Source organism: Cydia splendana, chromosome 3 (genome assembly GCF_910591565.1).
Source record: "Cydia splendana chromosome 3, ilCydSple1.2, whole genome shotgun sequence".
Taxonomy (NCBI): Eukaryota; Metazoa; Arthropoda; class Insecta; order Lepidoptera; family Tortricidae; genus Cydia; species Cydia splendana.
In genome coordinates, this window is record NC_085962.1 from 7,123,689 (window position 1) to 7,267,867 (window position 144,179).

The 144,179-nt window shown below is 38.3% G+C and overlaps 3 protein-coding genes and 1 long non-coding RNA gene across 4 annotated transcripts; 3 read left to right on the forward strand and 1 right to left on the reverse strand.

Annotated features, from left to right (window-relative positions):
- The first annotated feature begins 496 nt into the window (after positions 1 to 496).
- On the forward strand, positions 497 to 5,413 carry LOC134806377 (tumor suppressor candidate 3). Its single transcript, XM_063779602.1, has 6 exons — positions 497 to 657; positions 734 to 1,015; positions 2,471 to 2,611; positions 3,862 to 4,150; positions 4,722 to 4,914; positions 5,257 to 5,413. The coding sequence occupies exons 1-6, from the start codon at positions 580 to 582 to the stop codon at positions 5,270 to 5,272; spliced, it is 999 nt and encodes a 332-aa protein (XP_063635672.1). The 5' UTR covers positions 497 to 579; the 3' UTR covers positions 5,273 to 5,413.
- A 1,884-nt stretch (positions 5,414 to 7,297) lies between these two features.
- LOC134806462 (uncharacterized) lies at positions 7,298 to 32,695 on the forward strand. Its single transcript, XR_010146527.1, has 4 exons — positions 7,298 to 7,409; positions 7,896 to 8,166; positions 30,325 to 30,502; positions 31,276 to 32,695. It is a non-coding gene; the product is annotated as an uncharacterized LOC134806462 (long non-coding RNA).
- Positions 32,696 to 32,971: 276 nt separating this feature from the next.
- LOC134806378 (polyprenol reductase) lies at positions 32,972 to 38,558 on the reverse strand. The gene is made up of 5 exons (XM_063779603.1): positions 38,080 to 38,558; positions 37,364 to 37,552; positions 35,945 to 36,091; positions 34,209 to 34,369; positions 32,972 to 33,576 (listed from the first exon to the last, which is right to left on the reverse strand). The coding sequence occupies exons 1-5, from the start codon at positions 38,405 to 38,407 to the stop codon at positions 33,484 to 33,486; spliced, it is 918 nt and encodes a 305-aa protein (XP_063635673.1). The 5' UTR covers positions 38,408 to 38,558; the 3' UTR covers positions 32,972 to 33,483.
- Positions 38,559 to 62,142: 23,584 nt separating this feature from the next.
- LOC134806727 (bombyxin A-3 homolog) lies at positions 62,143 to 65,657 on the forward strand. The gene is made up of 3 exons (XM_063780049.1): positions 62,143 to 62,193; positions 64,709 to 64,892; positions 65,485 to 65,657. The coding sequence occupies exons 1-3, from the start codon at positions 62,143 to 62,145 to the stop codon at positions 65,655 to 65,657; spliced, it is 408 nt and encodes a 135-aa protein (XP_063636119.1).
- Positions 65,658 to 144,179: the final 78,522 nt, after the last annotated feature.

Sequence of the window (144,179 nt, forward strand, 5' to 3'; positions counted from 1 at the left end):
CACGAGTAAAAAGAGACGCAGGAAATGCTGGGTCAAACAATATCTGTTGTTGAGAAAAAAATGTCCAGCTTAAACATTTTGAACGAAATAGAGTCTACAGATGCCAGAAATTATTTAAGGTTGAACTGAAATTGAAATGCAATAACTAAAACAATAAAACATCCATACGTTCGAGTGCGTCGGTGGCGTGCCTACGACTGACCTTGCACAGTAAGCGCTTAGCGCGCTAAAACCATTTACACTATGCGTTCTAGTGCGCTAGGTAGCGTTAGTGCGGCAGAGCACATGCGATCGCACTAGATTGGGTCACTAACTGGCTAACTGTCTTTACACTATACTAAATTAGTGCGCTAACTCAGCTAGCGCTCTGCAAATTGTATAATGTAATGCCCGCTTAAAGTAAGTAATATAGGTAACACACTCCATAAATGCCAAGTACACGTCAGAGATTTTTTGACGTTTAACGTTTGACAAATTGACAGCTCTATTCTATTGAATTGAATTGACTCTTGAGTTGGCTCAGGCTGGCCGCAGTTAATTACAATTATTTAACTACTCGAATATTTCAATAAGACCAGTATGAAATACAAAGGATTATTATGTTTCGTGATATTACTTACTTATTACCAGGGCGAGGCCCAAACTCGGACAAAAGGAGTGGGTGTCCTTTTAGATATTTAAATTACACTTCAACCGGCTTCAATTTTTACTAACAATTTTCCTAAATTTTCAGTTGGAAGAGAAGGTGCAACAGCTGACGGATATGACGGCAAAGCGGTCTATAATTTCTTTGAATGTTAACAAGTTTAAGGACTACGTGAGATCGCCTCCGAGGGATTATTCTTTCATAGTGATGTTCACTGCTATGGCACCTTCCAGACGGTGCGCGATCTGCCAGCACGTTTACGATGAATTTATGATCGTCGCCAATTCATTCAGGTTCTCCCCGTCCTACAATAACAAACTGTTCTTTGGAATGGTTGATTTTGATGAAGGATCTGATATTTTCCAAATGGTAAGTTTGATTCATTGACTGTTTTCAGTTCTTATTGGGTATTTGTAGAGGAAAGGACACGTTACGGATCAGTAGTGTGAAAGAGAAATATGAATTAGAATTATCTTTTGTTACAAGGTTTTGAAGGGTTAAATGTAGGTAAATGGAAGCATGACCATAATTTACTTTGTTATTTCTTATGCCTTGATCACACATACTGAGTACAGCGGCGCGAGAGTGCCCAAGTGCTCGATTCGCGTGTAACTTGTATTCCTTTACTCAGCTTAGGGCAATCTCTCGCCACTGTGCTCGGTACATATGATCAAGGCTTTATAGGGCAGCGTTGGTAGAGTTCTAACCTTATTCAAGAAACTTAGCAAACCTCTGTTAACACATTCACTGCCAAGAATGCCTATGTGTGTTCATGTTGTACTGGAAACGGGGTGCCCGGCACTGAAGTAACAAACACACAATACACACATGTCAAAATTATGGATGATTATCAAGGGCTCGTGAGACTAGACAAATATTTATGAATAATGCCACTAGTGCCTTTGTTACCATCCATAGACACTATGAGAAACTGCGGCATTATTTCTAATCCTTAAAAATAAACCATGTAGGTACTTACATGTTTTAATTTTAACAACTGCATGTACTGTTTTTCTCTATTTTGGGGTTGGTCCCATAGTAAAATATGCTCAGTATAAGCTGTCAGCTTGTGTGGTGTCGCTCTTAAAAGGGTGACGCGCTTTAAGTATCTCGGACACTGGGTGACCGAAAATCTCCACGATGACGTAGATATAGAGAGGGAGCGTAGGGCGTTGGCGGTGCGTTGTAATATGTTGTCTCGCAGGTTTGCGCGGTGTAATGGGAATGTCAAAGTAACGCTATTTAAAGCGTTTTGCCAGACCCTTTACACGTGCAGCCTGTGGACAAATTATACTAAAAGAGCCCTCAATGCCCTGCGCGTCCAGTACAACAATGGGTTCAGGATGCTGTTGGGACTGCCTCGTTTTTGCAGCGCGTCCGGAATGTTCGCGGAGGCGCACACGGACAGCTTCGGTGCGATAATACGCAATAGAACTGCCTCTCTGATGCGTCGCGTGCGTGACAGTTCCAACAGCCTCTTGCGCCTAGTGTTAGAGTCACCTGCTTGCGCCTTCTGGAAACACTGGGACGATGTACATATGGGCTCCAGAGGCTTAGTATATAAGTTGTTATAATTTATTAATTTTGTTATAATTTTGTATAGGTTTAAGTACTAACATAATATTTAAGGGAATGTATACTAACACTATGGACATGGTCTGAAATAAATTGATTGATTGATTGATTGATTGATTGATTGATAATCCCAAAACCTCGGGCAACGGGATTGCACTTAGTTTTTGATTAGCCTGTATAGATAAATTTAGTTATGTATTGAAATCATTAATGTCAGCGTTGGCTAATCAACCTGCAATATAATTACAGCTACGGCTCAACACAGCTCCGGTTATCATGCACTTCCCTGCCAAAGGGAAACCTAAACCTGCCGACTCCATGGACTTTGAGAGGGCAGGCATTCATGCCGAGGCCATTGCCAAGTGGATCCAAGATAGGACTGATGTTCAGGTAACACTTAACTTCTTGCATGTTTATCCTCAACATCAGTGGCGGATTTGCTCTAAGGCCAGGCGTGGCTCACTCTGCGATTTCGTCGCTTTGCAACAGGTAGCTACAAGTACATCCGCTCCACACCAATTTTGGTGGCTAACCATAAGCCGCGCGTGGCGCTGTCGCCACCTAGCGGCCATAGCTGTCTGATCGTAACAGACGCGTTTTGTTAGAGAGTGAGTCTTTTGTACCTAGTACTATTATTTATTCTTTGCTAAGGCCCAGTAGGCCCAGGCCTAGAGCGGCAAGACATTAGGGGCGGCAGCAAGGCAGCAGTCTATGTCTATACAGGGCCTGGGGCCAAGGCTGCAAATCCGCCACTGCTCAAGATACAATCTATTTTTGACCCCCGACGCAAAAGGGGGTGTTTTAAGTTTGACCGCTATGTTGTGTGTTTGTCTGTGGCACTGTAGCTTTTAAATGGGTGAACCAATTTGTAAGTATATTTTTGTTCGAAAACCGGTTTTCTAGCGGTCTTAGACATGTTTTATCAAAATCGATTCATCCAAATAATTGGGTTTTTTTTTGAATGAATGAATGAATGAATGAAAACATTTATTTTCAGGCAACTATTGGCCCATAGATAAATACCTTAAAACTAGCATACATATTATTACAAAATATATCTTAAAACTTTAAACACAATTATGGCTGCGATGCAGTTCGCAACCCCGCAGTGTCAGGCAGCCGGCCGCGGAACCGCCGGAACTTGACACCCTTCGGCCAAAACTCCATCTTATTAAGATATTTGAAATCAATCGACCCAACATAAGTTCTGATTTTCGGGCTCTGAAGAAGAAGACCTTGTGGGCCTTTAGATTGTAACTACATTCTCTTCTTCCTCACTTCCTCATGACGGAGGGTCGCGACCTTATGAGGTCGTTATTTTGTTCACCAAAGCTCTCCATTCTGCACGATTTTTCGCCTTCTTAATAATAGACGCCTGTGGAGATCCCTGGCAGGCTTTCTTTACGATTTCCACCCAGCACCTGCTGAGTGCATGGGTCCGCATCCGCATGTAGTCAGAGTCACCCAACTACATTGTTTCATACTAAAATAAGATATTGGATTGGACGATATGTTCATAGTAGGACATCTGTTTTTTTTGTAAACATCTTTCTTACCTGTATTTACTTTTTTAATGCCAAATTGGTTTGCCAGACTGGCATCATGGCACTTTCTTTATAAAATCTAATAAATCATTACAGATCCGCTTATTCCGCCCGCCAAACTACTCCGGAGCTGTCGCATTCCTGATGTTGTTCGTCCTAGTAGCTGGTTTCCTGTACCTCAGACGGAACAACCTCGAGTTCCTGTACAACAAACAGATGTGGGCTGTCGCTGCTGTGTTCTTCTGTTTTGCCATGGTGTCCGGTCAGATGTGGAACCAGATCAGAGGCCCTCCGTTCTTCCATAGGAGTAAGAGCGGACCGGTCTACATTAATGGCGGATCGCATGGGCAGTTTGTGTTGGAGAGCTATATTGTAGCTATTTTAAGTATCCTTTTTAAAGTCTGACTGAGCTTTTTCAAATTTTTACTAATGCCAATAAGTATGAGTCGGACCACGCAGAATGGAACTCAATAAAGGTATAGATAGTCTGTTCGGAAAGAGAAGAGTCGTGGAATGTATTGAGCCCCCATACATTCCACGACTAACTAAGTTCTATTATCATATTCCAGATTGACAGGGGCAAAAATGCGCCAGTGCTAGTGATTAATTAAAAAACCGGCTAAGTGCGAGTCGGACTTGCGCACGAAGGGTTCCGTACCATTACGCAAAAAACGGCGAAAAAATCACGATTGTTGTATGGGAGCCCCACTTAAATATCTATTATATTCTGTTTTTAGTATTTGTTGTTATAGCGGCAACATAAATACATCATCTGTAAAAATTTCAACTGCCTAGCTATCACGGTTCATGAGATACAGACAGACAGACAGACGGACAGCGGAGTCTTAGTAATAGGGTCACGTTTTTACCCTTTGGGTACGGAACCCTAAAAAGAAGCTGATTTTACTAGTAGGAACTTTTTTTTAAATCTATAAATTCCTTAACACCTAAATCAGATGCTGCAGTAGTAGTGGGCATGATTCTCATGATAGAGGCGGCGGGAGGAGTGAAGAGTGCAGAACCAGTGCGCAGCACCGCAGAGGGAAAGAGACGGCGCTTCCAATCTGTCGTCGGGCTTGTACTAGTGTGCGTGTTCTTCTCTCTACTACTATCTGTGTTCAGGGCGAAGACGCAGGGATATCCCTACAGGTGAGTTTGAACCTTATTATTACGTAGAATTAGAGTTCGCTATAATAAATAGCGAAGTGGCTGGTAAATAGGAAGTTTCACGTATGACAACGAATTTAACCGAGTCTCCGGAAACCGAGAATAACCGGTATTATATCGGTCCCCGCAAACCATAAAATTCCGTCATCAATTAACCGTATTTAAGGAACGCAATAATATAACGGTTTTGAAATACAATACACCAACACGCATACATTTCAATACCGGTTCCGAGCCTTCAAATTGCGGGCATCTTTCTCTGTCACTCTAATTACGGCTTAATTGCCTAAAATATATATTAATTTTAAAACGCTTTTGTTTCAGTTTCCTATTCAAGTAAGAAGGCTGTTAAATAATAATTATAAGTCTTTTGCAATAATATGAGTGAAATGTTATTTTTATTTAACACTTTTGAATTATTTAAGTATGTATGTACACATTTGGACAGTGGGGTGATGAAATATAGTGTATTAAAATATAATACTTCTTTAATTTTATACCTACATATAAGAAAATATATATACATGGTGTCCTGACATGCATTGATCCCTACATTCAAATTCAACATTAAGTTCATGTTTTGAACTGCCATCACTTTACAGAAACATACGGGACAGCCAGAGACTATTACTATAGTAAGGACGCTAATCACCCATATTTTTGTACATTGAACCGCAGTTATGTGTATCGCACGCGCGTGATTATATAGCTGTCCCGCCGATGATGCCGGCGGTCAATGCACCGTGCGAGCGGGACGACAATATAATGCACGTGCGATAGAAATAGGCGGCTCAAGACCAAATTCTTCGTGCTTAGCGTCCTTATACTTTAGTTTCTGGTATAATTAATAAGATTGGCGGTATCGATTTATTTTTCCTACATAAAGGATGACTCACGCTAGACCGGGCCAGGGCCGGGACGGAGCTTCCGGCGCTTCGGTTTCTATGGAAAGCATCACGTGATCACCGATCAGCCGTTGAAAATCATAGAAAATGACATGTCGGACGCCTCGGCCCGGTCTAGCGTGAGTCATTCTACGATTATTAGTAGGGATGTACCGACTAGTCGCCGACTAGTCGGGAAAGCCGACTATCCGGCCACATTTGTAGTCGGCGATTAGTCGGCGACTAGTCGGCAAAAATGGCCGATTAGTCGGCACTTTATAAGTGAAAGAAAAACAGAAAAAAAAAGAAATCAACAGTCAATATTCACCATATGTTTTATGTTTATTTTACTAAAATACCTATTCAGGGTGCAAACGAAAATTTTGTTCATATAATTGACCGTTTGATCGTTATCGTATGTTGGTGAGCTGGTGTTTTCCTCTACAGGTCGATCTCAACTGATTCTCGTGTAATTTCACGTGCAAGTTCGATAGTTATATTTTTTTATTATTATTCAGTTTTTGTTTTTTTTTAATGGTGGAGCCATGAGGAACTATTCATGTTTTTGCAAAATTTAGAGACTTAGTCAGGGCACGTTGCTCGTAAAGACGCTGACCACAGGGGATAGGTTCTTAACTGGCGACTACGTACGGGAAATAGAGCCTTGGAAATACCTCCTACAAGCTGTACTGACGGTCTGCTCAGGATCGTAAAATAAAAGAACTAAAGACAGAAATTGAACGAGGATTCTTGTGATAGGTCTTTGAACCTGTAGACAACACCTTTTAGCCAAGCTAAATTATGATGAATATAGCGCAACCATAGGAGCAAATCTATTGTTTTTCACCTGACCTTATACGAAACCAATGATCTGGCCGACTAGCCGACTAGTCGGCCGACTAATCGGCCATTCGAGCGCCGATTAGTCGGCTAGTCGGCCAAATCAATAGTCGGTACATCACTAATCATTAGTTATACTGGGCGTTTTCCGTAAGTCGACAACCATTGTGCCTATTTTGCGTGAAAACGAGGTAGCACTACCCTAGTCACCCCAGCTCCTCCATGAAACCTATCAGTGTCTTCAGGTTGCTAACTGCCTCCTTCAGTGTGCACGGAGTCCCTAGGTATTGGTTCCTGTATACTTCTACCTGCTTACAGTGTAGGAGAATGTGTTTTGGCTGTTTTCTCTCCTTCAATATGGATAAAAGGGGATAGAAGGGGATGGATAAAATGGGACGGTGCACGAACTCGCATGCGATTTTAGTTAGGTATATTGCGGACTGTTGGTTACGTCCAATTCAACCGACCGATCAAAACCCGCAATGTAATGAAACTCGCATCGTCTAAATGAACCCTATGTATGTGTTTGTTTAGTGTGTTATGTCCTGTAATAAACGATTATGACACACATCATAAAAATTTCCTATAACCGTTAATTCGCATTCGTTCATTTGCGTATTTTTATAGCCGCATTCGTTTAGCAACATAGGTACTATTTGGACACTAGAAGAATACTATTTTAATTTAAGTATTTTTACTAGCTATGATCACGTTTGGCTCGTAATCATTTTGCCGTGTTCAGTAACTATAATGGTAAGTATTACTAACACGAATACCTACAATTTATTTATTTATCATCATGGCGTTTTCCCGGCTTTTTGTCCCGGCTTATAGAAGCCGCTCTGCTTTTGGCAATTAAATAATTTAAGTAGGTAGGTATATACCTACGATATAATTGATTTTCAAAAATGAAGTAAAAATGCTTTTTAGCAAAATCGTGTGTCTGTCGTACTGTTATAGAGCTGGCTAATTCCTATTACCTAGTTAAATATTTTAGTTCCTGGTTTCTAGTAGTGAAATTGCCTTATAATAGGATAAAACGTCAATAACTGGCCACCGGCTAATAACTGGCCACCCTATATTAAAAATGAATTATATTCACCTATAAACAGAATTAATTTTAGTATAAGGTTTCAATAACTGGCCGCCCTTCAATAACTATATAGCCACCTTAGTTAGTTTAGGGTGGCTAGTTATCGACGAATTACCTTATATATCTTTACTTCCACTATTTTGCAGATTCATAGAATCATCTTACAAAACTGGGGAGCGATGATTCCCTTAATTATCCTAGCATTTTATTTCCGAGGGCAAATCCTGGACCTTTTACAAAAGAAGGACACTTGGGCGGTGGCAGCGGTGTTACTCTGTTTCACTATGGTCTCTGGATACACGTGGAATAAGATGAGGAAACCTGTATTTTCTCACAAGACCAACGAAGGCCCTGTTTTCATTAGTAGTGGAAAGAAAAAACAATTCTTGGCCGAGAGTTACATAGTGGCTGTTTTGAGTATCCTTTGAAAACCTTGTAGGTATACTCTGTATCTTTAGGTATTTAAATAAAAGTAAACAAATTCTACCCTCTAATGGCTCCTTAAGCCAGTTGAGGGTAGATGAAAACATTACATGATTTGATAAAATAATGTAGGTTAAAGTCAGGTCGTTCAGTGACTGATCCAGGCGGTTTTGTATTTGGTTGGTTCACCAATAAATGTTATAACTTAATGTACAAATTGTATGTTTACTTATATTTAAATACCTAAAGATACATAGGTATCTTTGTCGTTGTACAGTCGCCATCAGATATATCGGATCGGCCAAGGAGCTCACAAATATCTGAACAGGCCTCTATTTTTAATGCGTTAGACTCCGTAGAGGGTATATGTTTTCCTATTGAAAAATAATGGACGAAAATGCATGAGGTAAGGGGTAAGAATATCACTTGTATATGGAATCCTCATACTGTTAGTCTTGCCTTATAAGTTTAGTGTTGCCATTCACTCAACAACACGTCATGTGTAACTATTACACTGGTATTCAGAGTAGGTACTTATTGAATGGGGTTTGCTGGCGTGTATATAGGTATTTAATGAGATTTCGGTAAGTGATAAATCTAATGAAGGTGAACCAAGAAAAGTCTGCAACGATTTTGATTTGATAGTAAGTACCTACATGCAGTGCAACGTGTTATTTGACATTATGACACAGGGTGGCCAAAAAATAAGTGCATACCTATTGCTAGTAGGGTTGCCAGATCGAAAGGCGCTATTATCGGGAAACATTATAAATTTTTCGGGATTTTGGGACTTATGTCGGGAAAAAAATACATTCAAATTAAAGTAATTGTATTAAAAACAATGATATTTTACATTTATTGGCACTACGTCAGCTCGCTCGCTCGACGACAGGTTCAGAACTTGAAATTATTGTTTTATAACGTGAAGCTGTTTTTCGGGACAGTTTACACTTTGTCGGGAATCGGGAACACATGCTAAAAATCGGGAGAATCCCGCCAAATCCCGACCATCTGGCAACCCTAATTGCTAGGGAAATTTACCCTCCCATAGAAAATGGACCAGGCAAAATGTATGAAACAGCCAAACATTTTTTCCGCGATTTCGGGGTTGGTCCACAGTAGAAACTATTCCCCGATTCTGGCCCCACCTCTCAGTGGTCACCGATCCTGACCCCAGGGCCGATCCACCGCCCCCGCTGAACCTAAAAAAAAAAAAAAAAAAAAAAAAAAAATAGCCCCCCATTTGAATTGATTGCGCTAGGTCTCAGCAGTGCCCGGCGCCTCCTTCAGGTACTTAAGAAATACGCTAATTAAACAATACACCTTGCTCACCACGGTAACAATAGGCTTATCGACCCTTTTCTATTGTTCGATCTCGACTCGGGCGCGTTATTGTGTTACCGAGCATACTACCTGCACCCACCGACGTCTTCATTCATGCCTTCTTTATGTGTGTATTATACTGTAGGTGTTTGTGATAGGTATTAGCGATAGGTATTTGCAATAGGTATTAGCGATAGGTATTTGCAATAGGTATTACCGATAGGTATTTGCAAAAGGTACTTATTTGCGATTCATTATCTTATTATCTTACAACCTCTTGGAGCTATTTCGATTTATAAGGAATACAGTTCTAACCTAACCTAACCTAATTAGAATGTACACAAGTAATCCGTCGGTAGCCTAAACTAACCTAAACCTTCTTTTACCAAACCTAACTTGACCAAACCTAACTAAAATCAACCTAACTTCTCATTTCAAACTAACCTGTTTTTTACCTAGTCTTCGTTCAAGTTATGTTTTAACCTAAATACCTAAACTTCTTACCTATCCAAACTAAAGCATCCTACATATCGTATACATACTTACCTATATTGTGCATATTGTATTGTGTTATTTTATTTAGTTTTACCTATTTCTAACTCATTATTTTTGTCTGCGATAAATGCAATTCAACCTAATGTAGCCTTTTTTATTCTTAAACTATTCTATCTTCTTAAACTTAGTATGTAAGTATGTCTCATTAATTCTTTGTAACACGATAGAAAGTAAACTCGTAGCTACTTGTTTCTTTGTATTATTAAAATAATAACTAGGTGTGTGAGGCATTTCTTGTGCACTTGTTTTCATTGTTATAACAGCTTAATTGCTTTATTGATAGACGTCTATTATATTTTATGCTGACAATGGATTATCATGTGGATATAATTTGGGTTTGAGTACAGGGAGCGTCTGTTTAGATGAACTTGTTGAGACATGTTACTTTGTATGATTTTTAAAAAATAACGAGACGTGTCAACTGGTTTCAACATGATTTAGTCTAATACGTCGGCATTTCTTGTGTGTTGGTATTCATTGTTATAACAGCATAATTGCTTTATTGGTAGACATCTATTATATTTTATACTGACAATGGATTTATTGTTTCCTATTATGCTTTTGAATTTGGGTTTTAGTAAAGAGAGCGTCTGTATTAGATGAACCTGTTGAGACATGATTTGAACGATACTGTATCCTGCTCACTATCACAGTATAAAAGCCGAAGAGAAATGGCTTTGAGTAAGTATTACTGTCGTGGCAGTCCTCTGTATCAGAGCTCCTTGTATCTACTGCAGTATATAGAAATATAGTGTTAATTCAACAGTGAAGTGTTTAAGTGTTTATAGAAAGACCCAACAATGGATGTAAGTATGTCTTTTATTACCGTAACTTACTTTGTTTTGTTTTCACTTGTGTTCTTTGTGTTTTAATTATCAAGATTGTAGACAGTGTGTAAATTATTGTTTTATATTGTTTCAGTTCACTGAAAATACTTTCAAGAACTATTACTACCCGGATGATAATAAAGACGAATCAAGCGATGAAGAGGGTACGCTTGGTCTCAAAGTTAAACAAGCCATCGCAAAGAAACGTTCAGGAAACAATATCGATAGCTTCTTTGAACGACCTAAAAAGCAGTCTAAAGTTGTGAAACGGTCTTCAAATGTGAGCAAAAGTTCACCAGACGGTGTTGCAAACTTGTCATCCGGACAAGACGACGGGGCCTATGCATCACATTTGATTAAAATCGAGATATATGATATGCATAAAATCAAAAACGTCCCACCCATGGAACACTGGAAGCATGCGGACTTCAGATTGAAATATTTTGCGTTGGAAGACGATTTGGAGCTACAAAATACGCGAAATATTATTTATAACATAACAAAGCAATTAGCTTCTAAGGACAGTAGTGTGAAATATTTTATAGATAACTAGATGAAAACCCGGCTTCGCTCGGGTAAAATAAATAATAGTAATAGGTAATACTCATTTTGAATTAAGTAATTATTTACTTTTAGACTTCATACCTTCATCAAGGCGGTTACAAACCTATCTCATCTCAGAAAACTTTAAATCCGTAACATACAATCATAACTCGAAAAATTTACTATTCCGATATATCTAAAAACAAATATGTAATTAAAAAAACCTTATCCGCTTTTCTGGTAGCAGTTCGGCTCTGCAAGGGTCGCAGTTCTAACCTAACTTACTTCTGGTTGCAGTTTGGTTCTATAAGGATCACAGTTCTAACCTGACCCACTTTTCTGGTCGCAGATCGGTTCTGTGAAGGCCGCATTTACAACCTAGCCCACTTTCCAATCTCAAAAGAGGGAACCCTTTTGTACCTACCCTTCATGGCACTAAAGTGAAAGTATGGAAATTATCACTACTATTTCATTCTTTAATATTAATGCCTATCCGTTAATATTAAATTCGTTTACAAAAAAAAACCGGGCAAGTGCGAGTCTGACTCGCGCACGAAGGGTTCCGTACCATAATGCAAAAAAAAACGAAAAAAAAAAGCAAAAAAAAACGGTCACCCATCCAAGTACTGACCACTCCCGACGTTGCTTAACTTTGGTCAAAAATCACGTTTGTTGTATGGGAGCCCCATTTAAATCTTTATTTTATTCTGTTTTTAGTATTTGTTGTTATAGCGGCAACAGAAATACATCATCTGTGAAAATTTCAACTGTCTAGCTATCACGGTTCGTGAGATACAGCCTGGTGACAGACGGACGGACGGACGGACGGACGGACGGACGGACAGCGAAGTCTTAGTAATAGGGTCCCGTTTTACCCTTTGGGTACGGAACCCTAAAAACTGAATAAGTGCGAGTCGGACTCACCCATCAAGAACGGAACACTTTTTAATATTTGTTGTTATAGCGGCAACAGAAATACATCATGTGTGAAAATTTCAACTGTCTAGCTATCTCGGTTCATGAGATACAGCCTGGTGACAGAGGGACAGTGGAGTAAACTGAAATAAAGGTTCCGTCACACCGGCGCGATTTCAGAGCCGGGCCTGAGCGTTTTATATGAAAAAGCGGCGCGCCCCGCTCACGCGCCGCACGCGAAACGCGCCTGTGTGACGGAGCCTGAAATGTCAAACCGGGCAAGTGCTCGCGCACGAAGGGTTCCATACTTTTTAGTATTTGTTGTTATAGCGGTAACAGAAATACATCATCTGTGAAAATTTCAACTGCCTAGGCCTATCACGGTTCATGAGATACAGCCTGGTGACAGACAGACAGACAGACAGACAGACGGACAATGAAGTAAAACTGAAATAAATGTCATATACCTACTAAGAAAAACCGGCCAAGTGCGAGTCGGAATCGCTAATAGGTTCCCGTTTTTTAGTTACCCTTCAGGTACGGAACCCTAGTATGAGTGTAATAGATTTGTAACCGGTCAGCAATGTGAGTCCCTTGGAGAAGCAGAGGTCTAGTCTAAACCCCCACTTACCATCGGCATTAACAGCCTTGTATTCTTGTTTGCCACCAACATGTCATATTAAAACATATTAATAAAAATTTACTCGGTCAACAATGTGAGTCCCTTGGAGAAGCAGAGGTCTAATCTAAACTCCCACTTACCATCGGCATTAACAGCCTTGTATTCTTGTTTGCCACCAACATGTCATATTAAAACATATTAATAAAAATTTACTCGGTCAACAATGTGAGTCCCTTGGAGAATCAGAGGTCTAGTCTAAACTCCCACTTACCATCGGCATTAACAGCCTTGTATGAGTTGTATGCTTGTTTGCCACCAACATGCCATGTTAAAACATATTAATAAAAATTTACTCGGTCAGCAATGTGAGTCCCTTGGAGAAGCAGAGGTCTAGTCTAAACTCCCACTTACCATCGGCATTAACAGCCTTGTATGCTTGTTTGCCACCAACATGTCATATTAAAACATATTAATAAAATTTTACTCAGTCAGCAATGTGAGTCCCTTGGAGAAGCAGAGGTTTAGTCTAAACTCCCACTTACCATTGGCATTAACAGCCTTGTATGCTTGTTTGCCACCAACATGTCATATTAAAACATATTAATAAAAATTTACTCAGTCAGCAATGTGAGTCCCTTGGAGAAGCAGAGGTCTAGTCTAAACTCCCACTTACCATCGGCATTAACAGCCTTGTATGCTTGTTTGCCACCAACATGTCATATTAAAACATATTAATAAAAATTTACTCATTTCATCAGTCATATCCAGCCTAGCATTGCATTGGCCCCGCTTAAATATTTCTTTAATTTGTTTTTAGTATTTGTTGTTATAGCGGCAACAGAAATACATCATTTGTGAAAATTGAAACTGTCTAGTTAATCTAGTTATCACGGTTCATGAGATCTTGAGATACAGCCTGGTGACAGACAGACGGACAGCAGAGTCTTAATATTTAATAGGGTCCCGTTTTTACCCTATGGGTACGCAACCCTAAAAAGTGACCAAGGCCTCCAGTGCCCTAGGCTGGAATCAAAGCAGCGTCCTCTGCTATTGCACCAGGTGCCTGTGCCATTCTGCCACCGGGCCACCCACGGCGGCATAGGTCGAATTTTTCCAAGTATACTTATGCACTACATACTGAAGGCTTATGGAGCCTCGCCATCCCTAAGCCTAAATTAAATATTTTCTGAAAATAATTTGTTTTGATCTAATAACATATTGGAGTCCTCGTAATAGGGGTCCCGTTTTTACCCTTTGGCTACAGAACCCTAAAAATCAACCTTGTTTTGGTACGATGTACTACGCTTCACTATGACTCTGAAATTTTAGCAGGAATTAATATTTTTTTTGTTGTCACCTGTCAAATTAGAATAGAATAGAATAGAATAGCCTATATTGACCAAAAAATTAAATTTCAGCACATATTACATTTAAATAAATTCACATTTCATTTATATCAATTAGTTTCAATATTTTTTCCTTAGTAACTTTATTAAATAATTTTTATGTCATTGCTTTTTAATAATTATTTCAGTCTGCCTTCTTGGCATAGGCCTCCCCCAGCTCTCTCCACAGCTCTCTATCCCTTGCCGTCCCTATCCAATTAGGTCCCGCATGCTTCTTTATGTCATCCGACCACCTCATTATTGGTCTCCCTTCTCTCCTTTTTCCATCTCTAGGATACCATTCCGCTTCCTCTCTATCCCACTTATCTTTACCTTCCCTTGCCATATGTCCAGCCCAACCTGTTGCAGTCAAAAGTGTGAACTGGCCAAAGAACTTTTAACCGACAAAAACAGGCAAAACTGCTTTTGACTGAGCATGTTGGTCAAAAGTAGTTTTACCTGAAAATCATACCTATTTCTGGCAGCAGTTTCGTTTTTAGGGCGTAGCAAAAAAAAAATAACCCTAACCTACCTATCTCTGGGAACAGTTTCGTTTTTTGGGCGTAGCAAAAAAATAACCCTAACCTACATATCTCTGCGAGTACCTACTTTTGACTGATAGTAACAGTCGCAACACAATTACTATTAACCAATGATTTTCAGGTAAAACTACTTTTGGCCAACATGCTCAGTCAAAAGCAGTTTTGCCTGTTTTTGTCGGTTAAAAGTTCTTTTGACCAGTTCACACTTTTGACTGCGACATATATACTATCTATATATCTTATTATATTTAATCTTATATTCAACTTACATTGACTCCGGAGATAACTTATTAGCTTTATGCAGTTGACTTTCCAATTCACCGATACACTTCAAATTTGATTCATAGTCTAAAGCACAGTTATTAAATATGTCCACAATACACTGTAGCTTTTTGCACTGTTTCACGCTGGCAATGTACTTAATTAGAGTGTGTTACAGTCAGCTGGCACTTAACTCAAAGTTTCTTTGAACAACGTCATTTTCATCTCGCTCACTTATTAGTTTATCACAGCTGCTTCAAGGTTGCTTTCACTTGCATTTCCAGGTAGCTAGTAGTGCCTTGACATGTAAGAATATTTGGAATCATTCTGAAATATTAAAATACAACTGAGAGACCGATGTTTATACTAAACACAATACACCCATGGAACGCTTTGAAGTTCAAATCTCGTTACGTTACGATGGCGTTTGCACTTTGCACTATGTTCGGTGACTATTTTTTATTGGTAACACACACAATACACTATTTAACAGGTTTTTATCACGTCTGGAGTACCGGATAAAGTATTTTCGAATAACAGCCGTCGTTGACGTCTAGGCAGTGTTGCTATCGTCTTAAAAGCCGTAACAGACTATCGCACGTTCTGGCTTAAAAACAAATTTATGTAATAATTATACCGGTATACATATCCATATGAAACGAAACTTAATGCAAATAATAACCATTATACATACCGGAAAGTCATCAAATAAACAGTAATATTCGTCTTGCTTTTTATTAAAAAAAATACGACCAACCTAACTTGTAAGCATGTTTGCAGTTTCTAAACGCAACGCATAGCTGTCAAATGTCAACCAACAAATTGAGCCTTTAGTATTGTTTGTCGAAATTTTTTCACTTTTAAATGCAAAATACGCGACAATACGAATTTTGCGGATATATGTTGTCGATTCAAAAGTGTTATTTTTTTACGCTCTTTTGTTTGAGCATAATTTAATTTGTTTCTACCGTCAAAGCCGCTCGCGTTTATATATAAAGATAAGAAACAGTGATAGTTATAATTATTAATGATAGTAGTAGCTTAATGATTGTGTTAACGTATTTCTCATTTTTTACCTCTCCTTAAGTACATTTTCCATGTAACAGATTTTTTTGTGTCGTCTCGTTTTTTAAGTAACAAAGAATGTTAAGAAATATTTTGTAAATAATAAAATTTAAAAAAAAATGTGTGGTTTAAAAGGTCTTTGTATTATATGAAAAAATAAAAAATCTTATTTAAGTACACGTATTATTTTATTTCACAAAAAATGTTTTAAACATATTCCTTAATATAAGGTCATTACATACAGAATTATCGGAAAACAAACTTAGCATATCTGTCATAGTTTTTCCATGATATTTAAAATACAAATAAACTAGACAATATTCACCACAAACTGAAGTAAAATGGTTTTGAAGAGGTTTATTGTTATAAAACCACTGTCTGGTGTTTCTTTTTAAAAATAAGTTATGGTAACCTGAAGGTTTCCGTCCGAAGGAATCAAAATATTCTCCTATACCAGTAACATCAATGTGTATGGCAACCCAGTGGGAGCCTGGTTTCGTGTCAGGGTCCAAATTACTAACAATAAAGACAGGTAGATCGACCCAAATAGGTATTTTGTTAGCAGCAAAAACATTTGATTCAAAAAGTGGGTTTAATTTCTTCATACAAAATTGAATCTCATTAGTATCCATAATGACTTAATTAATAACAATTTATGTCTTGATGATGCTGCAAACAATGACTACAACAAAATAAAGTAAACGAAAGAAAACATTGTATTTATATAATTATGTTTTTCAACTATTATAATCTACAGATACATCACGGTTTTTGTTTATTTCAATAATGTTGTCAAATTCTGCATACACGATACAATTAATGGTGCTAGTTAGAGCCGAATCAAAGCGTACTTCTATCCGAACACTTCCATGTCTAACAAGATTCCAGTGTGAAGTTGAACTAGCAGATAAATCAGGGGTTAAATCAAAACATAACAAACAATATCCTCCACCATAATCTGTTCTACTTATTCCATTACCTTCGTTGTGAAAATGAATACCAGTTCCAGAAAATAAGGTGTGATATGCCGCCGCTATTAAACCAGAACTAAATGACGTTTGTAATGTTTTAGAAGGAATTTCATGACCATCTACAAACAAGCTAAATGAATTCATATTATAATTTTGAAAATTAAATGGATTCAAAGCTAAATTTCCATTAAAACCTGAATTTGATACAAATCCAATAATACAGCGTTTAGGAATTTGTCCGAGAAATATATTATCCAATGTTTTACCCTGGACCCCTGTTGGTATTGTGAGAACCTTAACTTCTGCTCTCGTAATGGGGTACTTCGCAGTCGTTGTTGCCAATACTTTTTGATGGGCTAACAAAACGCTAGGATTGATTTTTGTTCTTCTAACAATGAGACTAGCATCTGTTATTTGTACTTTAAGTTTTTTATCTTGATGACAAATTAAATTAAATGATTCTTTTGATCGGACTAACTTAATACGCAATTCAACACCATTTATCAAGAATTTCTCTTGGTTAAATATATCGCCATGCAAATGTCCAATCATTTCCACATCCTTACTCTCTTTGATAAATTCTAGTCTTTTCTGAAATCCTTTGTTGTTGGCGTCAACGGTATCCATAAAACCTGGGGTATCCTCATACCATAACCCACAAGTAAGATGGGTGTTTTTGGCTGCCGGTCCATAGTTGAGAAGATTTTCCATATAAGCACGGTAAGCATATGTATTGTTTGGGGGTGATATGAGTTTTTGATTTAAATATACATCAAGTTGGTTGAAAAGGGAATGTAGCCAGTTATTGGTGGGTCCAACTCCGGCATCTGCTTTTAATTTTGTCCCATCTTGATTCAATACTTTAGCAGTAATATGTAACATTGTGTGTGATAGATCAATGTAGTCATCTCCTGATCCAGGTACTTGAAATTCAATGGGGCCATCATCACTTAAAGATGAAATTGGTTTGTAATGAATCCAATGTCCGCTTTCAATACTTGTTTGAGTTGATGGAAGGGCAAATATATCTAATTCAGATTTTGCACATTCACATGAATGACTGTGTAGAAATGACATTATTTAACTTGAAAATATATCGTTATTTTTATTATTATTTCTACTTCCTCTTCGTCGCGATGCTTTTCGAGTAATGAGCGGTTCTCTTCTTTTATTCGACATTTTATACCCAGATCCTGACATGAGAGAATCAATTTTTTCATCAGCCTTTCTTTTTAGGTTAGCGCTCGCTTCCTTAAATCGTGATCGAATGGAACTATCCATAGGACGAGAATTTACCATATCAGTTAACAAACCAACCCCTGCCCCTAAGGTTTCTTTTCCAATGGTTTTTAAACCGCTAGATAACAAAGGGAGCACTGATCTAAATAGTCTACCCAAAAAACTGCCTATACCATGTCCTCGTTGATATGGAACTCCCTTATAGACAATACCTATCCCAGAGCCGGCTTGGTGTGAATAATAATGTCCGTAAGGACAAGAGACTGACGATCTGTTGTAAATCATTTTACTCGTTGAAAGTGTAGCTTCACGCAAGAAGATCCAAATTGAAATGGTACTCTGACACCAGTCGTTGTTCTTATATCTATTTCAATGGTATCGAACTCTCTTCGTAAAACTGGTACATAATGAGCGGGTGAGAAGATGTGAGTTTTATAAGCTCCATAAATAAATGAACTTAGTTGGATCTAAAGGTATTATTCTGAGTAATGAAGTAATAACATCTCCGACTACTTGTGGGTGTATTATATCAGTATAAACAAATATTTGAGATGGTAAACCTAAATATAAATTTGCAGGGCTTTTTCCTAATGTATTTTGTTTTAAATTTGTTTTCGGTTTAAAACCCAATTGCAGACTTAGTATCGGAGTTGTAATGATAGATGTTATTTCTTTATTTGTTGTTGCTATTCCAACCAGTTTTGTTAATCCATCATATCGAAATTTTACGTTATTTTTTAACTGTGGGTTTTCATTAAACGCTTGAAGAAAATGATCTATATTATCATATGTAGTGGCTGGTATATGAGTTTTTATATCCACTATTTTTGTAGTTTTATCGGTGGGTGATAACACCTTTTTCTTTAAATAAATGATGTTTTCGTGCTCTTGAACATTATACATGGAACAAGGATATTGAAATTCCACCAACCCAACTACCCATTCTCCATCCAATTTAATGGTCTTTGGTAATTTAGTTAAGAAATGTGCAGTCGTGTTATCCGTGTAGTAATCTGATGAACTATTACTTAACAAAGTTAGATAAAAACTATTTTCACTCATATTTTCTTTAAGTTTGATTCAGGTATCCAAGAATTAAATTTATTAGGATAACCTTGCCACTTAACTAGTATTTCCTTTCTGCCAGCAACTCGACGCGAGCGTATTATTTTATCAATTTTATACTCGTTGGAGGGGAGGTAAGTTACCTTTTGTAATTCTTTAGAATAAAATGTACCAATGATGGGTTCACCTTCTAAATCCTTTATTGTATAAACAACTCGTGGCGATCTGTTAATAATCGAATCAATAATAAATATTTCATCACTCCAATTACTTTCATAACCTTTTTGAAACACATGCTTATATTTAGTGATTCTAACATGATCACCTACATTTAGTTTTTTAGTTTCTAATGAAATTTGCCTATCTTTTTTGCGATCATATAAATTACACCAAACAGTCATAATATTATTAGAGCTAACATCAACTGGGCGCATTTTAATGCTAGAATGATAGCTATGGTTGTAAGAATGTAGAAGATCTTGTAATATATTTGTGTAGTTATATGTATTCTTATGAGTGAAGTAACGCCACATTTTCATTTTAAGTGTTCTTTGAAACCTTTCTACTATACTTGCTTTAATGTCGGGGTTATTAGTGGTATAATAATTAATATTTTTGCTCTTAAAGTAATCTCTAACCGCCTTTGAAACAAATTCTGTACCTTTATCAGATTGGATGTGACGGGGAACAGAGTTGGCTTCAGTAAATATGCTTTCAAAACATTGTTTAACAGTTGCTGAATCCTTCTTCTTCATGGCTCTTGCAAAAGCATATTTACTGAACACATCAATAACACAAAGAATATATTTGTACCCATCATTATATTGACTATAAGTACTCATATCACTTAAATCAGCTTGCCAAAGTTCATTAAAGTTCGAGAGAATGTATTTATTTCTAGTAAATCGTCTATGAATAGGTTTATGCAGCGTGTGCGTATCTTGAGATTGTAACCATTTTTTCACTTCCTCTTTGTTCATTTGACCTTTCATTTCCTTTGATAAATTATTTAAACTGCTATAGCCAGCTGGATTAGAGACGTCATAATAGATTCTGTTAATATCTAATAAGGAGTCCATCTTTCCCACTCTATTTTCTTTCCGGATCGCTTTTGCTCCCGTGTAGCAAGAGGCGTAGAAGTGTTATTATCTTTATCTGTTGAGGCTCTCGTCTTCACAGATGTGGAGGGGGTAAAGGGTTCAATCAAAGGAGTACCATTAATAAATGCTAAATTTGTAGGATTACCTATGCATGACCTAGGAACTTCGATATCTTTTAAAAGTAAAGCAAACACTTCCCATCCAATTGGCTTAGGACGTTTAAGACATCTAACGGTGTCGCTTACCAAATCAGTAATATTACTATTTTGAATGGTTTGGTTATTTATAACAACTTCACCAGTCTGTTTCCACCAAATTTTCGGTTTACTTGAAACAATGTAATCTAACAACGTTCGAGCTTGTTTTTCATAAGATTTGGGTAATATGTTTATAATTTTTGACGGACTAATTGGCATTAGTTCTTGATTTATTTCGCCAGGTGGTGTATTAAACGATGACGGTGTGGCTGCTTCAGTTACATTATCTATAACTGACTCATTATTTTCAATCTTCTCCTTTTTGTTCACTTTTGTTTTTATAATATCATTACTTTCGTTGATGACTTGATCTACCCCCTCCATCACGATGGGTATTCTAAACGGTTTTCGATCTGTTTCAATAAAATGTAGAAATCTTTGTAATGCTTGAGAATATAACGTCCACTTTTCGCGATCATTCATTTTACTTTTAAGGATTTTTTGCATCTCTCCATCTAGCCGAGATGAGGAATTTTCGGGTGGACTCTCATTCCGTTTCAGCCTTTCAATAAAATCTGATTCAACTAATAACATTTTTTTTGTGTTTTCCATTTTGTTTATGATAAAGAGTTCACTAAAGCACTTAAAACTGCACCTAAAATAATAGGTAGAAATGCACCTCCTTTTTGAACTATAACAGTTTTTCTTATTTTATGTTTCCCTTTCGAAACTAATTTTCTTAAAATATCTTTATATTTTTTTAGTTTCGTCTTTTCTTTTTTTTCTAATGGAATTTTCCCATTTAGGACGTTATAAATGCACTCACAAATAATGTTGATCTCTTCATCGTCACAAGATTTAAGTAATGCAGTACGATATTTGGGTTTAAGCAACTGCAATGCTTCAAGTAAATGTTTATATGTGTTTACTCTTGTATGCATCATGTAGAACTGACTAAAATATGGTGATTTTTATCATATTTAAACCCCTTTTTAGGTACATACACTGTGCAATGCCCATCAAACGGAAATATTTTTGTTTTAAAACGGCATATGTCATTTGTATTTTGTTTCAGGTCAATCATGAGGTAACCATGAGCCTCCTTTGTAGCATCTTTGTAGGCTTCGTCCACAAACTTTGAGTTTTCTGGGTAAACTTGTCGTGACAGGTAGCGTATTTGAGTTTTATCCCTGGGATTTTTAAAAAATACAATGTAGCTTGTATTCAATGAAATATCACGTTGACCTCTACCTTGATGAAATACGTTTTGTGTAATATAAAAAACACTTAAGTTTCTATGATGACTACCTTTCGTAAAAATGTCAACGATTCGTCCATCTGATTCTCTCATCAAATCATCTATAATAAGAAGTTTAGGTTTCTTCCCATCAAAAATTGAAAAATCTGGTATTCCTTGACTATAATTTACATTTTCCAGATTGTAGAGAGGTTGCATTTCATCATAACACCAAATAATTTCATCAAATTCAACATTACATATCTCTTTGGAGTTATTCAAAAAGTTTGTAACAAATTGCGTTTTACCACACCCACTAGGACCTGCGACAATGGTGGTGAAAGGATGATAAAAGTGAATCATTATTCAATATCGTAATCTATGTGTATGTGTGTATGTGTGTGGGTGAGTGTTGATATGTTAACGGATGGACTTTAAATGGTAATATTCAGAAAGATGATTACTATTTAAACAACTCAGATATAGTAGACAAAAAACAAAACAAAATGATTACGTAAATTTTTTTTTATTATTTATGATCACACTTTTAACATTATTTTTTTTTGTTTCATATTTACAAAAATACCTTAAAAGATACAATAAAATAAAATTCATACATTTTTTTACATGTTTACAAGTAATACCTTAAAAAATATACAATGTACAAACAATAATTTGGAATTGGAATGTTCTGTGTGATTATATTACAACTTTGAAACTTTTTCATTATTGCGGTATTTTATAATGACCCCACGCTAGAGTGTCAGAAGAGTTTTCTAATAAGTACCGTTTTGTATCTTCATGCGATAATGATATTTTATTTATTTTTTGAGTGAATATTATATGTTTTATAGACTTAAATCTTAGCATTTGAGCGCGTTGCAAATTTTTATTAAATAAACACGTTTTGTAATTGTCAAGAGTAAATTTTTTTGTAACACATTTATTGACTCCTTTGGCTTTTGATAAAACACCGTATTTTTCGGTTTTCTCATCATTCTCGTCATATTTTTCAACATCTAAGGTATACATTTTAGATCTCAGACCTACAAACTCTTTTAAAATTCTACCATTATTTTCATCTTTGAAAAACCCTAATCGCTTTTTATTTATTAACGGCAAATCATATTTATTGTTAGGAGGATAGTCAGATGTATCAAAATATAAATTAAGATCTGATTTTATATCTGCGTAATAATTTTCCGTGAAAATTTGATATACTAAGCTATCAGTATCTGTATAAAGAAGCTTAAGATTGTCTGGATATTTGGTTTTCATGTAGCTGTAGTGAAAGTCATACATCAAAGTTTTCGATATATCTAATACGCAAAATCCCAGATAAATCGGTTTATTATAAAATACTTTAGTTTTATTCAATTGAACGGCCACTAAATTCTCAGAGAATATGGATAAACTATGGAACTCAGGTTTCGCTATCAAAGATTGAACCCCCTGCGTTTTTCCTCGATTTTCCCAGTGATTTAATAATTTGACATTTACGCGTTTTGCAACATTTTCCATGGTTTTACCGAACACTGAATTATTCATTAGTTTAAAGAAATCTTTTTCAAAATCGGATGATGCCTGAGATCGCATGTGGGTGTTCAAATCTATGTAACTTTTTAACCACATAGACTGCTGAAATTTAAGAATGCGATGGATTTTACTCAATTTCAAACCATTCTTCAAACACTGTTTTAGATTTCTATAATGAATGACATAATTCGTTTTTTTATTTAAATTAGGAATTATTTTTTTTTCTTTGGAATTACCCAAACAAACGTTTTCAGGACAAAATGGCAAATCTGAATGAGAGTCATGCAACTCGTTAGGGTATTCGAGATCAACTTCTAAAATTAAACCATGATCAGCGTCATCAGATATATTAAAGTCAGTATCTGTATTTACCCATTCAAATTTACCGGTAGGAAGACATTGAGACATAGCCCACCCGTAAAGGTTATTTGCATCAAAGTACATAAGAAATGACGATGGGATATTTTGATTATAATCTTCCAAAAAAATATTATTAGCCTTCGCGTATCTATTACTACATTGTGATATGCCACCTCGAATATTTTTTGATATAAAAGCTATTTTATCGATATCAGTTAGGAGTTCTAGTTTTATTTTTGTAGTTCTTAACATTGCATCCCAACTTAATCCCGGAGCAGTATAATAATGAGCGGGGTCTAATCCATACGTCTTAAGACAAAGGTTTCTAAAATTTTCAAATATATCAGTTAGTAATAGAACATCAGTTTTTAAATATAAATCAGAATAATCACCCATATTTTTGCATTGAAAATGAGACCAAACATCTTTTGCGTGGTCATAATCCTCTTCTGAGATGTGACTATCAGACAAGGAACTAAAGAAATCATCTTTAGAGGGAAGAGCTGTTAAGTTTAAAGAATCGTATGATGACATGTGTTCATAGGGATAGACACCCTTTCGTAATAAGCGTTTAAAATCCTCCTCGCATGAAAAATTCAATTTTAATTCATGAAATTGTTCAGGCAACAAGTTTTTTGCCAATTTGTCAAGACTACTGGACATAAATTTAAGTGAATCGACAAATCTCAATTTAATTGTGCGATTATTTATTTGTAAGCTCTTAGAAAATGAAATGTATTTCTCTTTGTTCTCTGGAATCAGTTCAATGTCGCCTTCCGCCAAACCAAGCCCATGCACTATAAAATGACTATCATAGTTACACAAATTATGGAAAAATACAGGTACAAAATTAGGTGCCCTGTATTTTTCAGAACAAAATGTATGTGCCACTCCTTCATAAAGACCAGTATGGTAATTATAGGAAATGACTGAATCCTCGTTTAAATTTTTATCACAAATATAACATGTACTACTCTGAGCAATATGCACATTATTTGCATTAGATAAAGGCAATGGAGTTTTTACAAAAGTATTTCTCCTACAAATGGCCTTTAAGTCTTGTTCCATATACTTCATAAATTCCTGGGTGCAATTTTTGCCTTTATATGTTCTGTACACTGACAATTTATCATTATAAGAACATTTAATGTAGTATCCAAAACTATATACCTCATGTTTTTGTACATTTGTTGTTGAGGATGTAGTAGGATTAATTGTACCTGTTTGAATCGGGTTTAGAAAGGCCTCGAAATCAGCATAAATAACAAAAGGTACCCTTAATTTACGTTCATAATTATCGAAAGTAAGTATATTGGAGGAAACGTTTTCATTGAACCAGTTTTTCTTTTTATCCTGTTCTGAAGGTAAATGTGTACAAACATGGAAACAATCGTTTCTTTGATGATTCATTAAATTGTTGCGAGTTGTAAAGTTCGACAAACAACCATCACAAATATGTGCAGCATGCTGTGTATTTGATAATTGTTTAGATACTAACCTAGATAAATTTTTGATATAGCAATAATGCCCCTTACTGTCTTTGGATATGTACAATATTCAAGTGGGTAGCTTTTTTGCACTTTGTTAAGTGTAATGGGCCTACTACGTCATGTTTTTTACTTTTCGAATTGTATTCAAGACCAAAAACGTTTATACTTATATCATTCATTTTTTCAAATTTCTGAATATCTCCAACCTTAAGTGGGAAAGTTAAATTTCTAAAATTTAATTTATTTTTATGCGCTATATACGATTTCGCAGTGTTTGAACGATGACTTGTAGGTGGATACAAGCCTGACAATACAGCCCATCTAAAACATTCATGATCATTATTTTTTACATTAATAACAGCTTTTCTGTTCTGAATATCACGTGGTAATTCGATATAGGAAGAACCACGCAATGGATTAAATTTGTTGACATTGACATCTAGATAGTTAAATTTTACTAAACTCCATCCACTGTCTTTTCTCTCAAAGTTAAATAATTTTGTTAATATATCTTTAACAACTGACTCGAAAATATCATCTTTGTCGCTGCTAACATCAACTACATTGTTACATAATTGGAAATCAAATGTATTATTTACTTGTTTGCTCTCTTGAGTAAAATCCGCATTCAAAATAAAGTTTACTTTTAAAGCATGGTGATCAGTGAGGGAACGATTTAATAATGCAAAGATTTTCTCTTTATTTCCTAGTAAAATGGATTCGGGAGTAAATGGTTGGTGAACATTTTCATTTAATAGTATTCTGTAAGTGGCCACCCTATTCTTAAAAGCATTTTCAATTAACTGAACATTAACCCATTCAATGTCAGCCCTTAAAACATTATTTTTGTGAAGATTACTATTTAAATGATTTTTAAAATATCTTTTAGAAACAAACTTATTACACACAGAACCAATTCAATTTCATGATTATTATTTGTACTCACAATGACATCGGGAACTGGTTCGGATGATGTTGATGCTACAGGTTCAGCAGCTGCTGAACGGTTTTTCTTCACCAAGAATTCTTCGGTCTCCAAAACTGCAGCTGTCCTTTTTACTCCCCGTCCTATTTGAGAAGATCTATAACAATACATAATAAACATAAATATCTTAATGTCAGATAAAATAAAAATAATTACTAAAACGGTTGGTTGTATATACTAACGTAAGTCTTTTCGACACTGCTGACAATAGGCCCGCATCATCAAAACTCCATCAATCACATCTGATGACTGAGTATTCCCCTTGGAATTTTTGATATGCCCATCACATGGTGTATAATACGGTATAATATCAGAATCTTCCAGTAACGAGTGAGGTAATTTGTTTGATATATACCACATTCTTATATTTCTATGAAAATATGCTAAAATAAATTCTTAACTTAATTCCTCAATCTTATCACGAGGCAAAGTGAGACCAATATGATAGTAAGTAAACACCATTATGGAAAAGGATATCACAGTACAAGCACGGCACCAAAACACTGAATGATATGAACTCGAGATACCCCGCTTATATAACCAGCACTCTCCCACCCCACGTTTATCCTAACAATAAGTTCTGGTCACAACAAGTTAGGAGGAACCCATCCTTTGTTAAACAGGTACTGGTTAAGAGTTATAAACATGTATGAACAGGAATACTTTTACTTACGCCTCTCGATGTAGTTGGCTCACAAGACGGGCAGCCTCGCATAGATCTTCATTTTCTTCTATTTCTTCACAGAGTCTGATAAGTTCAAGATCGTAGACATCACAACTCAAAGAGTCCATTATGAAATGAGAAATCATACAGTGCTTTCTTTCATTTAAATAGTTGACTACAGGTATAAGATTTCTAAGAGTGGGGACTGTAATCTTTACAAATGAGAAGTATTAAATTAAAACTTGTTGTAATGTGATACAATAAAAATAATCTGTTACATGGAAAATGTACTTAAGGAGAGGTAAAAAATGAGAAATACGTTAACACAATCATTAAGCTACTACTATCATTAATAATTATAACTATCACTGTTTCTTATTATCTATAAAATATTTCACACTACTGTCCTTAGAAGCTAATTGCTTTGTTATGTTATAAATAATATTTCGCGTATTTTGTAGCTCCAAATCGTCTTCCAACGCAAAATATTTCAATCTGAAGTCCGCATGCTTCCAGTGTTCCATGGGTGGGACGTTTTTGATTTTATGCATATCATATATCTCGATTTTAATCAAATGTGATGCATAGGCCCCGTCGTCTTGTCCGGATGACAAGTTTGCAACACCGTCTGGTGAACTTTTGCTCACATTTGAAGACCGTTTCACAACTTTAGACTGCTTTTTAGGTCGTTCAAAGAAGCTATCGATATTGTTTCCTGAACGTTTCTTTGCGATGGCTTGTTTAACTTTGAGACCAAGCGTACCCTCTTCATCGCTTGATTCGTCTTTATTATCATCCGAGTAGTAATAGTTCTTGAAAGTATTTTCAGTGAACTGAAACAATATAAAACAATAATTTACACACTGTCTACAATCTTGATAATTAAAACACAAAGAACACAAGTGAAAACAAAACAAAGTAAGTTACGGTAATAAAAGACATACTTACATCCATTGTTGGGTCTTTCTATAAACACTTAAACACTTCACTGTTGAATTAACACTATATTTCTATATACTGCAGTAGATACAAGGAGCTCTGATACAGAGGACTGCCACGACAGTAATACTTACTCAAAGCCATTTCTCTTCGGCTTTTATACTGTGATAGTGAGCAGGATACAGTATCGTTCAAATCATGTCTCAACAGGTTCATCTAATACAGACGCTCTCTTTACTAAAACCCAAATTCAAAAGCATAATAGGAAACAATAAATCCATTGTCAGTATAAAATATAATAGATGTCTACCAATAAAGCAATTATGCTGTTATAACAATGAATACCAACACACAAGAAATGCCGACGTATTAGACTAAATCATGTTGAAACCAGTTGACACGTCTCGTTATTTTTTAAAAATCATACAAAGTAACATGTCTCAACAAGTTCATCTAAACAGACGCTCCCTGTACTCAAACCCAAATTATATCCACATGATAATCCATTGTCAGCATAAAATATAATAGACGTCTATCAATAAAGCAATTAAGCTGTTATAACAATGAAAACAAGTGCACAAGAAATGCCTCACACACCTAGTTATTATTTTAATAATACAAAGAAACAAGTAGCTACGAGTTTACTTTCTATCGTGTTACAAAGAATTAATGAGACATACTTACATACTAAGTTTAAGAAGATAGAATAGTTTAAGAATAAAAAAGGCTACATTAGGTTGAATTGCATTTATCGCAGACAAAAATAATGAGTTAGAAATAGGTAAAACTAAATAAAATAACACAATACAATATGCACAATATAGGTAAGTATGTATACGATATGTAGGATGCTTTAGTTTGGATAGGTAAGAAGTTTAGGTATTTAGGTTAAAACATAACTTGAACGAAGACTAGGTAAAAAACAGGTTAGTTTGAAATGAGAAGTTAGGTTGATTTTAGTTAGGTTTGGTCAAGTTAGGTTTGGTAAAAGAAGGTTTAGGTTAGTTTAGGCTACCGACGGATTACTTGTGTACATTCTAATTAGGTTAGGTTAGGTTAGAACTGTATTCCTTATAAATCGAAATAGCTCCAAGAGGTTGTAAGATAATAAGATAATGAATCGCAAATAAGTACCTTTTGCAAATACCTATCGGTAATACCTATTGCAAATACCTATCGCTAATACCTATTGCAAATACCTATCGCTAATACCTATCACAAACACCTACAGTATAATACACACATAAAGAAGGCATGAATGAAGACGTCGGTGGGTGCAGGTAGTATGCTCGGTAACACAATAACGCGCCCGAGTCGAGATCGAACAATAGAAAAGGGTCGATAAGCCTATTGTTACCGTGGTGAGCAAGGTGTATTGTTTAATTAGCGTATTTCTTAAGTACCTGAAGGAGGCGCCGGGCACTGCTGAGACCTAGCGCAATCAATTCAAATGGGGAGCTATTTTTTTTTTTTTTTTTTTTTTTTTTTTTTTTTTTTTTTTTTTTTTAGGTTCAGCGGGGGCGGTGGATCGGCCCTGGGGTCAGGATCGGTGACCACTGAGAGGTGGGGCCAGAATCGGGGAATAGTTTCTACTGTCCACTTGGTCCCATAGTAAAAGTTACTCAATATAATCCCAAAACCTCCCTGGCAACGGGAATGCACTTATTTTTTGCCCATCCTGTATAACACTTGCACTGCGTGTGCTATCAAAATTGTTGCAGACTCATCTTGGTCTAACTCTGCTTATAATGGGGTTGGCCGGCGGTGGAAGTTTTTAGCAGATGGCGCCATCATAGCTTTTGTTTTTCGTCCATCTGGACAGGCTAAAGCTCTAATCGCCATCATAGCTTGTCCTGTCAATCCCATAGAAGGTAGGATCGTATAGAAGTGGTATACGCGTGCCTCTGTGAGGGACAAAACATACGCAAATGCGACACTGTGATTGGTCGAATTCATTTGTTGCCCACCATTCTCCATACTAATAAAAAGGTGGGGAACAAACAAAAAGTGAGACTGTGACAAGGACAAGCAATAATACCGCCTTCTCTGCTACTCCTACTGAAAGTTCCATAAGCGCATCTCGTTCGGTCGTTTGGCCCCTCGCCCTCCCCCGTTTCATCTCTATATTATTGTACCTCTATGGTCAATCCCTAAATATTGTCAAATTTTTTTTTAATACCCTGGATGCCAGCCCTTTAAGCCAAATCTCATAGAAAAAGGGGCAAGCTATGATGGCGCCATCTATGCAAACCTTTGACAGTTGCCATCCCCAAAATATGATTGTACTTTAGGAATTAAAATAATGATTTCATGACTAGGCATATCTAACAGATGGCGCGATAGTGCTAGGCATGATACTGACCATAGAGGCGGCGGGAGGAGTGAGGACGGAAAGAGGCAAAAGAAAGAGACGGAAGCTCCAAATGCTGGCGGGCATCGGGCTGATGTTTGCGTCCTTCGCCGTTCTTCTGTCTGCATTTAGAATCAAGATGCCGTGGTATCCATATGGGTAAATTATTATATTAATTTATTAAACCAGCACAATATATATGACATTTTCAACTAAAAGCAGTGGGGAGACACTCCTGACTTCGGGCAAACACGGCTCAGCATTGCTCCGAGCAATTATCAGGGTTGGCACCACTTGACGTCCTTTTGCGTGCACGACCACAGATGACTTCCTTTTGCGTGCACGACCACAGATAAGATAATGACTTGAATTTTGACAACCTTAAATAGCCGAAAGGGATAGTGCCATACATTAGAAAGGGATAGCATGATTCGTCCCTGAATCGCTGTCAAACTTCTGTTTTGTAGGAAGTTTCCTTTCTGTACAGTAGGTACCTACTATTATTTATTCTGTGCTAAAAGGTACCACATTGTTGGTTGTCGATAAAGGGACCCACATATTACCAGTTCGTCGGACGCTCGCCGGACGATATCTGCCTGCCAGTTGTTCGAAGCTATCAAATTTTGCGTACAGGCTGACAGGCTAATATCGTCCGGCGAACTGGTAATCAGTGGGCCCCGTAAGGTTGATTTCAAATTCAATATTTGTAAGGGTATAATTCAGTAGCCTTTTGGTTGAGAATGGCACATATATTTGTGTGTAGTCAACCGATTTGATTCCTATGCCACTATATTGAAATTTGAACCATGTGATGATGAAACAATTTGTTTACGACAGTGCTTATTGAGCTCAACTTGAGTAGAACCTCTTACAAGGAGTAGGTGTAGTAGGTAATCTAGGCTAATATTAAACAACTAACTTTCTTCTTTCAGTTTCTAAATGAACTGCATCGAGCTTGGTTAGTAAAATGGGCGGATGTCGTCTTTCAACAAATAAAAAAATATATTTTGAGTAACATTTTATTAATGTAATTTCATCTCAGCAGCTTAAAACATTCAATAGTTTACTGTTTTCTAAATCTCTAGCACCAGTGCCCCGCGATAGCAAATCGCGAGTGAGAAACACTACTAGAAAAATGTCGCGGTGCACTCGTGCTAGGAGTACTTAACACGTTTAAATTAATCCTTTAACTGCCTCGGTCGGCCATAGTCGACAAAAGTTACAGTATAATAAACGTTTATATAAAATAGTTGTAGTGGTCAAAAGGTTAATAAACCCAAAATATTATAAACATTCGATCGTTTTCCATCAGTCTTATCATTATCTTAACATTACACTTGGTACAGTCAGCAGCAACAGATGCTAAGCGGGCGAGGTGTTCAAAATTACCTTGACACGCTCTTAGGGCTCTTAGGCCACTTGCACCATTCTAGTAACCTGGAGTTACCATGGTTACCAGTACAATTTGACACTGGGTTAACGGTTTAACCACTTAACCCCGGGTTAGTGGAATGGTGCAAGCGGCCCTTATTCTCTTAACACATTCGACACCGCGTACCCGACTCTCGGGCACTCGTAAACTTTACTCAGATGCCGGCATACCCGCTAGTCGGGCAAGAGCTATAAACCTACACGCGACGCCGAAGTGCCCGACAGGCGGGCAAGCATTATTTGCATCTTCACTACCTCAGGGCTGCCACTGCCACTAACAGAAAAAATTGCAAGTCTTCTGATTATTATGTGGTCGAAAAGTTGGTACAGTTGATTATTATATTTTATTACTTCACTTTGTATTTTTATTTACTTTACCTAATGCGATTACAAAATAAAAATTCTTATTAGTTGGTTACGTGAAATTGCATACACGGGTATGTATCAATAGGAGTTAGAATTAGGAGAAGAACAAAACGGGGAGCCTAAACAGATGAGACAGCAGATTTAATTTTATCCACGTACTTATACGGAAGTTACTTGGCACAGCCCTGAGCGTCCGCCGCTTGCCCGACTAGCGGGTTCGCGGCGTGCGGCATTGAGTTGCACGTCGTTGCCCGACTAGCGAGTACTGTCGGTTTCTGGGGTATTGTTTGAAATTTTGCCTGGTTGCGAAAGTGTTAACAATAAAGTCGCGTAGAGATCATAGTGAACACCTGGCCCGCTTAGCAACTTCTGCTGCTGACTGTACGAGACGAGACCTCCCTATAGGGAAGCCTATAGGCTTGCCACTTAACTGAGTCGGTCCATGAAAGACTGCTGTACGGTCGAGTTAAATTTCACTACACCTTATAAAACAAAGTCCCCCTCCGCGTCTGTCTATTTGTGTGCATGTATGTTCGCAATAAACTCAAATACCTACTACTAAACGGATTTTCATGCGGTTTTCACCTATCAATAGTCATTCTTGAGGAAGGTTCAGGTGTATAATTTGTTATGGTTTTGTGTAACCCATACGAAGCCGGGGCGAGTCGCTAGTTGACCAATATGTAAAAAACTAACAGTTAAAATTAATAACTTTCTTCTATGGATTTGCGCAACCGGCCCATGAACCCATGAACCGTCTCAGTTAAGTGATATCCTACAGCCGAGAATGTGATATGTCGTGTCAATTATATTCCTATGTCTAAACAACAGTCCAAAATAATAAATTTATTTAAAATATGAATAAATTATCAATCATAATTAATATTTTTAATACGTAACCTATCCTTTAACAATAATAAAATATGTAAGTAGCTTCTCTTGTTAAGACGGAATAATGTGTAAAATTATTAATTTAATAAAATTCTTTGATAAACGCATTGGAATGTCCCTATTAATTTAACCTTTACGACGTTCGACGCCGTGTCAAACGCAAAAGCTGTCACGCGGACGCCACGTCACCGAAGTGTCAAAACTGAAATTGAACCTTATGCATATGCACGTAGGTCTATTATGTTGCTCTGTGGTCTGTGACCGATTAATCAGTCTTTGGCGTTGAACCTGCGGTGCGGATATATCGGTCATTGGCGTCCAAAAGGTTAAGTAAATAGATATTTGAGTTAGTAACAAATTATAAACTATACATTTTACGAGTATGTTTCTTCTTATCCCCTACACGGCGGTAAGTTTAGCCTTTATAAATTTCAATCAAAATTGGTTCAGTCTTAAAATACATAAGGAAAAATGGCTTTCCTATTCTTTGGGTATGTTTTAAACGTTGCCTTGTACCACTCGTTGGCTTGAATCGCAGTCTGGATCTGAAAAATAGATCAAACCTGAATGTCTAAATATAATTTAAAAAATCCAATCTTTCTCGCGCTTGACAGGAGGCCTGTTCCCAGCAGTGGGTCTTTCATGTATAAGGCTGGGATTTTATATTTAAAAAAATCAAAATATGCCAAGAAAAAACGAAAGGAGTGTAAAGGTTGTTAAAGGATCGGCAACGCGCATGTTTCACCCCTGGAGTTGCAGGCGTCGATAGGCTACGGTGTTATGCACCATCCGGGCGGGCGGACCGTATGACTGTTTGACACCGACGTGGTAAAAGAATAGTGATGGTGATAAGAATCGAAACGATTTTTGTTTACTTAACTAGAAGACAGAGAGGTCTGTAATCGCTATCGCGGGGATAATAGCTACCTATCGTAATTGCACTTGGTAACGGTCACATGCACACACACTACACCTTATAAAACAAAGTCCCCCGTCGCGTCTGTCTGTTTGTATGTTCGCGATAAACTCTAAAACTACTGAACGGTTTTCACCTATCAATAGAGTGATTCTTGAGGAAGGTTTAGGTGTACTTATAATTTGTTAACCCGTGGCGGTTCGCTAGTCATTAACATTATTTATCACGTTTTGTTGGCCCTACTTTAAGAGTAAAACTGACCTGATTTCCAAGCACCCACAGATAAATACAGAAGTACGTTTTCGTCGGCACCAGAAGGAGGAGCGCTGTGTACATGATCACCTCACACATCCGGTGAGGGCTGGACACCAGCTCGAACCACCTTCCGTGCGGTATCCCATGGTCCTCTGTTACCACTTGGCCTGGAATGATCGATGGATGGATGAAAAATGTTTATTTGGGCAAAAAAGTGGTGGCGGCCGAGTGGATATGACGTCCGACTTTCAATCCGGAGGTCGCGGGTTCAATCCTCGTAACAATGAGTTTTTCCATTTGCTTTTCGGTGAAGGAAAACAACGTGAGGAAACCTTCATACATCTGCGAAGATATTCAAAGTAGGGATGTACCGACTAGTCGCCGACTAGTCGGGAAAGCCGACTATCCGGCCACATTTGTAGTCGGCGATTAGTCGGCGACTAGTCGGCAAAAATGGCCGATTAGTCGCCACTTTATTAGTAAAAGAATACCACATGTTTTATGTTTATTTTACTAAAATACCTATTCAAGATGCATACGAAACCTTTTGTTCATGTAAATAATTTACTGTTTGATCGTTATCGGATGTTTGTGGGCTGGTGTTTTCCTCTACAGGTCGATCTCCACTGATTCTCGTGTAATTTCATGTGCACGTCGATTTTTTAAATTATTATTAACTTAGTTTTTGTTAGAGCCATGACTGGCCATAATTAATGTTATTGCAAAATTTAGAGACTTAGACAGGGCACGTTGCTCGTAAAGACGCTGACCACAGGGGATAGGTTCTTAACTGGCAACTACGTACGGGAAATAGAGCCTTGGAAATACCTCCTACAAGCTGTACTGACGGTCTGCTCAGGATCGTAAAATAAAAGAACTAAAGACAGAAATTGAATGAGGATTCTTGTGATAGGTCTTTGAACCTGTAGAGAGCACCTTTTAGCCAAGCTAATATGATGAATAGCGCAACCAAAGGAGCAAAACAAATGTTTTTCACCTGAACTTATACGAAACTAATGATCTGGCCGACTAGCCGACTAGTTGGCCGACTAATCGGCCATTCGAGCGCCGATTAGTCGGCTAGTCGGCCAAATCAATAGTCGGTACATCACTAATTCGAAGGTGTATGTGAAGTCCCCAATCTGCACTGGGCCAGCGTGGGGACTATAGCCCAAGCCCCCTCGCGAGTGAGAGGAGGCCTGTGACCAGCAGTGGGACGTGTATATAGGCTGAATTATTATATTTTATTTACATATTACATATGGACAATGGTCGAGTAGCTTTCGGCCGTCGTATTTTCACGGAAACGTACGAACGTGGCTTGCTATTTCAGTCAGTCTCGGTATAAAAAGTAATGAGGTTGCCTGAAGTAGCATGATAAATACGAACGATTCCGAGAAAATACGATGGAGAACAATTATGCACTACATCTGTACGCTTATGACTAATTAAACAATATGTCGTAAGCTTTTTTGTATTTCGTTACCATTTTTCGTAGACTGTGTATGACGAAGAAGGGCCCGAGTCGAGTTGATTTGGGGGCCGACTTACTATGGAAAACCGACTATGGCCTTTATCGCATGTAAATTTTGTTCTTAATGTGCACACATATTTAGGGTTAGAGTCCAGTTCAGAACGCTGTACGCCTCTAATATGCATGTAAACGCAATGACTGTAACCTGTTTTAAGGCCTAAATAAATTAAAAAAAAAAAAGGGTACACGGTAGGTACTCATCTCTTACCAGACTTTTTGTCTTTGCGAAGGTTTGCAAAGATGACATTGCTTTGGTACTGTTCGTACCACGCCCACAGGAAGATTAGGATGCAGGGAATGGAGAGGTACTTGGTGCGAGTGTCGGTCCATATCATAGTGTCTCTGTTTTGGTTTCCTGAAAACAAAAGGAATACAATTTCAAAACCCTTCTTAACACATTCAGTGCCGAAAACCCAACTATCGGGTATTTTATGATTGTGATGGTGGGATGACCCAATAGTCGGGATCGTGGTACTACTGCTTTATATAACGAAATTGTTGTGGCCTGGCGCGGGTGTCTTGTTTGGCTGGGTGGCAATGAATGTGTTGATAATGCGTAGGTAAATACTTAACTTGAAACGAGATTGAAGTTCCAAGTAAGGCCAGATTTAAACGTGCAATAAACCGATTGTAATATGACGACGAATACGAGTTCTTACGTAAAGAACTATGAGAACCTTCCACCCCCTTGTAAGAAAAGAAAAGGCATGTTCGAAACCCCTCCCCCTAAATAGTCTTGCGTAATAAATGAATGGTGTCTAATGAGAGTTTATTGAAATAGTAGTTTGTGTTACAAGGGATTAAAATGATATATTTCCGTCAAGGGCGTACATTGAATCCTGAATGAAGCGATGGATTCTAAAGTAGAATCCTGAGCGTAATGAGGGATTCAAGTGTGAACGCCCAAGACGAAATAATTTTGATACTGTGTGACACATACTGCTTTCCACATCAACTATGAGGAAATTGTTATGTTCCAAAATACAGTAGAATCCGCATAATTATAATGACATCGAAGGGAAGTGACAAACACGTCACACTAAGCGGATGTCATATAAAGCATAGTTGATTAACTTCTTATTTTTGTTATTTTTTCCAAATTAGTCTCAAATTCCTTTGTGAGAGATGAGTTTTATTTATTAGGTTGTACCAATTATCAACTTGTCACTGAGAATCAAAACTAAAACAACTGACACGCCACGCACGCACCAAAATGTCCCCGCAGTGAAAGACGTGGGGACGGCCACGAAAACCAGCGAATGTGTCAGTATAACCAGACATAATTTCTCAAAAATTGGATTTATAGATCATAGTAAGCGGTTTGTCACTATAAGCGAAGTCATCTTATGCGACTTTGTCACAAAGAATTTTATATGAAAACCAAACATCGCACAGTAATTAGGTCATAGTAAGCGGTTGGTCAGTCTAAGCGGAGTCATAATAAACAGATTCCACTGTATGTATTATTTGACCAAAAAAAATAGTAGGCAAGAAAAATTAGTGTCCTAGAACAGAAAAGTACAACTTTGATCCCTCCTAGCAGGGAAGAAAAGTGCCACTTTGATCCCTCCTAGCGGGGCAGAAAAAGCCCTTTTTCGAATAGGTGATGTGAAAAAAATGATCTTACCACAAAACAAGGGAGCTTCTCCAACACCAGCTATTATGCAGGCAAAGTAGTGGATAATGCCAGCGAGGTAGTGACTGAGGTTCATCTTGCTGTTTTTGGCGAAGACCTGGAGGTAGTGGGTCTCATAGAATCTCCGGGCACACTGAACGGTTAGCAGGGACATGGCAATGAGTGCTGCAGTTGCTGACACTAGAATTAAAAAAATTGTGGTGTTGAAACATGGTAACTTTATTATTTCAAAAAAGGGTAGTTTCTACATGTTTTGTATTACACACATATTGACTTTAACAGAACTAAAATGAGTTAGTTAAACATTCTTATTATGCTTGAAGATTACCTAAGAAATAGAAATATTTTTATTTGTGAACACAAATAAGACAATTTTGCACTAAGAAAATATAGTATTGTGTGTAAAAAATTTGATAGTTTAGGCAAGTATATTATGTATATACCTTGTCATCAGGGACACTTGTGCTTATAATTTTAAAAATTCTGAGGCCCAATTTTAGTAATAAAAATTTAAGTATTAATGTGATTATTAACATTTAAGTATACCATCATCATAAAAATACATGCTAAACTGTGGCTGTGGCTAAACTGTTGATTTCAGAAAACTAATAAAAGGAACTTAGTTAAGAATGCAATCTGTGCATTAGTTTTAAGTCCCATAATCTCCTCAAGATATCGTTTAGCAATTGCTGTTTAATAAAACTTACCTGTTGGTTCATTTTGTTCCAAAATCTTATTCAAAACTATCACAACATACTTATTCACACTAAAATCCAGAAAATAGATCATATACATGTATACTAATGTTAATGCACTGAGCACCGACGAAAATGAATAAAAATGCCTGTAGTATGATTTCGGTATTTCAATTGCTTGTATGAAAATGGCCCCATTCCCTTGATACGCGAAACTGCCATACTTAAAACCCTGAATTACGAATGCTGGCACGTAAGTTTCGTAATTATTTATTAGATATCCCGTACACGTAACCATGAAGGCAAGGTTTAGAAATATAAAATCTAGCGTGTTCAGCATATTTCTGGGATTACAAGTATGTCTTTAAATCACGAAACAGTAATTTCACTGTTTTATAACGGGACTAAGCAACTTGTTTGAACTTTCGACACTTTCGTTTCGTCCCAAATAAATAATAATATACCATTCTAAACGGTAAACAGTACTCTATTAGTTGTTAACCTGTCACTGTCACTGTCAGCGCAGTCAGCTGTCAATAATGGTGCCACATACGCATACCGCTCTTTTTTTAAAGGTCGTAACAGACGGACGTACCGGACCGCGTTCTTGATCCGGTTAGTATATCTCTTTCTTGCTCACACTTATAACTTCATGGAGAAAATATTGCTAGGCCATGTAATAGGAATACTCAGACTAAAATGCTGCAACGGCGCTTTGAATATCGTGGATTTCCAATGGGTTAAAAAAAGCTGTTTTGATGTTCAGTATTTTTGCAAAAGCTTAAATTGATTTCCGCGCACGTATTCATTGGCAAAAAAAGAAGCAGTAAAACGCAGAAAATCGGGATGTTGGGCGATAAAAAAAAAGAAACCATGAAACTAAGGGCCTTTGATACTTTGCGGCATTTGATTGATCGGTAGAATTCTTTGGACTTTAGTAGCCAGCAATGTATCGCAAATCGCTTGCAATCGGTAAGCTATGCATGAGCCCTTATAATAATTATTAATACATAATATAGGGCCCTATAAATAGTGTAAAATTTTATCTTAAATCTTCGGATCTTTGGTATCTTGAATTCTTAATAGAACACACAGGGTAACCGCAAACGGAATCGAAGTCCTTTTCGTTCGAGTGTGAATTCGGTTTGAAAAATAAAACGGTTTCCGAGCCCTGCGTTTAGCTATGTATATATGTAAAAATAGATTTTCACTTCTCATGCTCAAAAAGTGCACCTTTATGTCGTGCGTAGACGACATAAAATCGCATTTTATGCTCTAGAGCATAAAGTAAAATCATCTATTACGACCCTTATTGACTTAGCAATAAAGTCCAAATTCTGCCATACAAACTGCCAGCCCTGCCGGCGCGCCCCCGACCGGCGCTCTCCCGATCGGCGTGCCCCGCGCCTCCGACCGGCCCAAGAACAATTTTCTTTAGTCTTGAATAAATACGTTAAAATAACCTAAAATATTTGATTTTTTGTATATTTTCCTCGCAATCGAAGTGAAAAGCAGAGTGTACAACAAGGGCATAATTATCCATTTTTACCCTCGTCAACTATTTTGGTCTTCGCTTCGCTCAGACCAAAAAATTGCCTCGGGTAAAAATAGGTCACTTTATGCCCTTGTTGTACAATCTACTATTTTGTCGTGCCAACTCAACTCATGTTGAGTACGAAATTATCATGAGTTGGCACGCATATCATTTATCTATATATTCAATTCAATTCAATTCAATATATTTATTTCAGACTGCATAGGTCCATAAAATTGTTAGTATTACAAGTACTTACATTTAAGAGTTAGTGCCTACGTACTAAACATACATTAAAATAATTAATAATTATTATAATATCCACGACACAAAACTAATTAACATGTAATAATAATATATCAAAATGAAAATTAAAATCAAAATTAAACAATTAAATTCCTAATTATTTTACATTAAAAATGAGAGGTCTGTCGCCTGTATGCAAATAGTTCCAATGCCTCATAACAGGGCACTCACACTTTTCAATAACAGCACTCAGGAGGCTATTGGTACTCTCTCGCACTCTGCGCATCAGGGAGGCAACACGTTTCCGCAGTATCGTATTAAAGCCATCCGTGTTAGCCTCTAGAAACATGCGCGACGCACTGCACCAGCGAGGCAGCCCCAACAGCATCCTGAGGGCGTTATTGTACTGGACTCTTAGACTATTGATGGTTTTTCGAGTGTAGTTGGTCCATAGGCTGCAGGTGTAAAAGGTCTGGCAATACGCTTTAAACAATGTGATTTTTACGTCACGTGAGCACCTAGCAAACCTACCAACCAACATATTAGCTCTCATCGCCATAGCCCTTCGTTCACGTTCGATGTCCGCGTCATCGGAGAGGCTCTCGGTAACCCAGTGACCAAGGTACATGAACTCGGTGACCTTTTTCAAGGGGACTCCAAGCAGTTTTACTGGTGGCACTGCTCTCAGTTTTCTAGTTCCAGCCTTATACGCAGTCCTTACAAGTTTGGGGAGCGTTTAAAGTGTTTAAATATGGTTTAAATCGCTAGCGGTATAGGTAGGTAGAGGGTAGGTTAGGTACCTAAAGTCGCCAAAGGGTAACACATCGCTTGTCAATCATACCAGTTTAAGTCAGACCTCCGATAACGCAATATTTGCTAGGAATCTTAGGTCAATATACGGTCGATGGTTAAAATGTTTAGTAAACAGCCGAAGACAGGCGCCAACTCGACGACCGCGCCATTAACCCGTCAGATGCGATGAGCAGGAACATCGGAAGCGACGTTGCGCGCCTCACTTGTTACGTTACCAGTCACTCTCGTGAATAAAACGACATGTAACACGCTGTCAATTCGATGAGCATTTTATACTTTTATAAACATTGATGCGACTCTCACTAGTCTCACTGCATTGACAGCATTTCAAATTTTCACATTTAAGTATACCTACTCTAGGACTTTTAACTTTAAGCTGGGCCAGCCGGGTGTCCCGTCATTTTGTTAAGAAAACTTTTCCCTTATTGTACGACAAAATATGTAGGTACATATTATTTACATGATGCTGGGTAGGTAACACTGAATGTTTCTGTAATCAACTACTGATAGTCAAAGAAAACATTATTGTTTGAAAATATAACTCTGTCTATTTTTTGTCTGTCTATTTTACAATTAATTTGTTTGTGATGTGTGTTTTAGGAATAGGTACCGGCACTCAGCAATGTCCTTGGTCGGATACGGCAGTTTGCCCAGAAATCTCCGAAATATCGGAACTTTACATACCCATGTAAAACGTATCCTTTGTTTTATTCCCGCCTAATTCTTAATTATACCTGCGTTAACCTATGTTAAACAGAATGATTTCCAAAATCAAACAGACTTCCCAGCACGCAACACAAATTCAAAACGTACTAACTCCAAAATCCAGAGCAAATCAAACCCAATTCTGGAACAGACCCCTTTCAATTGAAAATTCTCTCTCATTTAGCTGTTGTTTATGCCACAGACCAACCCCTATAGACCGAGCTTATAGGACGACTCGCGGCCACCGCCCGTATGGTGTATAGGTCAAATATAAGATTGTTCGCGCGCCGCTCCGATCAGTTGCGCCCAAGGTTACGACCTGTTAGCAGTGTGCACGAGTCTAAGAAAATAAATCGTAAACTGAATTCATTGGGAAATCATGGGATATTGCAGCGTAAAATGGTGTGGCAAGTCATCTAAGACATCGACTTACGAAACAGATGGAATAACATCCCACAGGAAAGTCAAATTCATTATTTCATTGAATAATGTTTCTTGTCCGCGGGGTTCATTTTATACTGGTCGTAAGCAGAGGCGAAGTATGTCCGTCCCTTTTCGTCAACTTGAAAATGCAATGCGCTATCCCTTTCCCTTTCGACTAGTGATGTGACGATGATGGTTTTTCAGTTGCGGAAACTTCGTGCTTCGTCATACCGTATTGTACCATTTTAGACATAATATATAGGTAATATGTTGTGTAAGTTTTTTAGAATCCTCTAGGCTGGCCTGGCGGAGCAGTTAGGCCGCATGTCACGAGATGGACCTGATGATGAACTTCAAAGAAGTGCGAGGGAACTCGGTGTTGGTTTGTGATATACATATGTTGTATGGGTTTTTTAGAATCCTCTAGGTGAGCAGTTAGGTCTCATGTCACGAGATGGACCTGATGATGACCTCCAAAGAAGTGCGAGGGATCTCGGTGTTGGTTTGTGATAGACATATGTTGTATGGGTTTTTTAGAATCCTCTAGGTGAGCAGTTAGGTCTCATGTCACGAGATGGACCTGATGATGAACTTCAAAGAAGTGCGAGGGAACTCGGTGTTGGTATGTCTTAGACATATGTTGTATGGGTTTTTTAGAATCCTCTAGGTGAGCAGTTAGGTCTCATGTCACGAGATGGACCTGATGATGAACTCCAAAGAAGTGCGAGGGATCTCGGTGTTGGTGTGTGATAGACATATGCTGTATGGGTTTTTTAGAATCCTCTAGGTGAGCAGTTAGGTCTCATGTCACGAGATGGACCTGATGATGAACTTCAAAGAAGTGCGAGGGAACTCGGTGTTGGTATGTCTTAGACATATGTTGTATGGGTTTTTTAGAATCCTCTAGGTGAGCAGTTAGGTCTCATGTCACGAAATGGACCTGATGATGAACTTCAAAGAAGTGCGAGACAACTCGGAGTTGATTTGTAATAGGCATATGTTATTGGTCCATTTGAATATGTTTTCAATACAACCTTCTATGACCTTAATAAAACGGACAAAAGAAAATAATTGTATGAGATTTTGGCGACACTTTTTTCTCGTATCGAAAGAGATTGCGATTCTGAGTGGAAATAATATAAAAATTCTAAAATTTAAAATTCATGTTCTGGGTACTTTAAACAGAAATGCCCTAATATGTTAAGTAAACATTTCAGGTACATTGTTAAATTACTTAATGAAATATTAAATTAATCAATATAATTATTAAGTAAGTTTACTCTAAGTATTCTAAATTGGTAACAATTTTACCACAATAAATTTCGCTATCACTGGTAGCAGTACCCACTACCTGTAATGAACATGTCCCATCCCTACGCTTACACGTGTCAGTGCGCCATGTTTGAAACGACCAATCGCAACGCCGTGAGCACCCCTCCCGCACCTCACAGTTTGGTGATTTGCGTCGGGAACAAAATGGCCAATATTAGGTTTCTAGAGGCGGTGTTCTGTGTGTTTATGCGTGGGCACTTCATAAAGCATTTAGGGAAACTTAACATACACCGTCCTGACATTTCTTGAATATTAAGAACGGACAGGTGGTATATAAGGGTCCCGAGGTTCCCTGTACCGCATTCCTTCAGGGTGTGTGGTTTGTTTAACTACAAAGGTAAGTTGCTAAACAATATACCTACTTAAGTTTCTGTTGACGGCGGCGGTAAATTAATGTTTGAGGTTGTAACGGTAACGCGTAGGTATCTAAGATGAAACATATAGTACATAATTATATGTTTATAAGTTTTGTTAAAATAACTATCGTGAATTAGGTAGCTATACGGTTAATTTTATAGATCGTTTTATAATTTGCCTCCTGTAATTATTACTTACATATTATATAAATAAGTAGTTAGGTGGGAACTAATTAATTAAGCTAGGTGTGCTACCAATCAAACCGCGGTTCAAAGTGTTCGAACCTCAGCGGTAGCCATACGCCAGCGGCACACATTACCTTCCTAATGTTAACGTCTCAATCGTCTCATTGACCAACCTCAAAGCCGTAGCCACATGTCAAAACCTTCAGCTACACTGCTACACTATCGCTTTACTTGTCAAACACTGAAATATGAAACCTATGGAAGTGAAACGTCAACGAAAAATGCGTGCCAGTGTGACGTCATCCGGGAACTAAACATGGCGGTTTTAGTGCTGCCCAGAAGATTTTTACTGCTACTAGGTTTTATCGATACATCGATAACTTTTTAACGTGTTCGGCTCATTTTATTTAAAATACTAAGTATGTATTATTTGTGGAGTTTATGTTTTAATAGGAAGTAAGTAAATAAATAAAAATTCTTTATTAGTATATTGTTATGTGAAAAGATACTTTGATTGAGTATGATGTGTGGAGTCTAGGACAATTTCGTGCTTCAAATTTGACAGGTAAACGAGATGACGCTGTACTACTCAATACATATTGCGCTTTTTGCGGTAACTCTGATTTTCAAAAGTTGACGTTTGACAACTTAGTGACCGCAAAACACATGGCGCAGTACAGCGCCATCTGTTTTGGATGTCAGAATAAGTGTACGTGTTTTTCTTGGACTTTACCTCTCTATTACAATCAATTTTGTTGTGTTGCTAACCCTAAAGTCTGTAACACACTACCGCACTGCACCTCGACCTTGGTGCGCCGTATCTATAAGTGAGAGCGATACAAAATTCAAGCTTATTAAGCGACGGGTGAAAAAAAACAAAACACCTTTAGAACATTTTTTTTATTACAAAAATAAGGAATGACTTCCGCTCTTCAACTTCTTCAACATTTATTCAGCAAATAGGCCACAAGGGCATTTTTATACGTCAACATTGAATTTACATATGTACAAGCAAAAATAATAACAATACATTAACCATTTTATAAATTACAACTATATGTAAGTATATGGTCTCTTAATGTCGAATTATATAAAAAAAATATAATAATGATATAAAAAAGCCCGCAGGGCAGCTTGTGGAGTAACGACCCCACGGCCCCGAGTTACCCTAGTGCTCCCGAGAGTCGGTCAGGATCTCCATCTCCAGGCACTCTTTCTTTTTATGTTCATTTCTTGGTAACCTATAAAAAATGATTTAATTATTAAATTAAGATAATTTAGTTGGTTTGAAGCGGGGTAGCATGATAAAATAAGAAAATATAAATAGGCAATCATAATATATCGATATCAAAGTCGATAAATAAAGTACAACCCTAGCTGAAATGTTTACATTATTTAAACGTAAAAATATAGTTAAATAAATCCAATCACTTCATGATCTATAACTGCACAGAAGAACCTTGCTATTTATAATGTGAAACATCCTTACATTTCCCAGGAACATTAACAATAACCAATATTTTTCATGTAAATGATAGCGTACCTGTGTAAGGTTAAAGATGGCTGATTTGGTGGTTTTCTTATGCCGCAGCCTAATACACTACACACTGGCATATTCGCGACGTAATTATTCACATTTGGCTTCAATTATTTTCAATCACAAGCAAAATATTGAAAGATAATTAATAATTTTAATTTTCACCACGACTTTTTGACAGGACAAGTACCGGCTGAACTGACAGACAATGACATTTGGGGAACTAAACATGGCGGATTTTCGGCCGCATTAGGTATTTACGTATTTTCATGGAACACTTTATGTACGTACTGAAATACTGTCATCTTTTTTTGCTTTGGGTATGGGTGCTGAGTAAAAACGAGACAGATATATATTTATGTGTGTGCCGTCAAAATGGGTGCTATTTCTATAAGCAATTGTACGTATAGAACAATATGTCTTGTCCCTATTATATAGGTCCATGTTGTCAAATTATGCATATAGCCCTCAAAGCTTAAAAGCAAGTATACTATATACTATACAGTCGCTACACGTGTACGCCAGGCCCTTGAGGAACAAATGGGACGATATTAAAAACAGGTTCCAAATGGCTCAAAACTGAAACCACATGAAACTCGCTTTTAACAACAAAATTTTAACGTCAGGACAACTTCACACCACACCATAGAACACACACACACCAGAAGCTCTACCACCAGTTTTGACGTTGACATAACGCTCACGTCTACGTAATTTACTTTCAGTACATCTCGCTTGCACTAATATGCCAGTACGAGCGAGATGCATAGAAAGTAAGTTACGTAGACGTGAGCAAATGTGTCAATGTCAAAACTGGTGGTAGCCGTACAGGAGCAAATCACTACATGTATGTGTGAGTACACATAAGGTAAACGGCCCCAAGTTCGTGTTAGTACGTTATTTCGTTAGTTTTGTTTCTGGCGTAAATAATAAGGAATTCAAATATTTTTTATTCAAATTATACATACGAAAAAAATCTGTATTATTTAATCTCTTCAATAAAATAATAACCAATATTTTAGTGATTAAACTGAGAGTAATACGACGGTCGAAACTGTCACGGCCGCGAACAGCTGTGTTGTATGCGTGCACTTTTTTTAGGCGTAAGGTGCGCGCTCTCACTTGTTAAGCTTATATGAAGGAAAAGCTAAACCCATTCGAATAAAAGATTTTGGGAGTGTTTCTGTAGGTTCCTTAGTAATTGATTTGATAAGAAAAAAGATTGAATATATGCATAGAAATACCTGAAAATTGCAATAAATCGACTCACGAAATAGCGGTCATTTTATTTTACGTGTGTCTCCTATTTCGTGCCACTAACGAATCAAGGATTTTCTAGATACATTTTGAGTGCTTGTTTTTAAATATAACAACGAAGATAATTAAAAAAATAAATTAGAAAACAATTAATGTATTTTATGAAGTTTCGTATGAGCGAAATTCGGTATATGTTTTTTTCACTAGAATTCTCATAAAACGTGTTTGAATGTGACCCGAGTTAAAAATGTTAAGGTATATTTCACGTATATTCTCATAATAACTACTAGCACAATTTTATTTATAATTCAGTTTATTTGATGTATTTTTGTGTATGTTTATATTTAACGTATAAAATCTCATAAGATAGTTATTTTTTTTGTAAATATTTTTTTTTTTAATTTTTTTTTTATTATTTTTTTTTTTATTTATTTATAGAGTTCGGCTTTTAATCAAGTATTAAAGTACCCATATGGTTTACAAAGTCTTAATTCAACCATTAAAGTCGACGAGTACAAAAAACTTGAAGCTAGCTCTCAATTTTACATTTTTTTTAAATATTATTTTTAATTAGACCTTACAATTACTCGTAAGTAGGTAAGACCGTTAAATATTTTAAATGATTATCAGCAAATTATCACCAATTACTATAGAAAACTTTATTCCGAAACAGGGGACACGAATTCACGAACTTAGGAGCCGAGCTAAATTTGTATCACGAAATGGGAGCCAAATAAGAGGTTCTCGAAAATATTCATATAAAAAAAAGTTTCAACTAAAACCCTATAGTTTATACATTAAATTATTAACAAAGAACTAATATAACTTACTCAAAAGCTTTCAAGGTATTGATATGCTTAGAAATATTTTAAAAAAATATACAAACACTCAAGAGCCTTAACCTGCCGAAACAGGGGCCCTTTACCTTATATGTAGTGATTTGCTCCTGGTGGAAACGAAAAAAAAACCGGCCAATTGCGAGTCGAACTCGCACACGAAGGGTTCCGGACCATTATCTATAAAAACGGTCACCCATCCAAGTACTGACCCCGCCCGACGTTGCTTAACTTCGGTCAAAAATCACGTTTGTTGTATGGGAGAATGGGAGCCCCACTTAAATCTTTATTTTATTCTGTTTTTAGTATTTGTTGTTATAGCGGCAAAAGAAATACATCATCTGTGAAAATTTCAACTGTCTAGCTATCACGGTTCGTGAGATACAGCCTGGTGACAGACGGACGGACGGACGGACGGACGGACAACGGAGTCTTAGTAATAGGGTCCCGTTTTACCCTTTGGGTACGGAACCCTAAAAACCGGGCAAGTACGAGTCGGACTCGCGCACGAAGGGTTCCGTACTAGACATGTGCGCCGCGCCGCCGCGCCGCCGCCGCCGACGATTTTTCCACGCCGCCGCCGATCAAAAAATCATCGGACGCCGCCGCCGATGATTTTGCCATCGGCGCACATCTCTATTCCGTACCATAATGCAAAAAAACGGCAAAAAAAAACGGTCACCCATCCAAGTACAGACCACGCCCGACGTTGCTTAACTTCGGTCAAAAATCACGTTTGTTGTATGGGAGCCCCACTTAAATCATTATTTTATACTGTTTTTAGTATTTGTTGTTATAGCGGCAACAGAAATACATCATCTGTAAAAATTTCAACTGACACGGACGGACGGACGGACGGACAGCGGAGTCTTAGTAATAGGGTCCCGTTTTACCCTTTGGGTACGCAACCCTAATAAACCGGGCAAGTGCGAGTCGGACTTGCGCACGAAGGGTTCCGTACCATAATGCAAAAAAAAACGAAAAAAAAGCAAAAAAAAAACGGTCACCCATCCAAGTACTGACCACTCCCGACGTTGCTTAACTTTGGTCAAAAATCACGTTTGTTGTATGGGAGCCCCATTAAAATTTTTATTTTATTCTGTTTTTAGTATTTGTTGTTATAGCGGCAACAGAAATACATCATCTGTGAAAATTTCAACTGTCTAGCTATCACGGTTCGTGAGATACAGCCTGGTGACAGACAGACGGACGGACGGACGGACGGACGGACGGACGGACGGACGGTCGGACGGACAGCGAAGTCTTACTAATAGGGTCCCGTTTTACCCTTTGGGTCAGGGACCGTTACCGGTATTCTGACTACAGGTTATTATTGAGGTATAACCGGTGTAATTTGAATTTGGGTATTTATATCACTTAAGCTCCGAATAGAGGTATTCGAATACCGGTATTCAATAGTGTTATCGGTTTAGCCAATTGACAACAAATACCACTATTTGATAGTTTACTCCTAAAGCTATTACCGGTAATAAGTAAGTGCCAATACCGGTTGTAGTAGTACCACGATTCGTTCCTTCGCTACTCGTCAAGGACGTTGTCCGGCCCGCTTGTAAAGTTGTAAATACTTAAGATCCGGATCTTAGAATGCCCGTTTTGATGTTGGCTGGTAAAATTAGCTGTTAGGTGATGATTTTGAATGATAAATATTTAATAGCGTTCATTTGATTCATTTAATTGTTTTTTTTTTGTTGATTTAATTGTATTTTATTATGTATGTAGTTTATAATCTCAAATTAGACGTGCGCGCCGCCGCCATAAGGAGTCCGCGCGCCGCCGCCGCCGCCGGTAGATTAAAATTCGCGCCGAATATTTTTTATAAGACAGTATTATGCAGCGTTAAAATATGTAATAGGTTATAGTCCGATAAGAAATAGTTGAAATAGGCGCCACTTCCTACGTAACTCTCACATTTTTGACGTAAAATACTTACTTAAACATGGCAATAATTACGTACTTACGGAATTTTTTTGGTCATATAATTTAATTTCTACTATTTTATGTCGCACCAACACCATACTAACTATTTATTATGTGGCAGTACGATTTACATAAAAATGTGTTGTATGTACCATGTACCTATGGGTAAAACACATTTACAAAGTATAATGTCCAGTGTTTTAACCGTTGTCGATTACAAGGCACTTGTGCCAAGTATGCGAAGAGAAAAATTATCACGTTTTCTGGTAGTTTTTATGAATATGAATATGAATTAAACAGAGGGATTTTAGGTGTTTCAAAACCTTTTAAAAAGTCATTACTTGTCGTATTGCAACGTAATGAACCAAATAGATAAAAAAATATTATTACGGTTTTTTTTCCTGTGCGTTCATCAAGACATCAAGAGACAGACCCGATTTCATTTCAGAAATTTCTTACGAAAATATTGATAAAATTGCATGCATTGTTGTATACCATTGCTCAGATGTTGCTGCATCCTACGATACCCCGCTAAGTTTGATTTAATGTTAATAAAATGACGCCAATGACTGGTAAAATTTTACCACCTACGAGCTATAAAGCTTTTGGAAAAATATAAAAATAATAGGTTTTACTTTAGTTCATAACATAAGTTGACATTATCAGAAAGTGTATTTGTAATTAAAAATGCAATTATTCTATATTTATTAAAAAAAAAAATTGAATTTGACAAAAAAAACCTTATGCATATAAAGTACTGTATACTAACTAGGCAACGTCCAAAATACTAGACGTCTTTTCATTATGCGGCGTATCTTTTTATTTACACCGAACCTGGCAACATCCAACATATTTGACATACCTATGTTTTTTTCGCAACTATTATAAATAGATTTTTTTCATGATTTTTCTACAATAAACAACCACATAATAAGATAATAACACCAAAAAAATGATACTAACACAGTTTTAATATTGAAAAGTTGAAAAATTCCACGCCGCCGCCGTGGATTTTTTTGTGGCGCGCCGCCACCCAAGTTTTTTCGACCGGCGCGCACGTCTAGCGCCGCCCAATAGGCATTTAGCCGGCGGCGGTTCGCCGGTCAAAATTGGTTGGCGGTGGCGGCGAATCGGCGGCGTAGCCTTGAAAACTTGGTTTATGCAAAGAGAAGTCAAACCTTAATTCATTTAATTTAATTTCATTTAATTTATTGAATTATGGTAGGAAAAAAGTTTTTCATGGCATTAACTGTAGATAAGCAGCATAATGAACATCTCTTTATATTGTGAGGTTACTGTTAATTGAATCTATCACTAATTCACTACACTTTATAAAACAAAGTCCCCCACCGCGTCTGTCTGTAACTATATGAATGTATGTTCACGATGAACTCAAATCAAATCCTACTCAACTGATTTTCATGCGGATTTCAGCTATCAATAGAAAGATTTTTGAGGAAGCTTTAGTTTAGGTGTACAATTTGTTAAGGTTTTGTGTAATCCGTGCGAAGTCAGTGCGGGTAGCTATAGTCAAATATAATAGTTATTATATGTACGTATCGCCAGGAGAGGTGAATGATTACACACACTGCTCGCACAGACCACCTACTAATCGCAAAAATAGTATGAATGAATCAATGAGTGAATGTGACTTAAATGTACGATATTAAAAGCCTATAAAAACCCCTTCAAGAAACTTTTTTGCAGTTGATATCAACTTGATATTGGTACGAATTACGGAACCCTAAAAAGAATATTAATTTCAAAAATGTCTGAAAAATTGTATTGAACAACTATTTACAACTAATATTGCTCAAAGGTTAACTGGAAGAGATCACTTAAAGGCATAGTTTCGCCTTTGTACTAATGACGAATGTTATTTTTCCTGTTTTGTTTTGATTTTTGTACAATAAAGTGTTTTACTACTACTACTACTATATTAAAGCAGAAGGAGTTGAAAATAAAGTTCCAGTTAATCCTTGTTTAATATTCGCTGAAAGTTGTTGAGCATTAGACTTTTCTGAGTGAGCACTCTATGTATTTTTTTCTTTATGTGGTTAAATGCACGTAATGATTATTTTTAGATATAATCTTAATTTATATTTTTGTTCGGTAAATAAAACAAAAATATGATATGAAAAGTTTTCGTGATTTCTATTTAAAGTTAATTGTTTTTATATAAAGTACCATCTCTTAAAATATCGGTACCTAATTTGTTAGCACGTTATATAAAAGCAATAAATTCCCGATCAAACTAATCTGCATAGCATTTGCAACGACAACGTGTGTAAATATCATCGTTAATGTCAAAGTTCTATGAAAATATGACGTTTATATTATAATAACACTCCCTCACTTTGTTCTGTTCAAATCGGTGCAAAGTTAGCTTAGACAGACTCTAGTATCTAACAAGGTCACGCCGATGCCACACCGATAGCGCAGAATTTTGGCGGCGGCGGCGGCGCGAAGATTTTGGCGGCGCGGCGCTCATATTTCATATGGAAATGTTTTCTGGGATTAATTATTTTCATTAATTCATTCATTAACCTCGTGCCTTGAAACGGTCGCAACGCTCAATTTTACAGATTTCGAACCACTTGCTACGCTCGTGGTTAAATCATGAAATCTTTCGCTTGTACAGCGATCAATATAAGCATGAGCAAAAATAATAGATAGTAAGTTACATATGTCTTTGGCATGAGGACTTAACAACAACTTTAACCTCTTGTCGCAAAGTTTTTGGTTACTCTTTGATCAAGTGCAATGAGTACCGGTATTAAATACGAAAACCATTACCGGTATACTGAATACCTGTTATTATTGAGGTATTAATGAATACCGGTATTTCATTATGTCAATTAGTGTACAAATAGCGATAAAGACAAAAACGTAATGACAGCAATACCTCTGTGCAGGATTGGGGCTGATGGCAGCAAACAAAACAACCCTGTACACAGTAAATGAAGTATATTAATAAAAAATGTAAGAATACAGGCGCTTGATGCGCGGACGCGACATGGTGTCATGCCGGTCGTTCGTGGAGTGTGCGAGGGGAGACGGCGGCCGCGCCGCTCCGGCGCCGGTGCCCGCCGCCCGCGCCCCGCAGCCCGGAATCGTCCTCCGTCTTCACGCAGTGGTGGCGTGAACAGGGTCCCCGCCTTGGAAGCCCTGGCTTGCAAGAGAACCATCCATTTCGCTGTCGCGGACTGGCAGGAGGCAGACTCGGTTTACTGCTCTCTTGACCATGCCTCTGGCAGTTTTGAAGTCCGCCACTCTGGTGATGCCATCTTGGCCTTTATACAGCTGGTGCACTCGTCCCAAGCGCCACCGCATCGGTGGAACGTTGTCATCTCTAATTACGACGAGATCACCCTCCTTCAGCTCGTTCTGCTTCTCCTTCCATTTGGTCCGCTGCTGTAGCTCGCTTAGATACTCGTTGTGGAAGCGGGTCCAAAAGTGTTGTCTCATCTGCTCTATTCTTTGATATCTATTCGGACAATTTGTAGTAACAGGTGTCTCTGGTAAGGCGGTGAGTGGACGCCCTATCAGGAAGTGCCCTGGAGTCAGAGGAGACAGATCAGAGGGATCTGACGTCAGAGGGGTCAACGGCCGGGAATTTAGGATACTTTCAATTTGCGTGAATAGTGTCGTTAACCCTTCGAACGTCAGACTAGAATTACCTATTACACGTTTTAAAAGTGACTTTGCCGATTTTATTCCTGCTTCAAAGATACCTCCAAAGTGAGGCGAATATGCCGGACTAAAATGAAATTTGATGCCCTTATCATGGGCGGCCTCAATCATGGCCTTTTGGCTTGCTCGCAACATTTTACCCAACTCGTTACAGGCTCCCACGAAGTTGGTGCCATTATCACAATAAAGGTCATGAGGCCTGCCGCGGCGTGATATAAATCGTCGGAAAGTCATAAGAAAGGCCTCAGTACTCAGACTGCTCACTACTTCTAAGTGAACAGCCTTGGTACTGAGACATACAAATAGACACAACCAACATTTGGATAACCTGCAGCCCCTGCCTTGGCGATTTGCAATTAAAAAGGGACCTGCAAAATCCATACCCGTTACTGTGAACGCGTAAGTCAATGTAACTCGAGGGGGAGGCAAGTTACCCATCATGGGCTGGATTGAGTTGCCTTGAATACGCACGCACACTACACATCTTCTAAAAGTGCTACGCGCAAGATTTCTACCCCCTATAGGCCAATATTGGTCTCTGACAATATTTAATAACAATAAAGGACCACAGTGCATGTGGCTCTCATGCTCCTTTCTAAATAAAAGTTTAGTAAAAGTGTGTTTTGAACACAATAATATTGGGTGTTTTTTAGAATAATCACAAATCGATCCTTGTATACGTCCTCCAACTCTAATCAGGTCATGCTCATCCAAGAAGGGATTGAGTGCTAACATTTTGGACTTACGATGCACAGGCCGACCTTGTTTAAGGCACTGTAGGTCGTCTGCGAAAGAATCCCTTTGGCTGACCGTGATGAGAGTTCGAGTAGACTTATTTATTTCGTCGCTCGATAAAAAGCCACTTTGGCGTGCATTTGTGGCTTGTCTACAGTTAAAAATAAACCTTAAAATATATCCTACCACGCGAATCATTCGGTGGAACTTAGAAAACCGATCAAAGTCAAATGACGGCTGTTTTGAGACTAAGCAAGTATAAACTTTTAACTCTGGCAGCTGGACGCTGCTTATTTTAGTTCTAGGCCACTCATTTTCGGATTTCATCAAGAATGAAGGACCGTTGAACCACATACTATCATTTTGCAACTGGCTCGGACTGATGCCTCGCGAGGCAATATCTGCCGGATTCATATCCGTAGGTACATGATTCCACGAAGATTTGTCAGTCAGCTCGTGTATTTCATTCACTCTATTGTAAACGAACTGTTTAAGATTGCTTGGAGTCACATTCTTCACCCAACCTAATACAATAGTACTATCACTCCAAAAGTATTTTTTGTCAAAATTGCATGTGAGTGACTGACATACCTTCGCGCTCAATTGAGCCCCCAGCAAAGCTGCAGCTAATTCGAGCCTAGGAATAGTCGCTGTTTTTATCGGTGTGACTCGGGCCTTAGCACAGAGCAACTTTACTGAAACATTGCCCTTCGAGTCCACACAACGTATATAAATGCAAGTTGCGAATGCATTTTGGGATGCGTCCGCAAAGCAATGAAGTTGTATCGATACCGGTGAGTCTTGCATGACAAAGCGTGGAATCCTTATGTCTGCAATTTGATGTATACTAGATATGAAATTATTCCACTCCTTGTTCATATCGCAAGGCACCGGATCATCCCACCCGAGTCCAGAAAGCCAAAGTTTCTGCAGCAACATTTTGGGTACTATTGTGCAAGGGCTTAGCAAGCCAAGTGGATCGAATATCTTGCAAGTAGCTGACAGAATATTCCTCTTTGTGGACACGGGCTCATTATCGAAATCAACTAAGAAGTTAAAATTATCTTGCGAAGGACACCAATTCAATCCCAGCACTGATGACTGGTTTTGTAAATTTGAATATTGGTCGTTTACTTGCGATAAATTCTTTTCATCACAAGTGGTTGAAGTGGGGTCGTTCGCAAATATACATGGTACATTTGTTCGAAATTTTCTTAGCGGGAGACAAGCTTCGGCTAACTTGTCAACCACTGAATCGCGTATGCGTTTTAATTCAGTCAAATCATCACTGCCAGTAATGAGGTCATCGCAATAAAAGTCATTTTTAATTACATCTGCAATTTTAGGATCTGTGCATTCCTTTGAAAGCTGAACTAAACATCTGAAGGCTAAAAATGATGCTGATGCCGTGCCATACGTGACAGTGTTGAGTTGCAGTGTTCTCAATGGTTGAGATTCGTTATCTCTCCATAATATCAACTGTAAATGACGTTGAGATTCGTCCAATGAGATCTGACGATACATTTTGGCAATGTCGCCAGTGAGAGCAAATTTATGTTGACGAAATCTCAGCAAAATAGACAATAGATCATTTTGCACCACTGGGCCCACGTACTGAATATCATTTAACGATTTACCTGATGTGGTGCGTGCTGATCCATTGAAAACTGTACGCAATTTGGTAGTTTCACTTTTTTCCCGTAACACAGGGTGGTGGGGGAGGTAATTGCCATTTGGTGGCCTCTTTACTTCAGTCAAGTGGCCAAGTGTTGCATATTCTTGAATAAATTCACTATACATTTGTTTTACAGTAGGCTGCTTTCGAAAGCGCCTTTCTAAATTGAAAAAACATCTTTTAGCTAAAGCAAATGAATCTCCCAGGACCTCTGGGGACTCTTTCAATGGCATCGAAACTTGAAATCGACCGGAGTCTAACCGGATTGTGTTTTTTACAAACAATTCTTCACATATTTGATCATCAGTGGAGCATACCTTAGTGGGTGCGGTAAATGTTTCCAACTCCCAGAACTTGGAAAGTGAATCCTTGATCTCTTGGCTAAAATTACACAATATTTTACCATGCGGCAAAATAGGTGTGGTAGGGCTCGTAGGACCTGCTACCAACCAACCTAACTTTGAGTAAACTAGCGTAGGCCCGTTTTTGCCTAGCGTCTTTTGACACCCAGCCTTAACAATATTCCACATTATGTCGGCCCCGATTAAAATATCAACTTTGTCACTTTTATGAAACAGGGGATCCGCCAAGCGTATATTGTTAGGTAGGTTCAATTCGTCGAGATTTAGATCCACATTGGGTACATTGTCAGAAACCGCTTCCGTAATGATGCAAGTTACTTCAACAGTATATGAATTAAATCTGGATTTAATTTTAATTGTGCAGCAATCAGAGGCACTTGAAGTTATATTATTGAGCAAAGTTACTTGTCTTTTTGATTTGTTACTTTCAATATTAAGTTTCCTTTTCAGGTTTTCAGTTATGAAACATTTTTGGCTACCACAGTCAATCATAGCTCGTGCAAGGTGAGTATTACCATGATCATCAGTGACTTCAACGATCGCGGTGCCCAGAAGAACCTCGCTATCGTCGTCGACGGATGATGTAAGTGTTGTTACCGGAGTGCTAGCAGCAGCTGAGTTTCGCCCTTCGCTGCTAGGACCAGGTTTGTCGCAGTTGATGTTCTTATTTTCATGGTAAGGCTCATTTTTATTTTTATTGTTATTTTGATTATTATTTTTTGTACATAATAAACTATTATGCTTTTGATTACAGGCCCTGCAGGAGCTAAGACGACAGTTCTGTGTTGGATGGCCAGGGCGAAGGCAGTTGAGACACAACTTTCGCTTGGTGATCTCAACTTCCCTTACCTCAGGTGACATCTCTGCAAACATTTTACATTCAAACAATCTATGATTCTGATTACACATGACACATGATCTATTGTTTGACGCTGATGAAAAGAAGGACTTAACCTGACTATGTTCTTTGTTGTAATTATTATACTTGCCATATTTTGTATGATTAAACTTATCATTTTTATTCTGATTATTATTTGCCTGAGCGCTCTTGGCGCTGCCTCCATGCACAGTCTCCAAAACGTCGGCACGATTTCTTAGAAACTGATAAAAGTCTTCAAGACGTGGAGACTCCGCAAGGGTGGCTTTGTACTCTTCCCACTTAATGCTAGTCACACTGTCTAATTTTTGTACAACTATGTATATTATAAGAGTATCCCACATCTCTGTGCGCTCCCCAAGCGTATTCAAGGCTCTCAAATTTTTTGAAACATGGTCCACAATAAATCTTAGTGACTTATGAGATTCTTTGTTAAGAGATTCAAGTGTAAAAAATGATTTGAGATGATTATTTATCAACACGTTCTTATTATTGTACCTATCACAAAGTAGATCCCACGCTACTTGATAATTATCGGCTGTAAACTCAATTGATTTCATTGTGACTGCAGCACCGCCCTCTAGGGAGGATCTGAGATAATGAAATTTGCTAATATTGGGAATAGTCTCATTCCCATTGATCAGCGAGTCGAACGTATCCCGAAACTCGAGCCATTTTGTGTAATTCCCATCAAAAGTGGGCAATTTTATCGTCGGGAGACGTAGCTGGCCAGAGTGACCAGTGCAATGATGATTAGAACTACTTCCAATTGAAAGCCTTCTACTGGGGCTTTCGACTCGCTTCTCATGGCTGGAAACCATTTCGTCAGCGCTGGAAATGACCGAGTAAAACTGATTTTCTATTTCATATCTTTCTTGCAAACGTTTATCTAAATTTTCTTCACTGTCTTTGGATTCTATCCGCGTCTGAACAGATTCAAACTCTTGAAAGAGTTCGTTGACCTTTGTTAGTCTTAAATTAATATCGCTTATATTCTTAGTGGTCAACTGTTCCTTATTAATTTGTTCATACGGGGAAAGAAATTCCTTAAATTTAGTAATCCGCGATTTAATCGTACCGCGTTTGCGAACTAACATTTTCAGTTTCACTTCGTCCACTGCCCCGCTATCAGAGTCCGACATTTTATTTATATTCACTGAATCAAAGCACACAAATAAACAAATGAAGAGAAGGGTTCAAATGTGCAAGCAAACCAAATTCCAGCGAGGCGAAGCAAGCAGATATGCGAGCGCGCTGTTGCGCGGACACGTGGCGCTGACCGCCGCGCCGAGCGCTCAGCAACAAGCACGCGGCAACGAAGTAGCTGAACGCCGCTCCACAACCACCTGGAATGTTCGGTGCGTGGCTAAAGCGTGGTGCTATGATTGTTGCGGATGCAATAAGAGGGGAAACAAAATGCGCAAATAAGTTTCAAGTTTGGTGCAGAATGGGTTAATAAGAAAAAACAATGAATAGCAATTAAATGCACCGTTAAGATAAACACGAAAATGCGTAAATGAAAGCAAATCTCTTAAATAAAAGTAAATCCGAACCATGAAAGGGTTAAGTGGGACTATTATCGTAATAATCCCACGTCAGTTGTAATTAATAATGCCACGTTGCAATCCTAATTACAACTGACTAAATACCTAAACGAATCTATGCCTAAACTGCGCCCTAAATGTCTGACGGAGGCAATAAAGATTCAATAAATCTAACTACTTTCTATAACTGTACTTACAACTACAAAACTAAATATAAGTAGCAGACTTTTAACAAAGAAACGTTATTTCTAATAATAAACGCTAAGTATATCTTTATATGTAAATAACAAGTTACTTGTGAACTTGAAAACAACTCGGCATTAATGAATTTAAAGCAAATTATCGTTATTGCTTATTATCTTAGCAAATCTATGCTATATTTTATGTTTGCAATCCCGGTTAGGTAGATTTCTCTGTACCTACCGGCGACTGAACTGAATTCACTTGAATTGTAAGTTAACCATTTGTTTTACTTACGATTTGGTTAAGTGCAAACTTAAATCACACTAACACTAATTATACCTATCCACAAACTCACGACACTATTCACAGCAAATCGAAAAGGGGTGCAAGGGAATCAAAACGGAGGTTTACACGGAACGGGCTATACTTCCTTTGCGAATGGTCTTCCAGAGCGATGGCTGTCCGAGAGACTTCGAGAAAGATCCGCCGCGTGACTTTTGGACCGGTGATCGCCTCGCCCGACGAGTGCGTGATGGTGCAGGCACTGGGATGGCTTCTTTATTCTTTCTTGTGGACTTCACTGGCCATAGCTTGCTGGCCGGGTCCTGTCACGGTCGCCAACTTGTGCAGGATTGGGGCTGATGGCAGCAAACAAAACAACCCTGTACACAGTAAATGAAGTATATTAATAAAAAATGTAAGAATACAGGCGCTTGATGCGCGGACGCGACATGGTGTCATGCCGGTCGTTCGTGGAGTGTGCGAGGGGAGACGGCGGCCGCGCCGCTCCGGCGCCGGTGCCCGCCGCCCGCGCCCCGCAGCCCGGAATCGTCCTCCGTCTTCACGCAGTGGTGGCGTGAACAACCTCTAATGCGAATATAGGTATAACATTTTAACCGGTATTCGTTTGACAGTTTTTATACAGGTATTTAATAAAACCGGTTATACGGTCCCTGCTTTGGGTACGGAACCCTAAAAACGATTATTTAGCTATTTATGGCCTTGGTCAGGGGCCGGCAAACGAAATGTGGCTCTTTTTACAACTGAAAACAACATTTGCGATTGTTTAACATCTTAATAAAGGGGGTTTTTAATGCGTTTAATTTGGTCTTCTTGTTAAAATTTGGTTGACCCCTGGCCTAGGTCAGGGGCGTATTTACCCTAGGGCCAAGGGGGCCATGGCCCGGGGCGGCAGGCCGCGGGGGGGCGGCGAAGCCACCCCCTCGCGGCTTTTTCTAGGCGCCTTTTATAATCAAACTTAGCTATATTTTTTATTATATTTTAATTGACATTTAAATTAATAAACAAACGAACGCTTCAAACCCCACCAATTGCTTAAAATATCTACCAACATTACCAACAAGTAGGTACTAAATTAAGCAACATTTTCGTTCAAGAAGTATTAGTACGGCTTTGGTACGGCGCAGTGCCGGATTTACCACTAGGCTGAGTAGGCTGAAGCCTAGGGCGGCAGATTTTAGGGGGCGGCAAATTTGGGTCAAAAAATATTTTATTTGCTGTTCAGATAGGGTCGACCAGAATTTTGTCGTTCCCCTATTTATTTGTAACATTTAAATAACAAGCATTATTTGTCGATTTTGCCGCCCTCTGTCATGTCAAGACCCTTTATATTGAGACAGACAGACGGCCGGACGGACAACAAAGTGATCCTATATGGGTTCCGTTTTTATTCCTTTTGAAGTACGGAACCCTAAAAATTTACCTCCTATTTTCTCGAAAAAAATTTCGCGCTCGCTACGCTCGCGTCTTCACTTACGTACCTACATTCTTTGTGACCCATCTGACTACATTGGGCGGTTCTTGTGTCTTCGTGGTACTGAATGTCACTAAATTGTTCCGATCCCATGCCGGAACTCAGTACAGATAGAGTGCTCTCGATATCAGATACAAATACAATACTTTTCATGACTTTCCAGCACCACAGAATGAGGGATAAGCCCCCATTCCCACGGGCGCTTTTACAACGCGCGTTAAAAAAGCGTTTGAATGACACAAATGGATACATGTGTATTTATTCACACGACAGCAGTGGCGCTTTTTATCAAGCGTTGTTGGATTTTCGACTTTAAGCCTTGGTCGTTAAATCGAATTTAGCGTGTCGACGGATTCAAGCGCTTTTTTAACGCGCGTTGAAAAAGCGCTCGTTAGTATGAGGCCTAATGGTACGGCCTGTGTAATACGCATCCCTACTACTGTCGTCTGCATAGCAATGATTATCATTGATATGCAGCAATTGCAGCAATGACAGCACAGAACCTAGTGCAACGCCAGCGGCAATGTCCACACTATCGGAGCAGCTTCCGTCTACTATACGGCTCATGTGCGTCTACCGGAAAAAAAGCTAGCGATCCATTTGTATAACATAGTCCCTCGAGCAGACTCGATGCCAGACCCGACCGAACTCCTTAGCTATATCCAGCCTGACTGCCAATGCCTCACCTTGATTCTCAATGGCCAAAACCCCGCAGTACCCACCGGTCACCGATCAGATCAGGCAAATATAACGAGGTCGCATCGTCATTGAGTGAGAAAAACGGCCCATATAAATCTGTATCTAGAATAGTGACATTAGTGACGTCACCTTTCTGCACTCAAAAGAATAAAAAACCGGGCAAGTGCGAGTCGGACTCGCGCACGAAGGGTTCCGTACCATAATGCAAAAAAAAAAACAAAAAAAAAAAAGCAAAAAAACGGTCACCCATCCAAGTACTGACCACTCCCGACGTTGCTTAACTTTGGTCAAAAATCACTTTTGTTGTATGGGAGCCCCATTTAAATCTTTATTTTATTCTGTTTTTAGTATTTGTTGTTATAGCGGCAACAGAAATACATCATCTGTGAAAATTTCAACTGTCTAGCTATCACGGTTCGTGAGATACAGCCTGGTGACAGACGGACGGACGGACGGACGGACAGCGAAGTCTTAGTAATAGGGTCCCGTTTTACCCTTTGGGTACGGAACCCTAAAAATGATCTACGTTCCACTATCAGCGAAGAGCGCCTGAATAGCTTAGCTCTTCTTAATATAGAAGCTGAGCTGACAAACGTTTTAAATTACGACAGCGTCATTGATGATTTTGTCAACCAATTTGTACATAGGAAAACAATGTAAATGCCTATGTGAGTAAATGGTAAATGTTTAGTTTTTTTTATTTCACATTCCAAAGGTACTTGTTGCAGGTTTATCTACTTTATCGTCACTGATGAAGGGGGGCGGCAAATCAAAATGGCCCGGGGCGCCAAATTTGTAAATACGCCTCTGGCCTAGGTTAAATAAGGTATCGAGCTTATTCCTTGCTCAAGATAACGTATTTAAGTAATTCCGTATAGCGGAGCGCGGAGCGGTGTATTAATCAGCGCAAATAATATAATATATCTCTAATTGATAGACCGAAGTTAGTATGACGAGTACTTAGGTGCTTGGATACCATAAATGTTTTGCCTTTGTGCAATATGTATCGTGAAGCGCACTCGGCCTCCATAAACAAATTTATTCGATAGGTATGCTAACAAATTGCTTTTATAAGCTACTTTGACCACAAAGCAATTCAATTTCCACAAAATATCAATGCTGTTGTCAGCCCGTTTTGCAAAATATTCAAGAAACCATTTTCAAATAAAGGTTGACGCTCACACAACGCCTCGGTGGTCAGTAGTAGCACCCGATCGATCCCAGATCACGGTCAGTTTAGTATATTGTACGTTTTGAAATATACCGAAAGCATCACTTCGCCTTTACGCGGTTTTCCGTTGTCTTGGCAATAGTATCGACGACGAATAATCTCATGCAAAACAGCTGTCATGCACAGCTTCGTTAGCGCGATGTCACGCTACCGATCTTCTGCAGTCGGTGTTGCATTACATAGGATATTGGTATGTACTTGGAAGAGTAGAGACGTAGCTGGGTGTATAACTATGCGTTAACCTTAAGTCTATTTTAAAAAGCTTGCATTCTTTCAACATCTTCCAGTCACGTTTGAATATGGAACCGATACTTTTGATGTACGGTACGTACAAATGGTGTTCTAGGTGCAAACTTGCCTAAAGTTAGACCAAGAAAAGTCTGCAGCGATTTTGATAGCCCACCAGATTTCTTGGTCTAACATTAAATAACTTATGAGGCGAGTTGCATTGTAATCTGTCTCGCAGACACTTCACAGATAACAAAACATTATTTGCATCATAGATTTATAAGGCATAGATCGAGTGTTCGTACATCCCTAGTGAAGCCATTTCAAGTGCGACGCCACGTCGCACTCGTGTCACCGTATTCGATCGGATCGGGCCCTGGCAGTACTCAAGGTCACGTCGGTTTGTGTACACCTCCCGTTTAAAAATCAAAAACACAGGAAAAATGGTTGTTTGTGCATTGAATGGGTGTCACAACGCATCATATCATAAAAACAAACCGACTTACATTACATTTCACGCGTAAGTATAGAGTTTAATGTGATATTTTTACGTAATCGTAACTACAAAAATCCAATGTTTCGTCAGCCGCCATTTCTTCTAAATGTTGCCAGTGTAGTGAATATTTTTTCCTCCAAATGGGACATGACCTCTACATTATAAAATAAATACGCTCAATTGAATTTCATTGTACAATTAGAGAAAAATATAATTAAGTTAATTATTTAGGTATTTAGTTTTTTTTCTTATTTTTATTATGTGTAATGTTCGTTTCAGTTTTCTGACTGATCTGCTTCTGTCTGCGAGATGGAAGAAAATAATTAGACTAAATCGGAATGACGCAATAATTATGGAAACATTAGAAACCGACTAAACACAGTCGAATATGCTTTGTCATATTTAAATTTATTCTTATTATTTTATGCACATTTATTTTGTTGAATAAAAAAAAATTAGTAAAAACTTATCAGCTATTTATTTAAACCTATTTCACAAAGTACAGAAAGGCAATAAATCCCAAAAGCTAAACACACACACAGTTAGTTTAGCTGTGGGAAAACTTACTATTTAATAAACCCGGGTGCATAATTGTTTGGAATTGTATCTATCTATCTATAAATCCCAAAATAAACAAAAAGCTTTTGCTACAAAATCGAATCTACACACTTCCAAATTATTAATAACCAAGGGAAGGAATTTTAACAACATCCACATGTTGTTAAAATTCCCCTACTTTGAGAGATGTAAATGAATACTGGCAACATATTTTGTATATATGTGTGTGTTTGCTGAGCGTAAAACACGAGCGTCGCACGCACACATCCATCGTGTTTCGGCTTCACTTTTGGCAGGTTCACCGTATGGGAACTATCTGTCTATGCGTTATTAGTTTAAGATTTGCATGCTATTTTTTTATAACCAAATTTCCGAGAGACTGACATATTAAACATCTTAAAACTAGAGATGCCACGAATATTCGGCAACTATTCGGTATTCGGCCGAATACTGCCTATTGTTCGGCCGAATACCGAATATCTATTGCACCTACCTAAAAATAAAAAATACACAATAAAAATAACCAAAAACCAGGTATATTTAATATTTAAAATGTATTCTTGGAAAGTTGTTAAATACGAAGACCCTGTTTTGAGCATTTGTTGATTACAAAATATTTTATTTTTATCATGGGTCTGATTTGATTGACTCTTACAATATTCATTAATTCTGTTCAACAATAAGTAAGTATATCTTAGCAAACGATGTGCTTTGTTGGCGAACAGTTTTCATAATAAATAATAATTGTGACTCAAAATGTTCGTATGTCATGCCAAATATTCGGTCGCCGAATATTCGGCGCTTCGGCCTAGAGGGGCCTAATATTCGGTATTCGGCCAACACCACTATTCCGGGCATCTCTAGTTAAAACGGGTCACTTACGTTTTTAAAACGACATGTAGTAACTTAAAAAACATAAGTGACCAAATATTTATAGGTTATAAGAGAAGCAAAGAAAAAGTAACATATGTTGAATAAATTATTTATTTATGCTATGCCCCTGTTAACAAAACGTGAGACACTGACATATTAAACTACCATCCACCACCAACCACCAACGCGTGCGCTCTTTGATAATGCTCCTCGTTATGAAGCGAAACATGTCGAGCAATATTCGATTTTATAAACGTGAGTGACCCGGTATAATATAGGTACCGTAAACTCGGGTTACTTTGACCCACCGGAGAGTAAATTTGACTCACATGAAAACCTCATTTAAAAGGGTCTAATAAAAAAAATAAAAATGTCAAAGGTTATTAGCTAAAACCAACCTCATGGTAGGTATATTTCCATAATTATAGAGCAATAATATAACCTGGACCGAGTAAATCTCAATGGCCAAAGTTACCCTCCGGTTCTAAAGTAATCCGACTTTACGGTAGGTATTTAATATGCCCCTGTTCTAAGCTGTTCCATGTTACAGATGAAAGTCCTGATATTGACGGTGTTCCTGTTCACTTTGGCGCTGTGCGCCGGACATATCGGCAGCGGCCTGATGATGCAAGACCTCAGTCCTCAGGTCTACTGCGGCAGAAACCTCGCCATAGCGATATCGGAGCTTTGTCTCATGCAGAGACACCAAAAGAGATCCGAGGGGCCCTTGTTCGGTGAGTAGATATTTATGATACTTTGTCTTTAACAAAACCCTCTCTAATCTAAAAACTGTAATAACTTTAGGCCAATTCCCTGGAGTTGGAGCTGCAGGTAATTGTCCCGACGGCATTCCCACACTATTCTCCTCGAATCTTCTTGTGTTCCTGCAGAACAGAAGGACATCTTTAAGTTCGACGTCATTTAGTTCGCTCTATTTTAGTGTGTCTCTACCGAATGATATTAAGTATGCGGCACCGCGATATATGTGATAGATATGGTCTTCTATAATTATAGAAGACCACAGCCATAATAGCACTGATACACCTAACTTATTTGTGTAGTAAGTAGGTACTTATGTAGTGTTGTGTTCTTTATGGTGAGTAGATACATTTACCAGTGCTCCCATAGATGAATCCTTTTAAGCGTGTAGGATCGGCAACGCGCGTGTCACACCATCAGACATCAGTCGGACCGCACGCTTGTCTGCCATCGTCTTAGTATGAAAAAAAATTAATACGTTTCTCATCTCTGGTCTGGCGCTCCACGATACCAGCTTTTCCTTCTTGACTCGCAGTTTAGATGATGCTGGGGTGGTTTGCTTCACAGGTACTGGCATCTCCCCCTATTACAAAGAGGACTATGGCTGGCCTTGGCTTCCCCCCCACCAGGCAAAAGGCCTGACGCTTCCCTCGCGCGGCAAGAGGCTCGTGAACGGGATCGTTGACGAATGCTGCAATAAGCCCTGCAGCATGGAGGAAATGCTTGGTTACTGTAATTAGGTCACGTAACGTTTTATAGCTATTTTAAAATTGTTGTATAAGAATTGTTATAAAATTATGCAGTTAAATATTTATAATAGAGATTTAGAATATTGGAACGAACCTAGCCGCATAAACACAGCATTTTAGTGGTTAACGTTGGATACAAGCTGCCGTAATCCTACCGCGATAGGTAATCGAAATATCGTTGTCTGCCTCTCTATCGCGCTTGCATATTCGAGCGATAAAGAGGCAGATACTGTAATTTTATTGTTATACACCGTACCGCACCGTACCGAGGCATCGGCTTGTCCTAAGGTGCTGCTCTGTGATAGGTTCCACGGTCCGTCTTCCTGCTCTTATTTTTTTAAGAAGAAACAAAAATGAAATTAAATATTATTTTTTAACCGACTTCAAAAAAGGAGGAGGTTATCAATTTGACCGTATTTTTCAAATTAATTAATTATAACCAGTATAGTAACTATTTGGCTTGGCACCGACTTCATACGTTTCAGTTGCTTAGGGCATATAAAACGGGATAATATATTATTTTATCCTTTTTAAAGTCGGTTTTAATTTTTTTTTTTTTTTTTTTCTATTTAATATTTTCATTCATAGATAGAAACATTAACCCATCTGGGTTAGCACAAAATGTGTCATCTATGGATGACAATAGTAGGGCTTCTCAAATTACACTTATGATAACATGGACGTTAAAATATCAGTTTGCTATATATATAAAAGAAAAGCTGAATAGTAGTTTATAATACTACAATATTTGTTATTCAATTGAGATGCTCCCAGTCTGCATTTTAATATAAAACGATTATGTAAATGAACCTAAATAAGATAACTAGATAGATAAGACCGACGGTATTCTATGTTAAATATTAAATTCAAAATATAATTGTTGTTGCACTAGAAGTTGTTTCATTAGTACAATTTACAGTTCCAGGAAAGTTCATATAAGTTGCATACATGTAGGTACTTACCTATATTAATATTACCTGCTTAAATGTATTTAATTTGATCTTGATGTATCTTTTAATTGAAAAACACGTTTTAAAAATAAGTCACGGCAAATATGTAACAATTATGAATCTAATACGATAATTTCATATAAGTAATAGTTACTGATTTTTAAAAAGCGTTTTTCAATTAAAAGACATGTCAAGATCGTTTACCTTCTTTCTAATGCTAAAACAACGATGTGTAGGTGTGTACGGGTAAACGCTGAACACATATTATTTTTTATTTCATATTCGGACTGTATATATGTTTGTGCATACACATAGAAAAGTACGAAACAGGTTGTTAGAAACGAATTGAAACGTGATCTTTTAACTGCGCCTACAGATCGGTATCTACATTTAGTACGCAGGTCACGTCGCTCCCTAGGCGTTCGCAGTGCATTCGGTTTGCATGGAATTTTCGTAGCTGTTTCTTGGTGTTGCAGACGGGCGTTTCGATGGCAACTGATGGCAACACCGTAAACCACATTCGACGTGTTGCCTATGTCACACTTACGTACGAATTTACAAGTGCAACAGAGAGGCAACAAAAGAAGAACACGCTCGACGTGTTGCATCCCTGTCACACTTACGTACGAATTTACAAGTGCGACAGAGAGGCAACACGTCGAACGTGGTTCGCGGTAGGCCCTCGGAAGCAGCGTTACTGCATATACTAAAGCCCCCCGGACTACGAGCCGTCCTACCGTTTAGCCGTTTGTAGGACGGCTCGTAGTCCGCAACCCCCATACACAATCCTACCCAACGAGGCGGACTACGAGGCGGCCTACACGGTAGGAGTGTGAATGGGGGGCTTTAGATATTTGTACCTAGACAAATAAATATTTCTCAGAAAACAAATAACTTCTTTTGAGATATCAGAAAAAAAATAGAAGATAAAAATAAATCTTAATAATCTGTAAAAATTGTACATATTAGGTACTGAACAGAATAAATCAAATATTAATCCGGAGAATAGCACAGATTGGAAGGAATCAATTATGTACACCGTCTAGCGGCACATTGGCGATGGATAAATTATTAATAAGCCATTATACGGTCTTCACATTGCATGCAGATCCGCACACCGCTCAGGTGTGCGAGTTAGTTAGACATCGCTATATACGTGCATAGCGCTGTTTCGCTCACACTCTGAAGAGTCGTGCGGATCCGCATCAGGGTGATTACCCAGTTTGTCCAACCGATTTTAGTATCAGAAATATTAATAAATAAATAAATATTAAAGGGACATTTTTACATAAATTGACCAAGTCCCACGGTAAGCTCAAGAAGGCTTGTGTTGTGGCTACTCAGACAACGATATATATAATATACAAACATGTAGGTACTTAAATATATAAAAAATTCACAGATTTCGTGTCTCACACGACTATCGAGCACATTGGAAATGAATCTATGGAATTCGAAAAAATAATATTGTCGCTGAGCGACGAGAAAGTCTGGATAAGGAAAAAGTTACAAAATAAAACTACAACGTTGAATGATAATTATTTTAATCTTAAATTAACACAAGTATCCTGGACATGACGCATGACGTGAACAAACAAATTGCAATTATCCACACGCGTATCGAAGTTTGAATAATTGTCGCCGTGGCGCATAAGTATAGGTACATATTTCATTTTTCGATTAATAAGCAGGATATATTAATGTTCAAAGTACAAGAAAATTATTACACGGCAAATCCGTAGTCAACTCGCGTGGTAGCCACATCGCCGTTATCGTCACTCGAGTCTTGATCGGCAGCGGCCCATTTGCTGCAAGATATGAAATTTTCTTGACAGCAGTTTGACGCGACGAGAGATGACCATAGCAGCGTTTGTCTATGTTGCACCAAACCTGAGTTCCAATAGGTACTACCAGGGTTCAGCATCAGCTATCTTGGATAATGCTCTACCATGTGATCATCATGACGAATCGGATGTCCAAAACGGCGCGTGCCTATGTTGCACCAAACCTGAGTTCCGCTAGGTACAACCAGGGTTCAGCATCAGCTCTATCTTGGGTACTACTCTCCTAAGTGCTCATCGAGACGAGTCCGATGACCAAAACAGCGTGTGCTTATGTTGTATTAAACCCGAGCTCCACTAGGTACTGCCAGGGTTCAGCATCAGCTATCTGCTAGCAGCCGCCAGCAACATGCTGAGGTGAGACCATTTCGTGGCACTTTCTCTTTTTTATGTTTCTCTGTATAAGTTTTTATTTTGTGTTTGTGCTCACGAATAAAATTATTTCTATTTCTATTTCTATTTCTATCTCTACCTTTACCTCTACCTCTACCTCTACCTCTTCCTCTACCTCTACCTCTACCTCTATCTCTATTTCTATTTCCACCACGAGAATGCAAAAATTGTCGAATAGTGAACACGTTATCTACGCCCGTCTCAAACAGGATAGATAGAGTTAGACTAAGAAAAATCTGCAGCGATTTTGATAGCCCACGCAGTGCAAGTGTTATTCCGCCGTCATAATCCCGATAATTCACAATAAACTGTCAATGTCATGTGAAAAATGTCGTTCTGACTTTTTGACTATTTTAAGGTTAGGCTACAGGGCAAACCCTTAACCCGATCGTCTTTGTTTTTTGGCTCAAATTGTAGCTGACTAAATTGTCCAGAGCCGTTTTTCTCAAATTTTTGATATCATTCTTCGTTTCCAAATTATCGAGCACCAAAATCAAAAATTCGGAAAAAATTTAATTTTATTTTCACTATTTCGACCATAACTTTTTTCGTTTTTGACTTACTCGAATAATTATTTTTGCACCTTACAGCTCTCGTGATTATGCGTCTTTTGAGCCTTTTTTTAATATCATATCTTCACAACTTTCCGAGATATAAGGGGATCGCACTTTTTCGTGAAATCGGACCCTATACTGGAGCGAACGAAAAGACATTTCCAATGTCAAAACATCCATGACTCTGGAACGAATATCTGTGCTCATTACACAAAGAATGCCCTTACCGGGATTCGAACCCAGGACCATCGGCTTCGCAGGCAGGGTCACTACCCGCTATATAGGCCAGACCGGTCGTCATATCAACCAATATAACATCTTTACTCGCATGTACTGATGGTAGCCCCTAGTCTAAACTGAAAATCGTAATTAGATTCCAAAAAAAGTAAGACAATGTTGCCACTTTTTACTAGCGCGACTTGTATTTATGTAAAAATACGTAAATAAAAGTACTTTTTTAAATCGTAGGAGTAAAATTACCAATAAATAAATTATCTTAGCGTGTTTATTTATAAAAAGGAATTAACTATTTTACAAACAAATTATTGAAGTGGCAACATTGTCTTACTTTTTTTTGGAATCTAATTACGATTTTCAGTTTAAAACGGGGAGGGAGTAAAATTGCTAGAGTCAGACCAAGACAAGTCTGCAACGATTCTGATAGCCCACGCAGTGCAAGTGTTATTTATACGTCATAATTTCATAGAAGTTTGACGTTTAAAATGACACTTACATTGCGTGTGCTATTCTTGGTCTAACTCTAAAAGCAATTTCCTTTACATTTAAAGCTCCGGTCTGCAACGTATAACAAGACAACATTGCCGGCGTCTTGAAAGAATAGCTGGAGCTCTCGAAATACAAATTAGAGTGGCTTGTTAAGCTCTTTGTTCATTCGGAACGGCCGTTATTCTGCTCAGCCACTAACAAGTTTGGTCAATGCAAATCTGAGAGCCCCACGCGAATTCTTAGTGAAGATTTCAGTTGCACGTTGTTTGAACAGACTTACAAATCATGGGGATTTAATTCTTTAAAGGTCTCAAAAAAGACCCTATAACATCATCTTTTTGTATTTTTTTCTAGTACAGAATTTTTAAGACTGGATTGGCGATGAGGCTTGAATTGAGAACTTTTTTCAGTCTTGCCCGTTAGGGTTAAGAGGGGGCTTAGCAGTTTACAGTTTTGAAATTGAATTTTTACACGTTTTAATCAACAGTAAGGCCCCATTCGCACGACAGCTTAAAAAGCGTTGCGTTAAAACCCGACGTTGGCGCTTTTTTACCGTTTCCAATATTTGTGTTCATATGAACGCTTAAAAATCACTTGTGAGTCGTACTGCCACGTACGCATCTCAGCAAAGCCATACTTTATTTGCTATTACGACGTATTATTTGAATATAGCTTGAATATTTCAGGAATTTGTAAGCAAAAGTTGAGATTTTTAAGGTGAAACTAATAATAATCTTGACGATTGACACCAAAAATTGACACTTGACAGCCAACTGACAGCAGCGCCGGCGCTTTTTTAACGCTTGTGAGAACAGATACACGGAGTTCCGTATGCTCTTTTCAATTTGACGCCAACGCTCAACGCCGAAAATCGAACAGTGCTCGATAAAAAAGCGCCGCGCTTAAAAACCGCCTTCGTGTGAATACATACATGGTTATCCATTTGCGTCATTCAAACGCTTTTTTAACGCGCGTTGAAAAAGCTGCCGTGCGAACGAGGCCTAAAGGTTCACTCGGAAATTAGACTATATTATGTATTTGCGAGGGCAGACTCTAAGCAAAACCACAGAATAACTAATAGTACGCAAAACAATAAAAATAAAAATATCACGAAAACAACTACATACTTCGAGCAACACCGGCTTCCGACACATCGGAAGGGAGGGGCCCAAGCGATATCTCACCGTACAAATCTTTCTGCCATTTTTCGCGGGGGGAAAGGTGCACACAGTCGCACTTCTCACACACTTACATACAAAATCCAATCTGTAATGACGACACAAATACATAGAAAATGACACACGTCAAAGACAAATCTTGCAAACCTCGATCTCTTTTTGTGTACGGACGAGTGACAAGTGTCACAACACGCACACTAACACATTTTCGTTGAAGTATGTTATTGTATTCTGAGAGATGATAAGTCGGATTTGTCGCTCGACCGATCCGCAATTTGTACCGAGCGAGCAAAATCGATAAATCCAACAATTACATGAGACTCAAATATAATAATTGTGTTTGAATGTAATTAAACGTATGATATGTAAAAAAAAATATTACATGTGAAATGTAACACTTTCTTTTTGTAAATTTGATGTCCCCGACCTCTTTTTATAACAAAAAACCGAGCAATCAGGCATTTTTGTGCAGCAGTGTTCACGCGCGCGTCTGGACTCGGTCTAGTGAAAAATCCAAGTGCAACTAGTTTTATTACCCGCGCTAGATTAGATTGACGCGCTAATCTTGTACCTCGGCAGAGGGGAAATAGTGCGAATGCCGCCTCCCTTCCGTGTTGTTCGAAGACTACATACCTATATTCTCGTACAAAATAGCTAGGTATTGATGTAACTGAGGGATTTGACTATCGGAAGTATAGGTAAGTATATAATTAATTAATTATGTAGATACCTTCAGAGTTATTCAGGTCTCAACTCTTATTATGGAGAAGGGATAACTTTCAGTGATAATATGTGACATTATCTATGAAAATTGACGATATATTAACGATATCGCTTACGCCATTATTAACGATACGGCATTAACGACGGGCTGTGCGGCGTAAGCGCCATCGACAATAAGGTCCCCACAAGGTCCCTTTTCATAGATAATAAGTACGCCTTATGTGTCAGTCCTACAGATCGATTTTCGAAGTCAAAGATGTATATACCTACAAAGAGCTTCGCCTATATATAATCCGTCGCTGATATATAGTTAGTAGCAGGCCACATATATTATGTAATCGGTTTACTAGAGCCCTCAGTCATGTTAATGACGTTAGATAACGCCAGGAACGAATCCATGTAACGAGTGACCACTGCAACTGAGCTCAGACAATGATATATTGCGAGCCTGGCTGAACCACAGACCACTTTACGGACATGAGTCGATTTTATATTCGTTGTTGTTGTTTTAGATACAGGCTCAGCCTAGTTTGGAGTCTGATGGATTTATCTCTGCACATGTATACAACCTATATGTTATCATCATCTTCCTCGCGTTATCCCGGCATTTTTCCACGGCGCGAGCGCTTCCCGCCCACTAAGTAGGTAAGTACCTTTACAAACGCGTATCGCGTATACAACCTTTATGTTATGATAATAAATTATTTGTATTATTAAATTATTTGTATTTTGTATTTTTGTTAGATTTATTTACAATTTAGTTGGGTTAAAAAGCTCTTCATTCCGGGTCGAATAAATAAGAAATCACTTGTCTCAAAATATATATATATACTTATGTAATTATCGGTTGAGTTCCTCAACGATGTGCTTTGAAGAAGATCTGAGGGCTACACCCCGAGGTCTGGAAGTGGCAAAGCATTGGCAGACAGACAGAATGTTACACACACGAAAAGAAGAAGACGAAAAAGGAATAATTTTTAGGATACATATTATGGTGAAATATGTAGTTCTTATTTTGTATATAATAGGGAACTCAACTTGTCCACCAAAATTTTACCGAAATCTCAACAAACCGATTTAGCCTTCATTCGCGCAGGCGTCTCGCTCGCACTAATACATGTACGGACAAGTCAGACCGAAATGAACGCGATAATGACAGCTAACTAATATGATTCAAATATCGGTTTGATGGCTGATGCCCGTATTTACATTTATTGATTAATTTAATCACTAGAATGATGACAGGAAAGGATGGCAACTTTACTGATTTAACTTTCTTGATTTTCCTATTATGTTAATGAATATTTTTCCATTGTCTACGGCTCCGAACTTGGGCCCTATCTTGGCGCGATCTTGCGATACGGCACGGTGCCCCTGCACTTCAATGAGACACCTGACTACGTGCTCCTGATACTTGCATCGGCTTTTTGACTACCTACTTGTATCGGCATCAGAGCACCTCAGAGAAGCCAGGCAGGCTATTATGGATGGTTTTATCCACGTGATAAAATAACTGTCACTTTTTAACACCGCGGGATAGAAATTGGCGGACACCGTTTCATCACGCTGTCGCGTAGACAAGAGCGACCATCATATCTGTACAGTACAAGCAAGTCATAATCTGTAATAGTATAAGCGCCTACTAACAGATCGGAAACGTGGCTTCAGGCCAACGTGACCCTGCTGGTTTCCGACTGTGGAGCGTGTAGTAGGTAAATTACATGCGTCACACATCTGGGTAACATTGCACCGACAGAAGCTTGGTTGATCACTGTTTAGTATCTACGTCCTATATATCGTGCTACAGAACAAACAACAAGTAAGTAATTAACTTAACAATTTTTCGTAACACAAATGAATCAATTAAGTTAAGTATGACTAATCACAGTTTCTTAACTGCGCTTAATTACGTACAAATTTTTTGCAATTCACTCACATACTGATTCTGCTTTCCCTTTGCAATCTTTAGATAGCCTGAATTAGATTAGTGGAGGCACTTTTCAGAGAATCTGCTTCAAAGAGAATATAGAGGCCATTTCAAACTTACTCTGTAACATAAAAATTATATCTAAATGATGTCAGTCGCCCGTGCGACTCGCTCGCGCCAATACATCTACTGACAAGTACGAGCGAAATGCACATTATTTAGATAGGTAAAGTGTGTAGCTTCCAAATTAGCAGGAGATCTAAGGTCCCGTTTTCTAAGGGGACCTTGCATTTTGGAGACAAAGCAAACCGCTTGGAACAGGTGTTCCTGGGGGTGATCTGAGCTGATTAAGCCCGGTTGCCAAGAGGTTCCCCCCCGCAGGTGGGCAGGGGAGGGGGGGCAAAAGTGCCTCCGGCGCGCCTCACTCTAAGCTTTATATCTGCATACATCTCGCAACTATATCAAGTTTGGTGTCTTTTTCGAATAATTCGAAGATGAAGAATTCATTTCTGTGACTAAATTTTCACTCACCTATACAAAAAAGTCGAGGAATTCAAAATAAAAAAAAAATCTTTTCATTTTTTTTTTCGAAAATCCTCTAGAAAATTTAAACTATGAGGATTTGCTCTAGAAAAAAAATACCTGTGGATAGCCCAATTATCATACTATACAGAATAGTAAACTTGTCAAACATTTTTTTTCATAACTCTGTTAAAAAAAAATGTTTTGTGTCGCGCGGCGTACCTGCATTGTAAGAGCGGTATGCAGCGTTTAGGATTTTTAAGTATGTTTAGATAATTTCCGATAAGTTGTTATTCTTCTGGTTGTAGATTGCATTAATAAATTACTTCTGGACGTGATATATATACAAATATAAATTAAATATATAAATAAAGATGTTGGAAAAACTTTCACCATTAGAGTTAAGTATTATAAATGTGATAAAATTAACATAGGAGATGTTTGATAAAAAATGTGGGTTAAAATAAGATATATTTGTTCGCAATGGCCACTACATGCCCATGGGTCCGTGCATTTAGTTTTTTTTTACGCAGTTGCACCTCTCTGCGCATTTTGTTTTGCAGCTTCAACGAATAAGCTCTAAACAAGCAGCAGCCGCCGCAGGTAGGCTTGTCCATATGGGCTCCCAATAACCATTTTGTTTGGACCAGCCCCAGTCAACAGGGCATGGTAGCTGTTGCTGAGGGGCTATAATCTGTCCCCAAACATAGCCTCCTTGGTAAACTGCATGGAGAACATGTTTACCTAGGTAGCGCATCGTCCATTGGAGTCAAATTCTCTAACTGGAGATTTCTTTTTGTAAAAAGTACTTTTCGGCACTCATTTACACACGTACTTGTAACTGATCTGAACACATTAACAATATGCATAGTATTAAAAATTGTCTAGGGACCAATTCACACCTCGTAATTCAAATCTGTTCAGATTTAATATTGTAAGACTTACTTGTCATGTAAGACAATAACAAAATTGGCTGCTCAATATTGCCTTGTTTACCGTATTTAAATCCCTCCGGAACATTACAAGGACCACTAAAACCAGGCTTGTCAGAACCCTCATATTTCCCATTTTTCTCTATGCTACTGAGACATGGACACTAAGGGCATCCGAAAAACAGAAAGTGAATGCACTAGAGATGTGGTGCTGGAGACGAATGCTGCGCATACCATGGACTAAGTTCTGGACCAATTCATCAATTCTTGAGGAGCTTGGCATTAAAGAGCGGTTACTTTCTACGGGCAAATCTTAGTACTTAACTTCTTTAGATACGTGTCTCGGCGAGACGGAACATCCACAGAACGTCTAGTTGTGCAAGGAAGAGTGGGAGGTGACAGGGCTAGAGGAAGATCTCTAATGAGCTGGACCATGCAGATGGCCACAGTAAACGAATGCTCACCACGGAAAGCAGCTCTACGGGAGGAATGGCAACGTGTCGTTAAATGAGTCGCTCAAAAGTTTACATAATGGCCACGACCACTCTATCAAGAGTGTAACGAAGAAGAAATCCCTCCGTTACAGCAGCGTATGCGCTCCAAGCTTGAAAGTTGAAATAAGCTTTTTTTCCCTTTCCACACAAAAAGGAAACAAGACTACTATCCTTTCTGGTCCTGTAAAATATACACCGCAGTACGAGACAGCTCATCTGGGCAATAGGTCACGTGCTGCAAACTTTCTTTAAATGTATGGTTTTATTTGTAACGCATAGATATATAATTTATTTTACAGGACCAGAAAGGTCAGAAGTCTTGCCATTCTTCCACGCCTTTTCAGGTTGCAACACTGTTTCTTTTTTGTGTGGAAAGGGAAAAAAGCGTATTTTAGCTTGAAGCGCATATCCTGCCGTAACGGAGGGGTTTAAATACGGCAAACAAGGCAATATTGAGCAGGCATTGCCAATATTGGAAAAATTTGTTATTGTCTTGTATGACAAGTAAGTTTTACAATAGTAAGTATGGACAGATTTGAATTACGAGGTGTGAATTGGCCCCTAGACGTTATTTAAAAAAAATGCATAGTATTTTGTTACTGATTTTAGATCAGGTACAAGTACGAGTGTAAAAGAGTGCCGAAAAGTACTTTTTGCAAAAATAAATCTCCAGTTAGAGAATCTGCCTCCAATGGAAGATGCGCTACCTACGTAGACATATTCTCCGTGCAGTTTACCAAGGAGGCTATCAAAATAAATCAAATATCATTTATTATCAGGCAACTAAGGCACATAGATACATACCTTACAAACTAACATACATACAATAGTAAAATCTTACAAGCTAAAAATTATTTCGGCGACACGGCGGTTTTCAGTTGTGTCGCATGTTCCGGTGTAGGATTTGGTCTATGTTTGGGGACAGATTATAGCCCCTCAGCAACAGCTACCATGCCCTGCTGACTGGGGCTGGTCCAAATAAAAAGGTTATTGGGAGCCCATATGGACTAGCCTACCTGCGGCGGCTGCTGCTTGTTTAGAGCTTATTCGTTGCCGCTGCAAAACAAAGTGCGCAGGGAGGTGCAACTGCGTTAAAAAAAACTTAAATGCACGGACCCATGGGCATGTAGTGGCAATTGCGAACAATATATATCTTATTTCAACCCGCATTTTTGTCAAACATCTGCTATGTTAATTTTATCACATTTATAATACTTAACTCTATTGGCGAAAGTTTTCCCAACATCTTTATTTATATATTTAATTTATATTTGTATATATATCACGTCCAGAAGTAATTTATTAATGTAATTTACAACCAGAAGAACAAAAACGTATCAGAAATCATCTAAACATACTTAAAAATCCTAAACGCTGCATACCGCTCTTACAATGCAGGTACGTCGCGCGACACAAAACATTTTTTTTAACGGAGTTATGAAAAAAAATGTTTGACAAGTTTACTATTCTGTATAGTAGGATAACTGGGCTACTCACAGGTATTTTTTTTCTAGAGCAAATCCTCATAGTTTAAATTTTGTAGATCATTTTCGAAAAAAAAAATTAAAAGATTTTTTTAGAATTTTGAATTTATCGATTTCTTTGGATGGGTGAGTGAAAATTTAGTCACAGAAATGAATTCTTCATCCTCGAATTACACGAAAAAGACACCAAACTTGATATAGTTGCGAGATGTATGCAGATATAAAGCTTAGAGTGAGGCGCGCCGGAGGCACTTTTGCCCCCCCTCCCCTGCCCACCTGCTGGGGGGAACCTCTTGGCAACCGGGCTTAATCAGCTCAAATCACCCCCAGGAACACCTGTTCCAAGCGGTTTGCTTTGTCTCCAAAATGCAAGGTGGTGGACCTTAGATCTCCTGCTAAATAGAGCTCGACGGCTAATCCTATTGTCTATTGTTAAGTAAAACCGCTCGTGCCACATGCCACAACCACCTGCATAAAAAATACGTACTTCGGTTATAGTGTGTAGCTTTCAAATAGAGCTCGACGGCTAATCCTATTGTCTATTGTTAAGTAAAACCGCTCGTGCCACGTGCCACAACCACCTGCATAAAAAATACGTACTTACTTCGGTTATAGTGTGTAGCTTTCAAATAGAGCTCGACGGCTAATCCTATTGGCTATTGTTAAGTAAAACCGCACGTGCTACTTACCTGCAAAGTGCCGGCGAGTCGAATGCTACAGAACCAGTCTAAAATGTGTCATCGAGATGCGTAACAAAGGCGCGTTATCGGAGAGCGCACCTACACTGGTTTTTTGAGCGTTGGAATAGCCCGCGCTCAGGTGCCAAATAGAATAATTAAGACCCTTTTTTGCAGGTAAGTAGCACGTGCGGTTTTACTTAACAATAGACAATAGGATTAGCCGTCGAGCTCTATTTGAAAGCTACACACTATATCACTGTGATGTCACATAAGTTTGAATGGGCCTCTGTTCTGTTTGACGCAGATTCTCAGAAAAGAGCCTCTACCCCTAATCCAATACGGCCCGGTCGATGTTTAAGTGCTTCCTGGAATTCCTGTCCTGCCGCGCTTATCATAAGAGCAGTAACTCATTTTGAAGTGTCATTCAATTGTATACTTTGTACTTGTACGATATATATGTTCTACAATTGAAAGTGATTTCAAAATGAGTTACTGCTCTTATGCTAAGCGTGGCAGTATCGTAATCCTGTTGATACCGTGTTTGCGCTGTATTGTTTTAATTGTTTATAACCACTCAACGATATTATTCATATTAGAGTATTGTATTTACTTAGGTACCTATAATATGTAGGTACATACTTGCCATGTTTGTATCAGATCCGCTATTAATGTTTTATTTATACCGGGTGTGGCCTGTAATACGAGCAAAAAATTTAACTGTACGCTGTACTCCTCATACTGACCAACATTTTTTCAGCAACTTTTTAAAATAACTTGTGGTTTGATTTTTAATACACTTTAACGTTTATTCTAAGACGCAATGTAAGTATAGCGAATTTTGTTATGTTTAAGGCGTGACAAGCAACGTCAATTACAATGATATGGCGTGGCGATGGTGTTCATCGAAGATAATTTTCGAGCAACACCGGCTTTCGACACATCGGAAGGGAGGGGCCCAAGCGATATCTTACCGTACAAATCTTTCTGCCATTTTTTGCGGGGGGAAAGGTGCACACAGTCTCACTTCTCACACATTTACATACAAAATCCAATCTGTAATGACGACACAAATACATAGAAAATGACACACGTCAAGGACAACTCTTGCAAACCTCGATCTCTTTTTGTGTACGGACGAGTCACAAGTGTCACAACACGCACACTAACACATTTACGTCTAAGAATTTTATTGTATTCTGAGAGATGAGAAGTCGGATTTGTCGCTCGGCCGATCCGCAATTTGTACTGGGCGAGCAATCAATAAATCCAACAATTACCTACATGAGACTAAAATATAAATATTGTGTTTAAATGTAATTAAACGTAATATGTAAAAAAAATATTACATGTGAAATGTAACACCTTCTTTTTGTAAATTTGATGTCCCCGACCTCTTTTTACGACATAAAACCGAGCAATTAGGCATTTTTTCTGCTGCTGTGTTCACGCGCGCGTCTGGACTCGGTCTAGTGAAAAATCCGAGCGCAACTAGTTTTATTACCCGCGCTAGATCAGTTGATCTTGTACCTAGGCAGAGGGGAAATAGTGCGAATGCCGCCTCCCTTCCGTGTTGCTCGAAGAAGATAATATTTATTTTGTATGAAAAATAGGGACTCTATATACTTCATAATTTTTAAAAGATGTTGAACAAAAGTGTCATCGTTTGAGGAGTACAATATATGTTTTAATTATTTGCTCGTGTTACAGGCCACACCCGGTATAATGGAGCAATAGAATATGAAAAAGTTGCCGCCGCTGCGGTCGGAATAGTAATACAGATTGTTTTCCATCGTATTTTCTCGGTAACATTCGTATTTGTCATGCTACTTCAGTCAACCTCAGTACATATTACGTTTCCGTGAAAATACGATGGAAAGTAGTTATACACTAGAGTTAGACCAAGAAAAGTCTGCAACGATTTTGATAGCACACACACAGTGCAAGTGTTATTTATACGTCATCATTTCGTAGAAGTGTGACGTTTAAAATAACACTTGCACTGCGTGTGCTATCAAAATCGTTGCAGACTTTTCTTGGTCTAAATCTACATCTGTACAGGCTGCAGTTGCCACCCGAACGTCACCTTTATGAGACAAACAGTAGGTACAATTTGGAAGCCCGTCACGTCACTACACGTAAAAACAAAAGAGCTTCAAAGCCCGCACTGCTGCACTAATATTCAGGTTCCAACCTTTACAAAACTATTTGCTATTCTCAAGCGAACTCTATTCAAATTTATGCAGCCGCAACAATATCACGCCCTAATTTTGGATGTAAAATGATTCAGGAAATTCAATATTCCCGAAACAATATAGTAACACCTGGGGAGCTTATTTCCATTTCAGCCCTAAAGGGATGCGGTATAAATCGGCGTTGGGCGATGGCGATCCTTCGCATCTTCTGTTTGTGTCGAGTTTTACCAAACGTAAGCACTTAAGCACATGCGACTATCATATCAGTACAGTACATAATACTAATAATCAGTACTTCGCAACTATATGATAGTCGCATAACAGTGTCTGTCAGTTTCAATCGCGATGTTTTGGGTACTACTTACTGCTACGTACTCTGACAAAGCATTTATTTACATGGTCTAACATAGTTGCCAGGAAAATCATACCAACTTTCGCCACATAATCGCATGAGTAGGAGTAGATAATTGCCGTACCGTCACACGATAATAAATAAAGAGTTTCTTTCCTATGAGGACAAGGGCAGTGCAATAATAACGAAAAAAAATACGCTGTTTATACTTACACTTATACAGAGCACGTTAATTTCTTAAGCAAATCGTTCATTACAGAATTGTCTCACAAGGATGCGCCGCGCGTAAATAAAGAGTTGCTCTTTGGAGGGTAAGGGCGGTGCCACCATGACATCAACAAACGCAACGTTATATCTAGATCATATCAACTTATTTTGTAAGAGTGAGAGCTTTCCCACGGTATCATCCCTTTTTTTGCAGGTGCCGTTTTCTGCAGGATCCCGTTTAGTAGTTTATCTGTTTATTATATTAACGTTCACACGGGCATCCTTACTACAGTATCCGGCAAGAAACCGATCCTTTCGAATTTTATTTTCGGTTTTTCCACTGTTTTTGAATTGAAGTAATTTCAATGTTGAGAGTATAAAGTATGAATTGCATATATAAGAAAATATAAAAGAATGTGATCTCAAATAGAATATACAATACATAATATTACCTACTTCAAATATGTCAATGGATAACCCCCAATGGGTTATCCATTGACATGTCTATTATTCTTTTCTGATTATATCATTGACTGGATGTTTGTAAAAATTGATACTTAGGTACTCGTAGAATACTTAACCACGGAAGGATGGGCTGGGCTGGGGTGGGATGGGATTTATTCTGTAAATTTACTGAAGAGGAGAGAAAAATCCCACAAGGGTAAGTGCGGGAACTGCTAGCTCTAAAACACGCCGCTTTTCGCGGCAGCCTAAAGGCCGCAACTCACGAGCGGTTCAAATTAGCGGACGCGGTGCGTAGTCGCGGCACGCGCCTAATCAAGCAACTTCTCCGAAGTTTGATGGAGTTGCACGAACGGTGTAAATTACTTTGATAACGCGACGTGACCTGACTCTTCTGTACCTATACTCGCCTTAACTTAACATGAGGGGAGGAAAAAGCGCAGAGAAATAATCAAATAATCATATATGAACGCGGCTTATGTTTAACTGCCTTTATAGCATTTTTTTCTAATTTTATTTAGCTCGCCATAGCCACTATTATTTGATCTATAAAAATATAGGTAGATTAGGTGACAAAGATATCTAATGTAGGTATCTTCGTCTCCAAAGAATATAAGTGACCTATTGTATCGAAATCCCTTACCTAGTCGTATATTTAACAAGTAGGTAACTGTCAAAAGAATTTTGTGACACTAAATTTTATTGCTGACTGTACTTTTCATATTGCATAGACATGCATTACTTTTAACGAACGCATTTCAGAAACCTAGTTTCAAAGTTTCAACATAAAACGGATTTTCACTGTACATCATACATTTGCCTGAATAAGATGCTCTCGAGTTGCGAGCGTTTAATTAAACCTAGAAACTCACTTCTTAACTATACATATAACGAGGTCGTCATATAACGAGGCGATTTTTGTGTTTTTTTTTCAACACTTATGCGACTTATACATATGTCATATCGAGCATCTTTAACTATGGGACCAACCCCGAAATCGTGGAAAAAATGTTTGCTCTCCAATAAAAAAAAAAACCAACTTCTAAATGTATGAAACAGCCTACTTATCATCATAGTAAAAGTTATCACTGTTATCAGTATGTCGTATGTCATACATATACATTCACCTCGCAATTTATTTCGAGTTCAGAAAACACCCTGTTTACCTAATAAATACGTAGGTATACATACTCGTATATAGTTTCCGAAGTATTCGAATAAAATATTAATGTGTGATAACTATTTCGCTACCCTACTACCATCACGCTAGGCCTAAATGCCTTTTAAAGAATAAGTTTGCCTTTCCATTGTCTTGTACTGGACCTCTGGGTCTCAACAAAACAAAGGCCCGACTACGGGCGAGCCTTCAAATATTTAACTCAGCACATCGTTAGAGGAATTTTAAAACAGCACTTTTACAAAGCGAAGACTTGCCCATCCACGAGGGAAATTCCACAATTGCACTGAAGATAAAATACTAGGGCAGCATGCGTCGGCGGGGGTGTTTAACAATTCAGGCGAGGTCCTGGCTACCCTTTGGTGTCCCACTCGGTTGTTTGCTTTCAATTAGACTGCAAATTGTCGACAGGACCTCTAGCGTAGGGTTGCCATAAGTGTGGGGACTCAGACCGGGACATTTAAAGAAAACCGGCCAAGTGCGAGTCGGACTCGCGTCGCGTTTAAAGGGTTACACAATTTGTAACAATGTATTTTTTCATGTGAAACGTGAGTGAAATGTCTATAATTAAGTCCGACTCACGCTTGACTGCACATTTATAATAGGTTTTCCTATAGATAGGTAAAGAACTATTTTGTGTTTTTTATTTCAAAATTTTAGCACAGTAGTTTCGGAGATAAATTTTCCATGTGTTTAAGTTATTATTCATTGACTAGTCAAGCTACCATGTAGATTCAGGGGATTCAGGGTCAACCAGCAAAAAACGCGAGCGAAGCGAGCGCGAAATTTTTTTGACAAAATTGTGAAAGCGTGTTAAAAAAGCCGGGCCGGGCCTAAAAATCCGAAGTTCCCCAGTGAGGCTAGCTTTCATGCGAGGTCGAAGCCGTGCTTCAGGATAAGCTCAGCTAGAGCATAGACGCCAACCAATATCCATTGTATTAAAAAGCGAAACCGTAGGCCGAGCTTGGCGCAGCGAGGTCAAAGGCTAAGCTGAAGAAGACGAGATTTGGAAGACAAACCAAAAATTTAGGTAAAATGTGAGGCTGAAGGTCGAGCTCAGAAATCTCCACATTACTTAATAAGCCCGAAGCGTACTTATAACCAGCGCGGTGAGCTTTCATGCGAAGCAAAAGGCCAAGCTTCTCAAATCAAATTTTTATATTTGTTAAAAATTAAGCGACACTGAAGGTCGAGCTGTAAGAAAGCAGCGCTAGTGTTACTCAACAATAATATGTGTCATATGTACAAGAGTTACTCGGAGGGCCGAAGTTCCATTGATGAGGTTTTAGGCCCTTGGGAGCCTGAAATTCGAGCTCTACATTACAGACTTTAAAAGCTATAAAATAACATAATTTCCATAATCATCTAATTATTGTGTGTCTGAGAAACTGATATTGGACATTAGATAAAAGTAGGTACCATAAAACATTTTTTTTTTAATTTTGGCCATATGAAACGTAGAAATGTAGGTATATTATTATTTACCAAGTCCAGCCCCCTACTAAATAACTATGATTTTTAAACCGGGACAATTTTCTTATCGGCCGGGACGCCGGGACACTGTGCTTCAAACTGGGACATGTCCCGGCGTACCGGGACGTATGGCAACCCTACTCTAGCGGCTATGGTAGCCTGGTGCAAATTACTGGGTATCGGTGCATGCCTGATTTGGATCCATTGTTTTAATTGAATGGCTGATCTCTAGCAGTTACCAACAATCGGAATACGTGAGATACTTGATACGCCGTTCTGTGTGTAGTTATGGAGATGTATTGTAGCTGACATGAATAACTATAAGTATGATACTGCTGCCAATTCAATTCCGCCTAACTATACCGATATAATATGTAGGTACTCGTACTCGTATTGTGCTTGTTTGTGAAGTTTAGTAAATGAGGTAAATGTCCTAGTTATAGTCCATAATTCCCAATAGATGACACATAGGTACATTTTCAGGTTTTTAACACAGAACAATAACTTACTTTTAGTATGAGAACGGCACAATAATATTTGTATGGATTTTGTTTCGCTCCTTACTCTTATAATGATTAAAACATCGAAAAAAGGACGAGGACAAATGGAAGAGGCACAGCTGGTTAATAGGTATACCTACATCATCTTCTTCCACGCGTTATTCCGGCATTTTGTCACGGCTCATGGGAGCCTGGGGTCCGCTTATCAACTAATCCCAAGAATTGGCGTAGGCACTAGTTTTTCCGAAAGCGACTGCCATCTGACCTTCCAACCCAGAGGGGAAAATAGGCCTTATTGGGATTAGTCCGGTTTCCTCACGATGTTTTCCGTCACCGTAAAGCGACTGGTTAATATCAAATAATATTTCGTACATAAGTTCCGAAAAACTCATTGGTAGGAGCCGGGGTTTGAGCCCGCGATCTCCGGATTGAAAGTCGCACGCTCTTACCGCTAGGCCACCAGCGCTTCTCAAGATAGACCTAATATCTAAATCAAATTGTGTAAAAATGTTCATAATGTCAATATCTAGAGAGGAAAATGGGGACTACGTTCGAATAGAAAAACAGTCGTCCTTTTTCCACTTAAGTCTATAAATATTAACATTGGAACATAGCTACAGCGTTTGCGGGTTACTTATTGCTCGGCGGTTGCGGACTCTTTGACCGCGAACTAATTATAACTTGACCGGTACGGATATGATGGTCGTCCTTGTCTACGTGACAGCGTGATAAAACGGTGTCCGTCACTTTCTATCCCGCGGTGTTAAAAAGTGACAGTTATTTTATCACGTGGATAAAATCATCCATAATATGCCGGCTGTGCTTGTGTTAATTTACTGGTTTCCGTGATGGTTTCTTCACCATCCTGGGTTTTAATACTTAAAGTTTTATCAAACCTATTTGCTTCAACTCTGAAACCAGGAAAGGAAATTACAATGGGAAAAAAGTTATGGCGCGCGGCGCGAAACTTTTGACTATAATAGCCCTGTATTTAGTCCATCGTTTTCACCCAATAGCCTATTTAATTTTAGATTCCATCAACTTTCAATAGTACCTACATATTTACACCATGGCGGGTGCTGCCTCTGCGTGCGTCCCATGACACGGGCAAGGGCAGCATCCGCTCGGTGTACCCCTTACATCTCATTAAAGTGTCAAATGGGCCTCAACGTGTTGACTTTGGCTCCGCGCACCATTGTACCGTACCATTGTTCATATAGTAACACCTAAGTATTCGCAGGCAAACTTGATTATACTAATTCGCTTAAGCATAAATAAATAAATAAAAGGGTTGGGTTGAAAACCATTACACTGCAAAATAAGTTGGAAAGGGTCAATCTAACCGTAATATCACTCAGGGGTAAAGCAAGGCAAACAAGTCACAGTGACAAGGGAAACTTTAGCCACGTCCCTTCGGTAGGTACTCACTCAACTCGGTATGTAGGTAAATAAAGTTGAATCATCGTCAAAACTACTTTACGCGTAGGGTTTCTAAATAATATATAGGTAAGTAACACTTTATTGTACGGAAGAGATGGGTAAAGACATACAAATAATTCATATAATACGAGTATAAGTATTCGCAGGCAAACATGATTATAGCCGCCGTTTTGTCGCCTAAATAGTGTTTAGTTTTAAGTTTATAAAATGCATAATGTATGTTAGTCTGTAAGGCCTTGTTGCCTGATTTAAATTTCTAAATAAAATAAATAAATAGCGACATCATATGCTAGACATCACACCTTCTGCTCAAAAGATAATAGGGACCACTAAGTGTTTTGTCACTTTTGACCGTTACGTGAAAAGCACAATGTGAAAACAGGGTGTTTGGTGCCTCGTTTTCCCAATTTAAATGTCAGATAGGATCATTCATTAACTATCTTTTTTGACCTCCAAAAAAATCTTGTGCTCTCGGATAATTTTTGTTGGACTTTTCGAACGAGCGAGCGAAGCGAACGAAGTTCTTCGAACGAGCGAGCGAAGCGAACGAAGTTCTTACATTCGACTTGGGACACGCGGCTGGCTAGGGGCACGTCCCGGCATTTCGATGTTTTTAAGCTGAACTATCAGATGATAGTTTGATACTCAAGAACTTAAGTAAATTTGTTCTAATTCAAATTTAATTGGGTAAACGTGTAGTTGAGGGCATTATATTTTAGTCATTAAATTATGAGAAGGCTCGATCAAGGGGTTATTGAGCTAGAAGAGCTTAGAAGGCTAAAAAGCTATTTGTGAGGGGTCTTGCTATTCTGGTCATCTTTTTGCAAGAAAGTATGGTCGAGTTTGGTATCAAATGAAAGTGCTCGGCTTGCACTTTTATAATATCGTTTTTAAATTTACCATTTTGAAATAATTAGCAAGATAAAAATAAACATAATATAGGTATTTGACATTTGACAGGAAATATTTCGGCGTACCACAGATACATGTCGTAGTCAGATCGTATAATCCGCCGTATTACATTACGGCTAGCCGTTTTCAAAAACAGGGGCGTTTTGAAATGCGGCGGTTCGACGATTAGCCGGATTGACATTGCGACACGTTCTTCAATAAGGCGGCCTACGTTTAGCCGCATCGTACTACTATTTTAGATTGTAGAGTGACCAGTTCTTTCGGTCGCCTACGTAACCGGAGTTTGAAAATGTTTGCAATTTAATTTATTTTTACCATGGTCCCACCGCACTACATGTGTTTCTTTTCCAAAACATTTCCTTCACAACTTAAATAGACGGAGCCCCGCAAGCGGGGCTCCTATTTCTGGGCCGTTTGCCCCTCGGGCATCTGAAGCTACCTAACGAACCTAACCTACTTACCTACCTACGCTTTTTTCCCCAAAGTGTAATGTTTTCACGGACGTCTCACTAAATCAATAGGTAGGTAGGTTAGGTTCGTTAGGTAGCTTCAGATGCCCGAAGGGCAAACCGCTCAGAAATAGGAGCCCCGCGAAGCGGGGCTCCGTCTAGTTAAGTTGCGAAGGAAATGTTTTTTGTAAAGAAACAGTCCGACGAACTTCAGATTTGATGGACACCCCAGCGTTTGTCAGGCAGCGCCACGAGTGTTAAAAATGGGAACTAAAAACTGTCAAAGCGGCGGCTAATGACTCGCTGTATTACATTACGGCTAGCCGTGTTGAAGAACGTATGGCGTCGAATACATTCCGGCGGATTCTCATTCAGCCGCATTCAATCCGGCTAATCGTTAAACCGCCGCATTTCAAAACGCCCCTGTTTTTGAAAACGGCTAGCCGTAATGTAATACGGCGGATTATACGATCCGACTGCGACATACATACGGCGTACACAGTTAAGGGTTCCACAGACCTTGTAATATATCCACGCGATTTTTGATCCATTGCCGCCTATAGTGGGGTGGGACATAAAATAGTAGAAATAAAATAAAATGGAACTGTAAAATTTCCATACTATAAACAAGTTTGTCAGTAGAAAAAGGCGCGATATTCAAATTTTCTACGACGATAACCCTTCGTGCCTACATTTATTAGCCGCTTTTTTCTACTGACGGAAATGGCTTGACAGACTATAAATTGTTGCCATGTGTAAGCATTTTACGTCAAAAATGTGACAGCTACGTAGAAAGTGGCGCCCTCATTTATTAACCGACTTCCAAATCTCAAAAGGATGAGATTCGATTGTGTTTTTTTTTATATTTGTTAGTCCATATCTCCGTCATTACTGGACCGATTTTGAGAATTATTTTTTTGATTGTATGTATAAATATGCATACAGATTGGTCCCGTTTTTGTCAAAACCCAGTTCTGATGATGGGATCCATGAGGAATCGAGGGAACTCCTCAAATCTTAAAGGCATATATATAGTGATTTATGTGTTTTATCAACAAATCAAGCACATACATTCAAAAAAGTGACATTTGATGAAGTGGAACTACTGATGATGATCAGAACGGAACTTTTCAACGAAGCATAGTTCACGTTTGGCGATTTGTCCTCTTCGTTATGTTTGCTAAGCACGTTAAGTTTTTAAGCCACATTTTTGTCAAGCTCGAGTTCTGATGATGGGATCCACGAGGAATCGAGGGAACTCCTCAAATCTTAAAGGCATGCGTATAGAGATTTTTGTATTTTCATCAGAAAATCAAGCATTTTCATTAAAAACTGTCGCATTTGATAAAGTGGAACTGCTGATGATGATCAGAACGGAACTCTTCAACGACGCATAGTTCACGTTTGGCGATTTGTCCTCTTCGTTATGTTTGTTAAGCAAGTTAAGTTTTTAAGCCACATTTTTGTCAAGCTCGAGGTCTGATGATGGTATCCATGAGGAATTGAGGGAACTCCTCAAATCTTAAAGGCATGCGTATAGAGATTTGTGTATTTTCATCAGAAAATCAAGAATTTACATTAAAAACTGTCGCATTTGATGAAGTGGAACTGCTGATGATGATCAGAACAGAACTCTTCAATGACTACACCTTTGGCGATTACGAATTTCGATTTTGACGGAGCTGGCCCTGGAGCCAGACCTGACCCGGATCCGGGCTCTTATCTGGACCTGAACCCGGACCTGGACCCGGACTTGGACCTGGACTTGGACCTGGACCAAGACCTAGACCTGGATCTCGACCTGGACCTGGTCCTGGACCCGGAACTGGACCCGGACCCGGACTCGGACCTTGACCCGGAAAACCACTGATACCTAAGCTAAATAAACCACTATTATTACCTCCCATAAAATGTAGGTATAAAGTATAATGATGCCAAACTTACTAGCCCCTCCCGCTCAAACCACCGTACACCGCACCGCACGCGCCGTTAAGTGGGTTAGGTTAGGTTTGAACTGCGATCCTCACAGAACCGAAAAAAAGTGGGTTAGGTTAGGTTAGAACTGCGAGCCTTACGGAAATGAAATGCTACTAGAAAAGTGGTTTTGGTTAGGTTCGAACTGCAATCCTCACAGAACCGAACTGCTATCAGAGAAGTGGGTTCGTGAGGCTAAAACTGCGACCCTTACAGAAACGAAATGCTACCTACTATGAAAATTGGGTGATTTTACCTCCTTTTCTACATAGTGCACCATCTAAGTATGTACAATAATCTTTCACCGGCCCCCATAGAAGTCGGTTTTCTTTTCTTGTAAATTATTGACCGAAGCGAAGCGAAGGTCTACGTTTTGACTCGGGCATTTTGCTTTCGTATGTCCGGATGTTCTCCTCTACAGGTCGCAATTCTTAACCGATTCTCGTGAAATTTTGTGACCGAATTTTATGACTAAATAATTTTTTTTTGTCAATCCGGTTTTTGGAAATTTTTAAAAATGGCTGAGACGTGATACCTGGCGCCTAAACAAATAGTCGTATCGATATCATAAGAGTTTTTTCTTTTTGAGACATGTTTACAGAGTTAATAGCAAAAAATGCAGAAAAAAAATATCGCTGGTTTAGGCGGTATTTAGATATTTAGTTTTGTATTTCCGGATGTTCTCCTCTACAGGTCGCAATTCTTAACCGATTCTCATGAAATTTTGTGACCAGATTCTATGACTAAATAAAATTTTTTTGTCAATCCGGTTTTTGGAAATTTTTAAAAATGGCGGGGTCGTGATACCTGTCGCCTAAACAAATAGTCGTATCGATATCATAAGAGTTTTTTCTTTTTGATATATGTTTATAGATTAAATGGCCAAAAATTCAGAAAATTTGTATCGCTGGTTTCGGCGGTGTTTAGATATATCGTTTTTACTTGAGAATGAGTAGCTAAATTTCGTCAGCTCTAGTAAGAACTATCATGGCGCATTTAGCAAACGTTCGCTTTTTTGTTTGCATAGGGAGGTCCCTGGTTCCATCCCCAGTAATTGTATGCTGCTTCATAACTTTTTGTATTTTTTTATACTTACATTTCGTATCAATTGTTGTTTTTTATTTTGAAAAAATTAAAAAAATCGTATTTTTTATTTATCAAGCGCGGGCTAAGCGTATTCGTTTATTTTTTGCAAGAGATGATGGCTTTTTGCGCTTTAAAGAGAATTTGATTCTTGAATATACGGCGCCATACCTTTGGCCTATGCTCGTCTAGATGGCGACACCATTTTATATTTAACAATTTTTACTCATATCAGTAAAAGAACATGGGACAAAATCATATGGCGTTCTAAAAATAAAAAAAACCTTTTAGCCATACATATATACATTTATTGATATTTTTTTTTCATTTTCATTTTAATCCTGTATCGAAAGATGGAAGTAAATTTACTGTGACTACAAAATTTAGTATGACAATAACCCTCTACTACATATAGGGACCGTCCGCGTTGGAGGGTCTGCCATCTTGTGGCCTGAATCGGAAACATGTATATTGCCAAAACAAGTTCTACCATCTACCGTTCTTGTAGGTACGTTTCCTTATGCATAGTAGGTTCTGTCACAGAATAAATAATAGTACTAAGTACAGAAGACTCACTCTCTAACAAAACGCGTCTGTTACGATCAGCACAGATATGGCCGCTAGGTGGCGACAGCGCCACGCGCGGCTTATGGCAAACCCCAAAATTGGGGCCGAACGGGTGTACTTTTAGCTACCTGTAGCAAAGCGACGAAATCGCGGAGTGAGACACTCCTGGTTCTGTCATCTTGTGGGCTACATCGGAAGCATAAACGTCACATTTACGCCTCACGCCAAAAATCTGACGGCTCCTATGCTATAGCTCACGCACGCCCCTTATAGGGACCGTGCGCGTTGGAGGGCATGCCATCTTGTGGCCTGAATCGGAAACATATGTGCACATGTACATTGCCAAAGCAAGTGCTACCATCTACCGTTCTCGTAAGTACGTTTCCTTGTGCATAGTAGGTTCTGCCATCTCGTGGGCTACATCGGAATCATAAACTACACATCTACGCTTCGCGCCAAAGATCTGACGGCTCCTGTGCTGCCCCCTATAGTTCATGCACGTGCCCTATACACTCTATTCTCTTTAGATTAGATATTTAAATTCTTACTCGAGAATAAGTAACCAAATTTCGTCAGCTCATCTAAATGCTATCATAGCGCAGTTGGAAAGACGCTTACAAGCAAGGATATAGGATAGGTACCCGGTTCGATCCCCAGTAAATGCAACTTTTTTTATTTATTTTTTGCATTTAAACATCGTATTGCTGATTGATCAAGCGAGCGCGAAGCGCGAGCGCGAGGTAAACGAAGGGTTCCGTACCATAATGCAAAAAAAAAAAAACGAAAAAAAAGCAAAAAAAAAAACGGTCACCCATCCAAGTACTGACCACTCCCGACGTTGCTTAACTTTGGTCAAAAATCACGTTTGTTGTATGGGAGCCCCATTTAAATCTTAGTTCATTTAATATTAGTTTGAGTTTTTGTTTGAACATTTTTTTAGCGGTTTAAGTTCAAGGGCATGGCTGTTCCAGGAGTCAATTTCCACTTACGTTCTAGCATGGGCGGTCACCATCCATAAATCGCAGGGGTTAACACTGCCTAGGGTAGTGGTCGACCTTGGGCTCAGGGAACTAGCTGTAGGTTGCTCGTACGTTGCGCTTTCCCGGGCTCAAAGTCTAACTAACATTATCCTAGAGCCTTTTAATTTGGATCGCCTCGCTAAAATGGCCCATAATTTCCGCAAATCATTTTTTCTTCGAGGCAATTACTCCGTTCTCATTTTTTCCCAGTGGAATTTCTTCGCTTTATTTTATTTTTCGTGGACATTTTGTCATAAACTAAATTTCCCTTTCTCAATTTATTCCCTTTTCTTTTTAATCCCAGTAGTTAAAATAACCAGTAGGTTTTTTTTTCACTAACTAAATATTCTCTATCTCCATATTTTCTCTTTTTTTAAATGCTAGTGGTAAAAATAACCAGGTTTTTTTCAAATAGGTAGGTTAGGGTTTTTTTTTTGATGACCCCAAAAACGAAACTGCTCCCAGAGATAGGTAGGTTAGGGTTATTTTTTTTATGACCCTAAAAACGAAACTGCTCCCGGAGATAGGTAGGTTAGGGTTATTTTTTTTGATGACCCTATAAACGAAACTGCTCCCAGAGATAGGTAGGTTAGGGTTATTTTTTTTTGATGACCCTAAAAACGAATCTGCTCCCAGAAGGTAGGTTAGAGTTATTGGCTGACAGCGTTTGGTTTTTTACTTGTATTTTTTTAGATTATGTTTTATTTTTAGTGTTTTTAATATTTGTTGTATGTGAAATACCTACAAGTAACAAATATAATTACTACACTATTAACATACAGTAACAAGAAAATATTATCCTAGATATTTAAAAGAACGAAAATTATAAGGAAAATATTAATTTAAAAATATTAAATATAGGCGATTGCGGAAAAAAACCATTGGGAAAATATGGGAACGAAGTAATTGCTACCGAGAATGAATGATTTCGGGAAATTATGGGCAACGCAAAATATGAGAAGTATGAGAACGGAGTAATTGCCTCGAAGAAAAAATGATTTCGGAAATTATAGGCCACACTCGCGCACGAAGCTACTTAGTTGCAGTTTACAGGCTAATTCAAAGGTAATGTTGGTTTCCTAACATAAGTAGAGTTAGACCAAGAAAAGTCTGCAGAGATTTTGACACTGGCACAAATAACGTTGGCACTGCGTGTGCTGTCAAAATCTCTGCAGACTTTTCTTGGTCTAACTCTATCCACTTTTCTATACAATTAGTATGGCGACGTGGATACTTAAGGGGCATCGACCGTACACTGACATCGGGATAATATTTTTATCATGTTATTTAGTAGTCATCGTGCGTCTCGCTTGCGCCAATACATGTACGGACAAGAACGAGTGAAATGCACGATAACTAAATGACATCAGTTAGATGTCTTTCTGATATCAGTGTAAGTTTGAATTGGCCTGTTAGCCAAAAACTGTTTCGTATGTTATGTTATGTTCTACTCTACAGGTCGCATATCTAAACCAATTCCCGAATTTTGTAAGCAATTGATAGTTAAGTTTTTATGGTCAAATTAGATTCTCTAAATTCTTCTAAACAACGGAACCATACATTTATTCAGTTTTAAGCTCTGCTCGCGAGGTCTACAGCTCACAGAGCCACTAGTTTTATACTATTTTATGTCGAACTATACTATTGAACTCTCAACGTCCAATATAGCCGACGATAGCAGTTGGAGAAGGTAACTGGTCTACTGGCGCCTCGCTCGAAACCGCAGCCGGCCCAAACTACTGATGCCCCGACGCGAAACCTTCAACGAATCTCTTCGACCGCCCCGCGATAACGAATTAAACTACCGAATATAAAAACTGACTTTTATTTGACGCGTACTAGGTATAAAAATACCCCTAAACGAATAGGCGGTACAGCTTCGGATCCCTCAGGTCTTCTTTTGGTATTCTTCCTTTTTTCCTTTTCGGCTGCTGCTGGAGAACCGTACGATTCGAAGCGATACCGTCTTGCTTTTATACAAAAAATCAAGAACGAGAGTCACCTACGATAGGGAGATAAAATCATGTCTTAATTCGCGGATTTACTCGGACCCTGATTGGTCGATTACGTCATACGGTCATTTTCGGGTGAATTTTCATTATCCCGCTATCGTTCTGTGACCTATATTACAAATGTCTGCTTAATTATCGTTTTAAAACTATTACAGATAGTTAACTACGTTAATTAGCTACCAAAACAAACAATAACGAGTTCAATTATCCCTATGACTCGACTTACAAGCGATAAGAAGGCACCCGGAATGAATACAATAGACGGTTTATGGCCCTTCGCTCGCTTGCAGGTCTTTGTTTACTTGTGACTGCCTTATGATTCTTATCTAACTAGGTGACTAGGCTAATGATCTACAATATTTACAAACATTGATATGATGTAACTCTAACGGATCACGAATTAATTAGTGAAACATGTAGGTTTCTAAGTAAAAATTGCGCTGTATCGGCGCGTTGAGCTCGAGTTTGGTCGGCCAATGGGAAGCGGGCTATCTGTCTCTGTCATATTGAGACTTCTCTGTCTTGACCCGCTCTCTTTGGTTGACCAATGGCAGTGTCTACACTATTTTGCCTAGTTTAAAGGGATTTCTTGTGATTTACTAGGGAATTGGAAATCAGTTTAGCCTAACATTCTAGGTAAACTAAAACTTAGTACGAATTTACGACTTAACTAACGAATTCTACGAGTACTTATGACTACTAACAATCTTATCGCGGTTTTCCCTACCTAACCAATAAAATCTTTATTTAGAATACAGCCTTAATCGTATTTGATTTTATATCTAACTTATAATAATCCGCGTCTTGTCGTAGCGTCGCTAACAACGAGTAAGTAGGTGCAACAAAGTAAATCGCTCTGTATAATTTTTGGCAAACCGCGAGTTCTCAGTTCGGGGCGAACTACTAGTTATTATTAATTTTGATAAGATAAAGTTGATTAAGTCCGTCAAAACAGACGGACAGACGGACAGAGTCGCACCATAAGGTCCTTTTGTACCTTTTTGGTACGGAACTACGGAACCCTAAAAAGGAGAAGTGGTAAGGCCTAAAATTTTATTGTAATGTGTAAGTGATTAAATCTTTAGTATTTTAAATATAAATTTTAAAAAATCACTAGGGTGACCGGAAAAGATAGCCAATTCCCAACCTTATATTTTACCCATCCTGTATTTTTCACAAAGTATCCTGTATTTTTATTTTTTTAATCACAGTAAACAAGGTTTCGGTTGTTATTGAGGCTTCCGCTCAGAGGGCCTACCGCGAACCATGTTCGACGTGTTGCCTCCGTGTAACACTTACGTACGAATTTACAAGTGCGACAGAGAGGCAGCACGTCGAACGTGGTTCGCGGTAAGCCCTCAGTGCTCAACGAGTTGTGTTCGGAGAAGAACGTGAACTCACTGCACCTTAACACTTTTAGTGCGAAGAACCCGATAGTCCGGTTCATTTTGTATTGGAATTGGGGTTGGGGCTCTTGGCACTGAAAGTGTTAACGATCAACTCGGATTCGTAATGGGCTCTACGGAGGCTAACGAGTTGACCACCAATTTGTCGTTTCGCTCTGTCCAGAGCCGAGAAATTGTTATCCCACCAAAAACATTTCATGTAAAGTGTTGCCAAGACTAGGCGCGGCGCATAAAGCTTTTACACTAAAAAGATATCAGATCCCGTAGTAGGTACCAAGACTTTTACTCTGTCAGTCCTAACTTTATAAGCTCTAACTGTATAAAGCCAACATCTTGGTCAAACAGTACGGCTTGGCCGTTTCGTTGCTGTCATATGGACAATCCCGTTATGACACTTTCAGAATTTGAAAGACCTGTGTTACTACTTTGCACACCAAGTCCACCGAGAGAAAAGATATGCACTGCCTTTTGCCCTTTGTCTCGTCTTGGCGGGGGCACGGCCGTGCCCCCAGATCTGTAGGCGTACTGTGGTCACGGATATACAAGCAACCCGGAGTTAGACCAAGAAAAGTCTGCAACGATTTTGATAGCACAGTGCAAGTGTCATTTACCTATACGTCATAATTTCATAGAAGTTACCGTTACATACACTGCATGTAACACTTGCACTGCGTAAACTATCAAAACCGAGTCGTCTAATGGGAACTTGGGAAGCGGTTATCGTATAATTTTTTCATATACCTACCTATAATATATTTGTTGTTTTATGGTTTTTTACGTCAATAATTATTACAAAAAACATTATAGATCAACAAAATCGGAACTTATATTTTATGGGAACATTGGGAACCAATATAGACCCTATTCTTATAATATAATATTATGTATATAATTTTAATGCATTAAGTAGTAGTTAATTTGTATTTATTATTCGTAATTATATCTGAAGTCCATCAAAAAATGCTATTGTAATGTATAATTTGGATTTACAAATATAACATAAAAATAAACATGTTTATTTCATCAGCTTTGAACTATTCGGCTATGGTAATTAGTTGTAAATTAACAACGGAGCTTCAAAGCTCTCTCGATTGGTAGCTTCAGGCTATTGCCACAGCTTAATACCGGCTCAGAAAGTTGTATAAAGTAAATATGATGATGATGATGCATTCCTGATATCCCTCATTAGGGACATAGGGCTCGCAGAATCTTGAGCGGCTACTTCCAGCTCTTTCCAGACGAGTCCAGTTGAGCCAGCCTCCTTCTCAACTGATCGCCTCCATGTAGTACGAGGCCTCCCCGACCGTCTACTGCCAGCTGACTGCCAGCGGAGACCCTGCTTGGCCATATGGCTGTCCGGTCTACGTAGCACGTGTCCGATCCAACGCCATTTCCTTTCAAGGATTTCCCGTCCTATGGGTTTCTGCTCAGTCTGACGTTTGAGATGGTTCGTTGCCAGTAAATTCCTAGTATGCGTCGCAGGCATTTGTTTATGAACACCAGCAGACGATTGGTGACATCTTTTCTCACAAGCCATGTCTCGCAACCGTACAGCAGGACCGACTTGACGTTGGAGTTGAACATCTTGATTTTCGTACGTGGAGTTATCACAGTGGACTTCCATACAGGCTTCAGCTGCGCATATGCTGCTCGCGCCGTGTTCGCTCTAAATATAGGTATACATTTTTGTCTAGCGCTAGCCGCATATTGGAAGGAGGTACCTACAGTCAGCGTCAAATATATGGTAGCAGCCAAAGTGGTCAAGTACCTAGTTCGTCACACCGTACTAAATATATGGTGTACTTAACGAATTATTTGACCACTCTTGCAGCTATAATATATTTGATGCAACTGTACGCTTGAAATGCATATACGCGATCTACATAATTATGCATAGGTACTTATTTATCTACACTTTTTTTCAGTAGGTATGGTAAAGGGCCCCTAGTTCGTGTTAGTACATTATTTCGTTAGTTTTGTTTCTGGCGCAAATAATAAGGAATACAAATATGTTTCATTGAAATTATACATATGAAAAAAATCTGTATTATTTAATCTCTTCAATAAAATAATAACCAATATTTTAGTGATTAAATTGAGAGTAATACCACGGTCGAAACTGTCAGACGGCCGCGAATAGCTGTGTTGTATGCGTGCACTTTTTTTAGGCGTAAGGTGCGCGCTCTCACTTGTTAAGCTTATAGGAAGGAAAAGCTAAACCCATTAGAATAAAAGTTTTTGGGAGTGTTTCTGTGGGTTCCTTAGTAATTGATATGATAAGAAAAAAGATTGAATATATGCATAGAAATACGGGTGTGTAATGATCGCTATAACAATAAATGATATATTTTCATTCGATATAACAACATATGGTATAATTTTGAAAGATATATCACTAAGGTAATATAATCAATAATGTGTATACCAACAAGAGGAATAATTTTATATTGTATAGTTAAGGTTAGATATAAAATAAATTTAATCTAAGGATTACCCAATATAAGTTATAAATTACATAATTTTTAGCATATATGATATTACATACATTAAATATTTCTTCTATAAAATTGAATCACCCAACATTTATAAATTACTGATAAAATTTACTTCATTATTATATCGTGTGTGAAATTATATTAGGTTCAATCCTTAAATGAAATTTATGCGAAGAGCTTACATTTAGAAATCATACTAATATAGGTTTTAACATAGCAAATATGACTTGGTGGCAAATGGACGAAGCCCCGCTTTGCGGGGCATCTATTTTCTGCTCTGAGGGACAAAAGATAACTAACGAACCTAACCTAACCCAACCTAAAATCTAAGCCCCCCGAGCCACCTTCCTTCCTTTAGATATGAGGATTTCTGTGTCTATTTTTTTAACCTATACCTATACCATACTTGATTCGACTCTCCAATATCAAATAATATGTCTATAATACATAATAGCTAATTAATGTTATACCGAACCTTATTATAAAGTATGTGCGTTATACTACCTTAGCATTAGGTTGAAAGATATTATAGCAAATACCTCTTAAACCGTATGAGAGATATATCTGATAAAAATATGTCATTCGTATGTATATGTCTTATAAGTTATATCCCTTGATCGTTATATCGACCAATAATATATCCATAGTTGTTATATACAGTGAACCGCACCCATAGAAATACCTTAAAATTGCAATAAATCGACTCACGAAATAGCGGTCATTTTATTTTTCGTGTCTCCTATTTCGTGCCACTAACGAATCAAGGATTTTCTAGATACATTTTGATTGCTTGTTTTTAAATATAACAACGAAGATAATAAAAAAAATAAATTAGAAAACAATTAATGTATTTCATGAAGTTTCGTATGAGCGAAATTCGGTATATGTTTTTTTTCACTAGAATTCTCATAAAACGAGTTTCAATGTGACCCCAGTTTACATTTTTAAGGTATTTTCTCATTTTTCTCATACTCGTATTAAATACTAGCACAATTTTGTTCATATATCATTTTATTTGATTTATTTTTGTGTATGTTTATATTTAACATATAAGATAGTTAATCATTAATTTAAGTTTTAATTTGAATAGCTTGTACTTAAATAATGCTGAGTGGCCTAAGTAAGGTACAAAATTGAAAAGCTTGATTATATCACAATTGTATACAACTAACATAATACTATGAAACCTAAATAAATAAACAAAATTAGGTTAGTAAGTATATACTTAAAATAAGCTGATAGATGGCTTTCTTCTATCCTTTGATTTTGTGGCATTGATCGCGGCGAGACGCGATTGGTCAAATTCATTATAGTTCACTAAAGCGTTTCATAATGAAGTCATACATAAAGTCACAGTGAAATGTATGCAATTAAGTACCTATATGGTTTACGAAGTCTTAATTCAACCATTAAAGTCGACGAGTAGAAAAAACTTTAAGCTAGATCTCAATTTGTCATTTTTTTATAATATTTTTAACTTGACCTTACAATTACTCGTAAGTAGGTAAGCCCGTTAAATATTTAAAATGATTATCAACAAATTATCACCAATTACTCTATGAAAACTTTATTCCGAAACAGGGGACAAGGATTCATGAACTTAGGAGCTGAGCTAAATTTTATCACGAAATGGGAGCCAAATAAGATGTTCACGAAAAAATTCCTATAAAAAAAAGTTTCAACTAAAACCCTATAGTTTATACATTAAATTATTAACAAAGGACTAATATCACTTACTCAAAAGCTTTCAAGGTATCGTTATGCTTAGTAATATTTAAAAAAATATACAAACTCTCAAGAGCCTTAACCTGCCGAAACAGGGGCCCTTTACCTTACTCCACTAATCCGCAACTTCAAGAAATTCTCTGAATCCTTGGTCAGATTTTTGAAGTGAAAACTTCTTTAGCGGCGCTGTGCACTTTTCGAGGTGGGGAAAAATGTTAAACTCGAGACAGCGAAGGCGTAAGGCGTCACCCTATCTTTCTACCGCGCGGCGAAAATGTATGCCTGAGCCTGCTGTTTCGTTTAGGCGGCGCAGGGCGCTCGCGTGACGTCACGTGTGACGGACAATGTCATTGTGTTTTTTGATTTAAATGCCATCTAGTGAGTTTCCCTCAAACTAGTATTAATATAACTGATGTGCTTTGATGTGTGATGTGCTTAGGAGTTTACGAAATAACGCTAGATGGCGTTAACCTCAATTATACATAGTGCTGCAGACATTTTGCACTAGATGGCGCTGTTATTAATATTTTGAGTTACAGTGTCGTTGAGTTTTCACTTCTGCCGGCATTCCCGGAGTGCAACCCGTTGTTTTTTTTATATATTCACATCGAATCTTTTAGTCATGGGTGTCCCATAAGTGACACGTCACAGTGACACTGGAGGTAGACCAGGCCAAGAGGACCCAAACCAACTTAACATGACCCCAGTAAAAGTGGCACGGTTTTCGAGTTATTGCCAAATTAAGGTTTTTCATGAATTTTGACCATTTTTAACATTGTTAGTGCCAGTGTGCACTCGGAAAGGTCTCGAAGTTAGTTTTTTTATGTGTACGGCATCATGAATAGTTAATTAAGATAACAGAATAGGTATTTTATCGATAAACAATGTAAAATGCAAAAAAGTACTGGTTTAATCTTGAATTAAATTCACAGCGGATCATTAATTTCGAATTTGACCACCTGTCGTGAAAAAAAATTACTAGTAAACTAAGGAGCAAATAACGTCAAGCTATTGAGCATGTTATGCAGATTCAAAAATGGTATGACACAATCTTCCTGCAATAAAATAGGAATTATTATCATCTTTCGAAAGCCTCATAAAAAATAAGTTAAAACTAGGAAATCTGCAATCCGTTGCTACTTAGTAAAAATAACGATTTATGTTAAGATTTATGTACAGAAATAAAAAAAACGCCTGTTCAGTATTTGTCGAATGCCTAAAAGAAAGAGATGGAAAACGGTTATCTCCCTTTTTAAGGATATCTGCTAAAGGTTCAAAGTTAATAAAATACTGCAGGTTGAAGTTTAATCAATTTATTAAAATAATTTTATTTCACAATAGGAGCTCGAATTGTTTTTCCCCGGCTCGTATGCACGCTTGGCACCGTCTTGTAAAACTTCAAGTTAATTTCCTTAAATTAATTTCGGATATGTTTCGTGCTGCCTCGAACATACGCCGCTGTAGTTCCTCTTTTGACCTTATTGGCTTGGAGTAAACTTTATCTTTTAAGCATTTTAAGCATACCCAATGAAAAAAATTAATAGGTTTAGGTCCGGGGAACGCGGCGGCCATGCCACTGGTCCCAATCGGCTGATCCGTCTGGGAATTTCTGTGTTACGTGGTCGCGAACAGCGTAGTGTTCTGGGCAGCCATCTTGCTGTGGTTCCAGCTCCAAGAAGATGGATCGGCCGACTGGAACCAGTGGCATGGCCTATCGTTCCCCGGAGCTAAACCCATTAGATTTTTTTATTGGGGATACTTAAAGGATAAATTTTACTCCAAGCCAATAGCGTCCCAAGAGGAACAACGGTGGCATGTTCAAGGCAGCACGAAACATATCCGAAATTAATTTAAGGAAATTAACTTGAAGTTTTACAAGACGATGCCAAGCGTGCATACGAGCCGGGGTAAAACAATTGGAGCTCCTATTGTAAAATAAAATTATTTTAATAAATTGATTAAACTTCAACCTGCAGTATTTTATTAACTTTGAACCTTTATCAGATATCTTTAAAAAGGGAGATAACCATTTTCCATCTCTTTCTTTTAGGCATTCGGCAAATACTGAATAGGCGGTTTTTTATTTCTGTATCCAGAGTTACATAAATCTTAACATAAATCGTTATTTTTACTAAGTAGCAACGGATTGCAGATTTTCTAGTTGTAACTTATGTTTTATGAGGCATTCGAAAGATGATAATAATTCCTATTTTATTGCAGGTAGATTGTGTCATACCATTTTTGAATCTGCATAACATGCTCAATAGCTTGACGTTATTTGCTCATTACTTTACTAGTAATTTTTTTTACGACAGATGGTCAAAGTTGAAATTAATGTTTCGCTGTGAATTTAATTCAAGATTAAGCCAGTACTTTTTTGCATTTTACATTGTTTATCGATGAAATACGTATTCTTTTAACTTAATTAACTATTCATGATGCCGTACACATAAAAAAAACTAATTTCGAGATCTTTCCGAGTGCACACTGGCACTAACAATGTTAAAAACGGTCAAAATTCATGAAAAACCTTAATTTGGCAATAACTCGAAAACCGTGGCACTTTTACTGGGGTCATGTTAAGTTGGTTTGGGTCCTCTTGGCCTAGTCTACCTCTAGTGTCACTGTGACGTGTCACTTATGGGACACCCTGTATAATAACCCTAATTGTAAGATGCATAATAAATCATACAGCAAGTTTTTATTAGTATAGCGGCACCGGCAGTCAAGTTATTAAAAAAATAAACATTTTTATTGATAATCTGCAATATTTACGTTGCAATAAAAGGCAGATATTCTGGGTTAATATTTTGTTTCAAATTCGAAATTAATTGAGTCAGAGTAAAGATACGAATATTCTATGTATTCAATTAACTATTTTGAATAAAATGTTAACGTTTATTTTAACCATCCCCTTGCCTGCATGGATCTTTTCTAGCGTTTTAGTCCGGTGGCCGGCTGCATGAAACAAACCTCATCAAAAAATAGAATATACCTACCCTGTAGAGGTACCTACCTGACATTTAGTAGCTTCCAACGCACTTGGTCGGCCTAGGCTTAACCTGGCAGATTTTGTACAAATGGCAAAAACGTCGGACAAAAATTCATCAAAAAAAACCTCATCGAAAAATAGAATGAAACTTGTATGGTAGGATACCTGACCTTGAGGACAGTAAAAAAAAATTGGTCGGCCTCACCTTAGCCTGGCAGTTTTTGCAGTCCGACCAGATTTATTGGGTCACGTGAGAGCTACAATTTACCTCATCGAAAAATAGAATGAATCAAACGGATTATAATAGCTAAAATAAGCCTGTTGACGTATGTCTTGGTCGGCCTCACCTTAACCTGGCAGTTTTTGCAGTCCGACCAAATTTATAAAAAAATCATCAAAATTTTTTTATCGAAAAATCGTATGAAACTGGTATGGTACGATGGCTGCCTTTAAGGACAGTAAAAAAAAAGTGGTCGGCCAAATCCTGTGTTGGCAGGTTCCTGTGTCCGACCAATTTTGTGGTACCACGTGAGAGCTACAATTTTACCTCATCGAAAAATAGAATGAAACAAACGGATTATAATAGCTAAAATAAGCCTGTTGACGTATGTCTTGGTCGGCCTCACCTTAACCTGGCAGTTTTTGCAGTCCGACCAAATTTATAAAAAAAACATCAAACATTGTTTATCGAAAAATCGTATGAAACTGGTATGGTACGATGGCTGCCTTTGAGGATAGTAAAAAAAAAGTGGTCGGCCAAATCCTGTGTTGGCAGGTTCCTGTGTCCGGCCAATTTTGTGGTACCACGTGAGAGCTACAATTTTACCTCATCGAAAAATAGAATGAAACAAACGGATTATAATAGCTAAAATAAGCCTGTTGACGTATGTCTTGGTCGGCCTCACCTTAACCTGGCAGTTTTTGCAGTCCGACCAAATTTATAAAAAAAACATCAAACATTTTTTATCGAAAAATCGTATGAAACTTGTATGGTACGATAGCTGCCTTTGAGGACAGTAAAAAAAAGTGGTTGGCCAAATCCTGTGTTGGCAGGTTCCTGTGTCCGACCAATTTTGTGGTACCACGTGAGAGCTACAATTTACCTCATCGAAAAATAAAATGAAACAAACGGATTATAATAGCTAAAATAAGCCTGTTGACGTATGTCTTGGTCGGCCTCACCTTAACCTGGCAGTTTTTGCAGTCTGACCAAATTTATAAAAAAATAATCAAAATTTTTTTATACAAAAATCGTATGAAACTTGTATAGTACGATAGCTGCCTTTGAGGACAGTAAAAAAAAGTGGTTGGCCAAATCCTGTGTTGGCAGGTTCCTGTGTCCGACCAATTTTGTGGTACCACGTGAGAGCTACAATTTACCTCATCGAAAAATAGAATGAAACAAACGGATTATAATAGCTAAAATAAGCCTGTTGACGTATGTCTTGGTCGGCCTCACCTTAACCTGGCAGTTTTTGCAGTCTGACCAAATTTATAAAAAAATAATCAAAAATTTTTTATACAAAAATCGTATGAAACTTGTATAGTACGATAGCTGCCTTTGAGGACAGTAAAAAAAAAGTGGTCGGCCAAATCCTGTGTTGGCAGGTTCCTGTGTCCGTCCAATTTTGTGGTACCACGTACCACGTGAGAGCTACAATTTACCTCATCGAAAAATAGAATGTAACAAACGGATTATAATACCTAAAATAAACCTGTTGACGTATGGCTTGGTCGGCCTCACCGTAGCCTGGTAGTTTTTGCAGTCCGACCAAATTTGTGGTACCACGTGACAGCTACAATTTACCTCATCGAAAATAGGATGAAAAAAAAAACGGATTATAATAGCTAAAATAAACCTGTTGACGTATGGCTTGTTACGGACGGCTTTCATAAATTCAATGTGGCAGTGTGCGGCAGAATCCACTTGCATCAAATTTGATGCAACACATTGTGGCTGGACATTAAGAGATGAAATGTATAAGATCAAATGGTTTGAAGGACACATAACGCCTTTGCGAGTCGAAGAAATAACAATAGATAAGTCGGAGTCTGGGGAAAGTTCGTCAGACTTCGACTCCGAAGATGATTATGATTAACAGTAATTATTAACAATAAAAGGGTTATTCCCACTAGTTACCACCTAGTTCTTATCAGTGGTAACTACTGGGAATTATTTTCCCACCTTTTACCAGTGGTAACTACTGGGAAAAAAAATTCCTAGTAGTTACCACCAACTCGGTTTGGTGGTACCTACTGGGAATTTTTATTCCCAGTATTTACCACTGGTAAAAGTTGGGAATTTCTTTTCTACAAACCGAGCTTCGAAGGAGAAATGCTACAGTTGATGGAAAAAAGGCTGATTTGATGCAAAGATAGTCACTTAAAATATGTGAGGTTATCTTGTGTATTTTACCGTTTATTAAAATTTTGGAAGGCTCACGTGCAGTTTTTCCTCTTATATTACAAGTGTTCGATTGAAAACTAAGCTTTGGTGTATACCTGGATCACCTGCATGTACAAGAAGGCGTTTCATATACGCCCGCCCATCAGATAGGTACACAAAGTCATGATGCGTATGGAATACAGCATGTGTGGCCAAGCCATTATGCCCTAAATTATGTACTACTTCGTTAAAACTTAGCTTACCTGTGTATTTACTCTTTCCAAAATATTTATCTTCCTTAAAATGCAGCCTACACAAACGGTCTTTGTCATTTGCCTTAGTTTTTGGTACTCAAAGCTTTTTCTCACCGATTTATGCATATCGGGTCCTTGGGAAAAAAGGGAGATCCTATAGGTATATTTCCACAATTTGTCGCACACTATTGCAGTATTGTGGAGAAAAAAAACATACAACCGAATTGATAACCTCCTCCTTTGGGATTTGGAAGTCGGTTAAAAAAGGAGAATGTTTACAATTTATTGGAAACAATGTATGTGATTTGACAGTGACAGCAACTCCACTATGGAGGCGCCACCTGGCGTGATAAAATGTCAGTTATGCCTCCTCATTCTATCTGTAGTGGAAAAGTAGGATATACGATTCAAAACTTATCAAAAATCGATGAAAACCTTTTTATTTTTGACATCTGTGAGACATCATCTCAACGTAAGTGTTACTCTGAAACCACGTCAGTAGTTAGAAATAGTTATTTGTACAACAAGAGATCAAAGTTTGATATTTCTTCGAGTGCTTATTTTGAGTCCCGTGCAAGCGAAAGGTTCTATAATAGATTCACGAGCGTAGCGAGTGAATCTAATTTAGAATCTTGAGCGTAGTAAGGGATTCAAAAGCGCACGAGATGTAAATAACTTTGATCCCGTGTAGTACACAAAATTTTTCACCCTAAGCAGTGAGAACATACCTAGAGGGACAGAGATAATAGAACCCAAGTATATCGAACTTGTATTAGACCCCGCATGTTGAAATGACTATAAAGGTCACTTGAATGTCATTTTGTCTCACTCAGTGAGCAAAATGACTCAGTGAGCAAAATCGCATTTTTCTCACCGTTTTTAAGAAGCAAAGTACCCTTGTTCGAGTTGCTGAGGTGAAAACGTTATTTAGATATTAGATAGATTTATGTATAAAATTTGAACTGAATGTTTTCTTTTTTTTTTTAAACCCTCTAAGACCTCCATGGACTCATTTACTTATGACTTTTTTCAGTTAGCATTATAAAGTTAAGTTCAAGCTGCGAAGAAACCATATTTTCAATATAGAAATTATTATTCTTTATAAATGTGGTCGGACTGCAAAAACTGCCAGGTTAAGGTGAGGCCGACCAAGACATACGTCAACAGGCTTATTTTAGCTATTATAATCCGTTTGTTTCATTCTATTTTTCGATGAGGTAAATTGTAGCTCTCACGTGGTACCACAAAATTGGTCGGACACAGGAACCTGCCAACACAGGATTTGGCCAACCACTTTTTTTTACTGTCCTCAAAGGCAGCTATCGTACCATACAAGTTTCATACGATTTTTCGATAAAAAATTTTTGATGTTTTTTTTATAAATTTGGTCGGACTGCAAAAACTGCCAGGTTAAGGTGAGGCCGACCAAGACATACGTCAACAGGCTTATTTTAGCTATTATAATCCGTTTGTTTCATTCTATTTTTCGATGAGGTAAAATTGTAGCTCTCACGTGGTACCACAAAATTGGCCGGACACAGGAACCTGCCAACACAGGATTTGGCCGACCACTTTTTTTTACTGTCCTCAAAGGCAGCCATCGTACCATACCAGTTTCATACGATTTTTCGATAAACAATTTTTGATGTTTTTTTTATAAATTTGGTCGGACTGCAAAAACTGCCAGGTTAAGGTGAGGCCGACCAAGACATACGTCAACAGGCTTATTTTAGCTATTATAATCCGTTTGTTTCATTCTATTTTTCGATGAGGTAAATTGTAGCTCTCACGTGGTACCACAAAATTGGTCGGACACAGGAACCTGCCAACACAGGATTTGGCCAACCACTTTTTTTTTACTGTCCTCAAAGGCAGCTATCGTACCATACAAGTTTCATACGATTTTTCGATAAAAATTTTTTGATGTTTTTTTTATAAATTTGGTCGGACTGCAAAAACTGCCAGGTTAAGGTGAGGCCGACCAAGACATACGTCAACAGGCTTATTTTAGCTATTATAATCCGTTTGTTTCATTCTATTTTTCGATGAGGTAAAATTGTAGCTCTCACGTGGTACCACAAAATTGGTCGGACACAGGAACCTGCCAACACAGGATTTGGCCGACCACTTTTTTTTTTACTGTCCTCAAAGGCAGCCATCGTACCATACCAGTTTCATACGATTTTTCGATAAAAAATTTTTGATAATTTTTTTATAAATTTGGTCGGACTGCAAAAACTGCCAAGTTAAGGTGAGGCCGACCAAGACATACGTCAACAAGCTTAATTTAGCTATTATAATCCGTTTGTTTCATTCTATTTTTCGATGAGGTAAATTGTAGCTCTCACGTGACCCAATAAATCTGGTCGGACTGCAAAAACTGCCAGGCTAAGGTGAGGCCGACCACTTTTTTTTTACTGTCCTCAAGGTCAGGTATACTACCATACAAGTTTCATTCTATTTTTCGATGAGGTTTTTTTTGATGAATTTTTGTCCAACGTTTTTGCCATTTGTACAAAATCTGCCAGGTTAAGCCTAGGCCGACCAAGTGCGTTGGAAGCTACTAAATGTCAGGTACCTCTACAGGGTAGGTATATTCTATTTTTTGATGAGGTTTGTTTCATGCAGCCGGCCACCGGACTATTTGGTTTTGTCGTATTTAACGTGCTTTCTTCTTCTGCATGTTTTGCGCCCGACTAATAAGTACCTACTGAAGACTACGAGCGTTACACGATTTAAATAAACTTCATTAAGCCTGACTAATCAAATGATTACATTTATAGCCGGGCTAATTAGTTAGCCGTGGGACATCCAGCTCTAAAAATAATATCATTTTTTAAGGCGAGGTGTACCCGGGATGACTCGTTGATACCGAAACTTTTACTAACGAAGATAATTAAATACACCAACATATTTACAAGAATTCGCACAATAATGTTATTGAAGACGCCTCAAACTAACCTTCACATAGGCCGCCTTAAATATGATTGATTAACCTTTCGGTAAAATCTTCGGTAAAAAATTGTTTTTAAAATAAACCCACCTTAGTAAAATTTATTTCGCGCTCTATATACTTATAGCATGTAGTGTATACTTTCGGTTGGTAAATTCTTAAAAAGTTTTTGGTTTATTTTATTTAAGACTCTCTCAATAAGTGGTATGAACTTTGCTCGTTTAATCTACTCTGGGCTGGATAATTGGATGGAAACATCAAAGAGTTTACAATTTTACGTGCATCTAAATAATGCTTCTTAATATTCCTTATCAATCTTATCATGGCATACTTCGTTTATAAGTCTTCCTTTCTTGAAGAAAATGACTTTACTTGTTACGAAAATTATGACGCTTAAGATGTTTTTGTAATGGGTGAATTATACTCGAACCTCCGGCCTCAGTAGGTAATTTAAATACCCACAAGAAAACTTAAAAATTACGAAGAAAGCTAAAAGAAATAAAATACAGTACGGAACAGGAAAAAACTAAAGTGCTTGAGTATTTTTCGGTGTTAAAATGTTTTGAAACGCGTAATTATTTTGTAGTATAATTGAAGAATGTTGTAAATTATAATTTTCTTTTTAATATTTTTTCCTTTTCATTCTTTTTGTGGGATCCTTTGTACTGTGGATTTGGTTGTGTTTAATGGTTAAATGTAGTACAGTACTTCCTTGTAACTTTGTTATTAGCGTAATCGAATAAAAGTGTTTCTTGTGTACCAGATGATTTCTAGAGATTATGAGGGGGCGTAAAGCCAGGAAATTAGAAAGGAACAAACGATAAGGCGCGTCGCGCGAAAATGGCGATGGAAGATTTGTCAATCGCGCGTATACAGATTGATAATTTATGAAACGGAAAATGTTTATAATTTCTTCGATAAGATGTGCGATTTGACAGTTCTTATGGTAAAGCACAGTACGGTATCACAATGCGCCATAAAATGTAATTTTTCCTCCTAATTAGGAAAGCCCCGATATTCGGTGAAACTTAAGCAAGGTTTAAAAATCAGCATTGCGTATGTGGAGCTAATAGTACCTACATTACAATACAAGTGCGAATAATAGGGAAATTCGCAACGAGTGGCGATAAATTAAAACACGACCGAAGGGAGTGTTTTAAATCTACATGAGTTGCGAATTGACCTATTCGCACATGTAAATATCATACAACGTTTTACAGTAGGTACATAATTCTTCGTGTGACCAGCAAAAGTCACTAACTAACACCATTGAAATTATTGGACAATAAACCGTGTTACAAGTGTAATAAAGTGCATTGTTACTTAAATTTTTTGATAGTACTTAGTGACTTTTGCTTGTCACCCGACGATATGGCCCTTTAAATTTTCGACATAGTCACGTAATGTGCTAATTATCGCACTAGTGCGGTAAAGTAGCACTATATGTACTGTAAATGCTATTATGTAATAATAACTTTTGTTTGAATTCGCCTTATACGCCGTTTAGGTCAGAGGGTACTGTAGTAATATAATGAAAGATGCATGCGGCGGGATGATGTTGTGTACCGGGCCGTTACGCGAGGCGCTATATTTTATTCACAAGTGTGTTCTTGCCTTGTGATTTTTTGATGGCATTTCTGTTAACCGGGCTTTTATTTCTTGGATAAGTTGCGTGCAAGTAGGGCAGGTCTTGTGGTAAATGTTCGTATGCGCGTTTCGAGAACATTTTATTTAGGTATGAATATATTTTACGACCATAACTTAATACTTACCTTTTGATGTCATCACAGCGATTTATAAAAATTACGGAGAAGAGTTTAAGTAAGTATTATTTATGAATTAGTTCCGGAATGGTCGAAAATTTTAATGGTCAATGTTAACTTTTTAGTATGCTTTTTATATCCCAAGTAAGTTTCATAACATTATTCAATTGTTACTTTTTTGAGTACCGTAAAAGTATAAAACTTTGCCCTTTAACTTTTAAGCTATTTTAACTTTTAAGCTATTTTAACTTTTAAGCTATTTTAACTTTTAAGCTATTTTAAGTTATTTCGCTTTTACTGAACTGTGACGCGGTGGGCAAAGTTATCTTATGGCTCCTCTACACGATGCGCCAACGTCGGCCAATCCTAGGGACGCATTTATGCGTTAGAGGGAGCAAGTGACATTCTACCGCATAGCTGCGTCCCTAGGATTGGCCGACGTTGGCGCATCGTGTAGAGCGGCGGTCGGCAACCTGCGGCCCGCGGGCCGCATGCGGCTCGTGAAACTGTCACTTGCGGCCAGCGAGCCTCTCTGGCTATGTAATATTGAGAAACGACAATGTCTGATAAAGTCATAAATATTAACAAAGTGCGGCCCGCGTCAACTTACTCATCGTTAACTACGCTACTAAAACTACGCAAAAAAAGGTTGCCGACCGCTGGTGTAGAGGACCCATTAAAGGGCAAAGTTTAATACTTTTACGGTACTTATCAGTACATCAATTTGATGTAAATAAATAACTTTTTCACCTCAGCAGCTCGAACAAGGGTACTTTGCTTCTTAAAAACAGTGAGCAAAATGCGATTTTGCTCACTGAGTGAGACAAAATGACATTCAAGTGACCTTTATAGTCAAATGTCATTTCAACATGCGAGGTCTAATACAAGTTCGATATACTTGGGTTCTATTATCTCTGTCCCTCTAGGTATGTTCTCACTGCTTAGGGTGAAAAATTTTGTGTACTACACGAGATCAAAGTTATTTACATCTCGTGCGCTTTTGAATCCCTTACTACGCTCAAGATTCTAAATTAGATACACTCGCTACGCTCGTGAATCTATTATAGAATCTTTCGCTTGCACGGGACTCAAAATAAGCACTCGAAGAAATATCAAACTTTGATCTCTTGTTGTACAAATAACTATAGTTATTTCGTTATCGGTCAACTTTTGGCTATTATTTGATAGGTAATCTCTTTGAATAAAATTGCCTTTTGTTAAATTCTACACAAATAATCATTTCAACAAATATTTTCTTGATACTAACTCTTAACCTTTTGGCCGCCGGACCTAGTCCGCAAAGACGCTCACTCACACGCCAGAGCAAATTTTAAGTAAACAACTAATAAAAAGTTTAGGGATTGCAAATAGTGTTATCGATATTTACAATTTATGGTAAAAATCTTTTCAATTTAGCTTTGTCCTTATCCAGCTTTAATTTATTTCCAAATTGCCAAAATTAAACATATGTTTTACACCCGAAAATGTTTAAAACATAGGGATTTATAATCAAAAACAACCACTAAACAATGTCGATTCAAGACGTAATATCGCCGCACTAGGCTGTACGAGAAGTCTTTTATACAAGACAACGGCGCGCATGGACTGCCCGCAGTGCAGACCGACAAGGACTGTTTCCGCGCGGATTAAGAAATAATAGCCTCTAGGTCAACGGCGTAAGCGCTTGTCGGTACATGAACTTTATTAGCGTAACGTTAAAGCCGCGCATCATGTGTCGATAACGTAAATATACCGGAACTGTTTTGGTGAAAATTACACGTGGGTTGAATTTTCAATGAGTGAAGAAATTATTCCGGAATTAGAATCATTCATTATAATTTCAGTTTGGTATACATTAATCTACTAAACTCTTACCAAATTAACGACGAATTGTTATAAAAAAATAACACATTAATGTCAATGTTAGATAGGTACTTACTTTTAACAAAAAACTAAAGTCTGATAAATAGGTATGTCCATCTGTACTAGTCTTATACGAAGCGGTCGCTGCGGTTTATCCCTTCCCACTACGACGCTATCAGCTCAAAATAAAATCAATTATTTATTTTATTTTTTTATTTATCTTTTCTGCAATTAGTCAACAATCCACAAGGGGCAATTTACTTGTCTGACCCTAGTTTTTACAGCTAAAGAAGCTCCCTGAACTTTACATATAGTTATTATGCCTATCTGTCTCTCGTTTTACGTATTCTAGTAAGTAATTACCTACTCTTTACCAACAATTGGCGATTAACAAGGTTTCAAATACTTAAATAAAAACATATTTCTGACTTTATTTTACTTTGAAAATTCCCATATCGAGTTAACATTCCCATCCCTAGCTATCTTGTATACAAGACAACGGCGTCGAGGGAAATAAAAAACGTTGAAATTTGGAGCAATTTTTTTAAATGCCTTATAATAAAAGAATGGATTTACATATTTGTTTAAAATGCAAATAAATGAAAAAACAAAGACCTAAAATATGAACAAGAGTGTAAAAGAATTTGCAATTGTTATTATTTTCACATTAACGGAGTGGTTGAATTTGCGTCTTGTATACAAGACGACGGCGCCAGCGTATCGTTTTCTCGTTGTCTTGTATACCGGACAACGGCGGTCAAAGGGTTAAGCGTAAGCAATAACAATTCATACCTCTGATAGCTGTAGGTATAACTACAAAGTTGCACAGCAAATGGAACAGATAACGCGCCACAAATCATAAACATACCTCGTATACTGTAAAGTGTAAACGATCCATAATTTTCAATACCTACAGCTACACAATAAATCGACGATAAACAGTTTTGTATGAATACCTACGTTGAAAACAGGGCTATAGGTACAAATAATAACTTGTTTCATTTTAAAGCCTGACCAGTATATGATCATATTGATCATTGTCAAGAGGGCGCTGTTATTCTCGTGTATAGGGTGCCAGTTCAGTTTACTATGAAAAAAATAGTTCCAATGAAATTCCGCAACGTGGCGCGTGATCATATTTTATAAATGTTTTCCATCATGTTAAAAGAAGTGTTATGTTAAAACTAGAATAGATTCGCACCAAGAAAAGTCTGCAGCGGATTTGATAGCCCACGCAGTGTAAGTGTTATTTATACGTCATAATTTCATAGAAGTTTGACGTTTAAAATGACACTTGCACTGCGTGGGCTGTCAAAATCACTGCAGACTTTTCACGGTCTCACTCTAGGTATCTGTAGAAATAGGTATACTTGAGCAGTAGCTCTTTTAATGATGTTTTGTGCCAATAACGAACGTGGAGTGACAGAGAGTGATTGTCATAACTCACATCGCCGTGTGCCTGCTACACTGCCACATCTCAAAAAACCGTTTTTTCGAGAAATCGCGTCTCAAAGTTGTAAGAGTATAGTTCAGGGTGTTTAATAGGATCTTACTCCTTTAGTTTTAGGTCTATGAATTTAAAATTTAGCTTTTTTTACTCGGAATGATATAACCCTCCTTATGACCACGCCACTTTTTAAAAGAAATGTATATTTTTTAAGACACAAGGCCCGAAAGGCAGCTATTTAGAGTTGTGGCCGTATTGCAGACACGTTTTTTAAAGATTTTGGGATGCGGCCAAATTTAAACACAAAATTATTGGATAAAGGTTACCATGCAAATATAAATAAAAACACCAAAATAGTTAAAATCCCTTTATTTTATCAACTTTGATAGGAACAAGATCACTTGTACGCGATAATATGTGTAACTAGCTTATAATCAGCAACATTATCTAATTATTATTTTCTAGGACGCAACTCAAAAGCTTCATTTAAAACGTGTGCTATATAGCCACAACTCAAAAGGGCCGTCAGGTTCACGTGCGAACGCCGCGGGAGCAGGAGGCGGCAGACTGGCAAGTGGCTGTATTGCAGGGAATCATCTGAAAATTTATGGTCAAATCCATAAGGCCACTTGTGAGAAAAAGACTCTTAAAGACCTTTTATGCTATGGCTCTCGAAATAAGGTCGTAAATTGAACCATTTTGAATACGAATCTGCAATAATCCAGAAAATTAAAAATTTTGAATTGTGGCCGTATAGCAGGCACACGGCGACATAACCGATACCATAGAGAAATAGAGTTACCTAATGTTAAAATAGGTATCTGTAGAAATAGGTATACTTGAGCAGTAGCTCTTTTATTGATGTTTTGTGCCAAGAACGAACGTGGAGTGACAGAGAGTGATTGTCATAACTCACATAACCGATACCATAGAGAAATAGAGTCAGATTAAGACAAGTCTGTAACGATTTTGATAGCACATGCAGTGCAAGTGTTATTTTAAACATCAAACTTCTAAAATCCATTTTATAATAAGTTTAGCCAGCTTTGTTTAGTACAGTCACGTCTGAAAATATCGCTACGAACAAAGTGCCAAAAAGATGTAGGTATACACAACCTTATTGCCCATGTATTAAGGTGGTGTATACATATTTTTGCCACGTTGTCCGTATCGATATCTTCAGACATGACTGTACTTGGTGGCCATTTTAGTCTTTATAATAATCCACTTGCTGTAAAAAGATAATCTTCAAAGTAACATCGGAGTAGATTGGAGTAGATTCTATCTCTATTCTGATGTCGAGCACATTCGCGCTATAACGATAAAAAAGAAAATTCTCGGAAAACCTTCTACACTTTAGTTGAAAAATCCTGCTCATAAGGTCCAACAGTGTATTTTGCGTCTTCGTCAAATGAAATTACTGTACCCTTTTTGTTATGCATGGAACTCCTTAAAACGCGTACCTTTTAAAATAGTAAAGCGATGTCTTTACTAGAGGGTCCGACCGGGGGCCGTAGCATGAAGGTTGAACGTTATGGGCCGACATTCAACACTGGCTATGCCTTCTGATCTTGTCAAATTCAAGTAAGTATTGTAATATTGTGTTATGGCTCCTCTACACGAATGGCCAACGCCGGCCAATCCAAGGGACGCAGCCATGCGGTAGACTGAGATAGCAATATGACTTGCTCCCTCTAATGCATAAATGCGTCCCTTGGATTGGCCGGCGTTGGCCATTCGTGTAAAGGAGCCATCACTGTTTATGGTTTCAACATTACTGCAGTGTTGACGTGGGCGATGTCATTTTACACGTCACGCGCCCTAGCAGTTGGGGAAATCCAGGCATAGTAAACACCTTTACCTTTGACTTGACATAACAGAAAAGTTTAACACGGATGAAATGAAAAATAGTACATTTTGCAACATTTGGCGTAAGTTGAATATTGTAAACGAGAGTAAGTTAAATCGCGACGGCTTGCCGGAGCGATTTATAGACTCGAGTTTGCAATATTATTACGCCCCGAGTTACACACAATGTTTTTCATCACACTTGCGATACAAAAATTAAGTATAAAGACAAAAAACTGTTAATTATGGCACTAGAAACTTCATAACTCCCTAGGGAGAACGCTTTTTATATAACTCCTGCTAAACCTGCGTGCAATTCCAAATTTACTGAGCGAGTGTGATGAAAAGTCTATAATTACCCCCTTATTCATAAAACTTTACGGGCCTGGCGGCGTAGCACGGTCGCGTTTTTATCCCTTGTCACCATGCCTGTCACGTTCTAACAAGTATGTAAGTGCGAAAGGGACGCGCATAGTGATAGTCGATAAAAATGGAACCGTGCTGAGCCCGCTGATTTAGTTAAATTATGTTTTATATCATAATGACAGATACAGACAAACGATTCTGCGCCATAAATTTATGTTTTGTGTTTTGTACAATAAAGAGTTTATACATACATACATACGATTCATAGCTAATTCAGGCCAGTAACGCGTTTATGAATAAAACCTACAACGTTTTAACAATTTCTGTAATTTTAAACAAAACGTAAAAATATTTAGTTATTTTATTCGCTTTGCCCAGGGTGCCGAAAATATAAGAAAAAATATCATAATACTTAACGCAAACGTAAAATATCACGATGTAAATTAAATCGTGTTTTAAGAGCGCTGTTTCCAGCTCCCTAACGGTCATAGTTTCCGAGAAATCTCCTTTGCCACAACTCTCTCAGACACAACCCTCCTAGATCTGCCCTACATACACATAACTGTTAAAATTAGTTGTAGCAAGATCAAATATTCCGATAAGTACCTAGAAACGGCAGTAAATTCAGAAGCGAGTAAGCGCTAAGCGCTTTGTAATTTCCGATATACCTCAGTAAACCTGGATTAGGAGCCTGCCAAAGAGCAGTAATGTATTAGTTACATTCTAACTTTGTATTATTTGTTGCTTTAACTTCTATATCAAACAGTTGCACGTTAACTAAGGAAACTAAAACAATGTACGTTTTTTAGGGTTCCCGTGAAAAGAAAACCAATCTTTTATAGGATCACTAGTGTGTCTGTCCGTTCCGTCATCGTCACTCCCGTCTGTCTGTCCAGCCAATTTGCTCCAAAACTACTAGACAGGTTGAATTTGATACAGTCAAGTGTGAAAATATGGGTATGCAATCATCTCAAGAATATATCCCATTGTCCCATAGTTCTCATGTCAGCGAATTAAGAACTATGGGAAATATTTTTGAGTAAATTGTCTACACCCATATTAAATTTTTTACACTTGATTGTACCTACAAAATAAATATACTTAGTCAATTGGTGACATAAAGATGGCCGTGTAACGTAATATAGGATGACTCAAACTAGATCGGCCGTGCCCGGGCCGAGGCGTCCGACGTGTCATTTTCTATGACGGCAGATCGGCAGTTTTGTAATTAATTTGTAATTGCATTAAGCATTAAATTACATTTAATGCAATTACTTTTAACGCATTACGCTCGTAACTGAATTAATTTTAATTTGATTACCTGGTGATTTTTAATTGAAATTACATTAATTCGTTATTGCATTACGCACTTACGTTGTGTAAACTATTTATTACTTACACAAACAGGAGATTAATACAAGAATCAACCCACCTAAAAATACCGCCATAAGGTCCCTTTTGTTTTGGACTGACAAAAATAGCGTCCAAAGTTGAATGTAAGAACTAAAACACGTACTAAAAAACTTACACAAGTATGTAAAAAAAAAAGTTGATGTTTTTGAGGATAAGTTCCTTAAAATTAAGTGGCAAAATTAAAACACAAACCCCACGATCAAGTATAGCATGCTATATAAAAACAATGAAAATGTTTTACTAAGTGAGTGTAATTTGTAATGCATGAAGTAATGTATTACGAATTAAAATTACAAAATGTTATTTCTAATTGCATTGCGAATTACATTTTGTAATGCAGTGAAATTTTAATGCAATTAGAAATTACATTTCCGTAATTTCAATTCATAATTCAAATTACATTATGTAATTGCAATTCATAATTCGTAATGCAATTACTTTTTGCCCAACACTGCTGATCGGTGATCACGTGGTGCTTTCCATAGAAAATGTCGCGTCGGAAGGTCCGGCCCGGCCCTGGCCCGGTCTAGCGTGAGTCAACCTTAAATTTATGAAAACGTAACTTGCCACAAATAATGTATGATGCCACCGTGTCCACGCGTTTAATAATGAACTAGCATCAGCCGCCCACAAAAGGAGTTGTTGACATTCAATTACTCCGGTCGCGGTCGGTTTATTAGACCAAACTGCATTATAAAGCGTGTGTACTTACAGCACAGACCACTTAAACTAGACTAGATGATGCATATAACATAGTCCGGTGTGATCCGGTATACCAATTATTTTATCAGTAGGTAACAGTAGAATAAATAAAACAAATTATTTATTCTATGATAATTTTTATATTTGTGTGTGTATATGTGTGTGTGTGTGTGTGTGTGTGTGTGTGTGTGTGTGTGTGTGTGTGTGTGTGTGTGTGTGTGTGTGTGTGTGTGTGTGTGTGTGTGTGTGTGTGTGTGTGCGCGCGCGTGTGCGTGCGTGTGTGTGTGTGTGCGTGTGTGTGCGTGTGTGTGCGTGTGTTGTGTTAGAATAAAATAACTATAGGTACTCATATATATTTTTTGGTTACAATACTAGCATAAGAAAAAGACAGTGTGATTACCTCTTCCTACGCTTTACTGACAACAGTGACAACCGACTTTAACTAGTGGTTGTTTTTTTTTTGAGGAGTCTATGGAAGGTAGTCTATAGCTAAGCTTTAATTAGGAAATTTAATTAAAATCGGAGGCATGCTTTAAAAGATTTTTCTAGTAGGTACAATCAAACTAGCAAACTTTGCCTCCAGGGGAGGGGTAGTAATGTATTGAAAACACAATCTATACATATAATAAAGTTGAAGAGGGTCGAAAGTCTGTACATGGAAGATATTTGAAAAAAAGTTGGCTGGGGATACTTAGAATCGATAACAGAACACGTTCCAAAAATTTTTGAAATTTTTGTCTGTTTGTCTGTTTATCTATTTATCTGTTTGTCTGTTTATTTGAACGCGCATCACGTGAAAACGGCTGAACGGATTTTGATGAAAACTTTACTAATCTGTCGAAAAAATCCCCGGCAAGGTTATAGGCTATAAAAATTCAACCCCTAAAAGGGGGGGGTAGCCACAACACTCGATTGACTTAAGTTTGCCCCTGAATCGTATGGCGCTACTTAGGAAGGAGGGGCAAACTTTTTTCAAATATGTGCTAACCCTATAGAGTACCCTGGTAAACTAACAGATGGCGCTGAATTTAATACGATGTGACATAAATAAGCCACCGAGGAAGGATTTTGCAAAATTAACTCTAAGTTTAGAAGACCCCTCTTCTAAAATTTCAATCAATCGTACGGATATCAACAAATTTAATTGAATAATTGTGTTGATTTAATAATACAACAAAATTAAACGACAGTAAATTAATTGGCCCTCATTGCACAGTGCCATCTTTTGGGGAGCTGAGTAAACATTAAGTAACCAAGAAAACTAAAAATGGGTTTACATAGGTACGTAGTGGTAAAATAAACACACATATCAACACGCGTATTATATAGTTGCATAAAATTATTTATAATCTCCGTCACGAATTATACCTAATCGTAATTATATCACATCCATATCAAATCCATATTCATACGTATCGCCTCCTTAAGCACTTAATAATGGCCACGAAGGTGGGTACTAAAAAAAAAACATTGACCTCTGTCATTTGCAGTGCCGGATTAACCCTTTTAAGCAAAATAAGCACTTGCTTAGGGCACAAATTATCGAAAAATTTTCGCGCTCGCTTCGCTCGCGTTTTCAATAACATTCTAAGATGTTTATGATAAAGGTGACATTCGGGTGGCGCCTGCAGCAGCATTAGGTACCTACTCTGTTGCAACGTTACTGCTGCAGCACTGTCAATTTTCGTGATAAAATGATGTGACTGATTTCCACACTTAAAGTAAAAATGTACAACTGTCTATCAAATTGCGTTTTTTTTTATATCGAAAAATTGTCGCGCTCGCTTCGCTCGCGAGTTCAATAACTTTCTAAGATATGATAAAGGTGACATTCGGGTGGCGATTGCAGCAGCATTAGGTACTCTGTTGCAACGTTACTGCTGCGGCACTGTCAATTTTCGTGATAAAATGATGTGACTGATTTCCATACTAAAAGTAAAAATGTACAACTGTCTATCAAAATGCGTTTTACATCGAAAAATTTTCGCGCTCGCTTCGCTCGCGTTTTCAATCACTTTCTAACATATGATAAAGGTGACATAAATTTTCGTGATACAATGATGTGACTGATTTCCATACTAAAAGTAAAAATGTACAACTGTCTATCGAATTGCGTTTTTTTATATCGAAAAATTGTTGCGCTCGCTTCGCTTGCGTTTTCAATAACTTTCTAAGATATGATAAAGGTGACGTTCGGGTGGCGACTGCAGCAGCATTAGGTACTCTATTGCAACGTTACTGCTGCGGCACTGTCAGTTTTCGTGATAAAATGATGTGACTACTAAATGGTGTGTACTAAAAGTAAAAATGTACAACTCTCTATCAAATTGCGTTTTTTTATATCGAAAAATTTTCGCGCTCGCTTCGCTCGCGTTTTCAATAACTTTCTAAGATATGATAAAGGTGACATTCGGGTGGGGACTGCAGCAGCATTACTCTTTTGCAACGTTACTGCTGCGGCACTGTCAATTTTCGTGATATAATTATGTGACTGATTTCCATACTAAAAGTAAAAATGTACAACTGTCTATAAAAATTCGTTTTTTATATCGAAAAATTTTCGCGCTCGCTTCGCTCGCGTTTTCAATAACTTTCTAACATATGATAAAGCTGACATTAAATTTTCGTGATATAATGATGTGACTGATTTCCGTACTAAAAGTAAAAATGTACAACTGTCTATAAAAATTCGTTTTTTATATCGAAAAATTTTCGCGCTCGCTTCGCTCGCGTTTTCAATAACTTTCTAACATATGATAAAGCTGACATTAAATTTTCGTGATATAATTATGTGACTGATTTCCATACTAAAAGTAAAAATGTACAACTGTCTATAAAAATTCGTTTTTTATATCGAAAAATTGTCGCGCTCGCTTCGCTCGCGTTTTCAATAACTTTCTAAGATATGATAAAGGTGACATTCGGGTGGGGACTGCAGCAGCATTACTCTTTTGCAACGTTACTGCTGCGGCACTGTCAATTTTCGTGATATAATTATGTGACTGATTTCCATACTAAAAGTAAAAATGTACAACTGTCTATAAAATGCGTTTTTTATATCGAAAAATTTTCGCGCTCGCTTCGCTCGCGTTTTCAATAACTTTCTAACATATGATAAAGCTGACATTTAATTTTCGTGATATAATGATGTGACTGATTTCCATACTAAAAGTAAAACTGTACAACTGTCTATCGAATTGCGTTTTTTTTATATCGAAAAATTGTCGCGCTCGCTTGGCTCGCGTTTTCAATAACATTCTAAGATGTTTATGATAAAGGTGACGTTTGGGTGGCGCCTGTAGCAGCATTAGGTACTCTGTTGCAACGTTACTGCTGCGGCACTGTCAATTTTCGTGATAAAATGATGTGACTGATTTCCATTCTCAGCTGAAATGCAGCAATGAACGTCACTCGATTTATCAAAAAAAATTCAATGTAATCTTGATGACCATAGGGAGAGGGGGCACCATGGTCTAGAAATACTTAGGGCATCAAAATATCTTAATCCGGCCGACTGGTCCTTTGCGGAGTCAAACGATTTGGGACTCGCATTTTATACGCATTACCATGCCTTCCCGAAAAAAATCGAATCATTCGCGAAAGTTTCGCAACGCATTGAGGTTACAAGGGGCACGTGGTCTTCCTCAGGAGTCTGAAGAAGACCACGGTAAGTGGCGCTCTAGCCAGGCAGGCCGCTTCGCTTTCGCTCGCGCGCGTATACCTTACTGTATCGTCCGATGTTCACCTACTACTCTGTCGTTTAAATCCTTAGAGAATATAACCAACGGAGACGCCGTCTATAATTTTCGGTACAAAATAGTCTGGCGTTTTTTGCGGGGGAGGGGCACATCAAATGTGTACCTACGTAAACGTAAACATAGCCATGTCAGATAAACTTCGGTTGACCATTGGCCTCCTATTTTCGACAGAGGGGAACGCCTGTTAATGACCACTCCGTTTGGTTATATTCTCTAAGTTTAAATCACGTGTAAAATTTGAATAAGGGCGAATAAAACTATTGATTTTGGAGTGTAGTTTTATTTAGTGGTACCTAATTGTAAAATATTTTATCTAGACTTCAGTCCTCTAGCATATCCATATGTCAATTTTACTTCAAGTTCCGTCTCCAGGGGAGAGGGAGAGAAATAAGGATTAGAAATTAGCCGCTTACTGACACAGACCGAATTACACGCGGGCGGAGCCGCGGGCACAGCTAGTGTTCAATAAAGCTTCCGAAATATTGTTCATAGGGATCAAAGTGGCACTTTTCTGTTCTACGACACGATTTTTTCTTTCTTGCATACTATTTGGTCAAATAATACATATTTTGGAACATAACAATTTCCTCATAGTTGATGTGAAAATCAGTATGTGTCACACGGTATCAAAATTATTTCGTCTTGGGCGTTAACACTTGAATCCCTCATTACGATCAGGATTCTACTTTAGAATCCCTCACGACGTTTGGGATTCTATTGTAGAATCCATCGCTTCATTCAGGATTCAATGTACGCCCTTGACGGAAATATATCATTTTGATCCCTTGTAACACGAACTACTATTTAGTTTATCAGAATGGTTCTTCCATTTATGAAAATTTGTGCGTCGTTCATATAATAGTCAACAACTAAACGAAGATTAAATTTAGTCTATCGTTATGGATATCATATACGAAAGAACTATCGTCTTCTGCATTCCCAACCCAACTGGTCACTGGAGGCCTTGGTCATATTTTTAGTGTTCCGTGCAAAACTTTGTTCACGGAACACTTATTTTCGTATATAATGACACCTAATCAAGTTTAGTGCATCACATCAGTCATATCACAGTTCATACATTTGCTAAGAACTTGAGATTAGTGGCATAATTATGTTATGAACTTGAACTAAACACTAACTTTGTTTTTTAATTTGGAATGTTTAGTTAGTCAAGTTATACATTGTGGAATTATGGGTCTCAGGAGTTCTAAAAACTGAAATTTAAATATTTTATTAAAATAATTTGCTTTTTTCCCCTAGTTATGATTTGGGATACCGCTGATAGGTTCATAAATTTCATAATTCATAATTCTTTATTGAAACCATGGTACAGTAGGTATAGATGTCAAATATAATATACAATGTCCCACATGGACCCTGTAAGGGCACAGCATAGCTTACTCATAGGTTTTGCGGCATTTATGTTATTTTGGAGTAAAGTGCGCGGAAATCAATAAACAAACCGGAAAGCGTGTGAAATGTCAATTTTCTACAACAAATGGCGCACACGACACGGGCGTATGACACTGTCTTTGAGCCACTGACGCGGCCGACCAATATTGTCACACGAGATTTACTGGAGCGGCCGCCCTGACTTATTGCGATGCCGAGCAATCGATGGCTGACACATTACGTGTTAGTGTGAGAGCTGGGACGGTGTTGCAAGAGTAACGTTTGGAAAATGGGTCGGCAATTTAACACGTATTACGTATTACATGAAATTGCTGTGCCTTCTATCATATTGGGCTTCTTACAACTTTCAACACCCGCTAAATTCGTTGGGCCATGGTGAAGACTCATGCATGAAACTCAGGCGTAAGAACCTCAAGACTCTACATGTCAAGCAATTTAATTTTCTACTCGTAAATGTTTCAGAGATAAATATTTATTTAATGTAAAATGTAAAATGACAGTAGAAGAACCAAATCGTTATAACTTCAGATTTAGAACTTAAAATTATACTCGCTTAAATCCTCTAATTCGCTTTGGCTCAGTGTGGGAACTATGGTTCAACCTCACCCGTGCATGACAGGAGGCCTGTGCCAAGCAGTGGGATGTACATACCTAAATACGGTTTACTAACGAATGGGCCAAAAACGTTTCCCAAAGTATCACATCCCAAACTATGTTTCCCAAATTATCATTTCCCAAAAAAATGTTTGGCAAAACAACTTATCGCAATTTTTCAGTTAGCAATAGTCTTTTTTGGCAAGTTATTGTTTAGCAAATAACTTGCCAAAAAAGACTATTGCTAACAAGACTTGGACAAGTTTCATTTTACCAAGTATTATTTAGTCAAATAAGCATAACATTGCATGGCATACAATTTACATACCAATAGATATTTTTATTTTTGTTTTATTTGAAATACTTAATCCCGACCTTGGTATTTTTATCATTTTGGTTATGTTTTACGCATAGGTACGGATGTGATTAGTTGAACCATAAACATTATTATAATTTTTAAGAAAAAAAAACCCGATTTCTATGGGGGCCGGTGAAAGATTATTGTAGATGGTGCACTATGTAGAAAAGGAGGTAAAACCACCCACTTTTCTAGTAGCATTTCGTTTCTGTAAGGGTCTTAGTTCTAGCCTAACCTAACCCACTTCTTTGATAGCAGTTCAGTTCTGTGAGGATCGCAGTTCGACCTAAACAAACCCACTTTTCTAGTAGCATTTCGTTTCTGTAAGGCTCGCAGTTTTAACCTAACCTAACCCACTTAACGGTTTTTTTGGAATATAATATTAGCCAATAAAAATCGTTTGCTAAATAATTTTTTGTCCTAACAACATTTGAAAAAGTAAAATCATGCCAAGTGATAATTTGACCAAATAAATTATATGCGAAGTGTAACTTTGCTAAAGGTTCCTTTGGGAAATGAAACTATTGCGATAAGTTTGTTGGGAAGTGAAATTTGGCAAAAGGTATTTGGCCCAAACGAAAGTACACCACCTAAATACCTATGCAGGTTGAATATTAGTCACGAAAAAAATTAACCACTCTTAAGATGACAGTGGACGACCGTTTCTCCATACAAACGCAGTCCCAATTTTCCTCCCTGGATACTGACAAATATCGCATGGATATGTAAAACTAGGATGAATTACCGATTTAATCCTGTGCTGTTTCATAACATGCACAACACAAATACTGACAAATATTTTTACATATTTGTATATTAACCATAGTTATGTCGGACGTCGGTCTTCCCTTTCCGAACATACTCTAAAATATATTATTTAATTTAGAATATAGTGAAACGTTTAACGGTGAGCCTCAGCCCCCAAGCCGAGTAAATAGTGTGAGCTCGTATATTTGCCGTGGCGCTCATTTGTAACCTGGACGTGCATTTTGTACCTTAAGTGGCTGTTTGCTTGCGTCAACATGGGAATGAAGTTAGCACTCGGCGCCCGCCACTGCTATTTTTTACTTCGCGAAGACTAATGCAATTTTTTTTTCATCACACTTGATTTTAAAATGCGGAGACTGCTCCATGCTTTATAAGTAAAATGTTTATCAACCCATAAGTAATGTCTTTGACTGTAAAAATGACAGACGTAAATTATCTAACCCATCATTATTATTTAAACAATTAATTTAATAGCTGTTTTTACCCGACTACGGCAACGCAAAAGGAGGGTTATGATTTTGACCGGTATGTTTGTGGGTATGTATGTATGTATGTATGTATGTATGTTCATCTGTTGCCTCATAACTTCTAAAGTACTCATTGAAATTTGACAAACGACGTGTCATTCGAATCGTCTTAATCGTCCGCTGGTTATAGGCTATATAACGTCACAAAAAAATGAACACGGCGCCCTCTAGAGGTCATAAAGTGACGAACCAAAAAAATAAAAATAAGTAATGATGACGTGTTGTATATCATTTGAAAGAGCTCAATTAGCACATTTCAAATATATATCGAATACCGATGGTCCTAAAAGCGGTGGGCGCGTGGGGTAGTACGATAATGTATTACTTCACAGCTAAACCAGTATGCTACCATGCTACCAGTGCATGAAATAAACATTCGAACTCGTTAACCATACTAGTGCCTACTATATATTTCAGTACTAAACGATAAAAATAACTAAGTGCTAATTTTATTTCAAAGGATTGATTTGAAAATGAAAAGATGCTATAAACCGTTCAAATCTTTATTCAAGTCAAACTAGGCCGGCTCCAACCCTACGCCTCTGACATGAGAAGATTTAGCCCTATATGGGACCGGCAACAAACTCAGAGGGACAAATCTTTTCAAAACAAGTTAAAACAACACATAACTTGTGTAGTTTCACAGTGCCTTAGTTTTTACTGTAATGCTGTGTCACTTATTATTTGAGTAATAAATAAATAAATAACACATCATTTCTTTATTTCACAAAAGTAAACTTCTAATGAAACATAAGAAATCAAAATAACACTTGAAATAAAACACTTAGCTAAATGGTTAAAGAACGCGGGATTTTATAAGCTATCAGAATAATCCTTTAGGTATAAGCCTTCAGGAACGTAGCGAGTTAGGCACGAGGTTGGCTAACGAGTACGTCCGATCTCTAGCGCGGTCCGATCAAGAAGAAATACCAGCGGCGGAGCCTCTCCGCTCCCGCCTCAGTCAAGTTGGTAAACCTGCTCGACCAGTCTACCAACATACCGACAAAAATACCAACTCGTGCCTACGCTCACTCGAGAGAAACCTCTCGACGTTCCAAAGCCTTCTACCTGTCATCTCAGTTCAACAACACGCCAATAGGTGGCGTTACTCTCTACGCAACTTTATTTCAACAATGCGCCAATAGACGGCGTTACTCTCTACGCAACTTTATTTCAACAATGCGCCAATAGACGGCGTTACTCTCTACGCAACTTTATTTATTTCGTTACAACCAAATAATACGTAGCTCAACATTGCTAATCGATTTTATACAGGCGTCTAAAATAATGAACTATAACGCTGCAATACGTCTTTCTGGTGTCAGGTTCCGACACGGCCGTCCTGCGCTACACACGTCCTCGTGTGTGGGTGTATGCATTTGATTCTGTAACAAAATACTCAGCAAATATTAATCAATCCTCATTTCTCTAGTCAAAAATAGTCCATCGAGCAACGATTTAATAAAAATAATCAGTAATCATCGCCGCTATCTAGCGGATACACTCCAATAATCATCGCCTCCATCTGGCGGATACTCTCAAATTTATGTGAAAACAGAACAATCTCAAACATCAAAAACACAAATCACAACTGCAGCTCTAATTCATTGCTCGACAGTATCACTACCATTGTCATCAATATCAATTTACGGGGAAATTATCTGGCATTAAAAAAAAATCTTTGGTCATATGTGATCTAAATTTTTGTAAGACATCTTAAAACAAATAATATTCTGATTTGATAATGCCAATTTTACTCATATGAACACAGTACATAAACAAAACAACACCAGTCCTTCGGTGAATTGCCAGTCCTTCAGTAGATACCAGACCCTCGTCAGAAGTAACCATCTCAGCCGCGTAAGTGCTACTCCTCGCAAAGAGCATTCTGCACATAAAAAGCAGACCACGTGCACCTCTTACATGCTCCGGCACTTCTGATGCGGTCACTAAACAATACCCAGTCCATCTAAAGCAAAACAGTAGTGCCCAGTCCATCGGGCGTGCCTTCAGTCCATCGAAAACAAAACAGTAGTGCCCTGTCCATCGGGCGTGCCTTCAGTTCATCGAAAGCAAAACAGTAGTGCCCAGTCCATCGGGCTTGCCTTCAGTCCATCGAAAGCAAAACAGTAGTGCCCAGTCCATCGGGCTTGCCTTCAGTCCATCGAAAGCAAAACAGTAGTGCCCAGTCCATCGGGCTTGCCTTCAGTCCATCGAAAGCAAAACAGTAGTGCCCAGTCCATCGAAAGCAAAACAGTAGTGCCCAGTCCATCGGGCGTGCCTTCAGTCCATCGAAAGCAAAACAGTATTGCCCAGTCCATCGGGCGTACTTTCAGTCCTTCGAAAGTACAAGCTTTCAGTCCATCGAAAGCAAAAACAATGTTAAGAGTGAATTCCAAAAAGAAAATAAAAACGGTTCTTTAAATCATGTTACTCAGAACCATTGGTACTATCAGCGTCAACTGATCAACTGAAACTGAACATCACTGATCAAAATCACTAAAGATAGCTTTCTACTTTAGCTTTTACAACAGAAACTCAGCTTTCTACTTTAGCTTTAACAACAGAAACTCAGCTTTCTACTTTAGCTTTAACAACAGAAACTCGCTCAAAACTTCTATGCAGAAGTAAATCCTCTCAAAATAATCCCAACAAAATGGGAACTGCTCACCAGATTAATAAAGCATGATGCACGCGTCCCAGTCAAAGGTGGTGGTGAAGTCCAACCCAAGCACGAAGGCTGATGCTTTCCGCCTTGCAGTTGCCGTTGCTGCGGCAGATGGCGAGATGCACGATGTAGTTTAACATAGCTGGCTGTTACTGAAATCATCATTAGCACGGCATCAGGTTTATCATGTAAGCAGGATAAACTCAAAGGTTTATTAAATGCAATGTAGCAGACAAAAAAAACATGTTTCCAATGTATACGGGACTTCAAAAATCTCAGAATAAAATTTAAACTTCAATGAGTGCGTTTTATTTCATTCTATGAACAAACAAACATGTGTTCCAAAAATAAGTAACACGGTAAAATGGGCCAATACGAAAAGTGACAGCTAATTAGTTACGTTAGACTGTTATGCTTCGCCATTACACTCATAATAAAATTCACTAATAAACAATTGGAACGAAACCTGTCCTTTTATTTCCAAATCTCCAGAACAGACGATACTGCACAGCTGCCTCTGTGTTACAGGTGTGATGGCGTCTGTAAGTTGTCCCTGCTCAGGTTGCAGCACACTGTAACATTAATTTTCATATGCGTAGCTCATGCTTTCATAGTATGCACGATTTGTGATCTATCACGGCATTACGGGCAATAATTTGTAGCAATTTTACTAATTACTAAACTTTACAGGGTAGGGATTACACAATCCTATGCATTGGCAAATCAGCAGGATCCATTTCTAACGGTGCATTGTATTTTCAAAAAAAAATATTTTTGAGGGTAGAAGCACAAGTGAGCGATGAAATAATATCACGTCGTGATAGCCGATATTTGGTTGTAATTAACAACATGGATTTCACTTCAAAATAATTCAAGATCACTTAGATTTAAATGGATTATAAAAATTAATTGTATCTTCATAAAAAATCAATTATTGAGGGTAGATTCACAAGTGAGCGATAAAATAATATCACGTCGTGATAGCCGATATTTGATTGTAATTAACAAGATGGATTTCACATGAAAATAATTCAAGATCACTTAGATTTAAATGGATTATAAAAATGAATTGTATTTTCATGAAAAATCAATTATTGAGGGTAAATTCACAAGTAAGCGATGAAATAATATCACGTTGTAATAGCTAATACTCGGTTTTAATTAACAGTATGGATTTCAAATCAAAATAACTCAAGATCGCTTCGATTTAAATGGATTACAAAAATTAATTACAAAGAAACGTAACGACCCCAGAGATGACGTCACGTAACGACCGCTATGCTCGACTGCCTCAATCGCAATTTTATTCACATTTTCACAATAATTCTCACCAAATAACAATGAATTACACTCACCTTTCAATCAAGGTTAGACACGTGAGCTTACCATTACCACGTGTCCAGATTATGGAATGTAGGTCACCAGAAATACACCACGCTCCCAGGTGGCTGTGTAAGCAATACATGATACCTTGGCAATCCCACTTGCTGATGTCGAATACCGATGGTCCTAAAAGCGGTGGGCGCGTGGGGTAGTACGATAATGTATTACTTCACAGCTAAACCAGTATGCTACCATGCTACCAGTGCATGAAATAAACATTCGAACTCGTTAACCATACTAGTGCCTACTATATATTTCAGTACTAAACGATAAAAATAACTAAGTGCTAATTTTATTTCAAAGGATTGATTTGAAAATGAAAAGATGCTATAAACCGTTCAAATCTTTATTCAAGTCAAACTAGGCCGGCTCCAACCCTACGCCTCTGACATGAGAAGATTTAGCCCTATATGGGACCGGCAACAAACTCAGAGGGACAAATCTTTTCAAAACAAGTTAAAACAACACATAACACATAATTTCTTTATTTCACAAAAGTAAGCTTCTAATGAAACATAAGAAATCAAAATAACACTTGAAATAAAACACTTAGCTAAATGGTTAAAGAACGCGGGATTTTATAAGCTATCAGAATAATCCTTTAGGTATAAGCCTTCAGGAACGTAGCGAGTTAGGCACGAGGTTGGCTAACGAGTACGTCCGATCTCTAGCGCGGTCCGATCAAGAAGAAATACCAGCGGCGGAGCCTCTCCGCTCCCGCCTCAGTCAAGTTGGTAAACCTGCTCGACCAGTCTACCAACATACCGACAAAAATACCAACTCGTGCCTACGCTCACTCGAGAGAAACCACCCGACGTTCCAAAGCCTTCTACCTGTCATCTCAGTTCAACAACACGCCAATAGGTGGCGTTACTCTCTACGCAACTTTATTTCAACAATGCGCCAATAGACGGCGTTACTCTCTACGCAACTTTATTTCAACAATGCGCCAATAGACGGCGTTACTCTCTACGCAACTTTATTTATTTCGTTACAACCAAATAATACGTAGCTCAACATTGCTAATCGATTTTATACAGGCGTCTAAAATAATGAACTATAACGCTGCAATACGTCTTTCTGGTGTCAGGTTCCGACATATATATGTCGCAGTAAGATAGATAAAGCCGTTATATAGTTATAACCCTAGGGATATAATTATATGACGTAACATAGTCATATGAAAGCGATTCATTACTATCTTACTAGGTATATAACTATAATACGTCTTTAGTTTAGTGATATAGTTATTTTACTGGATTAAGTTTAGTGAAATAATTGTAGGTAGGAGTGCAGCGGTGCGGCAGAGGTATAGTTATATCCCTAGGGATATAGTTATATGCCGTATAGTACGTATTATAATCATATTCCTAGTAAGATAGTAATTTGACAGAATTTCAATGAAAATAGCTGTCACTCAATAGAAATCTCGCGCCAGCTTTCGTGAATCGACCTGTACTTTTACGTAATATTGCTAAAAAGGTTTACAACTAATTGCAACCAACAAAGTTGATTTTGTAATAAAAATAAAAACGAATATACTTACTGTTTTCTTTGATTCCCTGGCAGATTTATAACCATTTAACCACATAATTAGTTTAGTCAAATACCGTATTATAATCATATTCCTAGTAAGATATTATACTATCTTACTAGGAATATGATTATAATACGTATTATACGGCATATAACTATATCCCTAGGGATATAACTATACCTCCGCCGCACCGCTGCACTCCTACCTACAATTATTTCACTAAACATAATCCAGTAATATAACTATATCACTAAACTTAATCCAGTGATATAACTATATCACTAAACTAAAGCCGTATTATAGTTATATACCTAGTAAGATAGTAATAAATCGCTTTCATTTAACTATGTTACGTCATATAATTATATCCCTTAGGGTTATAACTATATAACGGCTTTATCTATCTTACTGCGACATATACATATTGTTAGCTTTTGCACCCGGCTTTGCTTGCTTGCACCCGATAAAACATTAATTTATCTGGTAGGTAATTCGAACTACGAATCTACAATCGCTCTGGATTCTATCTATCCGCTTGTTACGCGACTACGGCGATACAAGAAGGATTATTCAAAAGAAATTTGTTTGGCCGCTATATACATGGTGTATTTTAATGACCTGCAATATTTTATAACGTGAATAGGTATAGAAGTCCAGATCAGCAAATTTTTTTACGAGATCGGGTTTGGTCCCATGGTAAAAGTTGCTTAGTAATCTTAGTATATTCACCCCATTAAAATTCGCAGTGGTCAGCATACTGAAACGTACCTATGTGACGCACCGGACTCGGTCCAAAAGGCGACACTAAAAGGGTCAGGCGTAGCCCGATGTACGTGGCGCGCTGTACGCGGTCCAAAGCCGGGCGCCTTCGGCACCCTCATACTAAAAGAGTCGGGCGTAGCCCAACGTACGAGGCCTGATGTACGCGTTCCAAAGCCGGGCGCCTTCGGCGCCCTCATACTAAACGAGTCGGGCGTAGCCCGACGTACGACGCTCGCTGTACGCGTTCCAAAGCCGGGCGCCATCGGCGCCCTCATACTAAAAGAGTCGGGCGTAGCCCGACGTACGAGGCTCGCTGTACGCGTTCCAAAGCCGGGCGCCTTCGGCGCCCTCATACTAAAAGAGTCGGCCGTAGCCCGACGTACGAAGCACGATGTACGCTTTCCAAAGCCGGGCGCCTTCGGCGCCCTCATACTAAAAGAGTCGGGCGTAGCCCAACGTACGAGGCCTGATGTACGCGTTCCAAAGCCGGGCGCCTTCGGCGCCCTCTTACTAAAAGAGTCAGGCGTAGCCCGACGTACGAGGCTCGCTGTACGCGTTCCAAAGCCAGGCGCCGAAGGCGCCCTCATGCCAAAGGTATTCGGGCGTAGCCCGATATATGCGGCGTTCTGCGTGCATTTATGTACTGAGGACGCCCTCGCAAAAGTAATGTAAAGTGACTTCAAATATTATTGTAAGTAACCAAAATTAATTAAATAAAAAATAAGTTCAAAAACTAAAACCCGACTACTGCAAATCGCGCTCTAAAAAGTATAAAACAAGATAGAATTCTTATCTGAAATTATCATATAGGAAAATTATAAAAGATTTTTTATAATCGTGGCATACGTCCACGGCGATCCTTTGAATATCTCTGTAAATATATAAAAAAATTATAACTCTTATAATTTTCCTATATGATAATTTCAGACAAGAATTCTATCTTGTTTTATACTTTTTAGAGCGCGATTTGCAGTAGTCGGGTTTTAGTTTTTGAACTTATTGACATTGGAAATGTCTTTTCGTTCGCTCCAGTATAGAGTCCGATTTCACGAAAAAGTGCGATCCCCTTATATCTCGGAAAGTTGTGAAGATATGATATTAAAAAATAGGCTCAAAAGACGCATAAACACGAGAGCTGTAAGGTGCAAAAATAATTATTCGAGAAAGTCAAAAACAAAAAAAGTTATGGTCGAAATAGTGAAAATAAAATCAATTTTTTCCGAATTTTTGATTTTGGTGCTCGATAATTTGGAAACGAAGAATGATATCAAAAATTTGAGAAAAACGGCTCTGGGCAATTTAGTCAGCTACAATTTGAGCCTAAAACAAAGACGATCGGGTTAAGGGTTTGCCCTGTAGCCTAACCTTAAAATAGTCAGAAAGTCAGAACGACATTTTTCACATGACATTTATGACTTCATGTTTCGCAGAGTTCGTTATCGGTGTTTGTTGTGAATTATCGGGATTATGACGGCAGAATAACACTTGCACTGCATGGGCTATCAAAATCGCTGCAGATTTTTCTTGGTCTAACTCTATCTATCCTGTTTGAAACGGGCGTAGATAACGCACTATTCGACAATCTATGCATCTAGAGGTAGAGGTAGAGGTAGAGGTAGAGGTAGAGGTAGAAATAGAGGTAGAGGTAGAGGTAGAGGTAGAGGTAGAGCTAGAGGTAGAGGTAGAGGTAGAGGTAGAGGTAGCGGTAGCGGTAGCGGTAGCGGTAGCGGTAGCGGTAGCGGTAGCGGTAGCGGTAGCGGTAGCGGTAGCGGTAGCGGTAGCGGTAGCGGTAGCGGTAGCGGTAGCGGTAGCGGTAGAGGTAGAGGTAGAGGTAGAGGTAGAGGTAGAGGTAGAGGTAGAGGTAGAGGTAGAGGTAGAGGTAGAGGTAGATATAGAGGTAGAGGTAGAGGTAGAGGTAGAGGTAGAGGTAGAGGTAGCGGTAGCGGTAGCGGTAGAGGCAGAGGCAGAGGCAGAGGCAGAGGCAGAGGCAGAGGCAGAGGCAGAGGCAGAGGCAGAGGCAGAGGCAGAGGCAGAGGCAGAGGCAGAGGCAGAGGCAGAGGCAGAGGCAGAGGCAGAGGCAGAGGCAGAGGCAGAGGCAGAGGCAGAGGCAGAGGCAGAGGCAGAGGCAGAGGCAGAGGCAGAGGCAGAGGCAGAGGCAGAGGCAGAGGCAGAGGCAGAGGCAGAGGCAGAGGCAGAGGCAGAGGCAGAGGCAGAGGCAGAGGCAGAGGCAGAGGCAGAGGCAGAGGCAGAGGCAGAGGCAGAGGCAGAGGCAGAGGCAGAGGCAGAGGCAGAGGCAGAGGCAGAGGCAGAGGCAGAGGCAGAGGCAGAGGCAGAGGCAGAGGCAGAGGCAGAGGCAGAGGCAGAGGCAGAGGCAGAGGCAGAGGCAGAGGCAGAGGCAGAGGCAGAGGCAGAGGCAGAGGCAGAGGCAGAGGCAGAGGCAGAGGCAGAGGCAGAGGCAGAGGCAGAGGCAGAGGCAGAGGCAGAGGCAGAGGCAGAGGCAGAGGCAGAGGCAGAGGCAGAGGCAGAGGCAGAGGCAGAGGCAGAGGCAGAGGCAGAGGCAGAGGCAGAGGCAGAGGCAGAGGCAGAGGCAGAGGCAGAGGCAGAGGCAGAGGCAGAGGCAGAGGCAGAGGCAGAGGCAGAGGCAGAGGCAGAGGCAGAGGCAGAGGCAGAGGCAGAGGCAGAGGCAGAGGCAGAGGCAGAGGCAGAGGCAGAGGCAGAGGCAGAGGTAGAGGTAGAGGTAGAGCTAGAGGTAGAGATAGAGATAGAGATAGAAATAGAAATAGAAATAATTTTATTCGTGAGCACAAACACAAAATAAAAACTTATACAGAGAAACATAAAAAAGAAAAAGTGCCACGAAATGGTCTCACCTCAGCATGTTGCTGGCGGCTGCTAGCAGATAGCTGATGCTGAACCCTGGCAGTACCTAGTGGAGCTCGGGTTTAATACAACATAAGCACACGCTGTTTGGTCATCGGACTCGTCTCGATGAGCACTTAGGAGAGTAGTACCCAAGATAGAGCTGATGCTGAACCCTGGTTGTACCTAGCGGAACTCAGGTTTGGTGCAACATAGGCACGCGCTGTTTTGGTCATCCGACTCGTCTTGATGAGCACTTAGGAGAGTAGTACCCAAGATAGAGCTGATGCTGAACCCTGGTTGTACCTAGCGGAACTCAGGTTTGGTGCAACATAGGCACGCCCTGTTTTGGACATCCGATTCGTCATGATGATCACATGGTAGAGCATTACCCAAGATAGCTGATGCTGAACCCTGGTAGTACCTATTGGAACTCAGGTTTGGTGCAACATAGACAAACGCTGTTATGGTCATCTCTCATCGCGTCAAACTGCTGTCAAGAAAATTTCATATCTTGCAGCAAATGGGCCGCTGCCGATCAAGACTCGAGTGACGATAACGGCGATGTGGCTACCACTTCTCGAGTTGACTACGGATTTGCCGTGTAATAATTTTCTTGTACTTTGAACATTAATATATACCTATACTTACATACATACTTATTACTTACTTACTTACTATACAATTATTCAAAGTTCGATACGCGTGTGGAAATTTTGCAATTTGTTTGTTCACATGCGTTATGTCCAGGATACTTGTGTTAATCTAAGAATAAAATAATTATCATTCAACGTTGTAGTTTTATTTTGTAACTTTTTCCTTATCCAGACTTTCTCGTCGCTCAGCGACAATATTTTTTCGAATTCCGTAGATTCATTTCCAATGTGCTCGATAGTCGTGTGAGGCACGAAATCTGTGAATTTTTTTTATCACATATATTTTTTTACACTATCGTGGCGGTATTACGAAATGTGTTTCAGTCGTCTCAGTCTTAACTTAACACAAACGCGTACCTACGTCACGTCACGCTATCGAATGAAATTTACACTAGGGGTACAGAATAGGTATTTTTACCCGACTACGGCAACGCAAAAGGAGGGTTATGATTTTGACCGGTATGTTTGTGGGTATGTATGTATGTATGTTCATCTGTTCCCGCATAACTTCTAAAGTACTCATTGAAATTTGACAAACGATGTGTCATTCGAATCGTCTTAATCGTCCGCTGGTTATAGGCTATATGACGTCACAAAAAAATGAACACGGCGCCCTCTAGAGGTCATAAAGTCACGAACCAAAAAAATAAAAATAAGTAATGATGACGTGTTGTATAACTTGTCTATCATTTGAAAGAGCTCAATTAGCACATTTCAAATATATACATATTGTTAGCTTTTGCACCCGGCATTGCTTGCATGCACCCGATAAAACATTAATTTATCGGGTAGATAATTCGAACTACGAATCTACAAGTGCTCTGGATTCTATACGCGACCCGCGTGTTACGCTTACGCGACTACGGCGATACAAAAAGGTTTTTGCAAAATAAATTTGCTTGGCCGCTATATACATGTTGTTTTTTTAATGACGTGCATTATTTTATAACTGTACGGGTTCCAAAGTGGAGCTCATACTAAAAGAGTCGAGTCGAGTATGAGGCTCGCTGTACGCGTTTCAAAGCCGGGCGCCTTCGGCGCCCTCATACTAAAAGAGTCGGGCGTAGCCCGACGTACGAGGCTCGCTGTACGCGTTTCAAAGCCGGGCGCCTTCGGCGCCCTCATGCTAAAAGAGTCGGGCGTAGCCCGACGTACGAGGCTCGCTGTACAGGTTACAAAGTCGGGCTCATACTAAAAGAGTCAGGCGTAGCCCGACGTACGAGGCACGCTGTACGCATTCCAAATCCGGCGCCCTCATACTAAAAGAGTCGGGCTTAGCCCGACGTACGAGGCACGCTGTACGCGTTTCAAAGCCAGGCGCCGACTCATACTAAAAGAGTCGGGCGTAGCCCGACGTATGAGGCACGCTGTACGCGTTCCAAAGCCGGGCGCTTTCGGCTCCCTCATACCAAGAGTCGGGCGTAGCCCGACGTACGCGGCTCGCTACGCGTTCCAAAGCCAGGCGCCTTTGGCGCCCTCATACTAAAAGAGTCGGGCGTAGCCCGACGTACGAGGCTCGCTGTACGCGTTCCAAAGCCGGGCGCCTTCGGCGCCCTCATACTAAAAGAGTCGGGCGTAGCCCATCGTACGAGGCACGCTGTACGCGTTCCAAAGCCGGGCGCCTTCGGCGCCCTCACACTAAGAGTCGGGCGTAGCCCAACGTACGCGGCTCGTTACGCGTTCCAAAGCCGGGCGCTTTCGGCGCCCTCATACTAAAAGAGTCGGGCGTAGCCCGACGTACGAGGTACGCTGTACGCGTTCCGAAGCCTCCATGCCAAAGGAGTCAGGCGTAGCCCGATATATGCGGCGCTCTGCGTGCATTTCTGTACTGTGGACGCCCTCGCAAAAGTAATATAATGTGACTTCAAATAGTAACGAAATCATGACCCCAAAATTAATTAAATAAAAAATAAGTTCAAAAACTAAAACCCGACTACTGCAAATCGCGCTCTAAAAAGTATGAAACAAGATAGAATTCTTATCTGAAATTATCAAACAGGAAATATTATAAATGTTATCATTTTTTTTTAAATATATACAACGTAATATAATTTACTATTTTTGTATATATTTACAGAGATTCAGAGGATAGCCGTGGTCGTATGCCACTTTACCTTAAAGTTTATAATCGTGGCATACGGCCACGGCGATCCTTCGAATATCTCTGTAAATATATAAAAATGTAGTAAATTATATTACGTTGTATTTAGTTATTTAAAAAATGATAACATTTATAATATTTCCTGTTTGATGATTTCAGATAAGAATTCTATCTTGTTTCATACTTTTTAGAGCGCGATTTGCAGTAGTCGGGTTTTAGTTTTTGAACTTATTTTTTATTATTAAATATTATTCCTATGAAAATAATATCTAAAGAATCTATCTCGAAAAGGCAAATAAAACTACAGGAAAGAAGGTTTTATCTTTCTTTTGCTGCGTTTTCTTATGCGGTGAAAACATAAATAAAGACAAGATTCTTTGAAATTCTTTATAAGTAGAAACTACAAACGTTTCAGCATAAATGTAATTTAAGCTTAATGTAATAGACACACACAATTCTTGACAAAAAAAACTAAGACGTGGCTTTTTGATAGCAGGTTCTTGTCACTTTTAATTTGTCTTCAAATATACAATAATATTTCCATAAAAACGTAACCATTTTACGAACGAAATAATCTGAGCAGAAAGTAAATAAACGCCACGCTACTAGCAATTTACCATACGAGCACCTGAACTCGAAGTGCATATTGTATGAAAATTTTCACCGAAAACTTATTTGCGTGAGCACGCCGGCGGTGCGATCTGCATCCGTCAGCGCATTTAATAAATCATGGAAATCGTCGACGGTCTGTCATCGCTGCACGCTGACAAATTGCTGGCCCGATTGATGACCACCGAATAATTGCTTTGTTTACGTTTTTAGTTAAAACTTCCGCCATTTATCATAGGTTTGATGATAGGGTGAAGTCGCGATTATGTTTAAATGCTGTGCAAGTAAATGACGGTTTGATGCGTGCTGACTTTTCCGTCGCATTACAATATGATTATGCGCAAAAAGTTATATAGAAATTTATGGTTTCAATCAATAGAAATCGTACCTATTAATATTGTTGGTTTAGACTAGAATGTTGAGTATCTTGTAGGGTGATGTCCTACATCCAGGGACCGGAACCGGTTACCTTAACCGGGGTTTTTCATAGGGTTATTTTAAAAGTGGTTATAAAAACCCCTACCATAACGGTAACCGTCTGATAAGGTAACACTTTGATTCGGTAACCGTATCAGATCGAGTTAACCTCGGTTACCGGTAACCGAAATAAAAACCCAGTCGATTCAGTTACCTCATAATAAGGTTTTGAACCAGTTCAAACGATTGTAATCTTTACGCACACTTAAATTGAACTTATTATTGAATAACCGTGGTTGGCATGGGCGGTCTATTAAGTCTCCAGCACAAACATGTTTTTTTGTCGGTAACTTCGCTTATTGTCAATTCAAACAATATTGTACTTTGAGTCCTTAAGCTAAAATTGAAAACATTATTGAGCGATTACAGTATTACTTTGGAGCGACAGCCGCAGCGCGGCCATTCCTTTGTTTATCTTTATACCTGTGTGTTCTTATTGTTTTTGTTCATTTCGGAGCAATTCTAGTTTGGAATTTTTAGAAAAGGGCTTGCTGCAAGTAAACACCATCCTATCCTAGTAATATCTGCTATTATTTAGTTATATTTTTAATGCTACTTAGATATTATTTTTCTATTTTCGGGTTCAAACTTGGTATGTACATACAGAGTAAAGACTGATTTAAGGAAATATTTTAACCTAACTAGTAATTTTACTGGTAGGTATAGTTTATCTTTAGATAGAGTGATTAAATAAATCACTTTGTGATAAAGATACATGCGTTAGCGGATTGTGGTAGTGTGGTAGATATTTAACCATTGTTGACAAATGACTATTATGTCATTTATGGGCTTATTTTATAATAAGCAACTACTTTTAAACGTTTTCAGATGCGGTGAGTTGTGTCAGCTAAAAGTCGTAATTTACCTTGTTTTGCTTAATGCAGCGAGCAGAATATATATATATTATCTATAGCAGTGATAACCTTATTTTAATACTTCAAATCTTTCATTAATACCAGAATTCATTATATTTATTGAGTATCTGTAACATTGGTACCTAGGTGAAATAATTTTGATTAAATTAAATAGATACATACTTAGTAAGCAGTGTTGGGCATTCAAGAATAAAATCATTATTTGAATAAGAATTCCTAAGAATAAAATCATGTTGATTTTATTTCCGTCAAAATTATTCCAATAATTTTGATCGGAAATAATAAACGTATGTGAACAAATTTCCTACAACAAGACCTTGACAGTTTTTATGAATATTGTTCAAATAATTATCTGTACCTAAATTTAGATAAATGTTTTGTGATAACTTATTCCCGTAAACAAAAAGTAATCAATTTTAACTATTCAATAGCTGGGAAGCATATAACTCGTGTTAGTTCTATTAGAGACCTAGGTATTACCATGGACTCACAACTTAATTTCAATATTCATATTGACAAAATTTGTAACCGAGCCTATAAAAATCTAGGTATGATACTACGGATGGGCAAACCCTTTAGACGCCCCTGCACTCTTAAAATACTATTTTATTCTTACGTCAGAAGTATTCTTGAGTTCGGGTCTGTGATCTGGTGTCCTCAATACCATGTCCATATTAATCGCCTAGAAAGAATACAAAATGTTTTCTTGAGAGCACTTTGTTACAGGACCGGTACGCCTCTGGAATCATCAGCCAAGTCAGCCAAACATTTCAATATGATTTCCCTTTGTAATAGAAGACTCTTTTTAGACACACTTTTTTTCTTCAAAATCCTCAAAAATGAAATCAATTGCCCAAATTTGCTACAAAATATTATGTTTAATGTACCGCATCGCTCCTTACGTCCTCGTAATTTGTTTTATGTGAGTTTCGCACGAACTAATTATTCTAGACATACTTTTTTCAAACGAGTATCAAGAAACTATAATGAGTATTTCTGTGACATCGATCCATTTATGCACTCTCTTGCAGCTTTAAAAGAACATACGAGAACCAAACTGCTGTTGATAAAATAAATTATCACTATAATTAATAGTAGTTAGTAGTAGGTAGTTATCAGTTATGTTTTACTTATTTTCTCATCGCAAAACGCTTTTGTATCTTTTGATGTTTACATGTTTACATTATGAACCTCCAGGTCTGTTTTTATATATTTTTGTAAGTTATATCTATATTTTTATGTATGACTGTATGTGTTCTGAACAATAAAAAAAAAAATAATAATAATAAAATGGCGTAGGGATGTGACGACCCCATCGCCCGCTGGTTTTACCAGTGCAATCAGTCAACGCAGGGCAGCTTGTGGCGAGCTGTTGGGGATTAGCGACCTCACGTACCCGAGTGCTCCTGGGGAGTTCTGTTACCCGCAAGGAGGGTGGGTGGGACAGGATTCTCTGCCTCTGGCTTGCCTTAGCCGGCCGGCCAGAGTGGAGTCGTTAGAGCTATAAGCTCCAGGGGTGGAAGTGAAATATGCATAAGACGCGAGTTGGCACAGTGGCTGTTAACAGCCACTGGGTAGAAAGCGGCGCACACCTCTCGACACCCCTGAGCCGCTCACACCGGTGTTGCCCTTGAGCCATCCTAGATGTCGCTTTTTGTGGGGGCCCATCTTGTGAGGGCGAGTCACCGTCTGCCGGAAATAAAATTGCATACCGTTTTATTAGGCAGGCGTCCGGTTTTTTTACCCCATAGCTCAGTACTTAGTCCATCGCTTTCACCCAATAACCTAGTTCATTTTAGATTCCATCAACTCTCAATAGCCCTTACACCCTGGCGGGTGCTGCCTCTGCGTGCGTCCCATGACACGGGCAAGGGCAGCATCCTCTCGGTGTACCCCTTACATTTCATTAAAGTGTCAAAAGGGCCTCTACGTGTTGGCTTCGGCTCCGCGCATGCCTCCCAAAGGTCCGGAACACCATTGTTCCGTGATGGGAAAGACATACAAATAATAATAATAAGAATAATCTCATTCTTAATCAAGTAAATGTAATCATGATTTTATATTCTTAATAATATTCCTGGATTAAAATGCAGTCTGGGTGCCGTATAGATAGAAGTAAATAATAATAGTTTCTTGTCTAATTTATACCTAATTTTATTACTTTAATTTACTGCCGCATAGTCTTTGTATTGGTCGATACCCGTATTGCTTTTAATGTGATAACTAAATCATCAGGTACAATTCAGCTGATCTGACCGGATGGTGGATAGCGAAACACTTCAATGGCTCACTGTGCCTAATTTAATGTAAAAAATAAAATACCGGCCAAGTGCGAGTCGGACTCGCGCAGGAAGGGTTCTGTACCATTGCGCAAAAAACAGCAAAGAAATCACGTTTGTTGTATGGGAGCCCAACTTATATATTTATAATATTCTGTTTTTAGTATTTGTTGTAATAGCGGCAACAGCAATACATAATCTGTGAAAATATCAACTGCCTAGCTATCACGGTTCATGAGATACAGCCTAGTGACAGACAGACGGACAGCCGAGTCTTAGTAATAGGATCCCGTTTTTACCCTTTGGGTACGGAACCCTAAAAAAGGTGTTTTTAAAGGTATGATAAGGAATAGCTCGATATGGTGTATTCCTATTTCTCTCCGCCGGGCACAGATGGGAATAGGCATTAGTATGTAGTTTCAGTGTCCGAGTTACTACCGAGACTCATTGTGTTTTTAAAAGTTCAGCTGATATTTAAAATTTGCATTCATTATAAGACGGAAATCAATAGGTATTAATATCGTTTCACACACCGCCTACCGCACGTGTCTCAAATCAAATGCTGTCAAAAAATTCACCACGCCACGACTAAATCTTATTGTTATTGCCAATGAGTAATAAATGACGGTCTCAAGTGGAAACACGCCAAATAATACAATACAATAATTCATGCTGCGATCTGCGACTTTCTGCAAATCTAGTGATAAGCGTAGGACTCTTTTCTTACCTGCTGTAATTTGCTATCTCATTCACTTTCCGTATGTGTGAAAGAGATAGCATACGTAAGACCTCAAGGCTGATAAGAATAATAAACAAAATACATACTTAATTGGCAAAGGAATATACATTGAACCATCATAATTATAATTTCGCAGTTTACTTTTTATGTAGCTTCATTATCAAATTATCATCACCGTTTCGAAAGCTCCTAAAAAAAATGTACCTATCTATCTATCACAATCACAACTTTTACGCTAAAAAAATTTCAAATCAATCCGACCATTGAAAAGAGGAGTGAAATTTATTTTACAAATTATATACATTGTACTACAAAAGTTAACTTAATTCAGAATAACATTCTAATTGAATATAATGCAGAAAGTCGCAGGTCGCAGTATGAATAACTCTGTCACTGAAACCACATACTAAACAATACATGAAATGAATGAAATGAACGAAATAAACACAATAAATACAATAAACAAAATAATCAAAATAAATAAATAATATTAATCATATAAATAACATTAATAAAATGAATATTATTAATAAAATAAATTACATTAATAAAATGAATATCATTGATAAAATAAATAACATTTATAAAATAAATATTATTAATAAAATAAATAACATTAATGAAATAAATGAATTATAGTAAATAAATAAACAAAAAAGTAAAAAAAACAAAATTAAGAAAGTTAACAATTAATAAAACAACTATTTTTTTTAGTATAGTAAAATACTAAAAAAAATAGTTGTTTTATTAATTGTTAACTACGGAACGGCGCATCACTAAATACGGATGTTGCAAACGTATGAGCAACCGATAATAAAGGTTACCATAACCGAATAAAAACCTGTTAAAAACCCCTAACAAAAACCCTATCGCGATTGGGTTTTGAATTAACTCGGTTAAAGGTTAAGGTTACCGTTTCAATAAGCTTACCATTACAACCAGGTAACAGTATGATAGGGTTACCGAATGATACGGTAACCGAATCGATTGGGTTACCGAATGGATAGGATTAAGCGTAAAGAGGGGTTTTCCGGTCCTTGCCTACATCACATTAACATTTTACTATCTTTGATCTTCGAGCAGAATAAGCTCTTCTCCCTTGCCTACGCGCTTTTTAGTCCTGTGCGCAAAATATTTGGCGTAGTCAAGTTGTTACAAAATCACCTCCAACTAACTACCTACCTATCCACTTAAGCACTGAATGATATGTTACGAAGAAATAAAAAGGTTATATGTAGTTATAAAATGCTAACATGGCTTTACATATTTACTTTCATATTTTTTGAGAAAACCACCATAGTGGATTTTTGGACTTCGTATGAAATACAAATGAATGTTCAAGCCTGAAAATTGCTACAATACCCGCCTCGACAATAATGTACCACCTACTATTATTTCTGTGCCATGTTGTACATTGTAACAAACAATGACATGCCTAGCGGCATTCACATTGATTGTCACTGATAACCTCCTGATAACATACGAAATGACCACAGAATTTAAATTCCTGTACGTTTCAAATGCGTTGTCATAAATACCGAGGAACTCATTAATGTACGCTAACTGGCTATTGCAGCTTTTCAGAACACAAAATATTAGAAATAATAGCACAAACAGCAACTCCTAACTGTACATCAATAGACCTTATTACACAAGGCATAAGGTCCACCGATGTACCTATACAGTTAAGAGCCAACGGGAGTGGTCATTTCTCCATACAAACGTACTCCTCGTTTTCCTCCATGGTTTTTGAAGCTAGAGCAATGATTTTTTCAACACAGATCAATATTGTCAATATCTGTGTCGGACCGTTTTGCTTTTGACATTGGAAATGTCTTTTCGTTCGCTCCAGTATACGGTCCGATTTCACGAAAAAGTGCGATCCCCTTATATCTCGGAAAGTTGTGAAGATATGATATTAAAAAATAGGCTCAAAAGACGCATAATCACGAGAGCTGTAAGGTGCAAAAATAATTATTCGAGAAAGTCAAAAACAAAAAAAGTTATGGTCGAAATAGTGAAAATAAAATTCATTTTTTTCCGAATTTTTGATTTTGGTGCTCGATAATTTGGAAACGAAGAATGATATCAAAAATTTGAGAAAAACGGCTCTGGACAATTTAATTAGCTACAATTTGAGCCTAAAACAAAGACGATCGGGTTAAGGGTTTGCCCTGTAGCCTAACCTTAAAATAGTCAAAAAGTCAGAACGACATTTTTCACAGGACATTTATGACTTCATGTTTCGCAGAGTTCGTTATCGGTGTTTGTTGTGAATTATCGGGATTATGACGGCAGAATAACACTTGCACTG

Coding starts and splice junctions, on each gene's coding strand:
- LOC134806377 (XM_063779602.1), top strand. CDS start 580: ATGAAATACAAAGGATTATTATGTTTCGTGATATTACTTACTTATTAC. Junction 658..733: donor CCCAAACTCGGACAAAAGGA/GTGGGTGTCCTT, acceptor CTAAATTTTCAG/TTGGAAGAGAAGGTGCAACA. Junction 2,612..3,861: donor AAGATAGGACTGATGTTCAG/GTAACACTTAAC, acceptor AAATCATTACAG/ATCCGCTTATTCCGCCCGCC.
- LOC134806378 (XM_063779603.1), bottom strand. CDS start 38,407: ATGCTGAACACGCTAGATTTTATATTTCTAAACCTTGCCTTCATGGTT. Junction 37,553..38,079: donor GGAACAAAATGAACCAACAG/GTAAGTTTTATT, acceptor TTTTAATTCTAG/TGTCAGCAACTGCAGCACTC. Junction 33,577..34,208: donor TGTGGGTGCTTGGAAATCAG/GTCAGTTTTACT, acceptor TCTATTTTTCAG/ATCCAGACTGCGATTCAAGC.
- LOC134806727 (XM_063780049.1), top strand. CDS start 62,143: ATGTCACGCTACCGATCTTCTGCAGTCGGTGTTGCATTACATAGGATA. Junction 62,194..64,708: donor TTGCATTACATAGGATATTG/GTATGTACTTGG, acceptor TCCATGTTACAG/ATGAAAGTCCTGATATTGAC. Junction 64,893..65,484: donor ATCCGAGGGGCCCTTGTTCG/GTGAGTAGATAT, acceptor TTTGCTTCACAG/GTACTGGCATCTCCCCCTAT.